The sequence below is a fragment of the Pogona vitticeps genome, chromosome 15, assembly GCF_051106095.1.
Source record: "Pogona vitticeps strain Pit_001003342236 chromosome 15, PviZW2.1, whole genome shotgun sequence".
In the NCBI taxonomy this organism is placed as follows: domain Eukaryota; kingdom Metazoa; phylum Chordata; class Lepidosauria; order Squamata; family Agamidae; genus Pogona; species Pogona vitticeps.
This window is the reverse complement of record NC_135797.1, coordinates 356,744-485,000: the sequence shown is the minus strand read 5'-3', so window position 1 is coordinate 485,000 and position 128,257 is coordinate 356,744. Positions and strand designations below refer to the sequence as shown.

The following is a 128,257-nucleotide window of genomic DNA, read 5'->3' as shown; positions in this document are numbered from 1 at the left end:
AGGCAATTACTCGAGGGCCCGCTTGGCTTCCTCTCGGCAGCCCTTCCGCCTTTCGGCAGGGGTGGCCTCTCTTCCCCGGTAATTAGCTTCCAGGTAGGCTGCCTGGGCGGAGGGAGGCTCATTAAGAGCGGCCGGCCATTTGACCAGAAGGAGGAAGGACGGTCGTGCCCAGGAGGAGGAGGAGGGAAACCCGAGCCTCCTTCATCGCCGCCTCCAAAGAGAACCATAACCCGGGGTCTGGGGTCGGCTTGGACCCGAAGGCTCTCTTCCCCCACAGGGTTCTTGGGATCACCAGGTGGAAGAGTGGGTGGGTTGGTTTTCATTTGTCTGCTCAATGGCCTAGTCAGGAGTTCTTCCCCCAGCAGTTATCGCCTGGTGTAGACTGCCATTGCCTGTGGAGGTTCTCTCCGAGGCTTTGTGGTTTGCGGCTTCTCCTCCAGGATCAAGAGCATCATCTCTGGCCCACATGGCAGTGCCTCCCGTCCTTCTGGTGGGAGAAGCGTGCCCTTCTGCTCCCAGCCATTTAGCCTCACCTCAGAGACCCACAGCAGATTTTGGCCAAAAAGAAAGGAGGAGGGGGGGGGAAGAAAGGTTCCAAATCTTCTCTCTTTCTCTCTCTCTGTCAAGGGAGGTCAACAGTCGAAAACTCCGGCGGCCACACTTCACTTCACTTTACTGGTTTGCTCACATTTCTCTTCAGCTCTTCCCCCCCCCCAGATCTCAGAGCGGGTTATGGGGCTCCTTCCCTTGGCTGCCCCCTCCTGAAAAAGTAGAGTGTGGAAATTAAGTCAGTGGAGCATCCTTGAAGGGCTGACGCAAGACGGGAGATGCGCAGAAAGGTCGCCTGTGCCGAGCCATCCGCAGGCCGAGGAAAGGGCCCGCAATCAAGGAAGACGGAAGACGGAATCGTACGGGGAAACGCCTCCTCTCCGCGGGCAGCACAGAGGACGCCCCAGTTCTGGCACAATCTGAGCCCCGCCGTCCAAAAGCCACGAGGCCACATCTCTGTCCACCCAGCCCGAGGTAGTGAGGCTGGGCGCTCGGCTCCAAGGGGTGACTCCGCGCCAGGCCAGCTGATTCCCCCTTGGACACCTTCAGGGCCAGCTGCAGCCGTTAGGACACCATCTCTGCATGGGCGCATCTCCGGAGGGCCGTGCTTTCCTTGAAGGACTGCCAGGGAACGGTCCTCTCTCAGGCAGTGTCCTCTCTTGAAAGGGCTGCCCACCCCGAGTCAGGCAGGGGATTGCGACCTTGACGAGTCCCATCGTCCCCAGGCGGCAGCAGTGCCCGGACAAGGGCAGACTCTGCAGCTGCCCCACAGCCGCCCCTCTTGGGCCAAACCTTCCCCACTGCAGAATAGAAGTGTCCTTTTCTCCTTCCATTCTCCAGGAGCCTTTGCGATCCTCCACCCGTAGCCATGAAGGAGCAAAAGGCCAGGCTGCCGCCCTCTCCCCTCCGCCTGGCATCAGGCGCCTGTGCCGACTCTCCCCTTCTCAGCTGGGATGTGGTGGGGAGAGGGCCAGAGAGGAAGAGGAAACCACCACCTCTGCCACCACCGCCGTCCGTGGGCAGAAGCAGCCCACTCCCCTGGCCAGGCTCGGCCCCAGAAGCCACGTGGCAGAACAGTGCCAGCACAAAAGGGAGCGGCCGGGGCCAGGCTCCCTCCCCACCAAAAAACACGGGGGATTCGTCCTCCTTTGCCTGGCGCAGGACGAGAGAGGCCTCGTTCCACCACAAAACCCCGGGAAAGAAAAGAGAAAGCAAGCGGCATCTTCATAGCCCTTTCGCCGGAGGCAAACCTCTCCCCCTCTCTGGCGGGAGGGAGGGCTCTGACGTTCCAGTTTGAGTGATCTTCTGTCCCAGGCGGCCCCGTAGATGTGCCAGGAAGATCCTGGAGTGATTCCAGAAGAGGGGGGGCTGCGCTCCCGCCCCGCTAAAGTGAGCGGCTCCTAAGGAGGAACGAAGAAATGGCAAGGGATGGAGGAGGGAAAGCCGACGCCACCTGGGAAGAAGCCGTGGGGCCCATTTGGAGAGAGGCTCGGAGAAATGCCACCGCCCGGGAGAGAAGGGACCCCCCCCTTTCTGCCCTCGGCCCCTTTTCCCTCCCCCCTGGGACCTGCTGAAAGGGGCTCCCCACATCTAGTCCACTCCCAGCCTCTGCAGCAAAGGGCATGGAAGGTCGCCTGGCCAGCGGGTGGCCTCCTGGGGCCACCGATGGCCACTGGTGGCCACTGCTAGGCCAAACACAGGGGTCCTGGGGAGTCCCTCCTCTGCCAGGCAGAAGCCCCGCCAAGCGCCGCTTCTGCAAAGATCCAATTCTCTCAGCCAAGCGCCCCCGCGCTGCCAGGCCCGGGCCGTCTCAGCGGCCGGCTGTGCCATTCTCCGGCAGTTTCCGCCTGCAAATGCCTGGCAGGCCCCCAGTTTCTCGTGTGCAGCCTTGTCTGTTTGCCCGGCAGGCTCGGCTCTTGGACGGAGGTGCTAATAAAGCAGACAAGGCTGTTGTGGAGGATTCGGCACCTGCCCTTGTTAACATGCTGTTCCCTCTAAATAAATGATGGGTCCCCAAACCTGGTGTTCAATTATTCAACGAAACACGGGCCTCGCTGGGTCGCTCCCGGGATGGAGCGGGCTGCGCGGGGCTACTTCCCGGGGCCTTTCCTCTCCTGCCCCCGGCCTCAGTGGGGCTGCCCTGGCTATCGGCCAAGGGGGGGGCTGATTTAGCACTGCTCCCACACCCTCAGGCACCGCCCCTGCACAGCCCAGGAGGAGAACCCCATCCTGGCCTGGACGGCTGCAGGGGGTCTGGGACTTCTGGGCTGGTCCCTCTCGGGAGGGACCCTGGGGAGGCCACCTGCGCTCTCTGCCCCCCCTCTTTCTCTCCAAGCCCAGCGCCCTCAGGGGCTCCCCCAGGATTCTTATTTTCCCCACAGAAGATCCGCCAAGCCGCCTGTTTGCTGCAGCAGAAAACACTCCTTGCTTCCCCCCCCCTTTCTCCTGCCTCTCCCTCCGTTTGCTGCTGCCTTTGCTGCCTCACACCCACACGGGGGGGGGGAGGGAGACACGACAGAAAGGGCCTTCGCTCTTCTCCTCTTTCGGGGGAAAGGGGAGCTGGCAGGGCAACGGTTCCAGTCTGGACCCAGAAAGTCTCCTGTCCCTAAAAACACTGTTTTCTGTTAAATTGTAGAATCACGGAGTGGGAAGGGGCCTTGAAGGTCATCAAGTCCAACCCCCTTGCTCGAGGCAGGAATCTGAGTCAAAGCCTCGGTCTCTCCTCCTCCTCCTCCTCCTCCTCTTCTTCCTTCCTCCCCTGAAGCTTCCCCGTCAACTCCTCTCCGTCGTCGGCCTCCCTTTTCCTCCTCCAAGACTGTTTTCCTCCCCGGCTCGGCCGGCCACGTCCCTTCACCCCGCCGCTCTTTTCCCTCATGAGCTGATGATGCCTGGAGTCTCGAGGCGCAGGCGAGGGCGTTCTTTTGAATCCCAGCAGGAGCTGCCTTTGGAGGAGAGGCCACCCTGGTGTGCTGTGCAAGGAGCCTGCCATCCGATCCCGCTTCCTGTCCGAAGGCGCCAAAGGGATGCTTCGCAGGCATGGGATGGCCGTGGAAGAAAAGGCGCCTGGGGGCCCTTGTCGATAGAAAAGGTGGCAGATCGGACGGTCTCCCTTTTTCTCCGAAACAAGCGCTCCGGCACGCCTGAATGGGCAACTATGACCAAAGGCCCAAATCGGCAGATGACAGGGGCCCAGCGAAGCCCGCCCAACATCCTTCAAGTCGACACAGAATCAAAAGTGAGGTGTTTTAACAAAAGGAGGGGGGAAAGCGTTCTCTGAAGTGCTTCCAGGGCAGTGCCAGAAAGGCTGACAAGGTGAGGCTTTCCTCTCAAGTGTGAGACCATTCCCTTGAAAAGGAGGGCCTTAAGATCATCTCTCCAGTTTTCCGGCCAGCGAGGGGCACAGAGACAAACCTCGCCAGCCGCAGATCGCCACACGCAGCCCAAAGACTCAAGACGGTTGCCAGCGGCCCCTGAAAGGTCACCGTGCCACGGCACGCTCGCCATCCTCTGCCACGGGAGCCTTGGAAAAACAAGCCACCGGGAGGAAGCCGACCACCATGGGCTGAAGGGTGCAAGGGAGGAAGGAAGGTCTGCGGGCTCAGGTATTCTGGGCGTCGAGGTATTCCGGCTCTGCCTTCTACGCTGCAGAGTGGAAGGTCCCCCCCCCCAATACCTCTTCTCCAGGAGGGGCAGAGAAAGGAGGCAGGCGGTCCCCTTGCCCCACGGTTTTGAAAGAGAGACCTGTCCCCATCTCCTCTCCCCGGCCTCCCTTCCCCCCCAGCTCTGATTTGCCCGTGAAATATGAGGGGACATAAAAAGCCCCCAAACTAGCTTCTTCCAAGGCTGCCATGTCACCTTTATGAGCCCAGAACAAGACGCGGCCATAACTTTGCTGTCCTAAAAGCGCTGCTATTTACTGCCACGCTTGGCCTCGAGCAGCTTTAATTAACATCGGTGTAAAAAAAATATTTATCCCCATCTTGATGGGGGATGATGAATGCAAACAGATTCTCTTATTTTCCTTGTGGTTCTAGAGGTCCAGGGCTTGGGGCCGGCAAGAGAAAACACTTCTCGGCTGGGTGGTCCTTACGGGGCTAATAAAACACACGGCACACTCCGGGAAGAATCTACGAGGCTCTCTAAAATATCATAAGAAGCCGGGCCGGGGGGGGGAGAGATAGACTTGTTTCATGAGCTTCTCCGGCATCAGGTCGTGGGCCTGGACGCCCGCCACAGCCGGAGGAGGGGCACGGTCCCCTTGGAGAAAGAAAACCAGGCTCCACCAGGACGTGGCGTGCGTCCCAGGTCCCCCAAACACATGTTTTCCTGGTGGGGGGATAACCTCCATTTTGGAACCTGTCCCGGGAAACCCATGGCAGGCCTCAGCCGTCCGGCGTTGGCAATCCCGCAGTTGCCAGGAGCCGGCCATTCTGCCGGGGAGGGAGGGCGGCTGGCCGGGTTGGGCTTGCACAACGGGGGGGGGGCCCGTGAAGTCACATTTCAAAAGCAATGAGTGGGAACAAATTTAGCTGTTGAGCCCTCCTATTTAGTTCTAAAGAGTGGTTTTAGGTATTTTTAAAATAATTCTCTTATCAATTCAAACACAGAGAGAGAGAGAGAGAGAGAGAAACACTGTGAGTAATGCAACATGTTACTTGTTAAATATTGCAGGGGTTTACGTAAGGATAGTGCTTTCTAAACACTAAAGATACAGAATGAAAGCAACCTCGCTTTCCAGGTTCCTCTCTGCATCGTCTGGGAAAGGCCCCCCCCTGCCCGTTGGCCAGGCTCGCTTGGCCCAGGGTCCAGGAAGCCAGCTGCCGGAGGAGGGCCAGCGGTCTCCTTCTGGAGGCCTCCAAGAGGCTTCCTGCCTTGAGCCAGGGTCGGACCCGATGGCCTTCGAGGCCCCTTCCCACTCCCCTGATTCTAGGATTCCTCTCTTGCCTTTTCTCGACCCCCCCCTCCCCGTATATGGGAAGCGTCTGAGGCCGGTTCCACCCGACTTTGTCCCCACCGGCCGTCTCCGCAATGGCGGAGAAAGACTTGCACCCAAGGAGAACCGGCTGCAGTGGTTTTGCAGCCAAGCGCAGGGCTGCCACGATAGGTTTCCTGAAGCCACGAGCTCTACCTTTTCCCTTCTTTTCCCTAATTTATCTGCGAGCAGTAAGTGCAACGATATCCCCCCTGCCCTCTGCTGGCATCACCCCCCCCCAGCCTTTCCGACAAGCCTCAGGGTCTGTCCCCCCCCCCCCCGGGGTGAGGCTGCCCCAGGCGCAAGCTTCCCCGTTCTCAAGCCTCCTGCCCTCCCCCTGGGTTCTCTGTTTTGGTCACCACATTCAACACCCCTAAAGGTTTTCCCTGGGTCGGTGAACACTATCTCCCCCCTCCCCCAGCCGTTGACTTCCCCTCTCTCTGGCTCAGCTCTTTCAGGGCACTGCCCAGGCTTCTCCTTCTCCCCCCCCATCCCTCTCCCTCCCTCCCTCCCACTAAACAGAAGTAACTAATCGTGGCCATTCATCACAGACCGCGGCTCTTCCATAATCCAGGAGATGTTGGCAGAGAACTGATTTATACATTGTGTGCTTTACGACTGCTTTTATGCCCACGATTTATAGTTTACGAGGAGCAGGAAATCCTCACTTTGGACACCAGTCAAACCAACCTTCACGTTATTTGAGGATACAGAGTCATTCATCTTGCAAGGCAACCTGTGCAGGTCTACTCAGAAGGAAGCCCACTCAGGGGCCAGGACAGGTCTTCGATTGCAGCCTGGACTTTATTTGGGGGGGGGGGACTCTCCTCACTCATGCTCCCAACAGGCCCCCCCAAGGGTGCAAACCGTCGAAAGAGAGGAGAGGCTCTTGGGGAGTCCTCTGGGGTGCCGGAACCAGCCGTTGCAAAACTTTGGCCCAGTTTCCCCCAGCCCTAATTCATAAACCAGTCAACCGTCAGTAACATCCCCAAGAGAGCATTTAGACGGAAGCCGGAGCGAGTAATTTAGTGGGAACATTAAGACGGCACCAGATTACTTATTTATGGGAAGTTCTTGACAGATCTGTCGCTCAATAATTTATACCACTCAGCCGTTTAGCCAGGGTCGCCAGTAAATAATTCACTTATTATAAACTAAGGGATGTTTTATGATATGCTGAGTTACGGCCTCCCTCCTGATTCCAGACCATAAATATGAAAAAGTAAAGATGGCTGCGGAATAGCCAGCGCTCCTTGCCTCTCGCCTCCCTTCCCGAAAGAGAAACCGTGGAAGGCGCCTTCCCTCGCACCCGAGCCTCTAACCCACCCACCCGGCCTCTCCTCCGGTTTTCAAAACGTCATTCTCACTTGGAGCGAATGAATCCCAGACACGGCGGGACCTTCAAAGATCGGACCTGTTCCTTGGAGGGGCCAAAGCACCCTGAACCCACAGTGTCTCTGGGCCAGGTGGGGACCCCAAAGAGGCATTCGTGAAGACGACGACAACCACAGCAGCAGCAGCAGCAACAACAACTTCTCCAGAACTACTTCAGTCCAACAAAAATCTTTGTTTGATAGAAACCTGATCGACCTCTTTATAGAATTGGGGAGACCTTCAAGGTCCCTCTTGCCCCGCCCTCAAGATGTTCATGGGTGACCTGCCATCCTCAACTAGTACACCTTTTTGCCCTTTCAGCATTTTTTTCTTCCCAACCTTTCTGCCAAGGGGCAACCCTCTAAAGCAGTCCAGTTGTTCAGAGCATAACATGAAAAGCCCCCACCCCACCCCACCCTTTCTTTTTTCCCCTTCCAAGGTCTTTCTGCTTCCTCAACTCAGTTTTTGGTGCACCCCTCCAAGGGCGACCGCCGCCTCTGAGCGCTTCAGTCAGAGAGTCTCAGGGATCCTCAACATGGCTATTTGGGGCACATTTTTACAGGCTTCTGAGCACCAGGAGACTCTGGGTTGGCGGGGCCGCTACAGACAGACCCCACAGGCCCTTTGGAAGGTTCAAGGCCTGGTCAGAGCCAAGTGAAAACCAGGAGGGCCAGAGTGGCCTCAGCAAAGGGGGCACCGCACAGAGAACGTGAGAAAAGAGGGAGCCGCCTGAACCAGCCGAGCCCCCGGGCGGCTTACCTGTCCGGTGGGTCCCCGGTGGTCGGATACCTGGGTGCCTTGTTCAGGTGCCGCTTTCCCCTTCCTTCCGGCCAGCGGCGGAGGCTCAGATGCCCCCAATGCCACCCTCGTCTTGCTCAGTCGGGCTCAGGTGCCAAGCTGGCAGGTTGAGGGAAGAGACGGGAAGGCCGGCCTCCTGGGGAACTCTTGTGCGGCTCCTGCGGGAGAGATGAGGCAGAACATCATCAGGAAAACACAGCAGGGGGGCAAACAGACTGTGGGGTGTGGGGGTGTGTCTGCTGGGAGGTCCCGGAGGGGTTCGCGAGAATTCCCCACGGGAACACCCCAAAGAGGATCTAAACGTTCCGACTTTTCTGCTCGGGGCTCCGTCAACGTCCCCCTTCTAAGGCATACATTCGTCCCTCAATACTCTGGAGCGGTTCTTTTGTAAAGCTAATGGTTCTTAATTGTGCACACGAGGGAGTCCCATGCCTCACGGCACAGACAGGTCCTAGCCTCATTTCCTGGCTTGTTTGGGGGGGGGGGGAAGACACGGCAAGGGTTCAGACACAGCCAAGCAACCAGCTTTCTGTTGGATTGCACAAAGGGGTCGCCTTCCTTTGTGTCATTAGCCTAACAACATTGATGAACTTCCGGTTGCTCGAGCCCACTCCCTGTCCTTTGCCCACAGACGTGATTTCAGGCCAGTTCCATCGCTGTGACTACCACTCCCATCATCTCACTGCCAGCAGAGCACCCCATGCCAAGGTGGGCCGGTCGGTGGTTCTTGTCCTTCTCTTCTGGCCTGGGGTGCCACCTTCCTGGGAGATGCCCCCCAGCCCCCTCCCTGAAGCTGGCCCTGGCCCCCCATTTCAAAAGAGGGCCCCCTCGCTTTAGCCAAAGGTGTTCTTCCAAGCTGCCCCGATGGGTGTGATCTCTCCTCATCATGTCACAAACACACAGGCAGAGAGAGAGACCAGCCACCCATGATGTCCGGGGGGGGAAGGAAGGGGGCCCGCAGTGCAGGATTCAGACCATCTGGGGGGGTCAGATTCCATCCTGGGGTTCCCCACCCCCCCTTCACTGCTCTTCAGGGGGGCAGATCTGGGGGTACACCGTGTGCAATGTTGTACAAGGGGGGGGACACACACAACCTTTTGCCAGTGGGCAGGTTTCAGCACCATGGAGAGCTCCCAGAGGGACAGACATGCCCTCCGGCGGGGGTGTGTGTGTGAGAGGACAGAGTCGCTACTCCAGAAAGTCACCAGCTGCCTACTGGGCAGGCGGGGAGGCGAGAGAGAAGAAGCCACCCGCCACCTCGGAGACGCCTGAGCTCCCTGGAGGCAGAGAGGAAGGAAGGGGGCAAAGGGGTGGCTTTGGCCCAGAAGCCGAAAGACGGTTTCTTCGTGCATTTTCCTAGCCGAGAACATTCTTCGGGTCCGGCTTCCTTTTGAGGCTTTTCTGTTGTGACCTACAAATTCCAGGTGTCTCTCGCACACGCAGCAGGGGTCACGTCACACCACATTTGTGAACGCAGGTATTCACTTCTCCCTCTTCCACTCCAGCCCTGGCATCAGAAGGCAAATGGGTCGAGTGTGTGTGTGTTGGGGATGGCAGCGTTACTCACAAATTCCCACCAAGAGCCTTAAAAGCGTCTCGCGGCCAAGGCCTGCCAGCAAGCGCCCAGCGCCCACCCGGCCGGGCAGCAGGCGAGGGAGGCCCTTCTCCGGCAGGGTGCAGCTCCAGGCATGAATATTTAAGGCTCGGGATATTTTTAGACCCCTGGAGCTGGCCCAGGGATAAAGCAAAATCCCTCTCCCTGCTTTGGGCACGTCACTTTCCATCTCCATCCGCCCAGGCAGCCTCCGCCTGGCCAGCCAAAGCAGGCCCCTCGCTCGCTCGCTCGCTCACTCGCTCGGCCGTGGCGGGTGGAAGTAATGGGTTTTCGAAGCGGAGAAGGCTTAAGAGCCAAAGTGACTCTTAAGAACGCGACCGGCCTGGCCCGGCCTCGGCCCAGCCAATGGGGAGCCGCCGGCGAGCAAGCCCAGCCACGTGGAAAGGGGAAACGAGACGGCTCGGGACCGTCGTCTGCCAGCGTAATGCATCAACCCGGCCTGCGTTCACGGGGCTTTTGACAGAGCCTGGCACGTCTCCTCCAAGAGACAGGCACGGCGGGGGCCCTTCCCAGAGATCTCGGTCTTGGGCCTTTTTGCAAAGCACAGGAAGCGCCGAGGAGCCGTTTTAGAGGAAGCTGCTGCTCGCCCAAGCGTGGGGGCCTTGGGGGAGGCACCGTCTCCGACTCCCAAGGGGTCCTGGCCTCGCTCGACTTGGCAGGAGGCCAGAGTCCTGGGCCCAGACTGAAGCGTGGCAGTTTTAGAAGATCTAGAGGAACCGGCAGGGGATGTTAGCAAGGAGCGTGCAGGGAGCTGTCATTCGTTGAGGGGGTCACGGATCTGGCTCAGCGGCTCTGGCCCCCAAAGCCGGCTTTGCCCTCTGTCCCCGAAGGTCTTTGCATCAGGGCTAACATCATGCTTGCTTCGGCCTCATCCAATCCCACCCCCCACCCCCCGAGGCGGAGAGGTGGAAATCCTCCTGAATTCAGCCCAGCTTCAGGGCCATCCTCGCCTTCATTCCTCAGCAAAAGGTTTCCTGGAATTCCCCTTTCAAAAGACAGCGCTCAAACCCTTTGCTAGTCCCAAAGCAGACCGAATCTGTCTTGCAAGTCTCTTGCAAAGCTGTCACGGCACGTCTAGCGGGGGGATTCTGCAGGGAAGCGATGAGACGAGAGTATCCGCGCGTGGCCGCCTCTTCATCTCAACGACTCAGCTGCTGCCCTCCGGAAGCCCCCGGGCTGAACCGGCTCAGGAAGGCTTGACTCAGCTGGTCCTGCCTTGAAGTTCTGGTCCCTTCGCCGCCTCCGGTCAGGAGGGAGTGAAAGGAGGGCTCCAGCCTCCAACCACTGGGGACAGGCCGGCAGCTCCTGGCTTGGCTGCAGCTTCAAGGAGGCGGCGCAAAGAGAGCGCCTGGCTGGGTAGGCCAAAAGGCCTCGCCACCCCCCTCCGGCCTTTCGAGGAGTGTCCACCGTGCAGGAGGAGGGCGTGAGCTAATGGGAGACCAGAGGGGCCGCCCAGGCGGCTTCCCCCCCCCAATGTGCGATTGAGCCACTAGTGGAGGAAGGCCCGGCGGGAGGCTCTCTTTGCTCTCGCCCCCGTGTCCGCCCTCTGGCCAGAGTCTTCTCCACCCACAGACTTAGGGCTTTGAGGTCCCTGCATGGAGTAGGGGGTCGGACTCGGGGGGGGGCTTTATAGGCCACTCCCTGGTTCTATGATCTCCGCATCGCTGCCAGGGGCCCAGTCCTGGAGCGACCAAGAGGGTGCAGCCTTGAAAACGGGGAGGCAGGCCCTCCACCGGCTGGCCACCCGGCGAGCTGCCAGCGGGGGGCTTCCTAGTCCCTCTCCTGCCTTGACCTGACCTGACCTTGCCCAGAGCAAGCGAGTCAGGGGCTCAGACGGAAAAGGTCTGGAGGAGCCCAACCACGAGGGCAAAGGCCCCGGGCGGAAGGGCTGAGGACCCTGGGGAGGTTTGGCCTGGAGGAAACTGGGGGGGGGGGGCTGGCAGGCATCTATCAATCTCCGAAGGATAGTCCCATGGAAGGTGGAGCAGCATCCGCTCTGCTGCTCCAGAAAGCAGGACCTGAACCAATGGATCGGGAGGAAAAGGGAGAGGAGGCCAGTTCAAGGGAAAGGAAGGGCCTCGTGAAGCTTTCTGGCCGTGGAGCCGTGGCTTTCTGGGGACGTGGCAGGCTCTCTGTTCCTGGAGGCTCTGGGGCACTTCAGCTCTGCATTTCCCACACCAGTGGGAGGGGGAGATCAGGTGATTCCCCGGAGACCCTTTTCCTTGGCAAGGCTAGGCTTCTGTGATGAAAGAGAAGGGCTGCGTCACCATCTCAGCAGTCAGGAGGGATGGAGGACAGGGAAGTGGTGGTAGCCTTGGGGGGGGGGGGCTGAGACTCTGATTGGCAGCAGGGGCAAGGCAGGCGCCACGGCGGCCCTTCGCCCATGGCTGGCAAGCAGGATGCCCCGGCTGAGCCGTGACACGTTCTGGAGGCCTCTTCACCTGCAGGCGACTTGGAAGAAGCTGAGCCAGGGGGAGACGCTCAAGACCAAAGGAAGACCCCCCCCCACCCTCCTTCGCTTTCCGCCATGGAAGGGGAACCTCAGCCCGGCCACTAGAAGACGGAAACCGTGTGTCATGTACGACACACACACACACACGCACGCACGCACGCACGCACTGGCCCTCCCAGCTGCTGCGTCTCCCTCCTGCAAGGCCTGGAAGAGGAAGGAAGAAGGGCAAGAGGGTGAGGCTCTTTCCAAGGCATAAAAAGGCGATGAGCTATGGGCAGGGCTGCTGTTTTACATAACTATACCCCTCCCTAACCCCCCCCCCCCCCCGTGTACCCCTGGTGGACCCGCCAGACTGTTCCGCAACCCCAAGCACTTCCAGGCCTGGGGGCTTCCGAGGTTCAACACAGCTTCGTCTCCCATCTGTACGAGTGTGTGTGTGTTGTGTATGCGTACAACGGAGCAGCCACCACCCATTCCTACCCCCTGGAATAAAGGTGGCTGACGTACAACTTGGTACAACACAGGTACGGGACCAGAGGGAGGCAGGAAAGGGTCTCTGCTCACTCAGGCCTCTGTGGGAATCCGTTGGGTGAAGGGCATGTGGGGGGCACAAGGACTCTGCATGCGCACACGCGCACACACACACATACACACAGCCCACCTCTGCTTTCACCTCTGCCCAACGCTTGTGTCATCCAGCCGCAAACCCAGCCCAGTGTGGTGCTGCCACCTGCTGGACGAGTGGGGAGAGAACATCCCCAACCCTTCCGCCCCCCCATACACACACACCCTCTGAGTTTTTCCAGGGTCCACGAACTGGGGAGACACCAGACAGAAATGCCCCCCCACCCACGTGCTAGAAAGGACCAGCTCTGTGTTTGCCCCCCAAGCAGAGGGGTGGGGTTCTTCCCCCCCTTCCCCAAGTTCGTCTCCTCTTCTCCTGGAAAAAGGACTGTGGGTTGGAAGGGCCTCCTTTAATCCGGGCTCTCCTATGTGCCCCCCCCAAAAGACACCCCCCCAACCTTCCACTGGAGAAACTAGGGACAGGCGGGAAGCACCCCGGTGTTGACGCCAAGGGTCTCTTCAGGACTCCCTCCCACCACCCACCACCCACCTCCACCTCCTCCTGGAGGTCTCGGCTCCCTGTGCAACCGCCCCCCCCCTCCCACACTGCCCCAGTTCAAAAGCCAAAAGGGGGAAATTGAGTCTTTGGGTTAAAGAAACACTGGAAACAGAGCCTCCTCCAGCAGAAATGTATATACAGCGTTCAGGACACAGGCCCAGCAGTTACAACACAAGGCAGGGGGCTTCGGGGTGTGTGTGTGTGTGTGTGCCAGCAGAGAGTGAGCGCAGTGAGGTTTGACGGCACCCTGAGACAGGATGCGACCCCCCCCGTTCCGGCCACCCACCGTGAGGCCAGACCCTGGGGCCCAGGGGGAGTTCCCGTCGGCCGGCTCGGCCCGACACGTCCAGGTTTCGGGGCCAAAGGGCCCTTCCTTGCCAGGAGAGCCCGGCCTCTGTGCAGAAAGGAGCGTCCCATGGGGCTGAGCTCAGGAAGGGGGCCGGACCCAAAACAAGGACAGCGCCAGCCCTCCCTCTCCCCACAACCCCCCCCCCAAAATGAACATGGGGGAGGCCAAACCGGGGCAAGGATTCGTCCAGAACCAGAGAAAAGTGGCAAGTGGTCCAGAGTGCAAAGGGACGCCATGACGGGTGCAATCTCTCAGAAGTCACGTGCGCGCTTGACTGTTGTGCCACCACCACACCAGGGGCTCCGAGGGTGCGTGTGCGTGATTGTGCAAGTTCAGCGGTCGGGCCCCGCCCAGCATCCCATTCATCGGAGGGCTCTCTCCTTTGCTTCACAGCAAGGGAACGAAGGGGGGGGGAGCAACTTTCACCAACCGCAACAGGAAGACAAAGCAGAAGCCTTCAAGCGGGCGCTCCGAAGCCGGGTGGGGTGGGGTGGGCGGGTGGGTTCATCATCTCCACACCTGTCGGCAGCTGGCATCACAGCAGCACCACGAGGGCAACCAGCCCAGCGCTGAGAAGGCAGGACAACCTTGGCAGGCCAGACAGCAAATGCCCTGGGGAAGGAGAGAGGAGACAGGGGGTGGGGGCGTTAAGAGACGTTCCACGGGAGGGCTCTCGTGGCCACGGCCAAGATGCCTGAGCCACAAGGACTCTGAGATCATAGGAATAATCAAGCCACAGTCAGGCTGAAGTGTTCCAACTTTGCCGAAATCGCATTGTCTCGAATCCCCACCACCATCGCTGCATCCGTGTGATTTTTTTTCCTTGTTGAAAACATGCTTGCAAAATCCATTCTAAGACCGAGCAAGTGCCATCCTTTGCAACTTCCCTCAGAGTGGGTCATCCAAGGTGGCTCTGTGTGTTATGTGTTGAGAATGTGTTGTGTAATAAGCATGCCGATTATTCCCCTCCTGAGCTGTTTTCAGTGACCCAAGAGGGGGTTTAGTTTCACCTGGCCAGCCCGTCTTTCATAAGTTTCAGGAATTCATTAAACTCCTGTTAACTCTGGAAATCTTTGGTTCTACTCTGGGGGATCAGGAGCCAAACTGACAGCCGCCTTATACGGCCTGGTGTAGCCGTGAGAGCCTTGCACGAGACCTCCAGGGACGAGCTTCCAACCCCTGCTTGAAAACACAGCTCCTGGGGGGGGGGGAGTCACACTCTCTAAGAGGAAGCCGTCTGTGGGAAACTCCTGCCTGAAGGTTGGAGCTACACCCTGTTTCCAGTGACATGCAAACACTCCTGGGAAGGATTAGGGAACTCGTATCCTACCTGTTTCTCTCATAACATACTATATATTCATGCTAAGTCAATAAAAAGAGCCCTCAGGGCGTTGCCAGTTGGCCCCGCTGGCTCGGACTTTCCCTCTAAGGCAATTAGCCTTCCTTTGTTCCGTGATCACCCACAGCGTGGCAATCCATATCCCCCAGTCTTGCTGCTTTCAGGAGGGTGGTGGTGGTGAAAATGCATCTGTTTAAATTGGCTTTTTAAATTCTTTTCATTTAAAAAAAAAAGATTACTACGGTGATATTCATACTTCTAATGCTGAATTTGCTTTTATTGTTTCTTAGATGTTTTAAGCACATTTTCTAGCACAAAGGTGGGCTAAAAAGGGAACTAAGTAATGCATAACAGTCATGTCCTCCTCTGTTCAGCGTGGCTTCCTTTTAAGGAGAGTTTGGCCACGTTGCGAGGGTTGCCGTGCCCGGGCGAAGGGTCCACGTGAAGCTCCCCACCAACCATGCCAGCTGGAGGATTCTCGGCGCTGACGTCCACAAGAGGAGCTTTTCCTGGCAATGCTCGGGCAGGTACAGACCAACTTCACTGCCTGATTCGCTCCATCTATTGTGCTAACTCTCGCTTAGGGGTTCCCCCTAATGCAACTAGACCGCAGCCCGCCATCACACATCCCTTGATTTGAAGGAGGGACAGAATTGTTCTTGGTGGGGTTCTTGTTCCAGGGCTTTTGCCCCCCCAGCGCTGTAAATGCCTTCCCCAGCCCTTTTCTCTCCCTACTCCTTATAAAACACACAGGGGGCGTCTGTGGGGCTCTGTGCCCATCCACAGACCCATTGGCCTCTGCGCAAACAGCAATCTTTGTTTGCTTCTTCATTGACACCACCGCCATGCGGCACGGGGTTAGCCAAAACCATGACTTAAGGAACTTTAAAAAAGAACGGCTGAGGACCCAGTAATGAAGCCGATGAATAATGCAGGCAGGAAAACAACTAAAAAAGCTGCTACAGGCAGAACCATTTCCTTCTGCAAACTTCAGGAATGGAGCTCTTCTGAAAAACCCAGCTGACAAATTTGCTTCGATCTCAAAAATAATGTTCCTTTGGCAAGCGGTGTTATCTCTAATATTTGTTGCAGCTGTTTGGGTTTGGCCTACCCGCCACGGGGCCAGGAGAAAAGAGCGTCCTCTCGCCACCCAGTGGGAAAAGGCTTCCACCGCCCAGAGAGGAAAAGCCCCCTCCCTTGAGCCCAGAGACCCTGCGAGGAGAGGCACCCGCTGAAGAGGCAGCCCCGGCCTCGGAAACGCCTCCCCCCCCTCCATTCAGCTCCTACGGGTCCATTACCTGTAGCCCCAGAGTGACTGCACTGCGGGTAGGGAATGACGTCCCACGCGCCCTGAGAGACGCCATCCTGGGCGGTGCACGTGTAAGAGTCTCGGCTGTTCTCGGGGTGCATGACGAGGTGGAGTCGGGGTTCCTGGGACAAGGTCTCCCCCGAGGCCGTCTTCTTCCAGGTGTACCTCTCTCTGCTCGCTCTCGTCCCCACGCCCGCCTGACAGAGCAAATCCAGGCTGCAAGAACGGTTCGCCAGCGAGGTTGCCGTGATGTTGATGTCTGTGGGAAAGCAAAGGCGACAGTCAGGAGACGTGGCCCCTTTCTCAATCTGACCCCCACTCTGAACACCATGGTCTCGATCCAGGAGATGGAAAGTAGGCAGGGACAGGCCCTTGGCTGTCCCCCAGGGCCGGGGGGGGGCGCCTGCAGTGCAGGGCCCTCTTTGCTGTCTTGCCACGGCCCTTCTGAGCAGCTTTCTCTCCATCACGCTTGAAGAGAAGGCAACACGGGCCAGCCCGCTCTGTAGTTCACACTTCTTTTGCCCCCGTTTACCTCAAAAGGAGGACCTGGTTCACAGCGAAGGTCTTGCAAAATGAGCCACCTCCACTAGAGAGTTAATGGACTGAACCGTCTCATGATCCCTTGAAGCGGACGAGCCTCCTGCATTTGGTAGGCGTCGTTCAGGAGGAACAGAGCCAGTCTCTGCCTGCTCTCCGTCTGCGTCATATCTGGAGAGCAGCAAAGGTCTTGCCACACTCAGCCATTGACGTCCAAAGATCCCGGCCAAAAGGCTGTGGGTGTCAATGGACGTTCATGGCCGAGAAGCCCCAAGACGGCCACTGCCTCCCCCCCCCCCCCAACAGCACTTGTTTTAAGCTGGAGGCTGTGCTGAGCACCAACCGTCCTGCTGGAGAACAACCCTTCCCACCCCTCTTGGGAAAGAGACAACACAACTGTTGCATGAGGAACCGAGAGTTTCCTGGAAAACCACGGAACTCAGAAGTTGTCAGTCATGGCAGGCATTCCTTAGAGCTGAACTCGAGAGATTCTGTTCTGTTTCTTAATTCGCTAACTGCCAAACTCACCGTCCTGGTCCTTCAAGGCTGACCCGCACAGCCAGGCTTATTCAGGGTTCTCAGAGTTGACTTACCAAACACAAACAGTGTGTATGTCTTCAATGTTTCTGTGGAATCATCCGAGGTCTGCCTATAAATGTCGTAGGTCCCCCCATCCGCCAGGCTCAGGTTATGGATGCGGAAGGCGCCAGTCTCTTTCACGAAGGTGACTCTTTTGGAGTAATGGAGGTCCAAGATCTGGAGAGGCGTGTTGGCCTGCAAGAGAGCCACGACCTTCTTCCTCGAGAGGGAATGCAAAGTGAGGACTGTGAAATTGGCCCCTTTGGGAAGTCCTGTCTTAAGATCCACAGAGCTCGTCAAATTACAGCTGAGATTCGTGGAGGGATCCACAGCTCCTGTGCAAAGAGAAAAGGCACACGTGGTAGGGGAGAGAGATTGAGAGAGACTGAGAGAGAGAGCGCCCTCAAGTCACAGAAGGGCCGAGGAGACCTTCTCAAATCTCGAGAGTGGCAGAGCTCCCTCCCCGGGGCCTGGCCCAGCTCCCTCCTGTGCACCCACTATCTCCCAGTTATTTGGGGAGCTGGACTCAGGATTGATAAGAGAGTGGCTCAGCCCTGGAAGAATTCCTGACCCAACATCTCTGAACATGCCTTGAAAGGTCCTTGAACGGGAGCTTTAAAAGCTCACAAACCAGACAACATGGCTCTTTCAACAGAACCTTTGCCCTTGCCATAAAACTGCCTCTGCTCAAAATCTGGCACAGCTGACACCAGCCGGGACCCATCATCTACCTGCAAGGCCTCTCTTGAGAGAGAGAGAGAGAGAGAGACCAAATCAGTGAGGTGCGCCTTGAGGCAGTCCCTCAGAGGTGGACAGAGATGAAGTCCTCCGGTTGCGAAGGGTTGTCACCTGTGATGGCCTGGCACCAGCATCGACTTAATTAACCTCCTCCTCAGCCCCAAAACTGTATCTCCAGCTGAGAGAAGGCACTGTCGGCCCTCATGAACCAGGAGTTAAAAAACAACCACCACCTTTCTTTACAAAGTTATGGATATTTCCTGACCCCTGGGAACATCCCAGTGTATTAAAGATTTACGATGAGGTTATGTTCAGGGTTAGGGACAGAATGTTAACAGAGGTTTTCTTGCTTTTCCTAAACCCACTGACACAAAATTGGGCCAAGATACCAACAAGCAGGGTTATGTTGCTTCGACTTCTTTTTCTTGGCATCATGATTAAATGGAAGACAGCGCATGACTTTCTTTAAATAATTTTTAAAAAGCGATTTGGAAACCAAATTAAAAAATCTCGCAGCCATACAGAACAAGGCAGCATGGCCAACATCTGGAAGCTCAACCAGCTTGAAGCCAGCCTCACTTGTAGGTCAAAACCAATACTTCGTATGGAGCTGGCAAGCAAATCCTTGCCAGGCTGTTTCACTGGAGCAGCCAAAACTCAATTGTGCACAAATTTATTAATATCTACCACATACTTGTGGTTTTGACTTTTTCCCAAACCAGCTAATCGCTTAGAAAAAAAAAAACGAAAGGAAGGAAGGAAGGGGGCTCAAACCCTTTAAGCTTTCCTTGTACCCTCCCCGTTTTGGTTTGCCACCGGCTGCCTTTCCTCCCATCAACTCCACTCACAAGGTTAGGGTGGGAGGTGGAACCCGACTCCCAAAGAATGGCCCTATTCAGACAAGGTGGAAACAAGGCTGTTTTCTCTCTCTGCCAGTGGGCCCGTCCGTGAATCCTAAAGTTTTTCAAGAACAGCGAGCGCACAGGATTTCTGAGGCAAGAGTAACTGCAAAGATCTCAGTTTTACTTACTTGCAACTTGGAAGACGAAGAGGAAAAGGACGAAGAAGGTGGGGCGGCAAGAACCCATCCTAATAATGTCCCTGCACAGCAACCGACTTCAAGGAGGAGACGGGGGATGAGATGCAGGCGGTCTCTTTCCACCTCCTCTCCTTCCCTCTGTAACTGGGAAGCCAGCAGGCAGGACAAGATACTTCCCCCACCACCCCTCATCCTTTTGTAGCTCAAGAGGCTGAGCCCACAGAGATCATCCCGGATGAGTCATGGGCCCATGTGACGGGCCAGCAACAAGAAAACTTAAAGTCCTTCTCTGGTGGTTCGTGGACAAAAACTGCAAAGCTCTGCAGATCCCCCACCTCACCCCACCCCAAAAGGAAGCTGTTTCAGTGAGTTTATCTGAAAGAAAGAGGAACCAAGAGGCCCCCTTGGGTGGCTGCGTCCAGCTGCCCTTTCGTCTTGTCCACATTCCTATCCCTGTCGCAGAACCTGGAAGGAGACACATCACAGCTGAGAGGGCTTGACCACCACGCCTTGAGCAGGGATAGAGAAGGGCTGGATGGGCACATACACCGGACTTGAGATGAAGTTGATAGAAAACTGGAATATTTCATGTACAAAGTCTTTCAGTGAATTTGATCTCTAGTTCCTCTGAAGGTGAAGTTAGATTGGAAGGGTAGTTTGCTCAAACATCAGATAATTTACGGCCCTCTGTGATCCGAAAACCTTGACAGGAGGCCTGCTTTTGCCAACAAAGACCACATCGGCACATGGCTCGTACAAGGGAGGCTCGTAAGGCAGGTCTAAAGCAGCACCACGGAACCCGAACCACACTCGTCCTCGAGAAGACCCACATACCAGGCTCTCCCGAACGTGGGCTCGTGCCACGCTAGCCAGGGTGAGGCAGCCACGTGGGCCAGCTTCAGTTCTGAACAGTCTCCAAGGGCAGTCCCACACAGACCGCATCGGAGCACTTCGAAAGAAAGAAAGAAAGAAGGCTCGGGTAGGGAGACGAACTTCCTCAGGAGCCAGAATCCCTTGGGTGGCCAACCAGCTACAGAGTTGAAGAGGAAATGAGAAGTGCAGATTTCAGCTGGTTTCGTGATCATCCTTTTCTCTGGAACTGATCAAAGTGACGTGATCGCCAAGCTGCTGAGGAGAAAACAGGCAACGTTAGGGTCAGACGTTCACAACCCTCCTGTGGTTGGTGTATCACCCCCCCCCCGGCTTTTTAAAAGGCTTGGTCTCTGTATGGTGTGTGTGTGTGTGTGTTGTGTGTGTGTTTGATGTTTAAACACCAATATTCCAACGCAACCATCCCCAGTCAGAAACCTGCTGGAAAAGACACGTACTTTGTAACTTATTCACTAAATTTGCAACCCACCACAAAAACAGCCGATGGGCGATGTCTTCCGGACATCAACAACAGCCAGGCACGAGACAGGACACCTAACCCTCTTGGAGCGAAGGAGCTCCCACGTCCAAGGCGGGCGACCGGATGATGATGCGGGCCGTCCACTGAAGAAAGACCCAGAAGGATCGCCACCCTTCCCGCTGCACCTCCCCTCACTGATCCAGGCCCCCTTTCAAAAAAGCAGAGGATATAAAGCCACAGCGGGCTGAGGCAGGCAGTTGAGAAGCCGGCTTCAAGGTCCTAAGAGCGTCTTCCTCAGAGATCTGAGAGGATGGGGAGGGGGAGAAGGTCACGTGGAGCTAGGACGGACAGCACAGGGAACCCCTTTCTCTGAAAGGGAGGGGATTTCTCTGAAAAGAGTGGGGGGGGGGGAAGCACAACGGATGATGGCTGGAACGACCACCAACAACAACGGTGGGTGCTGAAGGGAATGGGAAACAAACGGACAGACATGGCGAGGAACGAAAGCTTCCACGGTCGTCCTGCAACTCGTGCCCAAGGCCACCACGGAGTTTCAGATCCCCTTGTTGTTCAATGTTGGGAGGTTAAGAACTTAATCCAACTGGCAATTAAATTCAAGGGCTGTATTTTTTTTGGGGGGGGGGTTGAACAAAGTTTTAAAAAAATCCACTCAGAGTTTAAGTTGTTTTCCAAAATTACAAGCAATTGCATAGTGAGATTAAATATTCTACTAAATAGGCTTACATTTGCCCTTGTAAAAAATCCAATTTACCTATTGTATAAACAAGAATGTTTTAAAAAGCCAGTGTCTGATATGGTTTTTTTTCCCCCCCTTCCTGGGGTGTGAGCCAGGCTTCCTCCTGCCTCTGTCACATTCCTTGGCAGGCAGATCAAACACGGATTTTCCCTCGCTTGCACTCCCCTGTAAATTCTGTGCTTATTTGGTGTCATTTAAAAATGGAATAACTATTGTTCGCTGGAGGGAACACACTTTCCCAGCGCAGAGGGGGCCCATCTAGACAAACCCTAACAGACTTGACTAAGAGAGAGGAGGAGAGGATTATGTAAATGGAAACAAGGAGAGGGAAGTGGGCAACTGAAATACGCGGGTCCCCATCTGCTGGATCTGAAATGTTGAGGGTTTGATATGAAGTCCTTCATATGCAGGGACCACAAACGGGTAAGGGACAAAGAAGAGGCATGAAATCTCAGTGGGGTGTTCTATCCTCCACAGTATTTGGATGTTTTTTTGGGGGGGTTGTTTTTTAAAAAAAAAACAAAAACAAAAGTTGACTTTGGTTGGGAAACTGTCCTGAGCTGGTATCTAACAAGGTCACCCTCTCCTCCAGCCCCAGGGGTTCAGATTACTCCCCCCAGGGCGGTTCCCCCCCCCCGTTCCAGCAGGGGATGGGAAATCCTGCTCAGGAAGGAGGCCAGAAGACGTCCGAGGGGGGCTTTTTCGGCTTTGGGAGCAAAAGGGATGCAATCCAAGAACGTTCTTCAACACCAGACTCAGCTACTCTTGAGGATCTCTTTGATCGGCACACAGCGCTACCCAACCTGACAGGTTAGGAAATTGTGGGCACTGGGGCCAAGTGGAAGGAAAGGGGTCCATGAAAGAGAGATCCAAGCCTTGGTTCCTCCATGGGGGGGGGGGGAAAGGCACCAGCCACACTCGATATCCCTAGGCAACTGTAGCCCGCCCGCCCCCCCCCCGGCCCTTCTTCTGAGAGGTGGCAGGCAGAGGGACAGCCCTCCGTGGATGTCTGCCCCCCCACTGGCCCCCAGCCAGCCTCCACCCATGACAAGGGAGGATTCAGGGAAATGGAGGGCGGGAGCTGCCCCCTCCCTAGGAGGGCTTGGAGCAGAAGGCCTGGAAGTCACAGAGGCCTCGGCACAAACTGGGAAGTGCAATAAGGCCTCGCCTAACACCCCCCCCACAGCCCCCATTCAGCCCCCCCCATGACTCCGCACACTTTCCTCTTTCTGTTTCTACCCCCCTCTCCTTTGGTTGTTCCCCCCTAAGCTGAATTTTAGACTATTTAACCAAAAGTCGGGAGAGAAATAAGGAGCGGCCTTCTCTGGAGTCAGAACCCCGGTCTTCTCTCTCTCTCTCTCTGTGTGTGTTTCTTCTCTCCCCCCCCCCCGCTTCCTGGAACCAGTCCCTTACCTGGCACACCTGGGCTCTGGCTCCCCCGGAGGGGGCGGGGCTCCAGTGGGACAGACCCCCCCCTCCAGGCATCTCCACCCCCACCCCCACCCCCACCCCCACTACAGCGCCCGGTCTCTCTCCCGGGGCGAACGAGGCTGGCCACCGGTCCGGTCCGGTCCGGTCCGGGCAGCTGGAGCGGGGCTCTCGAGCACGCTTACCTTTGCTTGTCTTATTTTTGGGGGGGGGGCGTCCCTCGTGTCCTCTTCCCGCGGCCGTGGCAGGGCGGGGGGAGGCGGAGGACCAGGACTCTCCCTCCCGCCCCGCGCCTCGCCTCGCCCCGCTCGCCCGCCTCCTGTTTCCGGACGCCGGCAGGTCGCCCAGGTGTTCCCGGGCTGCCGCTCCCAGGAACGCCGCGGCGCTGGAGTAAAGGCTTCTGGGAGTTGCAGTCCCAGAGCACCTGGGCGGCCCAGGGCACGCGGGAACCGCCGGGGGAGGCCCCTGGGGGAGCCTGGCCCCGAGGCCAAGGCCGACTGTGCACCCGAGGGGCTCTGACACGCGTCCGAGGGCCTGTTCACACGTTACTCTGCAGGGTTTTTGTTTTCTTCTCAGCCCCCGCCTGGGATCCTCCCACTACATGGCTAAATATAGAGGCCTGGGCCGGAAATAGCTCTCGGGCTATGATGATGATTATGATGATGGCCTTTATCCACAAGCCCGAATGTTTTAGTGCCTTGACTCTCTCTCTCTGATCGTGCCCAAGGCTCGCCCTTAACAGTTCAAAGTAAGGGTGGTCGTCATCATCACCATCACCATCACCATCATCCCCCTTTGCTGGCATAGATATGCATTATCCTCTTGGAAGGAAGGAAGGAAGGAAGGAAGGAGATAAGGAAATAAATCGCCCCCCCCCGCCTAGTTGAACAACCAGGGCCGGGTTTGCCCCGAAAGGCAGGCGGAGGAAAAGCGGCTTGCAAAAGGAAAGGGGTCTCCCGACCAGCCCCCCCCCCTCAGAAAGGCCAGGACCGACGGGGGGGGGGAGAAATAAGCCGGCTTCCCCTCTCTCCCTCGCCCCCCCCTCCGAGGCCTGAAGCAACCTGAGGAGAAAGGCGACGGCCACCCCTCAAGAAAAAGAAGGGGCTGAGGGTCGGGGGGGGGTCTCCTCCGCCTGAGGAGAAGCAAACCCCCCCCATACACACACAAACACACACACGCCCCGTCCTCTCGTTCCCCGCTCGGCCTCAGCCCCTCCGGAGGGGTGTGGACACCCCAGAGTCGGAGGACCCTTCGGGGGTGGTGGTGCCTTTTTTGGGGGGGGGGCGCCGCCCTTGGAAAACCCACCGGCGCCGCCTCCTTCTTCCTCCTCTTCAGGCGGCGCGAGGCTCCGGGTCGGCGCGAGTTCGCCGGGCGACGGCGTCATCCTGGAATGGGGGGGGCGAAGGGTCCGTTGTCGTCTTCTTCCCTCGGGGGGGGCGGCGGCGGCAGGAACTCGGTGGAGGGGGGGGAAGGTCCCCTCCCCTCCCTTCCGGCCGTTCCTCAGCCCTGGCCGGGGGGGGGGGGTCGAGATGGAGGCGCCCACCGGGCCCTTGCGTCTCCTTGGGGAGTCTCTTCCTCGCCCCCTCCCCACTTTTTTCCATTGGGGCTTTCCCCCCCCCTTTTCTCTCCCCCCCCCCGTTCCGCCCGCGTCGAGCTTCCCGAGGGTTTCCTCAGGACACAGACAGACAGACAGGCAGGAGGCAGCGGCCCAGAGGAACCGGCCTGGCAGAAGGCATCTTCCCTGTGGGGTCTTCCTCTCCCCCCCCCACCCAACTTTTGTGTGTTTGTTTGTTTCAGGACTTTGCCCTCCACAACGGGGGGGGGGCGCGCAAAACGAGGCCAGGCCTTTTTCCACCCCCACCCCCACCCCCACCCCCACCTCGGTGGCCGACCTGCTGGTTCCTCGCTGCCGGTGCCCCCCCCACTCTTTCCCCCCTTCCTGGATCGAAAGAAAGTAAGCAAAGCAAAGCAGCGAGGGGGGGGGCTTCAAATCAATCCATTTATCTGCGCCTCGCTTTCCCCCCCCATCCGTTTCTCTCCCCCCCAAGCAAGCCTTTCAAGCCGATCCCCTTTCGTGTGTGTGTGTGTGTGTGTATGGGGGGGGGGTCCTTGCCGGGCTCCACCAGGCGAGAGGAGGCCCTGGGCAGCCTCTCCCTCCCTCAGACACAGGCCGGCCATGAATCCTTCCGCCGCCCCCTCCCCCAAAAAAACAGCACCACATTTTCCTCAGCTTTCTTTGGGCGCCCCTTGCAGATTTTCTCCCTTCCTCTCCTGTTCTGACCCTCCAAATACAAGGCCTACAGGCAAGGGGGTCGGGGGACGAAACCCTCCCAAACCGGGGCTCCCCCCCCCCCCCGTTTCCAGATGAAATCCATCACTTGCTCACCACAAACAGACTCTGTGCTGGGTCACTGCCCCCCCCCCCAAACAAGGGAGAGGACAAAAATCTCTTTAAAAAAAACAACAAACCAACAAAATCTGTTTGGGAGAAGGTCTTTGATGGCAATTGCTAGACACCAGTTTTGGAATCTCACGCTTAAGAAGTACTTCGATCGAAAAACAGGAAGTTCTTCCACCATGCTATGAATTTCTACTTGTTGGTCACAATTTGAAGAAGTAGACTTAATTTCCACCCCCCCTTCCCTCCCCACCAGTGGAATAAATCACTGTTTTATAAATCACAAAATTACCAGTGAAATGATTCAGAGACGAGGAGAAATTCCCACTGCAATATTTTCTTTAGAAAGGAAAAAAGGAAGTGCATCTTGCACCTAACTTTTCTTTTTGTGTGTGTGTGTGTGTGTTTTTTCCTTTTTTTTTTCTTTTTCTTTTTTTTTTTTTTTGCTTTCGTAGCATTTTGCTTCCTTTCTCCCAACTGGTTGCTGACAAAGTGCAAACTCGCTCTATTCCTTCTCCTTTCCCCCCTACTCCTCTTCCCCCTCATTAGATAGATAGATCAATATCATTTATATATAAATAGCTCTGCATATTTCAATAGACTCTCTCTTCTCGGTGGAGAGGATACTAACCCCCCCCCTCTTTTCTCAATGTCCACAACACCATTTCAAGACTTTGTTCCTGTAAGAAACCATCCTTCCCCACCCAGGGATCTCTTTAGACAGATTCTTTGTCGTTCGGTTGTTTGTGGTGGGCGCTGCTTTTAGGTCCACTGAGCTGCCTCCTTGTCTCCTCCTTCAACGTTTGTGCAGATCTTGGGGGTGAGGCCAACACAAAAACATATATTTGAGTAGACGTATGTTAAAAGACAGAGTGCCAACATGTTAGATTAACGGAGAGGCAACATCAGCATGTAACCGTCAAATATCCGTCGGTCAAATCTGTCTGTCTTCAGAAGGGTTCGTTTTCTGTTTTCTGCCACAGACCAAACTGTTGTAATTTTTCTTTTTTTGCCAAAAACAACAGATCATTTCTCTCGCCCACAAAGTGGCCTTTGGTGATCACCGTGACAGCACGTGGGGAGCCACCACCGCAGGAAGCCCAGGAAAAAGCGGGCCTTCAGGTCTCCCCGACGGCAGACCCTTTTCTCTCGTTGGCCCTTGGCTTCCAAGTTCAGCATTTCTGATGTAGATGCTTTACAGTCATAGGAACCAGCACAGCACGTCTGCTGTGAAGCAAGGCTCACGGTTTGCAAGGCACGGGGTGCTCCGTCAGGAGGAAGAGGAAAGAAACACCGGCATTTGCATTGGCTAAGAGAACCTCTTTGAAACAGCCACATCCCCCCCCCGCGCCCCCAGCTGCTGACGGGGAGCTGGGGGGAGATCTCATCTTGGGGCACCACTTGGAGGGGCACCAGGCTGGCCCTTGACATGTAGCGCAACGTCCCGGTTCCAGAGGCAGAGACCGTTTCCAGATTCTGCCTGACTCTAGAATGCTTACAAAGCACTTCAAGGAAGGGTGGCTTCCCCGACCATCCTCTTCCGTTCTAGACAGAAAATATCAGTTTCCAGAAGGGAGTTTATTAGAAGAAGGAAGAAAACTGAATGTTGATACCTTTCGTGGTCTTTGACGCTGGCGATGTCCTTTTTCCACCCCTTTGGAAGAATAGAAAGGACTGGCATGGGTTTAAACAATCACAAAAAGTTTAAACAGCTATTTATGAAAAAGTAGGTTCTGCCTTAAAAGAGCAGAGCTGCAGAGTTATGTCTCTGCTCTGGTGATATGTTCCAGCTAGGCCTGAGGTATCCAGGGGTGACCACAACGGAATTTCAGCTGGTTGAATTTTACTCGTAGAATTCAATCTGACCGTCCACGGGGGGTCTGAGGCGGTGAGGCGCAGCTTCCACGACAGCCCCGTCACTTTTCTCTTTTCCCTGTCTTCCTTTTTCACACAGCCATCACTATTTTTCTTCTTTGAGTGGAATTAAGGGGAAAATGTCATGGTAAGCATTTCCAAAGGAAACAACAATAACAGAAGAAGTCCCAGTGTTTTATAGAAAAGATAGTACGCTGGGCAATTTCCTCCTCCCTGTTAAGATGGGAGATTTTGCTGGTGTGTGTATTCAGCTGCCACAGTGACAATTGAGACCTGGAGATTTTTCAGCAGTGGCTCCACCACTCCATGAGTTTCAAAATGAGCATAGTTAAAAAATAAAATACTTCCAGCACTTGGGTCAAGACCATGGAGGTGAAGCTGAATTCTGGAGTGAGCGTTGACTGGCTGCCTCAAGAGGAAAAGTAACCTTGCCTTCTCTTTACAGGTTCCTAAACAGAAAAACAGGCTGGCCGAGCTTCTGTCTTGAAAGGGGAAAGGAGGGACCGCCACACAGGGAGAGGGTGCGAAGGGAATCTGGGAACTAAGAAAGCGCTGTAACACAACACTCCTGCCCCGCTGGGCTTACGAGTTCTCACAGGCATCAAACGTTGCTGATCCGGACACTCAAGGGGGTGCTGTCCCTCTCCCCTTTCTCCCGAAAGGATTCCTCCAACTTCAGCTTCTCTGGGTCACCAAACCGCACGGTTTCATGGAGACAGCAAGGAGGGGACACTTTGACCACTTGCTCAAACAGACTGAAGTCAGCCACGTACTTCCCACTGGCCGAGAGAGAAATGACCGGGGTAAATTCGTAGCCCCAGAGGATCTCCTCGGGGAGGTAGGAGGTCCGAACTTGGCACGTGGCACTGGTGGATTCTACAGTGCCACTGAGGATGACCACAAGTTCAAAGTCTCCTTCTCCTGTCCGCAAAGCCAGGTCCCAGAAGGGGCTGTTTTCATTCACAATGTGGTAAAAGGTCAGGGGCAGGATGAGGAAAGGGCTGTCGGAAGACGTGTCCACCTGGAAGTCCACGTTGACCTGGTTCAGCCGGACGTTCTCTCCTTCCTTGGTGAGGTAGGTCTGGAGCAGCTTCCCGGTGACTTGGCAGCCGATGAGGAGGCTCTTGCGCATGTTGGCCACTCGGATCATCAGGCAGGTCTTGCCGTTGTGCTGAGCCACCACCGCATGCTGGCTGAATTTAATGGTCTCTGCTCTCTTTTTGGGCCGGGCAATCTTGGCCAAGAAGGTGCCTGTGATGAAGATCTCCATGATGGTGGTGAGGACCAGCTGGCTGATGAGCAGGATGATGGCCAGCGGGCACTCCTCGCTGATGTACCGGAAGCCGTAGCCGATGGTGGTCTGGGACTCCAGGGAGAAGAGGAAGGCTCCCGTCAAGGTGTGGACCTGCATGACACACGGCGTGTGGTTGGCCGGGGGGTCGAACTCCAGCAGGTCCCCGTGCAGGACGGCCACCAGGTACCAGATGACCCCAAAGAGGAACCACGTCCCGGCGAAGGAGGCCGAGAAGAGGATCAGCTTGTAGCGCCACTGCATGTCGATGAAGGTGGTCCACAGGTCCTTCAAGTAGAGGAACCTCTTGTCCGCGATGTGCTCCATGCGCACGTTGCTCCGCCCATCCTTCGTCATGACCCTCCTCTTGCGCAGGGTGGAGCCAATCAGGGGGCGGCTGTCGGTCTGGGTGGTCTGGCTGTAATACACCTTGGTGGCAGAAGTCATCTGGATCGGGAGGAAAAGAAAAGAGAGGCCGAAAACGTTAGGGCCAAAATCAGCCGACCTCTTGCCAGCCACATGGGGCAGAGCCTGGGGTAAGTTACCCTTTGGAGCCTTGAGTCGCCCAGAGAGCAGGATTAGCCTCTGCCAAGCTCTCACACGGAAACGGCACTCGCCAGCGACACAGCCCAGGGCAGCTAGGGTACTTTACCCAAAAGGTGTAAACAACTGGACCTGAAACCGGTGACTCACAACGACAAGAGCCATCCTCTGTCCTTCTTCCCACCCACCCCCACCCCATGAAGTGTACACGGACAACTGGGGTCACAATTTATAGCTCTTGTCTAATAACATGCATGATGTACTTCCCTCGGGGGACTATTTACATCCTTACTTAAAAGTCTGCTGAGGGCAAGTGAGGATTGGAGTGGCTCAAGTGTGGGAACAGCGCCAGAGAGACCTGGGTTCAAACCTGCTGTTAGCCATGAAGTAGGCTTGAGCCACGGAAAAGGAAAATGACTATGCCCGCCCCTCTGAATGTTTTGAAAGGAGAGGAAAATAAAAATCTCTCTCTCTCTCTCTCTCTCACACACACACACACACACACACACAAAAACACACACACACACACACACAAACACACAAACACACACACACACACACACACAAAAGAGGCACCAATGTCTGCATTTCCTCAGTTCCACCAGATGTCCCTGTAAGCCCAGATAAGATGCTGCGGGAGCCCCTTTGCTTAGCCTTCCCGAGGCTGCGGCACTTACAAGATGCGCGAAGACAGCAGGCAACTCGTTCTGTTCCCTTCAGCCAAACCAGGAGCAGCCCAGAACCTTCCTCAAGAATCCCACAAACCGCTTGTTGCCAGAAAAAAGTCTGAAACATTGAGGGACACATGGGGCCAAGTGACCCTGCTGGTCTTCACTGGAAACTGCACGGCTTAAAAACCAGGGCAGAATACTTCCAAGGGCATCCATCCCTGGGGTGGGGTGGAGTGGAAAGCACAGCGCAGAGGTGGGATTCTTGAGCCTCATGGCCACCTGCTGCCCCACTTCCCCGCTGTGGGGAAATGAAGGTCTCTAAGCTGCCAGGGCAACTTGGCCCTTGTAGGTGTGCCTTCTCTGAAAACCGGGGTTTTCACAAGACTAGAAGTGCACTTCTGGCCTCTTCGGTTTCTGGTTGTTGTAGGTTTGTTTATTTGTTCTTGGAAGGGGGCCACCCTCCATGGGTCCTGGGAACTTGCTACGCCCCAACATGGTGGGGCCGAAAATGCACAGAAAGGGCACAATCTTCTCCAACAGAACCGAAACCCCCCCACCTCCTCTCATCGCCCGCAGGGGAAGCGCGAGTATTTATTATAAGGACAGCTCCCGGGGCAAGGCTCAAAAGACAAGGCCGTGAGCCACCATGCAAAATGGTCTCTGCCCATGTTTTGCAAGCGGGCCGGTTTTTGGCTTGAAAGTGTTTGTCATCAGGAGGTTCAAGAAAGGCCTCCGTCGACATCCTCTGACTTCCCAGCTGTGTGGGGCTCTGAACGATTTGTGTGCCAGGAGGGAAAACGCAGAAAGCCATGCCTGTCCCTTCATGGCGTGACTTATCCTGAAGCCCAGTCCTCCATCGAGCGCAGCCGGGCTCCCGGGCTGGGTGGCCCTTCGGCCTCTTGATGCCTGCGGGGGGGGGGGGGGCGAGCTGTCGGGGAAGGGCCGGTGGAGGCTGGCTTCTGTTTTCCCTCCTGCCTGATCCTGAGGGCTTTTTGTCTGGTTGCCCGTCTGGGCAACAGAGGAGGAGGAGGAGGTGGCTGCGCCAGGGGCAGCTTGGAGCCTGACCTGACCGAGCCACTCATCTCCTTAAGGAGCTTCAGTTATTCTTCTCTGGCCTCCGGCTGCCTCCTCCTCCTCCTCCTCCTCCTCCTCTTCCTGCTGACTCCGTGTCCTGTCGAAAGCGACAAGCATCAGCTTGGTTGGATGCGGAGTGACATTTGCCCCTTCCTCGGAGGCTCTTTCTTCTCCCGACGCCATCCGAGGGCATCTTGGCCCGTTCTGTTCTTCAGACTCAGCTTTCTCTTCACGGCGGCCCCTCGCGAGGCAGCGCTGACGGCTGGACCCGTCGCATCTTTGAAGGCTGGCGGGATCTGCCCTTTTCATTAGCCCAGCAACGCCAGCAGCTCCTGTTTCGCATGGCGTGGGGGGAAAAAGGACGAAGGCAACCCAAGTTTTTACGCTGGGGCAAAACGCCTAAACCCCCAAAGATATTCTTCCTGCCCTCTGACAAGCCGACCAGGCCGTCCAGGGCAAAATCTCCGGGGAGCGCCTCTGCCTTCCAGTTCATGGCGCCCAAATCCTCCAGGCAGCGGATCAGATACACCTGCACCCTGCCACCACTCTTGGAATTATGGGATTATTCTTGCAGAAGGGAGTGACCCAGGGCTGAGCTTGTGAATAATACTGGAGACATATAACTGTTCTGTAGTCTTTGCACCAGGCGAAAAAGGGAAAAGAATAAACCTCTCTTTCCCCCCCCTCCCCTCCCCACCCGGCTGCCCTGTAAAGCTTGCCAGAGGAAGTCAGGAGCGAAGCCACAAAGCGCCAGGCTCTGCCGCCTCCCTCTCTGAGCCTCCTGGCGCTGCTGCCCTTCTTCTCGACGACGGGCATCATCCTGTTAATGGCATCTCTTCCTTCTGGGCCGGGGAGCGAAATAAATAAACAGGGAGAATGAAAGGAGGCCGAGAGAGACAAACCCCCGTGTGTTTCCGACTGAGTCACTGCCCGTTCTTCAGCATCTCTCTCTCTCTCCCCCCCCCTCGCCTTTAACCTTGTTCCCGGCAAACAGAAAACATTCCCCCCCCCCCCCGGCAGCCACTGCAACTCGGAAACAAGAAAGGCCCTTTTCATCCCGTCCCTGTCAATGTTTGGAAACATCTCTGTGGAGCAAAGTGCTGAGACGGCCCCTGCGCGGCCCTCGCCTTCCTCCTCCTCCTCCTCCTCCTCCTCCTCCTCCTCGGGTGAAGGCAGCCGGGAGAGCCATTTCAGCTCACTTGCCCTCAAAGCCCCTGCCCGCGCGTTACCCGCTCCCCCCCCGCCCCGTGCCTTTGTGGGTCTGCTGGTCACGCACAGCCTGTGGCAAGGAAGGGTCACCTCTTGCCCAGCAGGAAAAGAGTCCGTTCTCTCTCTCTCTCTCCTCCCCCCCACTGGCCTTCGTGAGGGTCAGGCTGCCTTCGGGGGGGGGGGAGAGATTGAGAGAAAGAGAAAGTCCTTCCAGGCCGAGGGAAAGGGCAGCCCAGAGGACGGCGCTTCCGAGGCCTCCGGTTCTGCGAGTCACCCACAATGGCTGAATGACGTCCTGCCTGGTCTGGGCTCCCCCTCAGAGGACCCGCCACCTCTCAGGGAGCCAAGGCCACGGAAGCCTTCCACGGGGCTCCCCCGACAGCTTGTGGGAGCTCCGGATGCTCTCCCGTGGTCCTTCTTTTCCACGGCCTCCTTGGGGAAGGAGCTCCGCCTGCAAGGAGACGTCTTTTTTCTTCGTGGTGCCCGGGGAGATGCAGCAGACCTTCCCTGCCTCTGGAGTCCGCAGGGGAAGGCCGGGAAGGCCCGGCAGGGCGAGCGAGCGAGCGCGTGGGAGGAGAGGCACGTGCGGCCCCGAGGAAAGCAAGGGCGGTGAGGTTCGCGTTCGGAGCTGAACTCGCCCACCCGCTCTTGGCTGAGATATTTTACGGCGCGGCCCAGGCGTCGCTTCCGCAGTCCTGCCCTTCGCCTTTCCTCCTCCTCCTCCTCCTCCTGCTCCCTCCGGTAGCTCCACGCCTGGCTGTGCCTTTACGTCCAACGCCGGGGACCCCTTTTTCAGCCCACGGGCCAAATCCCGGTTCAGGAAGGTCTCGGGAGGCAAAAGGACAAAAGGAGAGGGGGCCAAAACAGCCATCCTGAGTAGCAGAAGCTGGTGGGCCTTTCCGAAGAGGGGAGGGCAGCATCCAGGAGCCGGAGGAGGAGGACCCGATGGGGGTGGTGGTGTCACGTGGGGCCTTCTGGGGGAGCCCAGGTGGACCAGACTCGGCACCAGAGACTGACGCCTCCCACTCCCGCTGGGTGCGATGCCTGTTCGAGAACAGCCATGGCGTGGACTCCTTCCGTGGGAGGGTTTGGGGCACTCACGCTCTGGAACGGCAAAAGTCTCAAATACTTCAAAAATCACAGCGGGTTTGGTTTGAGCGTCCTTCCTCCTCCCCAGTCCTTGGGATGGCCGAGGGCGGGAACGGGGGCCTCCGTAGCCCCTCCAACCCCCTGGGCATCTCCCAAATCACAGGCAACCACCTGCCCTGGCAGGGAGCCGGCAGGAGCTCTCCCTCCCTGGAAACCTCCTTTCCAAGCAAAGGCTGAGAGAGAGAGAGAGAGAGGGCTTCAGGGTGACCAACAAAGGAGCCTGGCTCAGTTCCTCCCATGGCTTTTGAAATGCAATTTAATTCTCTCTCTCTCTCTCTTACATGCACACACACACACACACACACACACACACACACCCTGGAGGCAATCCAGGGCAGGCAACCCCACAGGGCTTGTCCTGTGTCCTTCTGCAGGCCCAGAAGTCCAGGCCAGGAAAAGGGAGGCCTGCTGAGCGAGAACTCTTTCCTGCCCGTCCGCCAGGCACAGCCTTTTACTCGCCCAGATGTGATCTTTTATTTTATTTTTTTAATACAGGACAGGGAGAAAGGCCAGGGAGGGCAGGAACCCTATCTTCACAATCCTAAAGGGGAGGACAAAGGCAGCCTTGTGGAAAAGGCAGATCGGTTTTCTCGCCTGAAAGCCAAGGGAGGGCTCGGGAGGATTTCTGGCGGGTGCAGGAAACGGGGAAATGGGGTTGGTTGGGTTTTTGTTGTTGTTGATTTGTTCAGGTGTGTGTGTGGTGGTGGGAGAAGCAAGCAGCCGTACTTTGTCACAGCCAGGGGAGCAAAAGAGAGGAAGGCTCAGGGAAAGAGACGCCCCCACCCCGTCGCTCGCGCACCCACCCTCTTGGGCTGGAATTCCTTCCAAATGCATGGCCAGCGAGGAAGACCAGGGCTGGGGGTCTGAGAAGCTCACCTCTCTGGGGGAAAAGAAGAGGGGAGAGGGGCCCCAAGCCCCACCACGGCTAGACCTGGTCTCCCATGTGTTAAACCTCATCAGGGCCAAATCCATCTATTAAGGGCCTTCAAGCGATCCTGCTGGCACAGGAGGGGGCTTAAACACTGCCAAGCCTGATGACTCATCCTGAACTAGGATGCCAGGATTGGATCACGATGTTGCAAAGATCATACAGCCGTATGCCAAGTCCGTATCAGAGCTTGGAATCATTACTCTCTCTTTTTTGGACTACAATGACCAGAATTCCCCCTTCCAGCTCATACGATGAATGTTCATTGTTTTGTGGAAAAGAAGATAGATGTTTTTACAGGCCCCCGAGTGGAGGCAGATGCCTGAGAGCCCTCTCTCGCACGACGGGAGGTCCTGCCCTCCTCTCTCTGGGGAGGCAAAGCCCCTCCTCGTCGACCAAGCCAGGCTGGAAACACTTCAGCGCTGGGCGAGAGAGGCCAAGGGCCCTGCAAGGCAGCGGTTGACCTCTCACCCCTGTTAAACGTTAACCTCAGGCCCTATGGCCAGCATTCATTAAGCAGGCAGTCACGCAGCCGAGTCCATAAAAATGCATCCTGCCGGCTGTACGACAAGGGGAATGTGGTTTGCAAGAGCCTCTCTCTCTCTCTCTCTCTCTCTCTCTCACACACACACACACACACACACACACACGCCCTCAGTCTCAAGAGAACCTCGGTGTGGCTCTCCTCCTCTGCTGCCTTTAAACAGCCGAGAGGAATGGGTTCCCTCGGCTAAATGCCCCAAACCCACCCCTCACGGCCGGCCTGCTCTTGGGCCTTTGACGTCCGGGTGAATCCCAGGACAGCCACGGCGGCCAACCAGAGAGGATGATCCCGGGCTGGCTGGAGCAACAGCAGGGAGAGCACTAGCCGCCTTCCACGGAGGCAGGCCCTTGCCCCCTCCAGCCCGGGCTGGTCGACTCTCCCTCCTTGGAGAGGCCACCCGCCTGGGCTGGAACCTGGGATTTCTCTTGTGCAAATCCGGCTCTCTTCCACGGACCAGCAGCCTTTCCCTTCTGACGGAGCAGCAGGTGCCTCCCTCGCCTTGTATACTTGTTGAGTCTCTTTGTTTATCTGTCTACTAATTACTTTTCTCCACCCACTAACGGACCACAAAGGAACCAAGCATTCTAAAATCACTATTGAAGACTCGTTTTAAGGGCACACTTTATGCTCCCTCTCCGAAAACGGAGAGAAACGGACCCCCCTAAGTTGGGGCGATGGTTCGTGTCTCCCTGCTTCTTCCTCAGAATGACAAGCCCCCCCAAACCCAGCCGTGGGGAGCTTTATGGGCTTCAATCTGTAGCCAAGAAGGTGAAAACAGACCAGGCGATACCGATCACAAGGTATGGTAAAAGATTCCAGCGGGGATGTTGACGGGTCGGGGCCGACGCTGAGGCATTCCGCCGCCTTCCTCGCCTTGAGCAAACGTGGTTAAACTGTAACTCTGGCTCGTTTTGGAAAAGGGTTGTGCTGGAAATCGGCTCCTTCCCGCAGGGCAACTCGATGGGACGTGAAACAAGAACCAGCTTGTCAAATCTCGTGTTTGGCCATCGAGGGAGCAGGCCAGGGCACGAAGGTCGGGGCGAGGAACACAGAAGGTCCCGGACGGGGTCCTGCGTGCCGCACGCCCCTCAAGCGCCCCCAGAAAGGGATTGCCGGCTCGAGTGAAGCCGTCGGCCGAGGGATGGAGGGGGACTGGACCGCGGGGGCAAGCTCTCCTGGCATCCCAGGCAGAGAGGAGCTTAGGAAGCTACTGTTTCTGGACGACAAGGTCCAAGGTTTCCAGCCGGCTCGGCCACTCTCGCCCGACACCTCCCTCGCTTTAACTGCCCTCTTGGAGAGCCTGGGGGCCCCAGGACGCGAGAGCCCCCGCTCTAAGCTAAGAAAGGGCTGCTTCTGCCGGCTGTCCCTGGGGAGCAAAGCCGAGGGACCGGCAGTTCCTTTCCCCCAATGGAGTCCTCTCTTTCTCTGACTCCCCTATGCAAGTGAGCCCCCCCTGGCATGCTGGGAGCCCCCAGGTGGGGAGGCCTGCCAGCCTACCAGGGGGGGGTCCCGTCCTGTCCCTTCCAGAGTCTCATCCCTTGGGCCAGGCGCTGCTCGGTGTTGGGCCAGGAGGAAGCAAGACTCTCCCTTCTCCCTCTCCCTCCTGTCCCATTCCCCACCGAGGTGAGCGAATGTGTCATGCCAAGAATTTGCCAACCGAGTAGCGCCTGCAGGAGGAGGAGGAGGAGGAGGAGGAGGGAGCAGCGCGGGAGAAGCCAGCTGGCAGAACCCAAGCCTGCCTCTTCCAGCAGCCGCTCAGACACCTGCTTCCTCTCTGCCTCAGCCTCGCTCCGTCCATGCCTGCAAAGTTTCTTCTCAGCAACACACACACACACACTCCCTCCACCCCACCCCAAAGCTCAGTCTTTGGAGGCAACCTCAGTCTTCAGGACAAGACCCGCCTTGGCTCCCTTGCCAGGCAACGGTGGCCGGCGTGGCTTGTACTCTGGCACAGAGCTTGGAAAGAGGCTATGTCTGGCATTGCGGTCCCGGCTCCCGGGATTTCTAAGGCCTTCCAAAAGAAAGAGAGAGAGAGAAAGCTCCGGCTTTGGGGCCCTTTGGAGGCTGGCCCTGCTCCGAGGGCACCCCTTCTTGCCCCTTGTGACAGAAGGACAGGCCACAAGGAACGAGGGGCTGCAGGAGCAGCCGCGGATGGATCGGGCCGGCTGTTTGGACAGCTCCCCACTTAATCTTGGGAAGTGGAAACCTAAAGCTGACAGCTTGTAAAAGCTCAGGGAAAGGATCCATCTCAGAGCGGGGCAGGGGTTGGCAGGGGTGGGCCGGCCGGGGGGGGGGAGGGAGAGAGAGAGAAAGAGAGAGAGAGAGAACCGAGGTGAAAGCATTTGACTGTTTTGTAGGGAGAACAGGCCAGACAGAGGGCCCATTGTGTGCCCCGTAGGAGAAGGCCTGAATGGAGCGTCCAGGGAGACAAAAGGGGCTTTGAGGAGCCCGGCGTCATTAGTATGCACTGAGGGGTGTCCGATGCCTCCCTCTATCTCCCCCTCCCCCTCTCCCTCTCCCTCTCCCTCCCTTTCTCTCCCTCTCTCTCTCTCTGGCTCTCCAAAGAGGCTGCGCGGTGTCACGCAGAGGTGAGCCGTGCAGGACAGAGGGGGCCGCAGAGACTGGCGAAGGGGCAGCAAGAAAAGGACTGAGCAAGCCAGGTGCCCAAAGGGTCCAGATGGACGACCAAGGCAGACGGGATTGGGGCCTGAGCAGGGAGGGAGAAGAAGCCGGTCCAGAATCTCCCCCCACCCCCAACCGGAAGACTTCAAGGTCCGCCACCATCCTCACTGGAAGAGACATCCCCCCCCCCATGGACCATCGAGTCCGGCCCCTCTCAAGGGAAGGGCATGGTGTGGAATCAAACCCCCAACCTCTAGCCCCACGGCCTCACCCTCCCCTCTGTCCAGCACTTTCCAGCAGTTTTGCAGAGCCAGCTCTGAGTCACTCTCTGCAAGGCATTTTTTTCCAGCATCACCGGGCTGTGGCGTCGGAAAGGGCCTTCCTGGGTCATCTAGCCCACCCCCTGCCGGTGTTCAGGGTCCCCCTCCGCCAGCAAGGTGTCACCAGGTAGAGAGGAGGAGGGCCTGTCCCGGGGAGGGGGGGGCGCTTCCACCAGGAGGGTGCCTCCAGGGCTCAGAGTTCAAGAGAGGTCGGTCCGGCCTGGCCCCCCTCTGCCCCCCCTCCGGTCAGGACTGACTCCATCTCCTTCCAGTGAGCACCAGGTGGCGCCCTTCCACCTCTCCGCCACCCCACAACCCTCCTGCGAGGTAGCTCAGGCGGAGGCAGCCAAGGTCACCCAGGGAGCTTCTGAGGAGAAGGCAAGGCAGAGGGAAGACGCGGAGGCTGAATTAAAAAGCACCCCTCTGTGTGTGTGTGTGTGTGTGCGTGCATGCGTGTCGGGGGAGGGGTGAGGTTTGCCCTTTCCAGAGCACTGGAAGGGTCTCGGGGGGGGGGTATTCTGGGGGCAGGTCCCCCCAACTCTCAGACTCCCCCCCACCAGAGGCCAAGCCGGCTGGGGGCTTCCTGCGAGCGGACTTCCAAAACAGGGGGAAGCGGCTCAGCTTTCCAACCGCCTGCCGTCCTCTGGCCCCGCGGCTCCATCCACCCGGCCCTGCATTCTTGCTGCGGCTGCCGTGCCGTGCGTGAAGGGTTCGGTCTCTCTCGTCTCTCTCTCTCGTCTCTCTCTCTTTCTTTCTTTCTTTCTTTCTTTGCTTCCTGCCTTTTCCCTTCTTTTCCTTTTTCCTCCCTTCCTGTTTTATTTCCCCCAGCCACTGGGAGCATTGAGTTTACTTCGCCGTGGCTCTAGAAAGTGACCCCCCCCCCAGGCGCCCTCCAGGATCCCTGTGCTATCGATGGAAAGACTCTGGGGCCATGATGGATTTCCTTCCACATAAAGCGAATGATTAAGCCGTTTGTCTCAGAGGGCAAGAGTGCCTTGAAGATCTGGGAAGGGAGGAGCTGCTTCATGGGGCCTGGCCTGGTCCTGACCCGTCCGGTGGAGCAAAGGGACAAATCCAGACCCTGGAAAAGTTCCCCTGGACCTCTTTATCTAAAATGGCATTTCAAAGATGTCTGAAGGTGGGAGCCGCTTTCCCTCCTCGCTGGGGGGACGGGGGGGGGGGGAACAGGCCTTTCAGAGCCAAACCCACGATTGTGCAGCAAAGGGGGCGGATGTGAGAGGGCTGCCATTCCAATCCCCACCGAGCCATGAAACCCGCTGGGCGGCCCTGGACCCCTCACGGTCTCCCTCAGGACGACCGGCCCGACCGGCCTGTCTCTGCAAGGCTGAAGTGAGACGGGGGGGGGGGGGGGAGAGAAGGAAGTCCTTCGTGGCTGCCCTGAGCCTTTCCGCGGAGGAAAGGTGATGTACAAAACGGAACTCAGAACCCACCAAACCGGGGCAGCAAAGCACTCTTTCCCCAGAGAAGGTGCGGATCAGTGTCTAAGCAGAGTTTGGAAATGTCAGCCTTGAGGATTGCGACTTTCAGGGCGACCCACCCACCCACCCCACAGAACCCAGAGGCGAGCCGAGGACTAGCCGCAGGCCTCAGGAGCCCCCCCGGCACGCAGGCGGGACGCAGGGGCCGAGGCCAAAAAGGGAGCTGGCGGGCTTTGTCCCTCGAGAAGGAGCTCCCCTGCCCCGGGGGAACGGGCAGCACCCTCGGGTGTCGAGGCAGCTGCCGCCCCAGGGGTCCTCCCCCCCCCCCCCGGTCCCCTCTTTCCTTCCCTTTTGGAAAAAGGCATCTCAGCTCCGGAGAGGAGACAACCGGGCAGGGCAGAGCGGGGGCAGCCCCACCGAGTGCCAGGCGGGCGGGCTCCCGGCTTCTTCTCAAGGGTCCCCGCCCGGGACAGGCACCTCCTGGCGTTCGCTCCCCGTGCCCGCCCCACGGAGGGCCCCCCAGCCGAGGCCCGAGGGGACGGAAGGGGCCAGGTGTAGGAAACAGCCCCTCGGGCCGGGTGTGCGCGAGGCCACCAGAGAATTAAGATCAGGGGGAAGGTCGGAGGGGAGAAGAGGAAGACCAGCAAAGGGAGCCCGGTGGGCCTTTTGCTGAGGCTGTTCTTGGGGCGGCTCCGGTTTTTGATGCCAAATCGGCCCCGGCACAGGGAGGGTGAAGGCTCTCCACAGAGGGGTCCCCCTTTGGCAGAAGATGCATCAAGTCCCCCTTCCGTCACCCTGGCCCTTGGCAATTCTGCTGCCACCCTTTAACCCGCAGCATGAAGACCGAGCAGTCCAGACTTGGGGAGCCAGATCTTCTCCCCCACATACACACACTTACACACTTACACACACACAAATGCCAGGCCATCACCTCTGGCCCTTTCCCACCCATTGGGTCCTCCTTACTTTGAACCTGCTGCAGGAGATGTGCAGACGAGAGGACGGGCGAGTGGACTGGACGTCCCCCAAGTGGAGGTCCTGCTCCCGGAGCTTGGCTGTCGTCGCTTCTTCCAAGTCCTGGATGTCAACCTTCTCCCAGACCCAATACTGTAGGGGTTTCTTCCAAAACACGGAGGTCTTCGGCCCCTGAGGGGGAGAAGGTGGCTGAGGGCTTTCAAAGGCACTTTCCACCCTCCAATAAGAGTCGCCCACCACTGCCAGGCAGAGGCTCCCCCATGGATTTTATGCCTCCTTTCCCTCCCCCCCCCCACCTCCACCTCTTTACAAAACTTTGCCCAAGTTCAATTGAATGGAAGGATTATTTTTTAAAAGGTGGGGGTGGCAGAGGGAAGTGATTGACGTCCTGCCGGGACCTATCAGAGAAGAGAGGGACAACTGGAGAAAACAGAGGCGGGAGGAGGAGCTGCAGAGCATGAAAGAGAGGGAGAGAGAAAAAAAGAGTGTGTGTGTGTGGGGGGGGGGGTAAAGGCTGGCAAGGGATGGGACTGGCCAGGAAAAGTGGAAGGAGAGCAGGGGCCGGGGGTGGGGGTGATGGGGAGGTGCCAAGGGGTGAGAGTTTTAGAGGAGGGTTAACGAGGTGGAAATCAGACCGGTCACTGGAGACTGGGTTTTGTTACGGTCCAGAGCTCTCCACACGAAAGGGTCACAAAACCAGGGAGCGAACAAGGCAGAAAAACAGGAGAAGAGGAAGGACGGGCGCCTTTCTCTCCAGGCTCAGAGGGAGGAAGAGAGACCTCGCCAGTTTGCAAACCAGGCCTTGAAGCGGAAGGGCGGGTAGAGGGGGTCACGGACAAAGTCGCCCAGACCGGCTCTGTCCAAATTTGCAGGACCGGCACAGCCCCCTGTCGCTTCTCCCTTCTCAGGGAAGCTTCGGGCCTCCTATTCGAGCCCTTCCCCTGCGTGGCTTTGAGGGCGCCTTCTCCCCCAGCCGTGCAGGGTATCCGTGCGCGGGGAGGGGGGGGAATCGGCCAGGTGCACACCTCCCACTTTCAGCATCTTCAACAAGCTCAATGCCTTTCTGGTTTTCAAAGGGTGTGACATTTGTTAAAATAAGGATAATACTAATACTAATAATGGAGCGAGAGGCCATTTCTGTGCCCCTTGCACGGACCAGATTCAAGAGGCGCAATGCGAAGAGGCCCTTTGCTGCCTTCCCCCTCCCTGCATCCACTGAAGACCAGGACGGAAAAGGGTGGAAGGTCCGGGGATTTCAACCCTTCTGCCCTTGAACGCTAAAAGCCTTCGGCCGGGATGAACTCTTTGTCTCCCCGTTTCAGTCGGTCTCATAGTCAGAGGGTGGGTTTGTTGGTTTGTTTTTCCTTTCAAACTCTCAAGTTCTTCCTCTTCTGAACTTGAACAAATACGGCAACGTTTGTGTCAAATAATGAATCAAATCACAATTATTTCCTCTCCCTTTTTGTTCAGAGTATGGGCTGCCTCCTTTCAGGTAAACTGAAACAAGTCATTCTCCTTTTTTAAAGCTTCTTGGAAAACATCCATTTTTGGTGTACATGGTGGGGATTTAAGATGGGAGGATGTCCAGCAAAAATAGCAGAGAAATGTTAGATGCTAGAGGAAAACCCCAAACCAGGGCTGTTCGGGGAGCAAAATGTAAAACGAGGCAGAGAGAGTGTCGTGGTCGTGGTCGTGGTCGTGGTCGTGGTCTTCTTCTTCTTCTTCTTCTTCTTCTTCTTCTTCTTCTTCTTCTTCTTCTTCTTCTTCTTCTTCTTCTGTCCCACACCCCCATCACCTGAGCCACGCAGCCGTCCCGCTCGTCCCCTGCCTGTTTTCGCCTCCCGGCGCAGCCCTGTCTGCCTGGGAGGCAGAGAAGCTCAAGCGGTTTTGTCCGACACAACGCGGAGTCTGCTGCGGATGACCGTCTCTGAACCGAGCTACGCATTTTGTGGTTTTCCTTGTTACAAAAGACTTGGGCCCTGGACTTGAACGTTATTGTTCGGGAGGACCAAGCAACCACTGGACCTTGACAAAGTCCGGGGCTCCTTGTCTCTTCCTTCTGGGGTTCCCCTCATTTCGTCCACCCCCCCCCCGGAGAAGCCAATCAATCCCCCTTTCAAGACTCCAGGCCCGGCGGCTGCCCTTCTCACAGGCCTCCTTCCCGCTGGCCTAAGAAAGGTTTTGGGGCCAACTACTCTTCCTTCAGTTGCAATGTGAGGAACACAGACATGGTTTTTACTCTGGATCAGGGTCTCTGGGGCAGAATCCAGAACCAGTCATGTGTTCTCTCCCCCCCACCCACCCCCGGTCTTGCTTCCAATTAAAATGCCTTCCCTTAAGGCTTCATTAAAGGGCAGTCAAAGTTTCAGCTCACAGGTGCCTCTGAGAAACCGAACTGGGCCCTCAGCTGAACAGGATTCTCACCCAGGGCGTGTTCCGGCCAGCTGGGGAGGGACCACCCGCTCCCCACGCAACGTCCTGAACCAGCAGCTGGACCTGGAGGGGCCACCCGTGGTTTACTTACATTTTACAGGAAATCCCGGTCATGCTGCCACCGAACCGAGGCATTCTTTCCCATCCATGTTGTCCTCCTGTCCCATTTTTCAGGCCTGGTTTGTGTGATTTAAAACAACAAAGAACAAAACGTTGTTTGCTTTCCTGTTAAAAATTCAAATGCAACATGGCATTATAGCTCAGGAGTATCGAGGTCAGCTTCCTCCTTACGCATCTGTCACCTTTTATTGCTTCTTATTCAACACAGCCTGGGGATAACTAGGAATCAATCTCCCCATTGGCCCCTTAGTTAGAGGAAGCCGGGCATCAAAGCCCCCACCCACCCCCACCCCCACCCCATACAGGGACCGGCAACTTGGCAATAAAGATGGCATTAAGTGCCTATTTGCCATCAAGACTGCTGCCGTGATGAAGCCATTCAAGGGGCCCCGTGGCTGCAGGGAGGAAGCTCCTAATTAACATAGCAGGGTGTTCCGTTCTCGGCAAAGCCGATATTTGATGGGTTCTGAAAGCAGAGTCAAGGCGATTCAAGGATTTAGACTAACCAGGTCCAAACAGAGAGAAGGGACCAAGAAACGGTCCGATGCAAACACAGGCCTCATGAATTAATCCCATTCGAGAGGAGATTCGATGCAGAGTATAAAAATCCGATGCGATCCGGAGTCTAACCGCGGGGGAATCCACTGGAGCCTGGGGCAGACAGTCAAGGCGGAGAGCAGCACTCGGCCTGGTCTCATCCGGGCATATTCCACTCGAGGGACAAAGCCTTCTCATTTAAGTAAGAAATACATACCAGGAAAGGCTTTGCTGCAACTGGACTAAGCAACCCACCCTTCGTTACTACACCTTGACAAGTCATATAACTGAAGTTGTGCGTTAAGTGCTGTTGCGTGTCAGTGGAACAACAACTTCTCAGCCGAAGGCCTTCTGTTGAGAACGTGAGATGCATCAGCACAAGGATCTCAGGGTCTGAAGAGTTTGCCTCCCCAAAGTAGGGGCAACCCTGAGAGGCTGTGCAGTGACCTGGAAGGGGAAGCCTGGCTCTCGCGTCCCCTGCCCCTCCTAGGTGGGCCCCCCACGTACCTCCGAGCCGGGACAGGCCGCCCAGGGAACACCAAGGCGGAGACAGCCCAGTTTGTGTCACCTCTGTCCGGGAAGGGGAATCTGGGCAGATGGGAGGAGGCCTTGGATGAAGAAAGGAAACACACAGCTGCTGGGTTGCTGGTAACAGAGCCAACATTTATATTTTTAAAAAAAATCAAAAGAGCCACACAGGATCAGACCAGGGCCTCTCGAGTCCGCCACCGTTCTGTCCCCACTGGGGGAGACCCGTGGCCTCTGCTCAAAGCCCACCCGCGCAGCAGGAGGGCGATGGCCTCCCTCCATCATGGGACTCCTTCGGCAGAGCCACACGGTCTCTGATACAGGAGGGGGATCTATCGCTACCCTGACTAGGAGCCACCGGCTCTCTCAGCCTCCCTGAATTTGCTTCCTCCCTTCCTACGGCCATCTGCCTGAGTGAGTTCGTCCAGCCACAATTTTGTGGCTGAGAATTCCACAACTGAAAATCCTCCCCGTGGACAACAGCCACAGCAAGGGACCTTTTCTCCACCACCACATCCAAGTAACGGGGCCCGATCTGGCTGGGTATGGGCATGCTCTTACTGAAAGCAAAGCAGAAGTTCTCCTCCAGGCTTTGCCTTCTGCCTCAGGAAGAGGAAGCCTGGAAGTCTGCCTGTGAAGCAGAAGCAGGAGAACCACACCGCTGGTTCTGGAGACACTCGCAAGAACCTCGATGCTTTCAGGGTCTGGATTCCACCCCCACCCCACCTCCATCCCTCCACCTCCACCACCGTCCATACACTCACTCAGCTTGGCAGATCCGCCAGGGTGCTGGGGGTCAGCTTCGCATCCACGTACACACATAATATCCTGGGAAACTGACCCACCCTCTCCCTGGCTGCTCAGAGGCCAAGATCTTTGCAATGGGGAAGAGCGACGGGGCGCTGGAGGGAAGGTATCAGGTGAGCGCAGGGCCGGCGGGGGCCTTTCGGCGGCCCCATTTCATCCGGGTCCCCCTGGGATTTGGCCAGGGCCGCTCTGCCCAAGACATTCTACCTGGAAACCCAAGGCAACTTTCAGCCAGAGAGAGAGAGAGAGAGATGGAGACAGGAGGAAGTGCCAACATCCGGAAGCCATTCAAAGCAGGTGCCTGTTTGGGAATGAAAGGCTGAGGGCTGCATGGGGGGGGAGGGCAGTGTGTGGCTGAGAGACAACAGAGATCACACCTGGCTCTTTCTCCCCTCGGCGTCTTTCGCACCTGTTCTTCCGCTGGGTGCTTTTTGCCAATCTTCCCCATTGTGCAGGATTTTTTTCCTCTTGGGCTGCAGCTGGGCAATGGTTTCTGTGCCCAAGCGGGACCCGTGGTCACGGACAGTGAGGGGTGCCTAAGGGGAACCCCTCCTGAACCCAGATCCAGCTCTCCTCTTCTAGCCCTCCATGATGATTTTCTCGCTTCCCAATGTTTGCAGGGGGTCCAACCCCCCCCCCCAATTCTAAAAGGCTGAACTCTGTCTCTTAAAGCTCACTTCCCTGGCAGGAGGAGAGGCTTCCTCCCTCCGTGGCCTTTACCCTTTTCACCTTAGCTCTGCCCATCCCTCACCTGAACAGTCTGGCCTTCCCCTCGCCCTTCCTCTGCAGAAAACCTGGTGTTTTTTCCTCCAACAGAGCGCCACCCAGATAGGTTGGACTCCAGCACCCATCATCCCCAGCAATTGTTCCTAGCTCACCTCTTCATCTTCTTGCTGCGATTGCCTGTGCACATCAGGGCAGTTTGCGCTACGTCGGTTCTCAGACTCTTCCCTTCCTTTTTCGCTTAAGGGGAAGTGATCAGAGTTTGGAAAAGTTACTTTTTCGAGGCAAAAAGTTGGCCATGGGGGGGGGACTTCTAGCAGGTGCAAACCAAAAAACCAAGGCATGTTTTTTTCCATGCTCTGTTAGGATCCGGCTCACTGGGCTTCCAGAGAGAAAGGAGCCCAAAGTGTGTGTGTGTGGGGGGGGAAGAGGATCCACCTGGCCTGCTTTGGGTCTTGTCACAAAACACACTTTCTCCTCTCCTTCCTCTTCTTCTGCCCTCCACTTACAGAATAAAACAACCCTCCAAAAATAGTTTTTAAAACCCAGCCTTTTCTGCTGAGGCAGCCCAACTCTGTCAAGACCGATACCCATCTGAAGTCCTCAAACGCAAACGGATGAGAGGAGGCCAATTGGTTACCACTGGTTTGCACTGCAGGCAAAGAAAGAGAAAGAGAGAGAGAGAGAGAGAGAGAGAAGGGAAAGGCTTTTGCTGAGGTTAGCAGCTCAGTCGGAAAGCAACAAAACATGGCTTGTTCCTCCTCCCTCCCTCTGGACGCCTCCCAGCCGAGGCCGGGCCTTCGAGAAAGGGCCCCTCTCTCGCCGCTCGGCTTGGCTCCCCTCCCGGGGGGGGGCTTCCCTTGGTTCTCCTTTTGACACCCATCGGTGTGAGGCGGAGGGCAGGACCGACACCAACCCAGGGCTCTCCGGCTCTGGCCTTGGGAGCCCCCCCCCGCTGGGCTCATCCCTCCCCACCCACAGGGACCCACAAGGAGAGGAAGGCGGGCCCCCCTGGAGACTCTCGGAGACTCTCGCTTCCTTTCATTCACCTGCAAGGCCTTGAGGCCGCAGGGGACGCCCGCCCACCTGCGAAGGAGCCTCTCTCCCCCTGCTTCCCTGCCCCAGGGCCATGGGAGGCTGCGGGGAATGGGATGGGGGTGGGGATGAAACCTCAGCCTGGGAGGCTGCAAAAGGCCAGAGGGGGGGAGAGAGAGCAGGGCCACCCCCTTGACCCAGGAGCGTGAGGAGGGCCCTGCCTGCTCCTGAGCGTTGCTTTACTGCCTTTGGATCATTCCTGCCCTGCCAACTTGGCTGACTTTGCATAATTAATTAAACACGGAAAGGCAAGCGTTACGTAAGGGGTGGCGTTTCTCAGCCCCCCCTTTTTTGGAACAAAAGACACCCAGACACCCAATTAACTCTAAGGATGGGGAGGGGGAGGGAAACTCCGGTTTTTGATGCCTGCCCGGCCTGTTTTTCCAACATGTCCCATCAGATATATTTCTTTCAGGCTTTGCTTTACTTTGTGCATTTTAAAGCCGCCTGTGAACCGGAAGTATCTGCCCCAGGGGGAGCCATGCGGGGTACTTCAAAATGCAGCCGCCGGGGCCACGAAGCCGCCCTGCCTGGAGGGGCAAAACGTCTCCCCCCCACCCACAGCATTCCCCGAGCCCAAGCTCTAGGCCTGCCCAAGCCCTGAAGGGTTTTTTGCCTCAACCTGGCCCTCCCTGGGCGTGTCAAGCACAAGGTCCCATCATCCTTCCCAGGTCCCCAAAGTGTGCCTCTTTCTTAGGGGTGTCCCACCCCCAGAAAGGGGAGGGGGCCCCCATCAGCCATGTCGGGGAAAGGCAGGTGTGCCGGAGAAGCAAGGGCTGCTCGTGAGGAGGGGAAGGAGCCAGGCCAAGGGTTCAGGACAGAGGGAGGAAAGGCCTCCGGTCCGATCCTGGACACAAAGATGAGGGTGGGGGTGATGATGAGGATGAGGATCATAATTTATTTATTTTATTTATTTATTTATTTATAATTTATAATAGTAATAAGCCTAGAAGGGCAGACCCCAAAGGGACCCCAGGAGGGGGGTGGTAGGGGTGATGGCCCCCCCAAAGAGTGTCCAGCGGGGGGGGGAAGAGAGGAGAGGCCTGGCTGGAGCTGCCACTTTGGAAAAGGCGATGCTCCCCCCTCAATCCCCCCCCCTCCGGTCATGAACAGACAAGCAGGCAAACAAAGGCTGCTCCGTGCCCTCCTCCCCTGCCCGGGAGCTGCCAGAGGGGGGTGGGGGGGCGATCTGCTCTGCGCAAGGGGGGGCCTCCTCCGCCTCCCCCCTCCCAATCTGAAAGGGGGAGGGGCAAAGGTACAACGCCGCATCCCAGCCAGAGGAGGAACTGAGCGGTTGCCGTGGCGACGGCAGGGAAGCAGGGGTGCCTGGGAACCGCGCTTTGGGGGGGCGGGGGGGGCGCAGAGCGGGATCCACTCGCTGGGCTGCAGCTCCATTCAGGCAGAGGAGGAAGGAGGAAGAGGAGGCCCTCCTCTCTGCCCGTCTGTCCCTGGGGGGGGGGAGATGCCCTGCCAGGCGGCACCGGGAGCGGGAAGGAGCCGCCGCCATCATCACCATCATCACCGCCGGGCGGCAGCTGGAGCCGGAGGAGCGCCTTCAGCACCCGCAGGTGAGGACAGCTCCCTGGGCCAGGCGGGCAGAGCGCCCTGGCTGGGATGGGGTCCCTTTCTCTCCCTCTCTGTGTGCGCGCATGTGTGTCCCTCCCCCCCCCGCTTCCCTGCCTGACATGTTTGGGGGGCACAGACACCCCCAGGTGCCCAGGCACCCTTCTTCTCCCCCCACCCACCCCCGGGAAGGAGAGGCCGAGAAGGAAGGAAGGAGGCGCTGCTCCCCCCCCCCCCCGTCCTTGCCTACCTGGGCTCCAGGCAGCCTACCGGGGTGTGTGTGTGTGTGTGTGTGTGTGTGTGTGTGTGTGTCTGTGTGTGTGTGTGTCTCTCTCTCTTCCTCCCTCCTCCTCCCTCCTTTCCCCTCCTGTGCCCTCCACGACAACACCTTCCGGCGAGAGGTCAGGCAGCAAGAGGAGGAGAGGGAGAGGAAGAGGGCCCCAATCCCCCCCTCCATGGGGAGCTGGAAGGACCTGCTGGCCCCCCCGCCAAGGGGGAGCCTTTCTTTTCCTCAACCTTCCTGCTCGCGATGGGGGGGGGGAAACAGAGGCCCCTTTCCTTTCCAATGGCGCTATAGCCAGGGATGGAGCTGGAGGAGGGAGATGTTCCCTTCCGGATGGAAAAGCCCCCCCCGTGAGCTTTTGGCTGCAGCCCCCCCCCCCAGTCACCCTCCTGGGAGGAAGGAGACGAGAGGAAAGGGCCTGCTGGCTGGCCGGGCAAGGCTGGCGCCCCAAAGAGGCTGGGCCTTGCCAGCCGGCCCATATTCCCCCCAGAGAGGAGCACCCCACTCTTAGTCTTGGGTCTAAGACCCCCACGGGGCCCAATGGACTGGAGAAGGAAGACCGGGCTGGAGAAGGGGGAACAACGCCCAAGAAAGAGCCTTCTGCATGAGAAAGCAGGGAATTCGAACGCAGGTCCCCACCTGCTCCTCACGTTGGGATGAGCTGAGATGCCATGTTCTCTGAAACAACAGCCCTGTGAGGGAGGAAAACCTGACAGGAGGACAGAAAGAGGAAGAGACCAGGGGAGGCTCGCTTTTGGGAAGCTCACAAGAGACTGGAACTCAGGCCTCTCTCCCAGAACTGTGCCGAAATACGAGCCTCTGCCTCGTTCCATCCTTTCAACAACCACCCTGTGAGGTAGGACAGGTGGGGGAGAAAAGAGACCAGGAAATCCTCCTCCTCTGCACACATGCCCCAGCACCCCCCCATCATCATCTCCAAATTCTCAACAAGAGCTGCAGAGACCTGGGGATGCTCTGGTGGCATTTCGTTGCTCTCCCCCCCCCCAACCATTCTGCTCCTCCCGAAACGTCCTCGGAAGGCTGCTTTTGGGGAGGACCGAGCGAAGGAGCCTCGACTGGGGTGGAGTCGCTCTGCAAGGGCTGGAATCCCAGTCAAAAAGTCCCCCAAAGGAGGAAGAGGAGGAGGAGGAGGAGCGCGGGGGGGGGGGAGGGGGTCAGGCCGGGCTATCTTTAGACAGAAGCATCTTTCCTGATGGGCAAGAGGGTGGACATGTTCCAGCAGGGACTATTTTTGCCTTGGGCTGGAAGGGGAGGGGAAACGTTCTCAGAAAGGCCCGCAGGGAGGAAATATGGCCTCTCTCTCTCTCTCTCTCTCTCTCTCTCTCTCTGTATCTCAGGGAACACTGAGGACTAGACCCTTGCACAGCAAACAGAACCCCCCAGCCCTTAGAGGGCAAAGAGGCAGAATTGGCAGAGACCTTGCCTTTCTTTTTTCCTCTCTCAGAAGCTCCCAGAGAACAGGTTCCCCCGTAGTCCACAAAAGTAACTTCACCAAACTCAGCACAGGAGAATACAGCATCCAAAAACCACCCCCCCACTGCCCCTTCAGCCAGCCCACCCCCCTTGGCAGACATGGGGGACCCATCCAGTAGGCTCTCCTGCCCCTGCTCTTGTGGGGGGGGTGCGCCCTCCCAACCCTTCCCTTCCTGGCCACGTAGGTGAAAGAAGACCAGCTCAAGATATCGTGCTGCCTGAGGCAGACAAGAAACCACCCCCCCACCCCCCGTTCTCCAAGCCCCGCTGAACAGTTGTGGCAAATACAAAATTATTCCATTAGCAGCCGGGACGCTGCTGAAAGGCACGAGTGCCAGCTCATTCGAGGAGCCACCTGGGCCCCTCTGCAAACCGGGCCCACTTCCATGCCCACCCCGTGGCAGGAGTCGGGTTCGGGAACTATCCTACCAGGCCCAGACTGCTAGGGAGGGATGGAGAAGGATGTTGATGGGGGGGGGGGGGAAGAGAGAGAGAGAATAAGAGAGAGAGATGACCATCCTTCTCCTAGCAAAAGGAACCACTTGTTCCTCTTTCCTGGGTGCTCAGATTGTGAGTGTGTGGTGTGTGTGTGTGTGTGTGTGTGTGTTGGGTATATGTTGGGGGTTAAATGTGTTGGGTTTTGTTACATCGAAGCCCAAACCAAGAAGACATGTAGAACCTGAGAGGCTAACAGGTCTCTTGCAACAGAAAACGCCAGCCCATCCAGGTTGCCTCGGGGGGGGCGAGAGGCGTCCATCCACGAAAGGAGCCGTGGCCTTTCTCTTGGCCTGGAGGGTGACCCGAGACTTGCAAACGGCCCCTCCCTCTCCCCCAGCCCCCCAGTGCTAACAAAACCTCACCCCAATAGGCGAAACAGGATCCACAAATCACGAGATTAAGCGACTAAAAGCTAGAACTGTGTTTCAGAGAAGTTCTCCAAATACCTTTTTCCCCCCCGGGGCCAACAGCTCCGTTTTCTCTGGGCAGGATGAGTCCCCCTCAGGGTGCATCTCTGAGACCTCAATAGGCTCCTTCTTCCAACTCTCCTCCAGGTGTGGGAAAGCATCCTGGAGGAAGCCCTCCTGCAGGGAAGAGAAAAAAAAACGGCATGAGGAGGCCGCAGGCAGAAACGAGGTCACGGCCACCCTAGGCTTCCCCCCCACACACCTTATTGCGATCCCGTTTCACCGCAGCCCTGGCGTCAAGGATCCAGCCACTTTGCTTTTAGGAAGCTGTACGAAATGAGTTTCACAGCTCACAACTTCTGATTTAGAGGTCTTTTTGGATAGTTCATCAGAAGGGGAGCTTGGGGTTCCTTGGCACACCTGCCGAGGCACAGCAGCTTGGAAGGAATTGCGTACCAGAAGGAAATCCGCTGTCAGAATAGGGCAAATGGTTCCCTCTTAAGGGGTGATTTGGCACTCTGCGACCCCAACAAGGGTGTCCAGAAAGACATCACCTCAAAAAGGGAGCGCGCATCGCTGGAAAGGCTGCTGAAAAAGAACGCCCTCCGGTATACAAGGGCACGTTCTGGTCGGTCAGAGGCCACACAGGGCCTGCCTAAAACCCAGCCCGGGCAAACCACCTTCGCTGGGCCCGCACAGGGAGTCCGTCTTACACACACACACACCCACGTCTTTCAAAGGCTACCAGGAAGGGAGGGGACCAACCTGGCCGCTGTCTTTACTGGCTTCCTCCTGCCTTCCTGGCTCCAGAGGGCACCTGGCCCTCGCCGTTATTGATGCCTGACTTCCTTCCGCTCCTGGAAGACAAAAGCCGTCCTCTTTGTGGAACAGGCAACCTCGTCTCCCTGGCACCACCTCGTCTTTTTTGTCCGTCGGCCGCCCGCCGTTCACGCCCAGCTCCCTTTTCCAGTGACTTCAAGGCAGGAATTGAGACGCCCCCTTTTGGGGACGTGGCCCAGCAGCATTTAACCAGCGGTGGCCCCTTGGCCCAGCCTGGCCCTCCTCACAGAAGGAGGTGATGGGATACGTAGTCCGATGCATCAAAGTCGGCAGCCTCATCTTTATCTCAGCTGGAGCAGAGGCTGGCCGTTGCCACGCTTATTCTGGAGGCTGGTTAAACAGGGCGGCATAATCTCCGCAGTGGTGGCAGGGCTATTATTAGCAAGAGGAGATCCTGAGCACGGCCTCTTTTCCTCCTGCTGGATCCGAGCAAGAGCCACCCAATTTGGGCAGCCGGCAGGGAGGAAGGCAGGCTGGGGGGTGGGTGACGGAGAGGAGGAAAGCCCGTTTTCTGCCCAGCCGGTCCAGGAGGAGCGTCGCCCTCCCCCCACCAGGGCCACCCACTCCCTTGTCGTTCTGTCTTTCTTCCCCAGACTCCCAGATGTTTGTCCGGCGCTCCCGATGCTAAGATGGCGAAGGAGAACTCCGCCTTCTCCACCATCCCGGAGGCCCCGGCCTCGGACGCCAAAGGGCCACTCCCGGCCCGCCCGCTCAAGCCCGCCCTTGCCCGCCGCCTGGGCGAGGAGCCCGTGAAGGCGGAGAAGAAGCGGGGGCGCCAGAGGTATGTGGAGAAAGACGGCAAGTGCAACGTCCAGCATGGGAACGTGCGGGAGACCTACCGCTACCTGACGGACATCTTCACCACCCTGGTGGACCTGAAGTGGCGCTTCAGCCTGCTGGTCTTCGTCCTGGCCTACGCCACCACCTGGCTCTTCTTCGGCCTCATCTGGTGGTTCATCGCCTACTGCCGGGGGGACCTGGACCACCTCGGGGACGACGCCTGGACCCCCTGCGTCAACAACCTCAACGGATTCGTCTCCGCTTTCCTCTTCTCCATCGAGACGGAAACCACCATCGGCTACGGGCACCGGGTCATCACCGACAAGTGCCCTGAGGGCATCATCCTCCTCTTGCTCCAGGCCATCCTGGGCTCCATGGTCAACGCCTTCATGGTCGGCTGCATGTTCGTCAAGATCTCCCAGCCCAACAAGCGGGCCGAGACCCTGGTCTTCTCCTCCCACGCGGTGATCTCCCTGCGGGACGACCGCCTGTGCCTCATGTTCCGGGTGGGGGACCTCCGCAACTCCCACATCGTGGAGGCCTCGATCCGGGCCAAGCTCATCAAGTCCAAGCAGACCCAGGAAGGGGAGTTCATCCCCCTCAACCAGACGGACATCAACGTGGGCTTCGAGACGGGCGACGACCGCCTTTTCCTGGTCTCGCCCCTCATCATCAGCCACGAAATCAACGAGCACAGCCCCTTCTGGGAGGTCTCCCGGGAGCAGCTGCGGAAGGACGAGTTCGAGATCGTCGTGATCTTGGAAGGGATGGTGGAGGCCACAGGTAGGTGGGTCGAGCACCCTGGTCGCCCTGGGGGAACACACACCCTGGGGTGCGGCTAACCTCCCTCCCTCCCTGCCTCCCTCTCTCTCTCTCTCTCTCTCTCCTGGGTCGCCAGGATGGCAAAACCTGCATTAAAGTGGACAGGCTGAGTTAGAGGGACAGGCGCACTGCCCACCGCGGTGGCTGTTGTTGACACCCAAATTACAACACACTTTGCAGGCATGGGGAGCTCTGGGCTCGGGGGGTCACCTCTGTGCCAGCTGCCCAGTCCGTGACTGCCTGGGTGTGCCTCCCTGTGGACGATGGGTGGCCTCAAGGCCCCTGCTCCCCTTCCTCTTTCCGGTTCCTCCTCTTGGGCGGGACGGTCTCTCCCAGAAGGGGTCCCCCCCAGAAAGAGGAGGGTCCTCCAAAAGCTGCTCCTGGCGGAGGACTCTGAGGGCACCCCCCAGCCGCCTCCCCCACCCCCCCTCGACCTCTGCCCTTCGCTCCCCTTCCGGGACACCACAGGCTGACGCTCCCACCTCCTGCATCTCTAAACGGTGTCCTTCCCCACAATTACGAAAGCTCATCAAGGAAAGCCAGGCTCTCATTTGGGGTGCCCCTCCCTCACCTGCTGGGGAGCAGAGGGCTGCCCGGCTGGGACTGGGTTCGGTTAAGATCAGGTGGGAATGTGTGTGTGGGGGGGGGGAGCGATTCAAGCACGGTGTGGGGGAAGGATCTGGTTGTTGGCATCCATGCTTCCAATCCTCCGATCCAAAATTGCCAAGAGAAAGCGGAGGAGAGACACAGAGAAACACCAAGATGGTGCTTCTGATTTTTTTTGGGGGGGGGGAGGAGGAGGAGGAGTCACCCTGGATCTGAGCTATTTATAGCTGCAATTAATTCTCTCGTGTTCTTGCTGCCTGGGGAGCCGCAGACAGCAACCCGGGGCTCAAGGAGAAAGACAAGAGCCTCTGGCCTGCGCGTTGCCATTAACAGGCCCTCTCCTTGCCCAGAGGCCCTTCCCGGCCTTCTCAAGGGCCCGCGGCCTCAATCAAGGCCCCCTCACCCACCCCCCACCCCCGAAGCGGGGCAAGGGAAGCCTTTCTTTCCTCACCCCGCATGGAGTTACATAAGCCTCTTGGTAGCAGCCACCGGGTCACCTCTGTCACCATGACGGAGACGAGACAGGATGCTGCCGAGGGATGCTGCCAGTGCCCGGGAGGCATCCTTGCTGGCGGGAGGGGGGGTGAGGGTGGGTGGGCGGGCGGGCAGGCGGGGGTGGGGAAAGCTGGCCCATTTTCCAGGTTTCGGGTGCAAGCCGGACCAGGGAGGGAAGCAAAAGCAGGAAGGCGTGCAAGAGGCGCGAGGCGGGGGGGGGCGGCAAAGACTGTGTAGAGTGACAGGGCGGGTGGAGGGGAATGGTTATTTTTAGAACAGTGTTCTGAGACGGGGGGGGGGACGGGGGGGGAGAGAGAGCGACCGGGCTGCCCCACCAAACCACTAAGTCAGCGTTTCCCTTGCAGTGATCAGACCTCCCTCCGGTGTGACCCAGACATTATCTAAGTGGGACACTTTTTTTATGATATGGGATGGAACAAAAGATTAGATTTTCTGTTTGTGCTCGAGTGACAGGAATAACATTTTGGCATAAATGGAGAGGCTTTAAAGAGTGAAGGTCTGTAAACGTAATTCAGACTCTCCTTAGGGAAAGAAGGGTCTTTCGGCTTTGGCGGTGGGGGGGGTGTTCTTTGGCGGAGTGACGGGTGGGGCGTGAAGCGTGAAAAGAAGGGAAGCGCCAGCCTTAGGCACCCTCCCCAAGGTGGTTTTAACAGAACAAAACCCTCGTGGGCTTCCTGAAATGAATCCACGAGTCAGCTAAGAGGGAGACCACGAAGGCTCCCGGCTCAAAGCCCAGTCCGGAGTGGGAGGAGGAAGGCGGCCGCGGCCGAGAGCAGGAAAGGCCAAGAGGAGGTCTCTCCCTCTCCCCCCCCCACCCCATGGGTGTTTGCTTCTCCCAGGGCAAGGCATGGGCAGACAACACAGCCGCTCCACCCCCCGCCCCCCAACCCCCAACCCGTCAGGGCTGGCTGAGGCGTTATGGAGTCTATAGGGGCAGAAAACGTGAGGACGACAACCATGTATATGTAAAGGCAGAGAAAGCAGCGCATTCCAGAGAAAGTGCCTACATTAAGTGGCACATAAGAGGCTGCTTCCCCGATTAATTCTCTCAATGGGGAATCTTAGGAGTTAAGTGGGGAGAGCATTGGCCAGTCCTTGCTGCTTACCTTCCGGGCAGCGTTAAGCTCTGGAACTCCTGGCCACAAGATGTCTTGAGGTGTCCTGCTTGTGCTGCTGCTGCTAATGGCTTTCTCCCCTCCTCCTCCTCCTCCTCCTCCTCCTCCTTCCCGCCCTGCAGGGATGACATGCCAAGCCCGCAGCTCTTACCTGGTGGACGAGGTGCTCTGGGGCCACCGCTTCATGTCCGTCCTTTCCCTGGAAGATGGCTTCTACGAGGTGGACTATAACAGCTTCCATCAGACTTTCGAAGTCCCCACGCCCAGCTGCAGCGCCCGGGAACTTTCTGAGGCGGCTGCCCGCATGGATGCCCACCTCTACTGGTCCATCCCCAGCCAGCTGGACGAGAAAGTGGAAGAGGGGACGGAGAAGGGAGAGGAGAAGGACGAGGGGGAGAAGGACAAGGAGGAGGAGGAGGAGGAGAAGGAGAAGAAGAACGGGAACCTCACCAGCACGGAGAGCGAGTCCAAGGTCTAGCCGGAGGAGCCGAAGCGAGCCAAGAAAGCCAGAGGACCCCAAACTGGACGTGGGCGGCCTCGCTGAGAAGAGCCGGATCAAGAGGGGAGGAAGGCAGGAAGGGCAGGGACGCCGGACTGGGAAAACCCAGGAGCCCCAGCACAGGCCGGACGTCCCGCTGGCCAGTGAACGGATGGCAGCATTTCCGGAAGGGACCGGAAGGGCAGCCGAGTCCAAACCCTGCCAAAGCAGCTGGTGGTGGAGGGAGGATAGGAGACAGGGAGAAAACTGGGGAGTGACGTTAAAGGCGCCCCTAAGCATACACTCCCCCCTGTATAAATGCAGGCCAAGAGGCCACAAACGCGGGCGACAAATAAAGGGATAATCATGGAATTCGAAGGCTAGTTCCCTGGACACGCTTCAGCTCCACGTTAGCCAGAGGGAGGCGATCCTCTGTTTGGAGCGGTGGGTGATGATGGGTGGAGGGAAGAGCCACGGAGCAGCGGCAGTTCTATGGGAGAGCGAAGGGGGGGGGGGCGAAGGGGACGGGTGTCGGAATGGGGCAGGTGTCCCCTCGGAGGCTCCCGATCCTGTTCCTGCCGCTACGGCAGTCGGCCTTTCCATGCATCCTCCTCAATCCTCCTGCTTCCTCTTTCTCCCCCCACCCTCTATCTTCCCCTCCCTCTTAAATAAACAACAACCACAACCCAAAAATGGCTTTGAGAGGGCTCAAAGGGTGGCCTTTGTCAGCGCGGTCTCTTGGTTTCCTGCATGGACCTATTTGGAGATTAGAACCCCCACCCGCAAAGGAAGGGGCCCAGCAGAAAGATGGTTTTTTAAAAGAAAACAAAAACCCAAAGGCAAACCCGACATTATCTCCTCTCTGTGCTGCTTAGGAACTTGCTGGAATCAGATAAGGGAAGCTTCCTTCCAGGGGAGGGCAAGTTGGCGCTTCATCCAGTCCTCCTCCCGCAGAGGTATTTTAGAAAAGAAGGCCAGTGAAAGAATACCAGGTGGTGTGGTGGGGGGGCGGGGTGGGGGGGCAGGTGGGGCAGAGGGAATGCCATTCCTTTGCACTTGGTGCTCCCCCCCCCCCCCGAGTTCAGCCCCATCTCTGCAACCCGGAACCCACCTTTTGCACCTCAGTGGCAGAGTTCTCGTCATGCCAAGGCTCACTCCGGAAACCCTGGTGGGTTCAGAGTTGAGCATGCCCTCGGAAAAGCGGTCCAAGCAAATGTTCCTCTTTGCCGTGTGTTCTTCGGAGGAAGGGAGGGAGGAGAGCACACCCTTTTCTGGCCAGGCCTTGGCAGAGACGTCAGGCCCATCGTGCGTTTCTTGCTGCTACCTTTGCAGGCCCCAAATCTGCCAGACTTGGATGAAAAAGAGAACCGGGAAGCAGACAGAAAGCAAGCAGGCGAGCGCGGGTGCAGAGGGACCCCTCTTGGGGAGGCTAAGCTAGCAACGCTTTAAGCGCCGGCTTAACTCTAAACCAGCCGCCAAGCTCCCGCATCCGCGGACGGCTCAGGTTCAGCTTTGCTGATTCCGCTCAGCGGCTCAAGCGGACAGGGCCGGGAAGCCCCCTCCCTGGCGGTCATCGGGGACGACAGGCAGGGCTAGCGAATGCCTCTTCCATGCAGATGGAGCGATACGGGGCTCCGAGGCTGCCCGGGGTCCTTGGGCTTCGGAAAGAGGGCAAGTCCTGAGCCCTCCTTTACCCAGAGGAGGCAAGGGAGTCACAGACGCAAGCCACCCCCCCCAAGTGCTTTCACAGGGGTCCTTTCTTGACCATTCCGCACACGGAGAGCCCGCCAGCCTGGACACAGCGCCGAGGGGGAGGGCCGACCCCCCCCTCAGGGGGATGTGTTTCTAAAAACCGACTCTCTGCGGGGCACGAAGGTGGAAAAGCCAAACGCCCTTGGCCGTCCCCCACAAGGTTTTGCAGGGGGCTGATGGCTCGGGCAGGGCTCCCTGGTCCTCCAGGAGGCTCCTCGGCCCAGCATCCCCCCCCCCAGGGAACCTTTTCCCACGGAGCTCGGGAGGGAAGGCAGGCGGCCAGAGTGGGGGGGGAACCCCCAAGGGGGAACATGTCCGGGGCCAGCCGGGCCTCTCAGGGGTGGCCAGAGGTACTTCCCGGCTCTAGACCGCGGAACAGGACATGACCCACAGCCCTTTAGTGGCCGTGGCAGGTGTCCAGATATCTGCAAGGCCGGAAGCTGGGAGAGGGAGATAACGATGACAGGCCACGATCATGTTGCAGAAACAGCATCAGCTGCCAGCGAGGGGAAGCCACCGGCTGATAACAGCCCTTGTGGCGAGGCTGAGTTCTTCAAAGAGCTCACCATGCATCAAGAGATGATGAGCAGAAACGATGGGGCTTGGGGCCCTCCCCCCTTTGGACCAGATAAGTCCGGGTGTGAGTTGACTTGAGTCATTCAGCCTCTCTCTTCGCTTTCTGGGCCTTGAAATGGATTGCCATCAAGAGACGTTCTTGGTCCGTTAATGAATCAGCAGAGAAGGCGGGGGGGGGGCGATCTGAGAGCAGCGGCTTGAACAAGGGGAGGCGGAGCAGGGGGGGGCGCTGTGGAGCACGTGGGGGGGTCCACGCCAGAGGGGAGACACAACCCGAGACCCGCCGTGGGCCAGGTAAGGCCAAGGTGGAGGAAGGGGGCCTTCTGCAAACAGGGTCCAGGCCGTCCCCGAGTGACCACCCAAACGCCTGATTCTTCTTCTTCCGTTCAGCCGAAGTCCCACTTCCACTTTGGGGGTTACAGAAAACCTTTCTGTGGCCAGAACGGGTCCTGCAACTCAGCCCCAAGGGAAGGGCGCTGGCCATTTCCCACGGGGCTGGCTCGTCACACGGCCGGCAGCAAATCCTGTGCGACACCGAGGGACGTGAGGAGGGACGACTCTCCCTGCCACTGCTTGCTCGCAAATCGCAGAAGGAAAGAGAAGTCGCTCTGCCTGGATTTGGCCCCGCACGACGACTCCCTTCGGCTGCTCCTTCCGCAGCATGGATTCCCGCGGTCCCGTCGGCTTCGTCCTCCTCCTCTTTCTCTTCCAGGCTGCAGGTAAGTGACATTGAGACACACACATCCCTGCAGGGACCCTCGGCTCAATAGCCAAGTGCTTTCATGGTTCCTTTGAAGCTCTGGGGCATCAGAAAGGCAGAATCAGAAGAGCTCCTTCCCCACCCCACCCCGCCTGGCACCTCAGGTCTTCAGCAAGGAAGCGGTCCTCTCTTTCAGGAGCTCTCCAGGCCCAATCAGATTTAAAAGAGAAAAATCTCTAAGGAGGGAAGGCGACCAGGGGCCCAGAGGTAGCCCATCATCCATGGGGAGCAGCAGCACCTGGACCTCCACTGGCTCACCTCATCAAGGTCGTCCCCTTTTGGTTGAAACCGATCACGTGTAAACGAGGTGCAGCGATCGAGAAAGTGACGATGCGCGGGTAGCGTTTATGCCCCAAACTGTTGCATCAAGGGTCCTCTTGCATGCCTCCCCCTTCACCCCAAAAAGAGGACCCTTTTCCTCCCTTGGCCAAAAGTGGCTGGCAAGGTCCAATCCAGACGGCATTTGGTAGAGGGAAACGTTTCGCAGAGGGGGAGGAGAGCCGAGTCGTGGAATGGGCGCCCAAGAGTGTTCAGACCCACCCAGTGGGGGGGAAGCCCCGGCTCCCTCCCCAACCAAGAGGCTGTCCATGCCCGCCTGCCCTCCTGCCTGCCTGGCCCGTTTCTCCTCCTGCCTCCTCTTGTGCCTTGCCTTACCCAGGAGAGAGGAACCTCCCGCAGAACCTCACCTGCAACCCGGGAAGCTCCCTCCTGCTTTGCCTTGACCTTCCAGAGGGGGGGGACTCCTCCTCCGCCCACGTCCTGCTCTGGTCTGCTTCCAAGCGCAAGGGGCTTGTGATCTGGACCCCCGAGAGAAAGCAGTACGTCGTCAAACCCTCCCATTCCGGCAGGATCACCTATCTGGGCTATAGCTCGTTCCAGCTCAACAACCTGCGGCAGAGCGACGAGGGAGTCTACGAGGTGCTGGTGCGGACCCCGGGAAGCCCCAACCCGCTGCTGCTGCACGAAAGGACGTCGTATTCCTTTGGTTAGTAAGAGCTCAGAAGTGCTGGCAGCGCTGGGCCCGCGCTGGGCGGGCGGGCAGACGGGACCCCAAGCAACATGGTCTGTTACCCCAGGGAATGGCAGGTGCTGGCATGTCTGCTGACAGTCTTCTTCTCCCTCCCTCCCCCACATCCAGGCATCAACATCACCACCAATCTGCTGGTCAACAATTCCTGCACCCTCGGCCTGCACTGTGAGGCACCCCCTCCATCATTCAGGATTACAGGTAAAGGCCTGAAGCAATGATATTTTTTCCCATTGGGGGCTGGCTGTGTTTGGCAGCTCAGCAACTTCCCCTTTGCAAGAACTTGTCTCCAGCGTCAGGCTGAGATGCCAGATGCGGCTGTGGTGGAGAGGGGCATGGTTTCCGCCGCTTCTTTGAAAGCTCCTTTGCTGTCTCCACAAACACACACACGCACAGCCCTTCTTCAGAACAGAAAAGAATCTGAGATTTGGTGGGTTGGGTGGGTGGGTGAGGGTTGTTTTTTTAAAAAACTCCAGTATGGGAGAAACCAATCTCAGTTCTCGCCTGCGCCTTGCTTTGTGATGGACACCTGCCAGCTTCAAGGCCATGTTGCCCTTTCGGGCTACGAATCCCAGAATCGTGGCTCTGGGGCCAGGATGGCTGAGAAATGCTGGGCTCTGCCGTCCAAAGAGGTCCTCCCCACCCCCACGCGAGGCCTTTGCGTGAGAGGGATGGGCCAAGGCCGGCACGCTCTCTTGCAAGCCGGGTGCGAGAGAGGACACGGTCTTCCTGCTGGCAGGGGATTGTGGGAGTTGTAGTCACCAGGGCAACTTTTCTAGACTCAAGAGACCCTGACCCTTAAAAGCTTCTTGCTTTTCCTTTTGCAGGAGACTTCCTCGTGGGCTACACCACGGCCAAAGTCCTCCTCACCCCCCCGCCCCTCTTCTTCCTGTACTTGTACTTATTGAAAAGAAAAGAGTCCAGACAGAAAAGTTACCCTGTGGAAAGCTTTTCGATGGCGCCCACAGTGAGCCCTCCGAGGGATCCAACCGAAACCTCTCCTATGGATCCTGATTTTTGAAACAGATTGCAGGCATTCCAATTTGTGTAAAAAAACAAAACAAAATTCAATAACTTGTCAAAGTGATGTAAGGGAAATCATGATTATGTTTCCCCTCCTGGCTTCCCCAAAAAGTCTAAGCATTGCTTTCTGTTGGAAAAACAAGTTCAGCTTACCAACCCAATTTATAATGGCTTACCTGGGAGGAAGCTGCATTGAGATCAATCAGGATTTACTCCTGAGGAAAGGCAGAAGCACTGCTGAGAAGAGAGACTTCCAGGGTTCCAAGAGCCAGGCGGGCTGAGGGACTCTCCCAGCTGTAGCCCCCCCTCCGCCTGACTCTGAGGAAACACATACAGATTTCTTTGCTCCATTAGTTTAACCACTTAAGAACGCCTCTGGGCCCTGCAGAGACACAAGGATGCAACTTTTGCCTGCTTTTCTCCAGCCTCCCATTGCGACCTCTTGGAAGAAAGTCCAGATGTGGGCTAAGCAGTGGCTGCAGCAGCTCTAGAGCGCCACCTCCCTTCGTGGCCACACTAGGGTACTGCAGCTCACAAACCCAGAGCCACCAAACAGGGCGCTAGTTCTCTTCCCCCCACTTGCCTCTAGGTGGCAGTAGAAACCAGACAACTGCTGTGTATGTAATGCAACAACTCAGGATGTTTTCTGGATCTCCCTTTCAATCAATCAATCCATCAAACAAACTATCTATCTATCTATCTATCCATCCCCATGTGTTGTACTTATAACTTACCAAACTTGGCCGTTCATGCACTCAATTGAAAGAATCTGAAATTAAAAAAAAAAAAAACAGGGAGAAAGCAACACTGACAGACTTGTCTCTTCCATAATCCACAGTAATGCACAAATTAAAACTTCTTCTTAAAGCTGGCTTGTAGAGTGTCTCGAGTTTAATAAAGTTAGCTTTTTAAAAGTTCGATTGCCTGTTATCTGTTTCTAAAGAGCAGCTCAAGCTTTTATCGTTAATGTTGGGGCATTGCTTTGGGGAGGGGGCTGGGCGGCGCGCAGGCTGAGAAGTGAGAAATATGTACCTTTATCAAATAATAAACGAAGGCAGCCAGAAAAGAGGGATTTGCTAGTTGGGTGTAAGGAGCATGTTGTTCGTTTTACTTTTCTCCCATCAGTTTCATCTTGTTTTTACATTCTTGGTCTTCAGTCATTTGCTATTTACCGTATTTGAAGGAAATCAGAGGTTTAACAGACATTACACAACCAAGTTTGCGAGCAGAGCAGCTGGAAAGTGCATTACAATAAACCGAATTCTGAAAAATATGTGCACGCACGCACGCACGCACAGAGAGAGAGAGAGAGAGAGAGAGAGAGAGAGAGAGAGAGAGAGAGAGAGAGCGCTGTGCAACTGGCAAAACCAACAGGGGTGACTTCAAGAAGATGCAGAGAATGGAAAGGGAGTATAGAGGGGGCCCCCACCCAACCTCTGGATCTCTGGGGACACCCGTTGCCCTTGGCGGGCATGTTCTGGCCGGCTGGCCCTCCGAACTGACCCGTTCCCTCCCTCCTTGCTCTCCTGGTGGGACCCCTAACGGCTCCTACACATTCTGCTGCGTTTCTAACCAAGGGTGGGGACCCGCTTGCCGACGGAGGCGGCCGTTCACAGCACCTTCCTCTTGTGGTTGGTGCCAGGTGGGCGGGGGATTCGAGGCCACCCCAGGGGGTCAAAGGAAAAAGGGACACAAACCCCTCCCCCGCAAAGCCCCCATCACCCCTTGCCTAGAAGTCCTTGTTCTCAGGAACGAAAGCCCCAGGAGAGGCATTTCACCTTTCCGGAGGGCAGGAAGAAACCCTTTCGGAAAACCCTCTCAGGCCAAGGCTGGGTGGGAAGGAAGGGGTAAAGCCTGAGAGGCACGCACCTACACCCACACACCCACACCCACCCCAGGTCTATAAGCGGCCCTAAGAAACCACCCCCAGCGCCTGCACCCGCACTCTGCAAAAGCCTTCCAACAAAGCGACAAGCACCCGATGGCTGGGTTGTTGCATTTTATTACGATGATGATTAAAACGGCACGTTCTTCCCTACAAAATGACTTCACAAACCAAAGACCCTGAAATGCGGCAAGCAGCCTTCACTGTCTGGTGGCGCTGCTCGCAGGCTGCCAATCCACCCCCCCGCCCCCCAAAAAGAAGCCAGGCAGCTCCGGCGGATCTCTGCGTCTCTCGAGAGGGAGGGGGCGGCCGCCCCCCATCGCTGGGATTCCACCCCCACCCCCTTCCCCCCTTTCCGGTCAGGCTCAGTAACGGGGCTGGTCCCAAAGTAAGCACCAAGCAGGCAGGAAATCCCTCAGGTGGGTGGGTGGGTGGGTGGGGGCTTCTGGACCGATGCTTCCCTGGGCTGGGTTCCCACGTCCCTCCTCCAGTCCAGTCAGGGAGCAGGCGTGGCCGGGCAGCTGATCCCCGGCGGCATGCAGATCTCCTGTGCCCAGGGACGGGAGGCAACGTGGGGGGCTCGCCGCGAGGCGGCTGCAGGGCGGGCGGAGTGGAGGATCTTCCCGGCAGAGGCAAGATTCAAGAGGGAACAGAGGCACAAACCTCCTCCTCCTCCTGCCTACGGTGTCAGCGCGGCTTTCCTCCTCCGTGTCAGCTGCCGGTCGGTCGTAGGCTTGCCGTGAGAAATCCACCGAGTCTTCCACGTTTGGGGGATTCTCCACAATTCAGTCGCAGATGTGGGTGGAAGCGCCTGAATGTCTGAGGACGCCTGGCAGGGGATGGGGGCCCCTCAGAAGTGCAGAATGAGACACAGGCAGCCCTCTCGGCTCCATCACCAGCGCCGAGGGAGAAATCCGACCGGCCGACACCCGTGAGAAAAGCCTTGCCGTGAAGCCAACTCCCAGGAGCTGCTTTCTGCAGACGGCCAAAGACCGGGAACGAACACACTCCCCAGGGCCTCGGTTGCTTCCTGGAGTGGGGTGAGGTCCTTTTGGCACAATTCTCGTCCCCCCTCCCCTCCCCTCCGGGACTCCCTCCCTGCTCCCCAACTTCTGAGAGGCAGAAAGGTGGCCTCCGTGGCTGCCATGGTGGCTCTTGCGGGGTCGTGCGTTCTATTCTTGCCACCTGAGCTTGCTTGTGGATGACCGACAGCCATGGCTTGGGTGCTGGAGAAGCTGGCCAGCCTCGCCGGTGAGTAGCCGCCACTGACGCAGCAGATAACTGACTGTGGATCAGGACCAATTAGCTGGAGCCCAGGCAGACTCCTTGCATCCGACTGTAAGCGTGCAGCTGATGGGGGAAACGAACAAAGGCGTAGAGAGAGAGAGAGAGAGAGGTGGGGGCGGTGGGGGGGGGTGACTTTTGCACAAAGAAACACATCAACAGACCAGGGTGGCGAAGGCCAAGAAGGGGAAAGTCCAGGTTTCCGTTTGTGGGGCACAGAAGTGTCTTTCGAGAAGGTCCGGAGAGGCGTGGGCAGCCCCCTTTCCCTGCACATCCAAACACGCCCACCACACAGTGGGTCGGGGAGCAGAGGGAGGGCGCCAACATGCCCTCCCAAGGAACCACAGCTTGGGTGGGGAGGGCTTGGGAGGAGCCCCCAGGCCACAGCCACCATCACGCTCGGTCCTGAGTGAGATGCCCAAGGAAGGAAGAAGCGCCCGGCCACCCGCGGCTGGAAAGAGCAGGTCCTCCTTCATCGCCACAATTAGAGAACAAGGGAGGAGACGACAGAGAAGAGGGACCAAGTACCTGTGAAAGGGAAGACAGAGCAGGGAGAGGGGGAGAGGGAGAGAGAGAGAGTGTGTGGCTCTGAGCGTGTTCCCCATCGCTGGGAGAGAGAGGAGACCACCCCACCTCCCCAGGTAAGGCCCACCTGGGGTGCCCGGAATCCCATCATGGTTGGAAGCCAAGATCTCGATGCAATCCATGGATCGAAGCCCGAGGGGCCTGGCCTAAATCGCGGGCGCTTGTTCACAGATGTCAACTAGGCCTCTCCGCTCGGCAAATGTGGCCCCATGGGAATTGTGGGGTTTTTTTTTAAGGCCAGACAAACGGTTAACCGTGGCCAAAAGATTCTCCACCGCAAAACATGAGCGTGTGTGGTTTGTAGTTGTTTGTGAAACATCAATAAATACACACCGGTTACAAATATCTTGAGATGACAGTTTGTAACCAGAACAATCCAAGACAAAGCAGATAAAAATTTAAACCAAAATCTCAATGCCCAACAAACATGGGCTTCTGGAGTTTGCAATCTGTTTTTAAAGATCACGTGTTATTAAGACGGGGTTTTTATTTGTCTCATTCTCTGGTGAGAGCTTCCTGCTTTCAGGGCCGTGGGGTGAGGCAGACACGAGGAAACGGGAAACCACTGCCCAGCAACCCGAGCAGCAGCAGCAGCAGCAACGGGCAGGTTAAAATGCTTTAAGCAAACCAATTCAAGAGATAAATTGGTCCGTCAGGGCGGTGCCACCCTGCCTGCCGTGGGCACCTCCAGGCTGGCCCCGGCGCACTTGGGCCGCCTTGGATCCAATCCGTGCCCGCCCATCCCTGCCCGCAGCAGCAGCAGCTTTGCTTTCTTCTGCTCCTGCCCAGAGTCGTCCCATCTGCCAGCAACATAATACTTCTCCTAGAGGCAAGGAGGCCGCAGGGCCTGGGCTTGGCCCAAGGCATGTGCCGCCCGAGGCCAAAGAGAAGCACCACCAGCAGCAGCAGCAGCAGCCCTCGTTGGCCTCCCGTCCCGTCCCGTTCCCGTCCCGTGGAGAAAAGCCAACTCCACCGGAGGCTGAACCCGACAGCAGCAAGGATGACAACACAGCACCATCCTTCCCCCGTGTCTGCCAGGGGGTGTCTGGCGGGAGGCCTCACCCTCCGTCCTGTCCCTCCGGACTGTCTCCCTCTGCCTGCGGGTAGGCCTGAAACCCCAGCCCACAGGGGAGCCCCCGGCCCTCCCACCCGCTCCCTCCGTCCAGCCGCCACTGGCTTTCCCCCAGACTCACCTCCACCCTCCCGGGCGGGCGGCTTTCACCTCTTGCGCAGCCTCTTCATGAAGCAACAGGTGACCGTGGCCAGGATGGTGACGGCCACGAAGAGGGCGCTGGAGGCACCCACCACGAGCGGGAGGAACAAGGTGTCCATGGCTGGATTGGGGGGGGGGGGAAGGAAAGAGAGGGGGGGGTGTCACAAGGACCACAAAACCAAGGATGCCCCTCCCCAAAGGCAAAAGACTCACCGGCCAGTGGAGGAGAGCCACACGGGGTTTCCTTCTCTGCTTCCAGCCATCCTGGGAAGACGCGGGACCGTCCCCCCCCCCTTTCCCTTTCAGCTCCCACTGTGGGCTCTTCCCGCCACCCTGCCCAGTTTGAGACCGGAAGCCCCTGGGAGGAGACGCTTGCCCTCGGCCACTCTGGCTACCCTTCCCCCCTTCGAGCCCTCCTCACGCGGGCGCTACTCACGCAGGGCGTACGGGTACACGGTGACCACGTTGGACTTCACGGACCCAGCCTGGTACCAGCTGCCATCGGGGTAGCGCACCCAGGCCGTCACCGCGCAGTGGTACTGCCCCTCGTCCGACGGCTGCACTCCGTGGATGCGCAACCGGTGGCTCAGCGGCCCAACCTTGTCCACGCTCACGGCGCCTCCCGACAGCCGGGTCCCGAGGTCTGCCACGCCCTCGCGGCTGACGGTGGCCAACAGGGCACCGCGTCTCTCCAAACCCTCCTGGGGCATCTCTGCCCACCAGCTGAGCGCCAGGTGAACAGGCTGGACGGAATCCACGGAGACGTTGCAGAGCACTTCGGCCATGTCGCCACGGTAGATGGTTGGAAAGGGAAGCCACGCCCGGGCATCGAGGACCACAGCTGCAGAGAAAAAGGGAGATGGGAGAAGGGGGTCCCGGCAAATCTCTTCTCCCCCCCCCCCACAGACAGACAGATCAAAAGACTTCCTTGACTTCCTGCCTTGGGAGAAAAAAAATCCTTGTCAAGATTTGTGCCTCCATATATCGCTCCCATGTAGGAAATTTATGGAGAAAAAAAATGGAAAACCTTTTTCCTCCTCCCCCCCATGGGATATCCTGGGAATTCTGATCCTAGAGAAAACAAGGGCCTTCTTTTAAGGAGCTACCAGCGGATGGGGGATCCCGGCTCGAACCTTGATTACAGCCATCTGGACTCTCTGAGAGATATGGGACCAAAGTGGATTAGAGGCTGACTGTGGTTCTAGAAGAGGGAAGGAGTGCTCCCTCCAGGGGAGAAAGACATCTGCATGTCACTGTACATGCCATTTCCCTCGCGAACACATCTCACCCTAAAGGACTTCAGAAGGCAAGCCCAGGCTTGATTGGCAAACGTGTCTCCTGAGGCCTGCCTCTCTGGTGACGTCTCCTTCTGGGATGAGCAAGCGATCCATCCATCCCGGGAGGAGCTGGACCGACATTTGCTCCACTCACCACCAACCAAGGCCTCTCGTGGGAAGACCAGAGAGCCCCCGCCCTCTGCCGGAAACGTGGCCTTCGCGGGGACCTCCAACCACCCACCCACCCTCCCGGGAGAGGCGGCCAAGAGGCCCAGCGGCACAAACTGAGCAGGGGGCCTGAGTCTCCTCCTCTGCTTCCTTCACACCCCACACGACACCTTGCACACAGGAGGATTCCAACACAATAGCCTTGCGCCAAAGGACACACCCTCCGATTTCATGTCCACCGTCAACGCCTCAGACCGGCCGCTGGCCACTTCGTGCAACTCCGAGCTCGGAGAACGCACAAACGCCCGCACCACGCAGCGATAAGCGCCCGCATCCCCCGGCTGGGCCGACTCTATGCGCAGCCGGTAGGAGTCCGGCGGGGAGGCCAGCTTCTGCAGGGAGACGTGCCGGTCGCCCACGTCGCGGTTGGCGTAGCTCTCCCCGAGGAGGACGGTTCCGTCCAGGTCCAGCTGGGCCACCAGGCGGCCTTCCTCAGTGACATCCCGGCTCCTTTCCCAGGCGACCGAATAGGCAGCGTGAGGCAAGGGGGCCGCCCGGACCCCGGGGGCCTTGCAGAAGAGCTCCAGGGCTTCTCCGGAGGCGATGCCGACTTTAGGGGGACTGGCGGAGACAGCCAGCTGGCTAGCTGGAAAGACAGCAGAGCACACACAAAGAGGTTGAAGGGGCTCAGGGCGAGCGCAAGCAAGCGGAGGCCCCCGGGGCTCAGCCCACCACCCGCCCTCTCACAGATTCCCCCCCCCGTGGCGTCCCTGGCTCGCCACGCACAGCGCTCCGAGGGCCTCTCATGCTGGGGGCCATTCCAGGCAGTGAAAGACAAGACGGCCGTGTCTCCCACCGGGCTCCCGATCTGTCCCTCTTGGGCTTCCCCAGAGAGTCCAGGTTCCTTCTCCTCAGGCACCGCCGCAAGGGGGAGCCCCTCCCAGCCCTTGTAGGGATTCGGCCCCGTCCCCGGTTCTCAAACGTTGAACACGTGAAGTCATTCCTCTAAAGGTTAACAACTGATGAAAGGAACTCCAGAGGCTACGATAAGCAAGTGTTTTTTTTTTGGGGGGGTGGTGTCCCTTCCTGCCTTCGCTCTTACCACCCCCCATGGAAGATGGCCTCTGAGAACATCCCTAAAACTGAACCCAACTCTACAAGTCGAAAGAGCTTCCCGAGCCATTTTCAGAAAAAGGAGGCACAGACAGATAGACAGACAGGTGGAGGTGGGCTGCGGAGAGGCAGTGGATACCTTTGATATAAATTGGGGCGGGGGGTGGGATAGTGCTGGGAAACCTGCACAACGTAAGGCTGGCAAGAGGATATAGGACCGGCAGGGGCTGGCAGGAGCCTTCCTCCTTGGCAAGGGTGGAAAGAGGAAGGGGCCCAGCCGAGCAGGAGCTGTGCAGAGGCGGCACCTGCTAGAGAGACCCAGAAAGCCAAGATGGCAAGCGGTTACACCCTGAGCAGGAATGGCTGGAGGGAAGCTATTTTAGGGAACGATTTCCTCCACAGCTTCCTGTGTATGTGCGTGTCTGTGGTGGCAAAAGAAGCCTTAGGCCAGAACAGCGAGGTCGGAGGGCTGGGTCAGGGCGAAGGGCCCCCGGGCGCCAGCCTGAGTTCTTGGTTCACCGCAGGACAGTGGGAAGAAAGGGGAGGCGAGCAGAGCCACCTGGGGCTCCGTGGGGGTGAGAGAGGAGGGATAAACCTATCGAAAGGACGAAGAGGCAGCAGCCTCCCCAAGCCACCGCAGGTGTGTCTCCCAACGCACAAGACTCACTGAGGGTCTGGACGGAGACCTGGGCCAGCAGCACCTGCTGCTCTGTGATCTGCTGCCAGCTGCCATCTGGATCCTGGATCCACTCGCCCACCGTGCAGTAATACGTCCCGCTGTCTTCCGGCCTCAGCCACCCCAGGGCCATCCGATACTCCCGGTCACCCAGCTTGGCCAGCGACAACTCCTGGGCTCTGAGCCGCTCGGTGAAACGCCCGCCGGCCTCCACGGTGAAATCTCTCCGTGTCCCAATCACCTCCTGCAGCGTCTGGCGGTCCTCGGAAGCCGACAAGCCAAAGGAAACGGAGAGGTGGGTGTGCTGCTGGGTCTCGCTGGATGCCACGCAGGTCAGCTGCAGGTCCTGGCTCTCCACGAGGGTGACCCGCGGTGGGAAGACAGAAACGGGCCCTCGGGCCCGTAAAGGGATCCTCACCTGGTGAGGAGGAGGAGAAGCCGACACAGAGAGCTTGTTGGGGATCACTATCGGGCAGAAAGGAGAAAGGAAAGGGTTTTGGAAGCCAGCCTTCAACAGATCTCAGCCCTAAGTCTCTGAACTTGCCTTTAGAAATAAAAAAAAAAGGGGGGGGAAGCATCATGACTCTTGGGAGTGCAATCCTCTAAAAGGAAAAGCGAGTCCTCTGATGTCTTCTTTTAGGTAAACAAACAAACGGGGTTTCCCCTAAATGGGGTTTTCGTTGGTGGGGAGGCCAGTCCCTTTGGAGGACCACAGGGGCAGAAAAACGACCCCGGAGGGTCCCCCCCCTCCGGTGCCGGCTCACCCTTGCCTGGGACCCCCTCCCCACGGCCACCAGGAGGGCAGGCCCACCTCTCAGCTCCACCTTGCCGCTGTAGCTGCCGTGGTACTTGGAATCAGTGGTGGGGGTGTAGCACTCATAGACGCCCCCGTCCTCCACGCGCAGCCGCTGGATCCGCAGCTCCACGGCGTCGCCCTGCACCCGATGGACAGAGACGTTCCCCGCCTGCACCCGGGGCCCAAAGACGGCGTAGGGGAACTTGGGGTCCCGGGTGCTGACCACTCCGATGGCGATGTCGGGGGCCGAAGGGCGGTACACAAACCACTCGAAGTGCTGGAGGGTGGGGCCCTCATACTCCGAGACGTTGCAAGGGATCGAGACGGCTGAGCCTTCCACGCGGTGCAGGGGTCCCGGGGGCAGGTTCACTTCCCTTCCGCGGCTGAGCCCTAGGCAGGAAGAAAGAGGACCCGTGAGTCCCGCCAGCCACGGCCATTGGGTCGGTGTGAAAGCAAAGCCAAAGAAATGGGCGTCAGGGAGCTGTGCTTTGGTGGCCCTTCGTCTCTCCCCCCCCCCACGCACAGGAGGGTCCCAGGGCACTCTCTTGACTGCTGATGGCCCAATGAGCTGGTGGCCCATCCAAACAGCCCAGGCGACGCAAGAGGGTTTTTTTTTTAAGTAGACCCCTTTAGCACAAGCAGGGGGAAAGGCTGTCGCCGGCTGGGCCGGGCTGGCCCTGCAGAAGCCCCTCCCCCCGAAGACGGAAAGTGTGAAAGCAGCTGTTCCCCCCCCTGCCGAAGGTGGCACACCTAGTCTTACTCACTCACTAAGGTGTGCAGGGTTCACACCACCTTTGTCTGCCTACTAGTTAAACAACCACCACACACGTGCGCGTGCGCCCAGGAAATCAGAAGACAGCGCTTGACCCCATGACCCCCAGGCTCAGCAGAGAATCACATCTGTGCCTTCCATAAGCAAAGCCCTTAATTCCATAACGGACTCGTTAAGAGAAATCAGACCCCTTGGGGAATCTAGACTCAGAGAACAACAAACAGCTCACGTGGCGTGTGTGTGTGTGTCTCGTTCCCCCCCTCCCAGAGTCCCTGCCTGCCTCCCAGCAACTGGGGCACCATGAGAGGTTCTCCCCTCCATCAGAAAAGCAAGCGAGAGAGAATAAATAATAGCAAAAACGGAGAAGATGGAAGGCTTGCTCTCTCTCCCTCCCCCCCCCCGCCCGCGTTGCCCTTGCTTCCCTTGGGTGGAGGGCCCGGCCATTCTCTGCCGGAGAGCCTCCATCCCAGCAGAGGGGCCTGGGGGCCTCCTCCGGCTCCCCCCTCCCGCAATTCCTCTCCTGCATCAGCCCTTCAGCAGGCCATTTCTAGCCCCCACCTCAACACGGGGCAGCAGCCTGCTTTTGCTCTGCCCATGGGGTGGGGTGGGGGTGGGTGGGCCAGCCATGCCCCTGGGGAAGGGAAGCGCCAGGCAGGGAGGGGGAAGCCTCCAGAGAGAAGCCTTGCCCAAAACACAAAGGCCTTCTCTTCCTTCTCCAGCACACGCACACAGGGCCGGCCACACACATGTGTGTCACACAGGGAGAGATCTGGGTCAGCCCATCTCCACTGAACCCGACCAGGAAACACCCACCCCAGCGTGATTCTCACGTGACCAGTTTTGAAAATAAAGCAGATTATCCGGACGGGGGGGGGGGGGGAGAAAACCCTGGTCCCATCCATCTGCGGCTCCTGGCTGTGTTTCCTGGAAGGGTCGGAAAAGCGGCCGCCCTCCTTTGGGCTCAAAACCAAGCCAGAAGGCGCAGAAAGGAATCAAGAGGGGACTCGATCCAGAGGAAGCCTATAGTACTGTGCTGTAGAAGAGGGTCATGGAGACCAGGTCTCGGAGTCCTGGGGCGGGAAGAGGCAGGGCCGGCCGGCCGGAGGGTCAGATAGCCCGTTGGGGGGCCTTGAGGGATGGAGGATGCCGACCCCACCCCCACCCCGCTGGCCCTTGATGCGCCGGGGGGGGGCAAGCTTTGGCCCCCTTCCCCTCCCTCTCTTTTCAGCCTCCCTCGGTGGCTGCGAGGAGGAAGAAGAGGAGGAGGAGGAGGAGGAGGCGCAGTACCGCCTGCACGGCCTCCGGCTCATCCGAGAGCCAAGGGGAAAGAGACCTGCAACTTGCAGATTAAAACAACCCCCCCCCGAAGAAAAAGGACATGGAAAAGGGAGGGCCTTTGACCGGTCCCCCGAGAGCGCTCTCTTTGAGGGGAGGGGGCTTTGTTTTAAAGAGGAGGGGGGCGCGCGTCCCCGCTGGCTCTGCTCCGGCTGCCCGTCCCTTCCCCCCCCCGCCCCGCGGCGCACCCACCGGCCAGCAGAAGGAAGAAGCAGCAGCAGCAGCGGAGGGGAGGCGGGAAGGGCCCGAGAGGCGCCCGGAGCAGCAGCAGCAGCAGCAGCAGGAAGGGCGGCGCCCGCGCCCGCCTCGCAGCAGCATCCATGGCCGAGGCTCCGGCGAAGGCGCGCGCCCAGAGAGGGGCGGGAGGGAGGGAGGGTGGGAGGGAGACCCGGGAGCGCGCCTGCCTCGCCGCCGCTGGCCGGAGCTGGCCCCGCCTCCCACCCCGCCCCTCCCTGCCCCTCCCCTCCCCGCCCGGCCTTCGCCTAGCCGGGCTGGACAGCTCCGGGAGCGCCCGGGCGGGGATGCTGCGGGTTGGGCAAATCGGCGGCGGGGCGGGGGGAACCGAGCGGAGGCTGCCGGTGGCGTCCTCTGGCCGCGGGAGAGCGGAGGAGAGAGAGCGCGGCCGGTGCCCCGGGGCGGCCCGAAGGACCAGCGAGCGGAGGCGGCGGGCAGGAGAGGGGTCGGCCCGCGCCGGGGAGCCCCGGCTGGAGGCGCCGCGGGGCGGGGGGGGCAGGAGGAGGGGGCGCCCCCCCGTCCCCGGCCCCGTCCTGCCCGCCCTTGTGTCCCTGGCCCGCAGGCTAGAATAGGGGCGGGGACGCCCTCCGGGCCCTGCTCCTGCTCTCCGTCGGCGCCGCCTTCAAAAGGGCCAGGTGGGGGCCCAGCCGGGATGGCAAAGAGCGCCGCGAGCGGAGGCTCCAAGGGGGGGGCATCAATCGGGCCCCGGGGGGGGGGAAGAGAGAGAGAGAGAGGGAGTCGCCGGGGGGGGGGCGCCCAGCAGCAAACCGGGGGGGGGGCCGAACCAGAACAAGGCCCGGAGGAGGGAGGGAGGGAGAGAGGGAAAAGCCGGCGGACACACACACACACGCGGGCGCACGCAGGTCCCACGCTCCCTCCTTTTGGGGCGCTTCCTTTTCTCCCGGACACCCGGGGGGAGGGGAGGGACACGACACACCACCTTCAGCGCCAGCCAGACTGGAAGGAAGGTAAGGACCGGCCCGATCCCATCATCCACCCTGAGCGGCAGGGACTGGGCCACCAGCAGGCCCAAGGGCTCCCCCCCCCCCCCGCTTGTCACGACCATCCCCTGCTCGGGGGGGGGGGGGAGCTGCCTTGCCCTATGGGTGGAACCGCCACCATTCCTGCCTCCTCACAGGTTTTGGAAGGACGGTCCCTTCTCCTCCGTGCTGTTCCCTCCTCTCTTCAGGGATCGAGTCTTGGGGCGCCTTCCAGGCGAAACCAAGAGGTGCGTCCGAGAAGGCCAAGAGGCCTTCGAAACCCTCGACTGCAGGGCGGCAGCAGCCCCAACAATGGCGGCAGCCCCCCCCCCCCGCTCCCGAGGGCTGTCCTGGCCCAGAGAGGCACCTCCCAAAGCGGCCGAGGCCCCCCTTCTCCTGGGGCTTCTCAGGACCCCTGCAGCTTGCCCGGGACCGCCCAGGCTGGCTCTCCTCCTTCCGCCCAAGAATCAAGCGCCCCCCCCCCGAGAGATGGCCAGAACATTGGGGAAAGGCTCTTTGGCATCCCAAGTGCGTGGGGGGGGGGGACGGCGGCTAGGAAACCTGTCAAAGGTGTGGAAGAGCCCAGGAGCCCCCCCCCCGGCCCTCCATGCCTTGCTCGTGGGGGGCAGGTGCCCTTGAAGACTGTCCTGCCCAGAAGAAGACCAGAAGAGCCTTGAGAGGAGGACCGGGGGGGGGGGGTGTCCAGAGGCTTTGCCTCCTCACCTGCCCTCACACACACACACACACACCCCGCAAGCAGGGGCCAAGCAGGCGTCCCACCCGAGGAGGGCTTGGCTGCAGGGGCCTGGAGGACGAGGGGGGTCAGCTGGGGACAGGAGGAGACCGCGCCGCGCCAGAGGCCTCGCTCATTCCCGGAGCCCACGCGGGCCAAGGGTGGAATTCGCAAACCGCGGGTGGCCCTCGGCGGAGTCGGCTCCCCAGGTGGACTCTGGGGCTGCCCCCCCCCTTCTCAGGCCCCGACCGGCCGCCCCACGGAGAAGCCGAGGGAGCGGAAGAGGAGCCCGGGCAGAAGGCGTTTTGCAGGCGGGGATCCCACGCTGGCTGGCGCAGCTGACAGAGGGATCCTTTATATGTGACATATACGCACGGTCAAGGACTTGGAAAACTTGGGGGGGGGGGCGGCGCGGGTGTGACCCGCAAGTCCCTCGGCCAGTGGCTCCGGAGGCTTTCCAAGAGCTTTCTGCAGCATCAAGACTCGCATCCTGCTTTCCAGCCCTCCTGAATCCCGCTCCCGGCTCCTCCGATTCAGGAAGGTCCACAGGCCCAGGCGAGTGTTGTGTCCCTCCCCCCCCCGCCTGGGAAAGAGGCCGTGACCTTTCACAGCAGAGCCGAATCCTGGACTTCTTCCCAGTTCTCGAAAGGCTGTGGAAACTTGTCCTGGAGACTGGATTATTCCCCCCCCCCCGCACGCGCGCTCCAGACACGCTGTGCACGAAGACCTTGGCCCCATTCTCTGCCTTCTGCTTCCCCGTCTGGGGGCGGGAAACGACATCAAGGGGCGCTTTCTGCAGGGAGACTGAGGGTGGCTCCCGCTGCAATCGTTTGGACCGCCTTTTCTCTCCGACTTTGGCCACCCGCCGTGCCCCCACAACAGGCGGGGTGGGGTGGGGTGGGGTGGGGGGGCTCCTCTTCCCTCCAACACAGACTGGCTACCTTTCCTCTCCCGCTGCCCTTCATGCCACGGGGCTCTCCCGCCATGCGGCGCTTGGGGCCGGCGGAGTTGCGGGCAGGCTCACTCTGCGGAGCAGCAGCACTCTGTCCTCCCAGGGATCCCGGCTGCCTCCTTCCAGCACCTCGAGTTCCGTTTCCCAGGCGCCAAAGGCCGAGGATGCAAGGCTCCGGTTCCCGTCCTGAAGGAGAAAACCCTGTGGCTGGGCCTGGAGCCGAGGAGGCCGCCCTCGCTGCTGCCGCCGCCACCCCTGCTTTGCCAAGGCCAAGGAGGAGTCGTCGGGCAAATGAAAGCCACCGAGACCAGGAGGACCAGCCTCCGCACGTCGGCCATCTCTTCTCCTCTGCTCTCCGGCAGGCAGAAGGAGACGACGGTTGTTGTTTCTCTCTCTTTCTTTCTTTCTCTTTCTCCCCCTTCTGCCCCCCCCCCAAAGCCCTGCTCCTTTCTGAATTCGGTCATTGTCCTGCAACTTCAAGCGCTGGGCAAGTCAGGAGAGAACAAGGGCCTCGGCTGTTCTGATTTCAACATGTGTGGGTTTCCTGGGATTTTGTGGCAAACGTTTCGTGTGGAAAAGAGGGAGGTCCGGGATTCTTCTGAGACGCGTCCTCTTCACATGTCAGCCCAGCGCTTCCTTGCTGCTGTTCTAGAGGGTCGGATCTGAACCAAGACAAGAGGTGAGGTCCTGACCGAAGATGAGGAAGAGCCTTCTGAAGGGAAGGGCGGCAGGTCACAGGGTGGGGAGAGCCGGAGCCTGGGGTCACCGAGAGCAAGTCCTTCCGTCTGTCTGTCCGTCCCTCTCTTTCTCTCTCGGCCTCAGCTCCTGCCTTCAGAGAGCTTTTTTGGAGAAAGAGGAGCCCAAGAGTGGGACCCCGGCTCAGCCCAGGCGCCGCCGACGCCACCCCCCCCTTCCCGGAAGTGAAGGTTCCTCCTCCGAATACCTCCGAAGGCTCTTCTTCTGAGCAGGCCAACTCAATGGGCCTCCTCTCCCTCTCCCTCTCCCTCTCCTCCTCTCCTGATCCTGGCAAACCGACAGGACTAAGCCAAGGGAGGCCGATGTGGCATTTTCTTTTTAATAAATGACTGTGTGTTCTTCGCCTTCCTTCACTCTGTCGCCCAGGATACCTTTCCTCCTTGGTAGGCAGGAGACTCGGCGTGCTTCATCATCCTCCCACTCTGGGTCTCCTGGGAGGGGGCTGGGGTGTCTTTCTTCCTTTTTGGTCGTTTCCCCTTCTGCACCCAGCTCAAGGGCTTTGGCAAGGGAGACCCTCCTTGGCCCTTTTCGGCCCTTTCCTCCCGCCCAGCCCATCTTTCTCTCTCCGCTCTGTTTGGGCCAAATGCCCGGAAGGACAAAGGAGGCAGAAATTTTCCCATCCCCTCCTCATGAGGATCAAGTGTGGAGCGCCAGGAGGAAGGCGAGGAGGGGACCCGAGTGTCCCCCCCCCCTTTCTTTTCTTACAGCCATGGCCCTGGAAGGAAAACGGTTTGGGAGAGTCGCATTGGCCCGGGCAAAAGCGACTCTGCCATCGTCCTTCGCGTGGCTGGAAGGCTCCTCTACTGAGAAAGGGAGGGCCCGGCAGTTCCCGTCTTCTGCACGGCTGCTTTCTGGGAGAGGAAGCGCCCCTCCCACCTATCGGCACAGAGTGGGGGGCAGCGAGGGATTTGGCTGCCCACCCACCGACAGCCAAATCCCGGGAGGGGGGGAAGCCAGGTGGGGTAATAGTTATGATTCGTGTCTCTCCTCTTCCGTCGCCTCCGTTTGGACAGCAGATGCCCTGGCTGCTGGGAACGGGTCCTCCTGCCTGAGCAGCCGTCAGAGAAGACATGCCCTGTGGGCAAAGTTCTCCCAGAGGCCTGTCCACCCTGATTCCGCAGGCAGACAAAGGCTTTCTGTAAAATGTACTTTTCCGTGGTGCGGGGGGTTCATTCCCCTCCTGCTCTCTTTTTCTTTCCGGCCTGTTTTGCCACGCCTGAGTGCCTGGTTGGACCCCCAGGGCACCCCAGCCACCACGTCCGGGGCATCGGGAAGGCTGGGACCCGGGTTGCCTTTTTCCACCTGCCTGGGGGGAGGGTTGCCAGGGGCTTCCGTCTCCGCCAGGGCCGTCCGATCACACCCTTCGGCCCCCTTTTGCCTTCCTATCCTGTTTGTGGTTATAACTGGGCTCCCACTGGGCTCCTGGCAGCCTCAGCCAAAGGGAATGTGCGTGTGTATGTGTGTGTGTGTACTACTTTATGCAACAACAGTTTGCCTTTGCTAGATTTTTCTCCCCAACCTGCTGACGCGGCAGGTCTTTGCAATCCTCGTTCCAAAAACAAGGGAGGCTGAGTATCTCTCCTGTGAGGAGAAAGGCCGGGCCCCTGTGGCGGGGACTCCAGCTGATGTCCGGCCCTTGCAGGACGGCCAGCGGGTTCCTTCCGTGACTCTCGGGACCGGGCCAAGTTCTGCAGGATCTCTGCTGGGGAAGGTCAGAGCAAAGACAAGATTGGGGGTGGGGGGTGGGGTGGGGTGGGGAGAGGTGAGGAGGAAGGCTCGAAAGCCAAGCACAGTCCCGGAAGTGACTTCTGGTGCATTAAGAGGCTTCGCCAAAGCCGAAAGAATGCTGGTCCAGCTTCACCTTTGGAGTGAGCGCCACCCGAATCTTTGGCTGCTCCTGGAATCCAACTGTTGAAGAGCTTCAGGGAGAGGAATCGCCTCTTGCCCTGAGAGCGGCTGCAAAGGGACCTTCTTTTCGGGGGGGGGGCTCCTTCCAGTATGGCCGAGTCAAGGAAATCAGTGGTTGTCATCTGGGGGTTACTGGTCTTCCTCAAAGAGCCCCCGTCTTCTGAGAAAAGAGAAAGCAAGACTCCTTCTGTTTTTTCATCTGGGGCCGAGACATTAAAGGGGGGGGGGGAAGCAGAACTTGAGAACCACCAAACGCAAAGGAAGGCGGGCGGCCCGGCTGCTCCTGCCTCGGCCAGCCATCCACGCCAAAGGCGGCGGCTTTCCTCTCTCAATCTGGTCTGTGGAGCTTCGGGGCTTCCTCTCCATCAGCCTTGCTCTGTTCAGACCAGTTGGAGAAGCAGAAAGCAAGGGCCATATAAATAGAGACGGCTGGTGTGGGTGCTAAATTTAGGGGCCATCGCATTCATCCTTGCTCTTTAGTGGCACAACAGGCCAACTGGCCGGGGGAGGGTGTGTATGTGTGTTTTTGCAATGTGTTGGATGTCTTTGTCCCAAGAACACGGGGTGACAGTCAGCCCCCCCCCAGGCAAAAGAAGCCCCAGGCCTCGCAGAGCCAGCCAGCAGAATCCAGATCTGGCAGCTGCACAGTCGGGTCGGGAAAGAGCACCTATCCATCCAGGTCCATCGCAAAAGCCTAGCTGCGGGTGAATCGGCTTCAGCCTGAGCGCTATTGCACCCTCCACAACATCGGAAGGCTTGCAGCCCTCTTGGATGGGTCGGTGTCCCTCTGGACAACCACAGGACCGTCGGGCCAAGGGAGCCCTCGACGCACCGGGAGCCACGGCTCAGGGCTTGTCCACTCTAGCTATAAACACCCAGAGCCCAGGCCGGGGACATTCTGTGTCCTCCACTATCCCCAAACGGCCGCGCCCCCTCCTCCCCTGGCCAAAGAGTTCTGGAGATCTGGAAAACCTGCGAACACACGGATGCTGCTTTTGAAAGAGTTCCGTCGTCCTGATGGACGGTGCTCCCTGGGTCAGGTCTGCATTTTCGCTAAGGCTCAGCGCTCAGTCCCGGCCCTTTCTCCAGTCGAAAGAGTCCAAGCAGCAGGTGACGGAGGAGGCCCCTCTCTGGCTGAGTTCTAGCAGAACTCCCGTCAGCAGTCAGAACCTGCAGATGCTAAGCTGGGGGGGGGGGCGGCGGCAGGCAGGCAGGCAGGCCAGGCGTTGGACCAGGGGGTCCATGTCCCTTGCAGGGCTCGCTTGGAATAGATGCAGCTTTTGGGCTCCCATCTACAACCGCCCCTGCCGGTCCAGCTCCCAGGCCTTGCTGCAGCTGCCGTCATCCTGGTCCGCTAGGGCTTTCTGCCACAGATCCTGCCCAAATTTGAGCCCCACCCCACCAGAGCTCATTGTCAGGGACCTCGTCCTGGTTTGCTGATGGAAAAGCAGCGAGGATGGGGGAAGGGACCGGATTTTTGCAACTGGTGAGAGAAAGAGAGAGAGAGAGAGAGAGAGAGATGCAGAAGAGGTGAGAGGGATAAAAGAAATGAGGCAGGAACAAGAGAGCAAACTAGATGTACAAAAGATGTACAAAGGACCGAGTCAAAAGAAGATGGGAAAAGGGGGAAACAGCAACAACAGGCTATAAACACTGTTCCCTCGCCTGGATTCCTTTTCTGAGTCCTTGAACTCGCCTTGGAAAAGGCCCAGGGAGTTTCGTAACTGAGGAAACCGAACCTTTGATGGTGGAGCACGGAAGGGAGGGAGGGTAACTTCTGAGGGTTGCCAGCCTCTCGCCCCCCCCGCTCCCATCCCCCCCCCCCCCCCGTGTATCTGGAGCAGCCCCTCTCTCTGTTCCTGGTCACATCATCTGCCCGGTTCCAGGAAAGCAGATGCTCCTGGGAAACGGACCTGTACATGCACGTGTGCGTGCGTGTGTGTGCGTGTGTGTAAGAGGGACTGAAACAAACTCTAGCCAGCTCCACCTCCATCTTCCTCTCCATCCCAGTCTTAAGTGCGGATTCCGATCACAAGCCGTTGGTTTTTCAGTTACCCGGAAAAGGCACCTGCCTGCACAGAAGTCACGGCATTACACGCACCACCCATTGATACAAAGCGCCAGGTGCTTATAAGTCGGCTCCAAGGGGAAGGCACAAAAAAAAAAACACGCACAAGAAATGAGCACAACACCAAAAAATTTGGACTAAGGGCCTCCGCGGGCATCTCCACTCAAAAAGGTGCCGAGAGGGGAATGGCCTTTTGGGGGGAGGGGGCACATTGCAGCACAAGACACTTGAAAGGGGCCAGAATGTGGATGCCATGTTTTAGTGGAGGAGCGAAACACATCAGATCATAATCAATGAACCCTGGGAAGGAGAACATACACAGAGAGAGAGAGAGAGAGAGAGAAAAGGAGAGCCTCCAGATGGAGACGGGGTAGTCATGCTTGGAATAAAACCAACAGCTGGCCATCCTTCCACCCTCAAAGGTTGTCTAAAAGGATGTAAAAATCTTAGCCTGGACCTTGGCTCTAAAGGAACTCCTTACTGGACCGTTTTTTTCCCTTCCCTGTTTCCTTTTTTTTTAAGACGAAAGGAACACATATTAAAAAGAGATTTGAAAAGAAATAAGTCAGCTCTGCATACCCAGGAGCTAATTCCCTCTGGACCAGCAGGGGAGAGAAAAACTTTCATTAAAGACTAAGCTTTTCTTCTCATTTCCCTCTACTTCCCTTCCAGGGACAAATCATGTCTAATCAACCCCTATTTTTCACAAGAATGCCTGTGATTATCAGTTTGTTTTTGGGGCTGTGCATTCAAAAGTCTAGATTAAAAAAAAAACTTTCTATGGCCTAGGTCTGGAGTTTGGAAGGGTTTCCTTTTTAGGACCATGGCTTCCCAGAATTGCCCAGCCAGCCATGAGCAGGTGGGGGTGGGGAATCATCCTTCCCTCTCTGAGGCTAGGCGGTGGGGTTCTACACAGGGCGCCTTGCCACTTAGACCCACAAGCGGTGGCCCACTTTGTTCTCCAGGGCTGAGCAAAGACATTTCACCGGCTGAGGCCAAGGAGGACAAAGTGCCCTTCGATGCTGAAGCCACCAAACCTAAACCTGAGCCAGACTGGAGTCCTATGAGAAGACTCTCAACCCATCATCCAGTTCCCACAAACGCTTCCGTCCAGGAAGACAGTTAATCGGCTCCTGGGGAGGCAAGCTAGCAAAGGCTGGGCTGTATGGAGCCAGAGGACTGTGGAATGGAAGAGCCCTCACCAATTCAGGAAGTTCACAGCTCTCTCTCTCTCTCTCTCTCTCTCTCTCTCTCTCTCTCTCTCTCTCTCTCTCTCTCTCACACACACACACACACACACACACACACACAAACACACACACACACAGATGTTCTTGCCCTCCTACACTCCGCCCTGTCTCTCTCTGCCCCAGTGCCTCTCCTCTGAGCCAAAAGCTGCCTCCCTGCCCAAGGATAGGGCCGGCCCTTGCTAAGCTCTGCTCTGCTGCAGTCCAGAAAACAGAGCTCTCTGGACTGGGGACCCTTCCCAAGAACCTTTGGGGAGGACCCTGCCCCCCCCCAGCCCTTCCTGGACACCACCGTGATCCCTCCGATGGCGGGGGGGGTTGCCCCCTGCCCCTGCATCCCTGGTTAAGTCCTGGGGCTTTGTCTGAAAACTCATTAACTCCCCTTCCGACCCCAAGGTTCAAACTCGGTTACTTCATCGGATGCCACCGAGGGTCAGGCGACCCACACAAATCTTATCTTGCTACGCCCTTCTGTAAAGAGTTTTGCAAATCCTCCTTTTCCGTTGGGAGGCAAAGGACGGAAGGAAGGCGGAGAGAAAGCCATGTGCTGAAGCCTAGAGGCGAAGAGAGCTGGAGCGCTGAGCTCACTCCAGAACGTCTGGATAGCTCCGCGCTTGAGGTCTCTGGAGGTTGGGAGTTTGATCTCTCATCTCTCCCCCCCCCCCAGGCCTCCTTGACAGGGGCTGGACTTGAGGATCTCTAAGGTCCCTTCCAGCCCTGCCCTTCTCAGATGACAGTTACGGTTTTATTATTAGTAATCTGCTTGGAGGGAAGAGAGGCTGCACACGCTGGCCTTCACCCACTCCCCTGCTCCTCTGGCGGCTGGCAGGCACAGTGGCAGACTCGGGGCAGGGCGGGGGGGGGGGAGAGGCAGCTATGATGACAGCGCCCGTGTCCCCCTCCGGGGAGCAAGAATGAGGGCTCTCAGGAGGAAAGAAGGTGGCCCCCTGGGGGGGAGGAGGAGGCAGGCCCTTGGGGGAAATGCTCTGCCCTCCCAGGGCTCCCCCCATGTGTGGCACGGGGGGGGGGGAGAAGGGGGCTTTTATGCCAATGGCATAAAAGAGAGCCAGTGCCCGGAGGCTCTCTCTCTCTCTCTCTCTCTCTCTCCTCCTGTGCCAGGGAAACTCACTTTGGAGCGGGTGGCTGCTCAGAGCGGCAGTGGGCAGAGCTACCCAGGGAAGGGGAGGGGGCTGCACGGCAAGGGGGCTGGGGAAGGGGAGAGGTCGAGAAAGCCTGAAGGGGGAAAAAAGGGGGAGGGTGCCAGGAAGGAGGAGCCTCCCTCCCCTCAAGATCCAGTTTCAACAAGTGCCTCGTCCAGAGAAGGAGCGTCGGCGGCAGCAGCAGCAGCGGGTGAACCAGCCGGCTATTTAAAGCCAGGAGGCTTCAGCCCAACTGAATGCCTGCGTCCTACGTGGGCTTCTCGTAGGGGGTTGTTTTCCTGGTGTTCGTCTCCCCACCCCCACCCCCACCCCTTTCTTCCTTCTGCATCATCCTCTTGATCCGGCCCCTCCATCTCTTGCCCCGGCCAAGATGGGGAAAGGGGTAAGTATCCACCCTTCTTTTAAAGGACATCTCTTTTAAAAAATTAGTCATATTTTGCAAGTGTAGGGTGGGAAGAGGACTTTGAAAACTTAAGGAACTCTATGTTTGTGTGTGTCCCCTCCGAACAACCGCTCACCTGGGAAGGCCACGATGCAGGGGGTCCCTGGTGGTGGTCCCTCTCTCGTTTCCCCCCCCCCGCCTCCCCGCCTTCAAAAGGACAAGATCAGAATCGCGGAGGCCGGGGCGGGGTTGTGGGGTAGAGTGGGGGGAGCTGCGCTTGTTTGTGCAGCTGGGTGCCCTGGCGGGGTCATCCCTGCGGAGTCCGGCCTTCCTGGGAGGACCGCACGGCCCATGTTCCCAGACTCCGACCGCCCCACCCACCCGTCCACCCTCCACTCGCGTCTAAACTCAGCACAACAGCCCTTCGCATGACTTCGCGCAGAAGGCCAGTTAGATCGTGGTATGGAAGGCTTGGACGGGCGGCGGAAAGGAGAAGAGCTGCTGCAGGGAGGGATTCTGCCGGATGACTTAATCGTCCCCCGTTCTGTACAGAAAATGTGCTGAACGAGGGCATCCAGAAGGTGGATCGCCCTGAGGATGCTGGGCTTTGCCCGCAACCTGGCGTGACTGTAAGGCCATCTCAAGTGCCCAAGCGGGTTGGTCCTGCTGGCTTGAAAGGGCACCCGGGGTGGGGTGGGGTGGGGACTCCGTGGCCCTTGTGCTGCCAGGGTCGGGGGGGGGCAGGGCTTTGTAGCCCCCAGCTAAGGCCTCCGCCTTAGGGCAAAACCTCTAGCAGAGCACCAGGAGCGCAGCAGCGGGCAAAATCTGCCACCCCTGAACCGCAAGCCGTGGCTGGGGTTCGGGGGCAACTTTCTTGTGCACCCATGCCTGTCTTTTGATCCGCATGAAAAAGTCTCCAGCATGTCTCCAGCGTGGCTTCAGAGACACCCATTCGGTTCAAAAGCTGTTTTCCCACCTTGGAAGGAAAGGCAGGATCCTTAAATCCTCAAAGAAAATAATCTCCTTTGGACGTTTTTAACGCTTTGGTAAATTCCCAGGGCGAGCAAACGCCATCTGCGAACCTGGACAGAACCTCTTATAAGATGTTTCTCTCTGGTGAAACGTTTTTGGCAGCTTAGAAGAACGGTGCCTTTCTCTACACCAGCGTGTTTCCTGGTGCGATCTGAATGTTTAGGACGGTGACTCCCATTATTTATCCCTGATTCTTGGCCGTGTGGGCTGGTGCTGGTGGGAGCTGTAGTCCAGTTTTTCCATAGGACACCTAGTTGGGGGGGCAGGGGGGCTCCACCTTCACAAAAGCAGGTCACAGAAGGTCAACCTGGCATACATTAACTATTCCACTGCAACTATCGTTAGCACAGCTAAACCGTTCCTTGGCTACGTGACTCAGAACAGCCCCTTTTATCACTAATATACAAGAGAGGATGACTGCGGTGTGTATTCAAGACACGTGAGCCTGTTGGGTCACTCCGTTTCCCTATAGAAACGTGGGGGATGTGGAGATCAAGGCACAGATGCTGCCCTTCCGGTTCCCAGAGTCCCCGCCGTGGTTTAATTGTGATCTGCTCTGGTTCGGACTCGATCTTGCCCATTCGGGTGACCTGCAGCCAAACACTCCTTGGGCACAAACTTTCAAGGGAGCAGAGAATGAAAATGGGCCTGTTTTGTTTCAAACCGGGTGATATGGGAAGACAAGGACCCCCGAAAGCTTTCATACCAGGAGTGGAAGAAAATAATCAGAAGCTCAGAGGCAGATTTTGCCTGGATTCTGAGCGTGAAAGGTTTCAGGTACGCTCCTTATGAGCGTCTGTGGTCTAGACAAGTACAGTTTTCTGAATCAAAGGCCTCGCTCCCTCAGGGAACGTAGGTTCGAATCCCTGCTCAGCCACAGAAACTTACTGGGGGGGGGGGGCTTCACCAGTAAAACCACTCCTTCAATAAATTTCACGTACCGTGAAACCCCTAGGAGGTCCCACTGAAAGTGGGTCCCTGCTTCCAAGCACAGGCGACGGACGGGTCCTTGGTACAGAAAAAGCAGCAGGCCGAATGTCACGTTTCCCCCTTTGAAAAGAGAACCCACTTACCGAGGCTCAGCCGAGTCCAAGGGAGTGAGGGTGTCTTTGTACACCTTGAGGGCCTGTTGGGAGCCAGATCCTGCACCTTTGCAAACGGCCCGGGTAGCAGATTCCCTCCAGGTGCAGCTTTCTTGTTTCTAGCCCTGCCGTGGGAGAGCAAGCCAGGCTTAAGAGACCCACCTTCCGGAGTCACTCCGAAGCGGGGCCAAAAAGCAGCTCCCCTTTGGGACCTTGGTTGCCGCCCCCCCCCTCCAAACCCCCAGAGCCTTTGTCCCACTTGGTCCCTGCCTGGCTTGGTTTGGGCTGGTTTGCCCCAACACACAGGGACCTTGCCCCCCCCTCTACACCCCCTGAGGTGGTACTAGAGCATGGCCACGGCCGGACACCCCTGCCCTGTCCCTCTCTCTCTCTCTCTCTCTTCCCCCCCCCCTTTGCCCAAACACCACAGGCCAGCAAGCTGGACCTCTTGCCCCCAGAGCCCCTCGGGGTGGATGCAAAGGCTCCCCATTGCCTTTCAAGCCCTTCCTGGGTCCCTTCGCAGGCCAGCTCTTTGCTGAGGAGAAATGCCTGACGTCCTGCCCCCCCCCAGAAGCACCATCTCCATCATTTCCCCCCCCCCCCCGCTTTTCCTGGTTTTCCCAATGCAAGACCACCGGTTCCAGATCATACCCTCCCTCCTCCCAGGGGGGGGCTCCCCATCCACACCCCATAGATCAGTTGGGTGACCCCAGGAGAGGGCTGGGAAAGGCTTTTCCGGCGGCTCCCTCCGCACTGGTAGCATTGCCTCCTGCCAGTTTTGAGTACGTAAAATAACCCATAGGAGGATTGATGGCATCAATCTAGAAGTAAATCCTTGACCGATGGACTCTCAAGGTTATCCTAACAAGTGTGTTTTAAAAGGAAATGAGGAGATTCTTCTTGTTATAACAAGAAGGTAACGGAGTTTCCCCTTGTTAGAGGACGATGGAAATGGGACTGCATTGGGCCCAGTTTGGTGTGGGGCGCATGTGAATGGAGCCCCTCGCCAGTCACTAGGTTGGCTACTCATAAGTTGTTCCATCCACGCTCGGATTCCCAGCATGTTGTCCTGGAGGTTTGTTCGAGGTCCTTCCATCCATTCCACCAGCGACCAACGGGAGGGCTGGCTGCCCTCCTAAATAAATTTCCTTTGATTCCTGACCTAAGTGGTCCTTGCACAAGCAGCGTGAAACACAGCAATTGTGCAAAACTGCACAGGCTGTTTAGAAAGGGAGGAGGAGGGGGGAGGGGGAGGGCCATTGGCGTCCCCTTCGCTGGACTCAGGCCTGGTCCACGGGCCCATCTGGGACCACAAACTCTGGCCCAGGAGATGCAGATGTTTATCCAGCGGTCAACCAATGCAAAGCAGGCCCTCGTCCCGGGTCTTCATGGAAAAGTGTCCCTCTTGCCAAGATCAACTCTCCTGGCACAGAACAGGGCTGACATTTCAGAGGGACCCCCGGGGGAGAGGCGGGGAAGGCGGGAGAGAAAGGAGCAGGACTCGGGTTCTGCAGCCCCCAAGTAGCAGCCTTTCCCCACCACCACCACCCCAGCCGCCCTCTTACAACCAGCAACCCCCCCCCGAAGCGCCTGCTGCTGAGCCACCGAGCTCACCTCGGTTTACCTCCTGACAGCGATCAACTTGACCCTTGCGTATTTTCCCTTGTTTATAAATAGAAAAAGTAAAACCGGCTTGGCACCGCTGGGGTGCAGGGTGGGGGTCTGTGTGGGGAAGTCTGCATGCCTCTGCTGCCCTCCACTTCCTGTCTGCCTCTGGCCTCCCCAGGCTGGGCAGCATCCAGGGCAGGAGGCGGGAGACAGACGAGACCCCCGTCCCCGTCAAGCCTAGAGGTGGACCACGATCACCCCCAGGGCCCCTTTGCCTTTGGCGTTCTTGACTGGCCTCTGAGCTGGCTGCTCCGTTTGGAGCCCCCAAGTCGCCTTGTGGGCTCCTCTGGCTCCCTGAGGCCTTTTGCAGGGAGATTCCCGGCAGCCCCGCTTCCCTCCTGTCCACCCAAGAAGCGAAGGCGGCTTTGCCTCTCCAGGTGCTTTCCAGAGGCGTTTGACTGCGCTGCTGCCCTCTGAGGGAACGCAGAAGGGCTCCAGGCTGGGGTGTGTGTGACTTCTCGTCCCCCCCTTCCTTTTTTATACCCCTTCTCAGACCAGGAAGAGAGGGGGGCCCTCTTCACCCTGTCCCCAGAGAGTTCAGAAGACGCCTGCCCTGTGCCAAGGGCAGAGAGGGAGGGAGGAGGGAGGGAAGGAAGGAAAGTAGCTGCCTCCCCCCCCATCCACTCCCTCCACCCTGTCCTGAATGAGGGAAATTGAGCACAGAGGCCCCTTTCTGCCCCTCTGAAAGGGCAGCCCCCTGAATGGATGGAGACCCAGGGTGGCATTTTCCCTTTTGCGCACTGCCAGCCTCTTTGGGCTCCTCCGCGCAAGACATGCCTGGGGTGCTAACCAACCTGCCTCCCTCCCTCCCTCCCGGCCTCTGTTGCTGCCCAACGGGAAGGGCCTGCCAAGCGCTCTGGGCCTTGACAGGCAGGAAGAAGGGGAGCCCCCGGAGCCCCTGCCAGCCCGAGAGTGGACAAAGCCGCCAGCTGGGCTCTGTTCTGCTCTCGCTGGCCAGCCCCGGTGCCAGAGAGCTGCGAGAGGGGGGAAGCGCCAACATGGCCCAAAGCACCAAAACGACAGCCATCCAGACTTATCTATGACCAAGGCTGACACCAGTCCCTGTACCTTCAGTAGCAGAGCACCAGAGGGAAATTCAACAGGTAGAGTGCAGGGGCTTCCAGACCGAGGGTCCCTGGCACTGCGGACTCAACAGCCACCCTCCTGTAGCTCTTCCACCTGCACCCGTGGAGGAGAAAAACAGAAGCCTGGTCAGGAAATCAGGGCAGGGAGAAGCGCTACAACCTCCAGGGGCCCTAGGAAAACCCAGGCAGGAGGCAGGCAGGCAAGTCAGGTGGTGGTAGGAGAAGCCCCTGGCCTGGAAACCCCCCACACACACACACCTTCCCAGAGGAGGTGGGACCCCTTTGCTCTCTGAGGGCTGGGGGGGGAGCGGAAATGATCAGTCACTGAACTTTCGCTTGGGGGAAGAGAGAGAGAGAGAGCGAGCAGCCAAGCTGCCACCCGCCCTACAAACCCCAAATAGCTTACATGCAGCGGGTGTGATGTGTTGTGTTGGCTGTTCTCCTCGTGTGTCCAGACTTTTGCAGAGGTGGGGAGATAAGCTTTCAGCCTCCCGACGGAACTCCTGCTCCCCTTTCTCCGTCTGCTTGGCTCTCGGAAATGCCAGCGACGCTAATAGCCTCCCCATGCGCTCGAGTTCCCCGGGACCTGCCAAACGGGATCAGCTTCTCCTCCGTAAGAGCACGGGCAGTGCGGCAAAACAAACAGGTCCCAGGAGCGCCTGCAAAATCAACAAGTTCTACTGGGCAAAACGGTCCCTGCAGCTTTTGTGCCGTTTTCATGACTGCTCCCTTCTTCAGTGACAGTGAGAAGGCAGAACACAACGGTTTCCCGGGGTTGGAACCTTTTAGATAAGAGTGTTTCAGACTCTCTTGGGGGAAAGCTCATGAACCCTTCTCTCCCCTGCGATCGGGTGATCTGGGTCAGGTGAGAAATAGTACGTTAGGTCCTCACTCCATCACGTCCGCCTGGAGGCAGATCTACGTTCAGGATCCTGTTCTGGTTAAGACAAGGCTTCCTGCGGTCCCGTCCTGCCCTGGGGATCTCACTAAACACAGCCCTGCCGCTGGATGGTTTGAAAAAAAGGGTGGTTCCTATATATACACGCGGGTAGCGGAGTCCCGCAACAGCAAGGAACCGCGAAAACATGTGTACCTACACCGACGTGTGTCCCAATCCGTTTCAAACAATTTGAATTTATTTTATAAAATCCAAGCTGCTTCCTTCTTCTTCAGTAAGTTTCCCATCTCAGCTAAGATAACAACAGAGACTATAACCGATTATTTGCAGCTGGCCAAAAAGACTGTCCTTCTGCACGAAATTAAGGAGGGCACGAAGAAGGGAGGGAGCTTTAAATGCTTTCAATGTTGTCATTCTCCAGGCAAACTTATTTCCGTACTTCTTTCGGCACGATTCTTTAGGTCAAATCTCAGCGTCAAAGATTGAGGCCTTTCTCATTCATGTTGTTGTTCCGAAAACTATTCAGCTGGGATTTGGGATGCAGGGAGAGAGTAATTCATTCCCAATACTACTCATTTTATGGTGTTCAGAACAAAAATGACCCCTATTGGTTTTAACTTGTTTCTTTGAGACAAAGCCCAGGAAAGTGGGGCCTGCCTCCTGGGTGGCTCCGCCGAGCACCCTCGTTGGCTTGTCCTGACACCGGCCCGTCTCCCACCCCATCTCTGTCCCTCTCTCGCTTCCTTGAGGCTCACAGCGGCTTCCTCTTCCCAGACAGGACGAGAGTCTGCCCTTCCGGGGGCCACCGCCGAGAATGGAGGAGGGAAGAAGAAGCAAAAAGAGAAAGAGCTGGATGAGCTGAAGAAGGAAGTCAACCTGGTAAGGCCGGCCCCTGGGTAAGTAACTTTGGCAGAACTCTGCCTTTGGGAGGCCGGAAGGAGGAGGGTCCCACACCTCCTTTTCCCACCCCGTGGCCTCGGTGAGGCTGCTGGCTTGCTCCAGGGTTGCCTCCCCATCCCCCGAGCCAAGGCTGCCCAGGAGGAGAGGAAAAGGACGCCTTGGGAGAAGGGGATTGACAGTTCGAGGGAAGGACAGCTCTGCTGGCCGGCCGACCCACCGTTTGCCAGAGATAACCTTTGGATCCTGTTTCTCTCCAAGGACCTTCAGCTCTCTTGCCAGGATGACTAATGGCCTCTCTCTCTCTCTCTCTCTCCTGACTCCCTTCTTCTTCCCCAGGATGACCACAAGCTCTCTCTTGATGAGATCAGCAGGAAGTATCAAGTGGATCTCTCCAAGGTGAGTCCACTCAGAGCCTCTCCCTCTCCCTACATAGTGGGGTAGGGGGGGCAAGGAAGGGGTGCCTTCTGCTGACTCACGTGAACATCCTGCCTTCTCCCAAATGGCTGTAGCAGCTGAAAAAAGGACACCGTCCCATGAGGTCAAGGAAGACACCCCCCAACACCTCATTCTTGCACCCCCCCTTTCTTGCCTGTCTGTTGTTTCTCACCCCGTTAGTGATAGGTGGAAGGAAAGGGGTGGCTAGAAAGAGTGGGGGAAATTCACCTTTCCCCCTCTCCCAGAGAAGGGAGAGGGATCTTTACAGCATGGTAGCATGGAAATTTAACCAACCGACATAAAATAATTCTCTCCAGTTCATTTAGGGTCGCGCAACAGGCAACAGATGGTATTGGGTTAGAAGAAGAAATTATTTAGTTAGAAGTGCTTGGTGGGCTTTTCCCTTGGCCTGTTGCTTGCAAAAGAGTCTGTTTTGTTTTCTGGTTCATCCCTGGGAAACACACCCCTTCCAAATAGGATGGCTTGGGGAATGGAGCTTGGATGAAATCCTGCCTCTCGGACACGGTCCGGCTTCTAACTTGATTCTCTCTGCATCATCCTCTGTCACTTAGCCGAGATGATGTGGCCTTCTGCTGGCCGTCCTGCCTTACGAGCAGAGTCTGAGAGGATTTTTAAAGGGAGTGTTTTTCCTTCTTGCTTTGAATCTCTTTTTTTGGTGCGGATTTTGTTTACCATTTTTAGTGTGTCTGATTCTCTTCTAAAATATGTGTATACTGACACAAACGTATTTGTACGTCTGCTGTTTTACGCTTTTAAATGTTGTCTTTTCATGATGTAAGCCACCTTGGGCCCTTTTTAAGGGGAAAGGCATCGTAAAACTATTTTAAATAAAAGAAAACAAACCCTCAGTCCTGGTGGCCCCTAGCCGCCCTGCACCCCAGAGGGCTAGCAGAGGGCAGGATCTGACTCAGGGCCAAGCCTGCCTCAGTGGCTTTACCCGCTCATTTTGGAATCGCCCTCGTATTCTGCATAGGATCTTATTCTTCATCATAGGATCTCCGTTTGTCTCCCTGTCTGCCTCCCCCTCCCACCCTCCTCTGGCATGCCTCCTTCTCTGGCCAACCCCTCTTTTCTCTCTGTATCCTCTCCTGCCTCTTCCCATCACAGGGCCTTACCAACACTCGCGCAGCGGAGATTCTGGCCAAGGATGGCCCCAACGCCTTGACTCCTCCTCCCACCACCCCAGAGTGGGTGAAGTTCTGCCGGCAGCTCTTTGGGGGCTTCTCCATTCTGCTGTGGATCGGGGCTATTCTCTGCTTCCTGGCGTACAGCATCCAGGCAGCGATGGAGGACGAACCAGCCAACGACAATGTAAGTTCTGTGACAGAAGGAAGAGAAAGCAGCTCTGCCGAAGGCTTTTCCAAGCTGGGCTGAAGAAACGTCTCTCTTAGAAGGCTTAAAACAAAAGCGGAAGTGAAAGGGACCCCAAGCGCTCTCTCCAGACGGGGGTGGGTGGGTGAGGAGAACGAGCATTGCAATGGCCAAGGGCTCTCAAGAAAAGAGTTCGTGACAACACTGGCAGGGGCCAAGCTTTTGGAAATAGACCCAAAAAGGGATCTCAGGAGTCCAGACATGAGCAAGAGAAAAATGTATATTCATTCTTTGGCTGCTTAATTTAAAAAAAAAAAAAGCTAATCCATGATGTTGAACATCACTAGAGAAGGAAGCGAAAATAAAATATCCAGTATCGTACAGAACCACTGGCTGGTGAGCTCTGCGGTTGAGGTCTCTGGCCGTGGAGTCAGAGGTGGGGAGTCTGATTCCCCCTCTCATATGGGACCACACTGGGAACTGCTGTGTTGTTCTGGTCAGTGCACCCCAAAAAGGGCCCAGTACTGCTGGAAGGGTACAGGGGAAAGGGAACCCAAATGGCTGTGGGGCTGGGGCAACGTTGCGGGGGGGCTGTTTGCCAAAGGAGGGCAGGCGAACATGGCTGAAGCAACCCGTGTGAAAACTCTGCATGGCGCAGCCTCATAAAAGTGCCTTCTGCCAAGGAAATGGCCTCAGGTGACCAACCCTTTACGTGGAGGGTTGGTCCACCAAAGTGGAAACTTGGGAGGCTTAGAGCAGACAAGAAGGCAGAGCTTCTCCATAGTGCTAAAGCAGGGGAACTCACTGCCCCAAGATCTGGGAGCCCTAAAAGGTCCAGGTACCTCCGGTTCTGCCTGGGTTCCCACAGCAAAATCTTTGCTCTTCTTGCAAACCAAAAGCTCAACTGGAGAGCAGCTTTTCCATTGGCTCTGCTCGGCTTCTTCTTAGGCAGGGATTCAGCGCCTCTCCCGGAGACTGTGTCGTGAAAGATCAGAGCGGGTGACGTCTGAGCCAGGCAGCCAAAGGGAGATTGTCCAGCCCAGAAAAAGACAGGACTCCAAAATAGCTTGGAGGCTGCTCCTGTCGTAACCGGAGCTCATTCGCACCAGGAGGTCACCCAGAGTGGGAGACCCTACAGCCGGTCCCAGAAATAGCAGGACAGATCTTCGACTGAATGAGAGGGATAGGGACCCCCCCCCCCAGCCCTCTCCCAGGCCCTGTTCTAGGTGGGGAGGAGGTTAATGGGGGGTTGCTCTCCACCCCTTGCCTTGGTATTGCAAGGAAGGAAAAGAGCAAAAAAATAAAAATAAAAAACCACACACACACACACACACACACACACAGAGGGGGTGGTCCCAAAGAGCCCCCCTGAAGTACGTAGGTGTCCTTTTAGATCAAGACCTAATTCTTTTTAATCCCAACATTTAAACTATTGTTTTTCTCTATTTCCATTTTTTCATCTTTTGCAGCGTTGTGGCGTAAGGCAACCGAAGCAGCCAGGGATCCCACAGCTTGTGCCCTCGGGCAGGCTTTCCTCAGATCTGCCCCAAAGGATGGCCCTGGGGGGCCATTTAGCGCCCCCCTCCTCGGCCCCTTCTTCAGAGGGGACCGAGGCAGGCCATACGAGGCGGGGGGGGGGAGAGAAGCTTCTCCCTTTGGGCTCTGGCTCTCACCCAGGCAAATAACAATTCTGGGTCAATTTCCCTGATTGCCACATTAGGCTCTTTCAGCCAAAAAAATAAAAAAAATATTTTTAAAAATTAAAATAAAATAAAAAATACCAGAGGCTTGTGGCACCTAAAACATGCACTAGGTTTTAATGGGCTTTCATGGATGGCAGCCATTTGCATCAGAGGCCTAGGGATTCGTTGTTGTTTTCCCTCCCCCCCCCCAATAAAAAGCAGGGGAGACGCCGCGCCCGGCTACATTTTGGACTTTGCCGATCTTTCGGGATGAATTTCCCCGCTGAGGGAAGATCAGGCTCTCTCCCCCCCCCCCCCCCATGCTCTTTAGCTTGGAAAAGGAAGAAAAAAAGGAAACAAAAATTCTCCTCACGGTGAAGCTCTGTTCAAGAAAGCTAGACGGTTGCAGATTATTTTCTCCCAGGACAAACAGAAATTGTTTTGGGTTGGTTGGTTTTGGGTTTTCTTTTAAAAAGAGAGAAGATTTGGGGAACCGCTGAAAGATTTAAAAGGTCTCTTAGAAACGACCAGGGCTAGGGTTGGGGTTTCCTCAGGAGCTTCACCAAAATAAAAGAAAAAATAATAATAAAAAGGAAAGGAAAGGAAAGGAAAAGAACCCCTTTTTCCTTTTTTGGCCCAAGATTTCCCTCAGGGAATCCAGCCACCCCCCCCCCCTCTCAGGAGCCCTTCCCCCTGGGGGGTCCGGCAGAGTCTCCCTCCTTTCCGGCCTCCCTGAGGGGGACGGTTTCTCCCTCCTCTTCCTGCCTCCCAGGAAGCTTCCAGAAGGGCGGAGGGGCAACACCTGGGCAGGGCGGCTCCCACCAGGCTGCTGGCCCCGGGGCTTGCTGGGAGTTGTAGTCCAGGGGAAAGGGGGCTCTCTTGGGGAGGAAGCGCTGTGCCTGGGAGGGGGTTCCCTTGGTTGCTGGGTGGGGGGGGCTCCCCTCCCTCCTGCCAGATTAATGGTGGTGGTGGGGGGGGCCTTCCTCTCTCTCTCCCCCCCCCTGCATCTCCATCATCTCCATCATCTCCTCCTTCTTCTCCTTCCCAGCTCTACCTGGGGGTGGTCCTGGCGGCTGTGGTCATCGTGACCGGCTGCTTCTCCTACTACCAGGAGGCCAAGAGCTCCAAAATCATGGACTCCTTCAAAAACATGGTGCCCCAGGTAAGCCGCCTGCGGGCCCCCCCCACCGACCGGTCCTGCCCTGGGGCGGTGGGGGTCCGTCTAAACACACACACACACACACACACACCGCTGCCAAGGATTCTCCGTTGTGCTCAGCCTGGGCCTGGGGGAACCCCTGGCCCTCCAACTGTGGCGAGACCACACATCCCATGAGCTACACGGCGTGGGATGATGGGCCTTGTCATCCAAACTCTTTCTGGAAGGCCTCCAGTTCCCCCTCGGGGAGCCCCACGGCCATCAATCGGTCGCTGCTCCTCTGTCCTGATAACCAGAGAGGCTGGGATAGTTAATCAATTCGATTGACAGCCCCTGGCTGGCCTTGGGGGGGGGGGGGGGAGTCCTACGTCTTCCCAAAAGTTATTTTTCCAGGGTGTTCTTATAACCAGCTCCACTGGGAGCTTAAAACCGTCCAAGGGGGAATAACAATAAATACAGAGTCAAAAATGTTTGCGGTATGTTGTGTTTCTTAAAAAGCTATTCTGTCGATTGGGTGAGGGGGCCCACGAGAGGAAGCCCTCGGGCCCGGCTCCCTGCAGCTAGCACGAGCGAGCGAGCGAGCGAGCGGGGCTGCACAAACACACCGCAGTTTGTCCCTGGGAATGTGGAGCCACAACCAAGCCGAGAGAGAGAGGGGGGGGGGAGGGAGGGAGGGGGGAGACCCAGGTGTGTCAGCCCAGCTGCTGGACTGGCGCTCCCCGGGAGAAGTGCGCCACTGCCCTCTTGTGGCGGAACCTGGAAAGATCACGTCGTCCCCAGTCTCCGCCCGGTGGCCCTGCAGCCACCCTTCCCCAGGTGACTATTTATGGTGGAAACAGATACGGCAGCACCTTTGCAATTCGAGGGTGATGAAACCTTAGCTCTCCAGGGATCTGTCCCTCCATGTTTGCACAGTCCGTGTTCAAACGAAGCCTGTTATTTGCCTCTGGCTGGCCAGTCAGTGAACCCGTGCCATCTAATTTATACCTCGTTGGAGGAGAACCAAAGGTTCCTTGGGCACCTCCGCTCCTCAGTGCAAAGCTCCTCCCCAGTCCCAAGGGGGGGGGTCTGCGTGGGCTTCCCAGAGGCGCCAGGAGGGAGGGAGGGAGGCCAGCCGCCCCCTTAGGGGGCTCTCCCTGCAGGCGTAACCTCTCTCCTCCACAGCAAGCCCTGGTGATCCGGGAAGGCGAGAAGATCCAGATCAATGCCGAGAACGTGGTGGTGGGCGACCTGGTGGAAGTGAAGGGAGGCGACCGCGTTCCGGCCGACCTGAGGATTATCTCCTCCCACGGCTGCAAGGTGAGGCGGGCAAGAACCCGGGAAGGCCGCGCGCTCAGTCGGTCCAGCGCCAGGCTTCTGACCGCCAGTCCCAAACCATGAAGTGAGCCAGTTAAGAAAACTTGTGGATTGGTTCAGAATCCCGATGTTCTGTCTCTTTGGGCACTCACCTCCTGATCCTTCCCTCCCCGGAGCTCTGCAGGCAAACAGACCCTGAGGCCAGCCGGCTCTTTTGAACCGCTCCGGCCACTTTGGCCCATGGAGATTCAGTCCCCCCCACCGCCCCCTTCAGGGGTATTTCTGTCCCACAGCTTCTTCCTTTGACTTGGGCAGGTGGATAACTCTTCCTTGACTGGCGAGTCAGAGCCGCAGACCCGCTCGCCCGAGTTCACCCACGAGAACCCCCTCGAGACGCGGAACATCTGCTTCTTCTCCACCAACTGCGTGGAAGGTGAAAGGGCGGTGAAGGTGGACACGGACGGGGAGGGGCCCCCCTCTTTGCAGTGCCTGGGAGACCCCGGCCAAAGGAGAGGCAGAGAACAGGCCCTCTCGGCCTGTTCCACAGAGGCTGGCCTTCAGCATCACCTCTGGGCTGCAGGATTGAGCCCTCTCCGGTTTCCCCTGGCCCTTTCTCGACCAAGCCAGGAGAAGTGGTTTTTGGGTCAAAAGGGGGATTTGAAACTCTGCAGCGTTGTTAGCTCATGGCCAGCAAGAGTCTGTCCCAAAGGAGGGAGGGAGGGAGGGAGGAAAGGTGCCAAGGGGAGCCGCAGATGCTGCCCTTAGCCCTGGGGAAGGAGAGGCGGTGTTGACAGCCTCCCCCCCCCCCGTACAGGTACGGCCCGCGGCATCGTCATCTCCACGGGGGACCGCACGGTGATGGGCCGCATTGCCTCCCTGGCGTCCGGCCTGGAGGTGGGCCGCACCCCCATCGCCATGGAGATCGAGCACTTCATCCGCATCATCACCGGGGTGGCCGTCTTCCTGGGCATGTCCTTCTTCATCCTCTCCCTCATCCTCGGCTACACCTGGCTGGAGGCCGTCATCTTCCTCATCGGCATCATCGTGGCTAACGTGCCCGAAGGGCTCCTGGCCACCGTCACAGTAAGCGGCTCCAGCGTGGCGGGATTTGGGGAGCCTCCGGACGAGGGAGGAGCAGGAGGTGGCGTTTGCAACACACACACACACCCAACACACATGCACACACTGGGTCCCCTGCACCACCAAGCGCTTCTCCATGTGCCGACCCAATAAGCCGAAAGGACAGGCTAGGAATAAAGCACAGGGGGGGGGGTTGCTGGCCCTCCCTACTGGGTACGAGAGAGTCCTCAGCCGCAGCCCCCCCCCCCCAGGATGAAACCCTCTACTCCTGGCACTAGACTTAATATCTTCTCAGGAAAAGGGGCTTATTATTCATTTTTTAAAAGCTCTACATGCATTTAAATGCAAACTAATTCCTTTTAATTTTAAAAAACCCGGCAGGGCGAATCTGGCCTTGAGTCTTAGGAGGAGGGCCTGCCTGGGAGGAAAGTGGCCGGTGAAAGGCAGACCTCCGGCCGGCGGGCTGTTGCTCCCGCTGTTTCCTCCTCCTCCTCCTCTCTCCTCTTTTTCTCCTCTCTCTCCGCCCAGGTGTGCTTGACCCTCACCGCCAAGCGCATGGCTCGCAAGAACTGCCTGGTGAAGAACCTGGAGGCCGTCGAGACCCTGGGCTCCACCTCCACCATCTGCTCGGACAAGACGGGGACCCTGACGCAGAACCGCATGACCGTGGCCCACATGTGGTTCGACAACCAGATCCACGAAGCGGACACAACCGAGGACCAGTCTGGTGAGGGCCGGGCGCTGGCGCTTCATCTCTCCCCTCCTCTCCCTCCTCCTCTCCTTGCCCCACGCGTGCCCCAGAGCGGCCTAGGAAAGGGCAGTGGGTGCAGGAGCGAACGTGGCCAGGCAGCCCCCCCCGCCTCGCTCCATCAGCAGGCCAATCGGCCGCCGTTCCCCAAAAAGTAACATCCCCAAACTCTGGGGCTAGTTCTGAGGGCTTCAGCCAGAACTCAGCCCCACAAGAGCCAGGATAGGGCCTGAATTGTAGAAGACAGACACAGAGAGAGAGGGAGAGAGAGCAAGCACCCGGGCGTCTGCAGAGCGTGTCCTCCTCTCAGGACTAGCCTCACAGGGTGGACCTGAAACCTGAGGGGCAGCTCCAGGCTCCCAAGCAGAGGGGAGCAGCTGCCAACCGGCGGCCAGAATCCAGCCCTTTCTTCGTGATGAAATGAAGCGATCCTCATGCGGGGGCTCTTTCTGGCAGCATCCGTCCCGGGGTTTCACTCCTACGATCCTTGCCAGGGTCGCACCAGCTGGCTGCGGGAAGAGTGTCCGGGAGAGCCGTGGGCCGGCAGGGGGAGCCCCCTATTCAGCCTTCTTCCTGGCGTGGAGGGCCCCCCCCAGGCAGTCAGGGCTGCCCCTTCATGCCCCCCCCAGCACCACAACAGGGCCTCAAAAAAGAAGGGCTTTGCCAATGCTCGAAAGAGGAAGGAGGGGAGCAGACCGTTTCCTAAAGAGTAACGAGGGGCAGAGACGGATCCTTTCCTGAAGGCCACCGTACCGAGCAACAGGCACGGAGCCCTCTTGGAAGGGACTCTCCCCTTCAGAGAGGGAGCCCACCCCCACCCCAGGCTGGCCTTTGGGGGCCTCACCTGAAGTGCCAACCCCCCACCACTCTCCTCTCCCCCACAGGAGCAACGTTTGACAAGCGTTCCCCCACGTGGACAGCCTTGGCCCGCATCGCAGGGCTGTGCAACCGAGCAGTCTTCAAGGCAGGGCAAGAGAACATACCCATCTCCAAGGTACGGGGGGGGTGCTAGCCGAGAGCAGAGAGCTGGGTTCGAGTGAGCGTGAACAGAATCGCAACCCAGCAGGATGTGGAGAAGCAGCACATGCATGCCCACTGAGCAGTATTCATCCCCGTGTGGCAGAAAGTGGCACATGGCTCATTTGTACAGCCAGGGTGGGGGAAAAGCAACGCATTGCCCTGGCGGGGGGGGGGGGGGAGAGGGAGATCTTAGCTGTGACAGAGAGAAGCCGCCACTCCTCCTGGTCTGCTCGGGGCCAGCTAGGAAGGAAAACGGGGGCATCCTCTCCTCCTCCTCCTGCCTCCACCGCGTGGGGGACCCCACCTGCCCTGACCCGGTCCAGGGGCACGCTGCGGATGGCGGTGCTGCCAGGGGGCAGGCGCAGTCTGGCGGCGAGGAGGCCCAGCGCCTCCCTCCTCTTCCCCTTCTCTCCCTGTCCAGAGGGACACGGCCGGCGATGCCTCCGAGTCGGCGCTGCTGAAATGCATCGAGCTCTCCTGCGGGTGCGTCAGGAAGATGAGAGACAAGAGTCCCAAAGTGACCGAGATCCCCTTCAACTCCACCAACAAATACCAGGTGCAGCGACTGGGGAGACCGGGCTGCCCCCCACCCCCAGGAGGAAAGGAGCCGGGGCTTTCTTACACACAGAGAGAGACACAGAAACCCTCCGGCTTGTGGGCTTCCCAGAGGCCTTGGGAACTGGCCAGAGGGCCCGGTCAGCCCCGCCTGGGTTGGGGGAGGGGCACGGCCCCCTTGAGACACCCCCCAGGAGAGGCAGGCTCCGCCCAGGGCTCGAGCGCCCCCAGCCCTGACGGGAGAGCAGACGCTGGCCAGGGAGGCGGCTCTTTGCCCAGTTTCCGCCCCACCTTCCGATCCCTGAACCACCTTAATCTCTCCACCTCTCTCTCAGCTGTCCATCCACGAGCCGGAGGACAGGCCCAATGGCCACGTCCTGGTGATGAAAGGGGCGCCGGAGAGGATCCTGGACCGCTGCTCCACCATCCTCTTGCAAGGGCAGGAGGTGCCGCTGGACGAGGAGATGCGGGACGCCTTCCAGAACGCCTACCTGGAGTTGGGGGGCCTGGGCGAGAGAGTGCTGGGTGAGGAGGAGGGGGCTCAAGGAGGGAGGGAGGGGCTCAGGGGTGGTCCTCCACCCTCTTTGGACAGATGGGACACGGCCCCTAACCCCCCAACCCCCCCTCCCTCGGCAGGGGCAACAGGGGGCAGGACGCTTTGCAAGAGTGGTGGGGCGGGCAGTCAGTCAGTCGGTTGGAGGGGCAGCTCCCCCCAGGGCCTCTCTCAGCTTGGCTCCCTCTCGGGGGGGGGGCTCCACAACCAGGAGGAGACTCCGTCCCTGGCAACCAGCCCCCACTCCCCTGTGGGGGCATCGGCCCCAAGGGGGGGCCCTCCAAACAGGGCAGGAGCGTCGGGCAGGGGTGGGCAGAGGTGGCCCTCCAGCCGCTGGGACGTCTCCCGTCTCCTCGGCCGCCAGGCTTCTGCCACTACTACCTCCCAGAGGACCAGTTCCCCCGAGGCTTCAAATTCGACGTGGATGAAGTCAACTTCCCCATCACCAACCTCTGCTTCGTGGGCCTCATGTCCATGATCGACCCTCCTCGGGCAGCTGTGCCGGACGCCGTGGGGAAATGCCGGAGCGCTGGCATTAAGGTGAGGCGAGGCGGGGCGGGCGCGATGGGGTTGTTCCTCCCTCCCGGAAACACACCGTCCACATTTCTCGGGGATCGGGCGCAGAGGCATGGGAGCTGGCTTTAAGGGCTTCTGTGGCAAGTCAGGGAACTTTCCCCCCCCCAGGCTGGTCACTTGAGGGGATTTCCTGAAACCGCCAAGCGTACAGTTTTCCTTCAGCGGCTCAAGGGCTCCTCTTGACTTCTTCCCACAGGTGATTATGGTGACTGGCGACCACCCCATCACAGCCAAGGCCATTGCCAAGGGGGTGGGCATCATCTCCGAGGGGAACGAGACCGTGGAGGACATCGCCGCCCGACTCAATATCCCTGTCAACCAGGTCAACCCGAGGTAGGCTGGTCCTTTGATTCACAAGAGGTTCTGTCCTTGTCCTCATCCCGGCCTCCCTGGAGGGTCAAACGAGATGAGATACTAGGCTCATAGACAGAAGTAGTGCTCCCTGAAGCAGAGAAAAGCATCTGTTCGTTTTATCATTATTGTTATAAATAACAATGATGGTGGTGGTGGTGGTGTTACAGTTCTATTCTGCCTTTCCTCCAGTTATCTCGAGGAGATATGCATAGTATTTCCTCCCACTATACCTTCGCAACAACACCCTTGTGAGGTAGGTCGGGCTGAGAGAATGCGGACGGACCAAGATCTGCCATCACAATGTGGATGTGAACGCAGGCCTCCCAAGCCCTGGTCTTGATGCCATAACCACGACACCTTGTGCTCCTAACATAGGCTTTTCTCAAATCTGTGCCTTGCAGATTAGCCTGCATGGCTTTGCGATAGGGTTACCGGGGAAGGGCAGCGGTAAAGAGGGGTTTAATTTGCCAGTCCGATTGCTCAGGCATGCAGCTCTGAAGGAATCCCAGCTCTGGAGGGACAAACGTGTGTGTGCACGCACACACACACACACAACCCCCCCCGACCGTTTGATGTGACAACAGCTGCCCCTCCCTGTCTCTTTCCCTCTTTGCTCTCCTGCATCGTTGTGGCCCCTCCCGCCCCAGGGAAGCCAAGGCGTGCGTGGTCCACGGATCCGACCTGAAAGACATGACGTCGGAGCACCTGGACGAGATCCTCAAGAACCACACCGAGATTGTCTTTGCCCGCACCTCCCCCCAGCAGAAACTCATCATTGTGGAAGGCTGTCAACGGCAGGTAGGGGAGCCCCCCCTCCCAATGCTCTTTCCCCGGGGGGGGAGAGACAGGGAGAGCGAGAGAGTTGGGTTCATTCTCTTAGGGACCCAGAAACCTTCTTCAGAACCAGAACGTTCTTCCTGCGCTTGCTCAGGAAAGAGTGGAGACTTCGGGAGGCGGTTGGGTGCCCCTCCAGCCCTCCCTCTCTGTTGGCAGAGCTCAGTTGGCGCTGGCTAAGGCAGATGGGTGTTGTAGTCCAAGCACCCTCGGGAAAGCGGCCCACATTGCCCCCCCGGCTCTGCTACAAGCAGGGGGGGGCGCCTCCTCTTGGCCACCAAGGGCCGGAATGGGCTCCAGGCCAATTCTCAGAAGCTGTCGCCTTCCCGGGGGGGCCAGCAGGGCCCAAGACCAAAAGGGCCAGGTTGCCAGTCCCACCCGGTTTTAGCCCAAGGGTCTTGGGCACCAGGAAGAACCCCCCAGGAGAGGGTTCGGGTCCTCAGAGGGTTTGGGGGAGAGGGAGGGGAGAAACCCCCTGAAATCTGGGCAGCCCCAAAAGGACGCGGTCCTGAAGAGGGGATCCAGGAGCCCCCGGACGGGCCGATTCAGACCCAGGGCCCAAGGGGCTCCAGCCCTGCTCTCCCGGGCCTCCTGACCCTCTCTTCCCACCCTAGGGAGCCATCGTGGCCGTGACGGGAGACGGAGTCAATGACTCGCCGGCCCTGAAGAAGGCTGACATCGGCATCGCCATGGGCATCGCCGGCTCAGACGTCTCCAAGCAGGCGGCCGACATGATCCTCCTGGACGACAATTTTGCCTCCATCGTGACCGGCGTGGAGGAAGGTGTGGAGAGCACACGGGGTGGGGGGTGGGGTGGGGGCTGCTTCTCTACCACCAGCTTTTCCTCACCTGGGTCCTCTGTGGGTCCCCTGCCCCTTCCCGCCACGTCTTCGCGACAGCCTTGCTCACAGGTGGGGGGTGGGGGAATTGGTCAGGCTCCAGCCCCCCCCAACGAATTGGAGAATTTGGCGAGGTCTTGAACCTGCCTCTCCCAAGCCCCCACCCGGGCCCCTGCTGCCCCCCACCCCCCAAGCCTCCTCCGGACCGCCTCTGCCCTCCGTCCGGCAGGGCGCCTGATCTTCGACAACCTGAAGAAGTCCATCGCCTACACCCTGACCAGCAACATCCCCGAGATCACCCCGTTCCTGCTGTTCATCATCGCCAACATCCCTCTCCCCCTGGGGACCGTCACCATCCTCTGCATTGACCTGGGCACAGACATGGTGAGTGGACAGCCCTCGCCCCTCGCCGCCTTCGGGGGCCCCTGCCTGCCTGCCCTCCCGGGAGAGACGGAAGCCCCAGGAAGGCGGTCGGTCCTTCCCTTGTCTAAATAAGCGAGATGGGGGGGGTCAGAGAACTGTGCTGCCCAGGAGAGCGCAGCTGGCCTGAGAGGCAGGATCACTTCCTCGGTGGGTGGGGGGGTGGAAGGGAGGGAGGGAGGGAGGGAGGAAACAGAAGCAGCCCCCCCTCCCCACAGGCATACCCACCCCCTTTGGCATCCCGTGTCTGAGGGAGCCAGCCCAGACCCCAAGGGACCCCCCCACGCCCTGGGGTCCTGCTCCTCTTCTAGGTCCCGGCCATCTCCCTGGCCTATGAAGCGGCCGAGAGCGACATCATGAAGAGGCAGCCCCGAAACCCCAAGACGGACAAGCTGGTGAACGAGCGGCTGATCAGCATGGCGTATGGTCAGATCGGTGAGTCTGTCCGGCCGGCCTCCGTCGGGGAAGTGCTCTCAGCCTGTGGCAGGGAGTTCCACAGGACAAAACACTGGCCACCAAGCCTCCCCTTTAAACCTCCTTGGCCACTTTTACAGGAGGCACGTCAGGGATTGTTAAGCGAAAATCCTTCTCCTGCTGAGCGTCCACTTCATTCCTGGGCTGCCGCCCATCCTTGAATCAACAGTGGGCCAAGCCCGTGTCTGGAGGCCTCGTCCGGGCTGGCCCCGCTTTGCTGGAGGATGCTGGGGCCAAGCCAGGAAGGCCTGACCTTCTCTCCACCTTTCCTTCCGTTCCCCCCCCCGCCCACCCCCCAGGTATGATCCAGGCTCTAGGTGGCTTTTTCACCTATTTTGTCATCCTGGCTGAGAATGGCTTCCTGCCCACCACCTTGCTGGGCATCCGGCTGGACTGGGATGACCGCTCGAAGAACGACGTGGAGGACAGCTACGGCCAGGAGTGGGTGAGTGGACGGGCGGGCGACGGGTGAGGAGGAGGAGGGCGGGCTGTCAGCTGACGACACAGCCTGGGGCTCCGTGGGAAGAAGCCGTGCATCTCTGGCCAGCAGAAACTCAAGGGGAGCCAACGTTAAGGAAGAGTGCTCTTTGGAACGCCCGTTCCCAGGATGCTTGGGTCTGTAGTCCAGAAATAACTCTCGCAGCCTTGGGGAGAACCGGCACGGTGGCCTCGCCTTCCACCTCGTGCAGAAGGCCAACCGAGAAGGAAACCAGGCAAGGCGTCTCGGCAGAAGGGCTGCCCCCTCTGCTCCCCCCCCCCCCCCGTGGGGAGAGATGCTTGTGGTTTTCTTTGCCTCTGTATCTTGCACTTGCCAGGCTGGGCTTTGTGATGGGTCGGCAGGAGGTTGGCAAGTTCGATGGCCGAAGCAGGAGACCCCGTTGTGGGAAGGCCAAGGCTTTGCCCAGAAGATCTAGCCGGATGGAGCTGAGGGAGGCTCCCGCCCGTGACGGCCCCGTGTGCCCTTCCTCTCTCCGCAGACCTACGAGCAGCGGAAGGTGGTGGAGTTCACCTGCCACACCGCCTTCTTCGCCAGCATCGTGGTGGTCCAGTGGGCCGACCTCATCATCTGCAAGACCCGCAGGAACTCGGTCTTCCAGCAGGGCATGAAGTGAGTGGCCCTGGGAGCTCGGCCCCCCCTCTGGTTTCACCCCGGGGGGGGGGCGAAGAGCCCTGCTTGGGTGGGGTGAGAGGGTGGGATGGGGGGGCTCCTCATTCAGGAGGAGCAGCAGAAAGGGGGGGCTGAGGAAGCCCCATCCCACCCCACCCCTCTCGCCTCCAAGCTCACCCACCCCCTCCCTCTGCTGCCCTTTCCCCTCCTTTTCCTCTTTTCAGGAACAAAATCCTGATCTTTGGCCTCCTTGAAGAAACCGCCTTGGCCGCCTTCCTCTCCTACTGCCCAGGGATGGGGGTGGCTTTGCGCATGTACCCGCTCAAGTGAGTGACTGGACCTCGCTGGAGGGCACAGGGGGGTGGGGGTGGGGTGGGGTGGGGACCGTAGCACGCACCCCCCTGACCCCCCCCACCGCAGCTGCCACCCACCTCCCAAAACCTCCTGGGGCTTTCTCCTCTCCCTCTTGCAGGGTCACCTGGTGGTTCTGCGCCTTCCCGTACAGCCTCCTCATCTTCATCTACGATGAGGTCAGGAAACTCCTTCTCCGGCGCTACCCAGGCGGTGAGTCTCTCCCCACAGGGCCCCCCCCGGGTCAAGTCACCGCCTGCCCCCTGGGGGGCCCCACACACCCACCCGTGTGCAGGAGCAGGAGGGCCCGGCTGGGGCTGAAAATGCCCACGGCCAGGCCCCGTTTCCCACCCTTCCCTGACCGTCCCTTCCCCTCTTCCTTTCCTTTGCCAGGCTGGGTGGAAAAGGAGACCTATTACTAAGCCAGCAAGCTGAGCGAGCCGGATCTCCAGGCTGGATTTGTCCCTTGCAACCCGTAGCCAACATATGTAGCTGGAAGGATGGAATTAAAAAGTCATTTAACCTGGGCTCCCCCTCCTGCCTCGCTCTTCCCCTCGGCGGCGAATCTCGCAAAACAGCAAAAGGACACAAAGGCCACCATCCTTCCCCACCTCCTCAAACGCGTGCCCCGCTCGCCCCGTCTGCTTTCCAAGTGGGATGGAGAGCTGGGGGGGGCGGGGGGAAGGCCCGGGCGCACCTCCCGAACCAGCCTCCTGGCCAAGCTGGAGGCGCCTCTGCCCGTCGGGAGGTCTCTGTCCTCCCCCACGTGTGCTTTCAAAGGCAAGGGAAAGGGAAGAGGGGTCTCTGGGTCTGTCTTGCCCCTTCCCCCCCCCCGTGTGGATGCAGAGCGGGATGGTGATGGTCTGGGAGGGGGGAAGATGCTATAGCACTCTGCTCCGCAGTGGGGGGAGGCCAGGGAGCAGACCGGCCGGACCTGGTGGGACCCGGGCGGAGGGGACCCCTCTGGGGCCTCACAGAAGCACGCCCTGTCCAGCCCAGCCCGGCCCGGCCCGGCCCTTCCGCAGGTGAGCTGCAGGTGAGCTCCCAGGACCGCCCGCCTCCCCTGGGCAGCAGGTGCTTCGGCCCGAGGCCGGCCGCCTCCCGCTTTCCGCTGGCCCAGGTGCTAATGGCAGTCAGAAGAGCTGGGCAGGCAGTTTAAAAATAAGGCTGTAGATCAGCAGAAAGAGCCGAAATAATTCCAGAGCTCACTTAAGCCGCCAGGCCCAAGGCGGCATTTGCACCGATTAAAATAACGGCAGCTGTCGTGGCCCAATTGGGGCCACGGAGAGGGCTAAAAATAGCCTCCGGGGGCATAGCTTGCCTTAAAGATTTCTGCCTTGTGTTTTGACACACACACTCACACTCACACACGCACAGAGTTACACAGGCGTCCACCTGGGCAGAAGAGAGGAAAGGCCTGGCTCTCTCGCTTGGGCCGGCCCAGAGGCGGCTCCTCCTTGTGCTGCCGGGGGTGGTGGCGGTGGTGGCGGCGATGTCCCTCCTGCCCCGTCGGCCGGTTCCGCAGAAGGCGTCAGCGAGCGAGCAGCCCCTCGTCGGAGCGCTGGCCTTCATTGGAACAAACAGAGATGCGACAGCTGGGAAAGGACTGACCCACATTAACACTGAAGCCACACACACAGACACCCACCCCTGACAAAATGTTAATTGGGTTTAACCTTCCACTCGTGCACAAAAATGGAAAGGCACAGGAAGGGGTCTGGGGTTGTTCCTCTGCGTCGGTTTGGCCTCCTTGGTGGGATCCGGCCTACTCGGCGCCTTCGCCAAAAGGCTGCCTGGGTTCTTCCCTGCCCACCGGGGGGGGCATTTTGTGGGGTGCAGAGCCCTCTTCTCACCCTGCCATTCCAAGCTGCACCTTTGATGCCCGTCGCGGTGTTGAGGCTGCGCCCGTGTGGTGGGAACAGCTGGATTCGAAGGCAAGAAAGACAGCTGCCGAAGGGCTCACTTGGGGGGGGGCAGACTCAGAGGAGGAGGTCCTTCTGCTTCCTGGGGGGGCTCACTCCCCCCCTAAGCCCCCTCCCCCCAAAAGACCCCCTTTGGGCATGTCCCGGGCTGTGTGGCTGGAGGGCAGGGAGCCCAGAGGCGTCTTGGAGGCGCTGACTCCCATAAAACCCAAAATAGCAGCGAGGAGGCTGGCACTGGGGCAAAAGGGGGGCTGGGGGGGGGGATGAAGGAGCACGGCCGGCCGGATGGCGGAAGGTGGGCTGGATGGAGCGATGGAGGGATCCTTGCTCGGGTTTCCTCAGCTCAGTGGGGGGGGGGGGACCAGGGGTTAAAAATAGGGAGGCAAGGACTTGGGTCATTTGAAACCAGCGCTGGCCCTACAGAAGGCGGGGGGGGAGGAGAGGGAGGGGGCCTGGAGGAAGAGGAGGTAGCTGGGGGGGGGTCCTCAGACCTCCAGAGTGGGGGGGGGCGGGTGGGCTCCAGCGGTGTTTCATTCACTCCTTGGGTCTGTACTGTGTGGAAACACACACACACACCGCCCGCCCAACTTTGCTCCGAACGTCCTGGAATAAGCAACCCTCCCCTTCCTCCACCTTCGCTCCCTTCTGTGGGTCAGGGGAGCCCCCCCCCGGGCATTGCCAGCGAAGGACCCAGAGAGGGAGCCATGCAGGCCAGGCCCTAGGCTCTCTCTCTCCCCCCCCCATCTAGGTGGCCAAGTAATATTATTCATTTGTTTGAAACCTGCTTATCCCGCCTTTCTCCTTGAAAGGGACTTAAAGGCAATATTGAAAAAGATAAAAACACAAAGTCTACAAATGCTGAGAAGGATCAAAGGAACGCCGCTCTGAGAAACAGGAAGCCAAAGCCAGGACAAGGAAAACCCCTTTGAAAGCCACCGAGGCACAACAAACGTCCACTGAATAAAACTCTCGCCCAGGCCGCTGGTCCCCGAGGGAAGGCTTGTCTGAAGAGAGAGAAGGCCCTGGCCGGCTTGCGGACGGAAAAGCAAAGACGGGGCCAGCCTGGCCTCCGGTGGGAGGGAGTTCCTCTGTCTGGGAGCAGTGGCAGAGAAGGCCCCTCTCCCGAGTCCCCCCCCAGACCCCCCCTGTGGCAGTGGTGGGATGGAGAGGAAGGGCTCCCCGATGATCTTGGCACCTAGGCAGCTGGTAGAGAAAGAGGGGGGGGTCTTAGAGATACCTCCAAGCCCCCCCATGAAGAGAACACGCCGGAAAGGCATCTTTCTCATTCCCCCTCCCCTCCCCCCCTGTCGCTTCCCCATTACGCCCCCAGCCCTAGAGATGCGAGGGTAGACTGCGGTGGATGATGCAGCGATCACAGCATCCTCTTCTTCTTCCTCCATGAATTTTTCTAATCGCTTCTTAATCTGAGCTAAGCCAGTGGCATTTGCCACACTCGCTCGCTCGCTCGTGGCCAGCCAGTCCCAGAAAGGACGCCTGTCACATCCGTGTGGCCCTTTGCGGGGGGGGGGGATCGTGTTGCAGCTCTCCCTCGGACAGCCCTGGGAAGTCCGGCCCCGTGCCTTGAGGCCTCGGCTGGCACCCTGGGAGGGGCAGGCCCTATAGCCATCCCACCCACCCCTCCAAGGGAGCGAGCGAACAAGCGGCTTGTTCCTCACCCTCAGAGAGAGAAACCCAATCAAGTCCCCCCACTTAGACTGGTGATTTACGGCCCGGCCACTCTCCTGGAGCAGCGGGCTCCCTCGGGGCAGGGGCGCTGCCGGGCGGATCTTGTGCCCAGGCTGGTCTCCTGGGCTTGTCCCAGTTACCCCAGAAGCCGGGTCAGGAAAGCGGGACCTCCCCGGAGGAGGCCGAGTGGCCGGCCAAGGGAAAAGGCTGACCCTTGGCAGCCATGGAGCTCAGGAAGGCCGCGGCGTGGCAGTGCCAGAGCCCAAGAAAGCCCCCTTTGAGACTCCCAGGACCCTCCCCCCCCCCAGCCGGGCCACGGGAGAAGTCCCCAGGCCTCTCCAGGAGTCCCTGGATCTTGCTCCCTCCACTCGGAGGGCTGTTCAACATGGCCCAGTGCTAGACATTCAGAAGATGGGATGCAGCTAAGACACACACACACCCCACCTCCACCCTCTCCTCTTTGCATTGCGGACAGAACACAAAGGGCCAAAGGTCAGGGTTTCCCCACAAAGGACAAGGGTGGCCGGTCCGCGGGCAGGAGATGCCCCCCCGGGGGGGGACACCTCCCCTCTCCGTCGCGCTCGGGGACTGGCGGGTGGCGGCTCGGATGGCCAGCTGGAGCCCTGCAGGTGCCCCCCGTACTGGAGGCCCCTGGCGCAAGCGAGGGTGGCCGCGTCTGCGACCCCAGGCGAAGCCCCCCTGTGGGACGTCAGGCGGCGAGGGCCCCCATGTTCGCCTTCTCCATGACGTCCGCAGGTGGCTGGGAGGAAGGCATCTTGAAAACGGCACAAGGAGACCAGCCTCTGGCTTTGCCCTCCCAGACATCACAGAGAGAGAGAGAGAGAGAGAGAGAGAGAGAGAGACCACACTTATCTAACCCCCTCCTGGGTAATTCAAGAGTCCCAAGGAATCTGCCAAGGGCCCCCCCCCAATGTACAGCCTCTCTCTCTCTCTCCCCCCCCCTCCGGCCCACATGCCGGCTCCTCTCTCTAATTACCCTGCCATCCACCCAAGCCCGTCTTCCTTTACCTCCGACTCATCGGCTTGTATTTTTAGCCTGCCCTCCTGCCCTCCTTCGCGCCAACCTTCCTCTCTCTCCACGACCCCCCCCCCGTGCGTGCTTTCCAGTGGCCTCCTCGCCTTTCCCCCTTCCTTAATATGGCGATGCTAAGAAAGCGCGCTCCCTCTTGGTTAGCCCTGGGCCCAGGAAAGAGGGGGCCCTGCCCAGGCGAAGGGAAGGAAGGGGGGGTCACCTGGTCCCCCCTCCCAGACCCCTCTGGGTGGGATGGGGCACAGGTGAGACGCTGGCCTCCCCCCAGGTGAGACCAGACCCCACACCTCCCAAGACTGGGAGCCCAGGAGTTCTGGCGGCCAGAAGGGGGGGGGTTGAGGGATACATCCCTCATATACATATATAGGCAGGGAGTCCAGGGGGTGGGGAGTGCCGGGAGGGGGGGACCTGCCAAATGCCTCTGGATAAGACGGCCCTCCGGCCCCAGCGCCCTCCCCCTCGAGTGGCTTTTATGGGCTGCCGGTCACTTTTCGCCTTGGCTTTCTGAGCTTCTCGCCCCTCGGAGTGGTCGGTCAGCCGGCCCTCGCCGCCACCCTCAGCCAAGGGGCCCCCCTCCGCCCAAGGGCACCACCAGCTCCTCCTCGGCAGCCCTCCTCTTCCTGTGCCAGCCAGGAGCCCCCCAGACCCCCTTTCCCTGCCCTCCTCTCGACCGGGCAGCAGGAGAGAGGGAAGGAGAGGAGCAAAGCCCCCCGGAGGGAGGAAGGAAGGAAGGAAGGAAGGAAGGAAGGAAGGAAGGAAGAGCGAGGAGAAGGCAGCCGGCGCTCCCCTCGGCCTGTCTCTCCGAGAGGTCACCCAGGACAGGGACCTTTTCATCTCGCCCGCTTGCTCGCTCGCTCGCCGGCCGGCCATTCTGGGCGAAGCCCATCAGCTCAAGATGAAGTGGCTCGCCTTCGGGTTAGCCGCCTTCCTGCTGGCCGTGGCCAGCCCCGTGGCACGGGGCGAGGAGGGGCTGGATTTCCCCGAGTACGACGGCATCGACCGGGTGATCGACGTCAACAGCAAGAACTACAAGGCCGTCCTGAAGAAGTTCGAGATCCTGGCGCTGCTCTACCACGAGCCGGTGGGCGAGGACAAGGCTTCGCAGAAGCAGTTTGAGCTGGAGGAGCTGATCCTGGAGGTAATGACCGGGAGGGTACCCCCCTTTTTTTGGGGGGGGGGGAGGTTGGTCCTCGGCTGGCACACCCGCATGGCTGGGGTCAAGAGGGGCGGTGGATGGGTCCAGTCGCTAGGAAGGGGGTCTTGTTGGGGGACCAGCCACTCAGGGGGCAGAGGTGGGTTCCTGGCACAGGCACCCTGGAGGCAGGAGGCGGATGATGCCCTGGTCTGGGCCGTGGGTCTGGCCTCGGAGGGCAGGTGTGGGGCAGGGGCTCCGGGAGGGCGCTGGAGGCTCCCTGAGATGGGGGGTTTCATGCCAGGAGGCAGAAGGCCTGACCTCCCTTTCCTGGGGGGGGCGGCACCGGGCAAGGGGGGAGGTGAGGCCAGGTGAGGACCAGGAGGCCAAGGAGGGGGAGGAGGGACAGGCAGGGTCCGAGGTGGGGTGGGGGGGCAGAGAGAGAGGAGAAGTGCCCTCTGCTCCGGGGTGGACACCCTTGTCCAAAGGGAAAGGCAGAGCGGCTGCCTGGATCTCTCAGCAGGAAACTTCAGCAGCTGCTTTCCCCCCACCTGCCCCCCAGATTCTGCCCCTGTCCAGCCCAGCCTCCTCCTCCTGCTCCTGCTCCTTGCACCCCCCACCCCACACTTGCAGATCAGATTCCCAAGTATGGACACCGTGCGAAGCCCTCCTCCTCCTCCTCCTCCTCCTCCTCCTCCTCCTCCTCCTCCTCAGGCTGCAACGGATCCGTCTCAGGGGAGGCGTCCTCTTTGGGGGAAGGAGGTCCTGAGGGAGGGGGCCAAGACGCAGCCCCTTCGGCAAGGAGGACAGGGCTCCCCCCCGGCCCCACCAGGTGCTGCCCACAGGGTGCCCCCTCCCTCCCTCCCTCACCACCCACCCACCCACCCCCTACTGGTTCTGGTTCTTTTCCTTTTATTCAGAAGCCAGTGCAGGATTCCACCCCCCCCACTTGGCCACCCTACCCCTGCTCCTGCCCCCCCAAAAGTGCCAGAGCCCCCAGGCTGGCCTCTCTCCCCTCCTTGGGTTAGAAGGGAAGGGCACACCCCACTCCCCAGAAGAGGAGTCAATTAGCCAAAGCCCTGCTCCGGTCCTTCTCTCCTCCTCCTCCTCACGGCCGGCCGGAGCCCTTCCTTGGGCACGTGCCAGGAGGGCTCGGGTGCCTTCGGCCACTCCTGGAAGGCCAGGAATAGTTTCCTTGCAGGGGGAGCATTGGGGGGGGAGGAATGTGGGGCTGCTGTCGTTACCCACCCCCCACCCCCCTACCACTGCCGCCTCTGCGAGCGAAGTGGGGCAGCCCAGATCTGTGGAACGTTCTAAAAACTGACCCGAGGGAGCTGGCCACATATCAGAGATGCTCTCCAGGCAAGCTGGGCTATTTTTGCCCGTCTTCGGTCTTCGGCTGGGGATCAGGTGGCCTGAGGAGGAGGAGGAGGAGGAGGAGGAGGGCAGGAGAAAGGCTCGCCAAGGAAGGAAGGAAGGAAGGAAGGAAGGAAGGAAGGAAGGAAGGAAGGAAGGAAGGAAGGAAGGAAGGAAGGAAGGAAGGAAGGAAGGAAGGAAGGAAGGAAACTGGCAGGGGCCAGCCAGGCCCACAGAGACCTCCGGTTTCCGCCTCTGAAGCTCCCCTCCAGGGCCTTCTTCCCTCCTCATTCCTGGGGCTGCCGGCGCCCTGCTTTGACCCGGCTGGCCTTCTGGGGCCCACAGAGAGCCAACCTGAGTGTCCATCTCACGGTGGCCCCAGGGCAGACCTCTGAAATGAGAACGCACACTTTCCCTGTGAAATCGTATCCCGGGCAGCCCTTCCCGGAGGGCGAAAGGCAGGGAGCAAGAAAGGAGTCCTGGCCGATGCCCGGGGGGGGGGGAGGAGAGCAGCCCAGGGACCCACAGAGTGCAGGAGCAAGCTGGGCAGAGGGGGGGGGGTCATGGAGAGAGACTGCTCTGGGGCAGAAGCGAGCGGAAGGGCTACCAGCAAGGGGCTCTTCCTGCAGGCACAGGGTCACGAGAGGAAAGGCTCCCCTCAGCTCCCCTCCGGAGTATTTCGGCAACGGCGGGCGCGAAAGGGCTCTCCTCCCTCCACTCGGCGCCTTGGAGGCAGCAGTCCCAGGGTGGCTTTGGAGCAGCATCAGCTCCCACCCACCCATGGCTCAGAGGCCCCTCGCCCTTCCTACGGGCTGGGCACCCATCTTGCAAGGTGCCAAAAAAGGGCCATCCCATACCCGGCCGCCTTGATGCCAGGCAGAGGGGGCAGCCAGGTCTTCTTCCCCGGCCCCCTCCCGCCCCCCATAGACACACACACATCCACACACCCCTGGCCTTAGGACAGCTTCCTAAGGCTCGTGAAAAAGGCACGGGGGGGGCGCTATGAGGAATCTTAGAAAACCGCTCCCTGAGCTTTGAAAATATCTGGAAAGGGGTTGCCCCTCAGAAAAAGCGTCCCATGGCCTGGGAATTTAAGAGATGACATAAAAAGCCCCGAACTTGCCTGGCACAGACGTCCCGTCGAGAGGCATTCGCAGGAGTTTCAAAAGAAGGAATCTTAACCGGTTGGCAGACCCGGCCTTTCAGCTGCCACAAGCCGAGGGCGCTCCTGCTGGCCTGCTCTTTGTTTCCTTCCTGGGTGGCGGCTCTTTTCCTTCTTCCCACAATTAGAATAAGACAGGCGCCCCTCTTCTCTCCACTGGCGGCCACTGGCCGGTCAACGCACAATGACAGGGGGCTGGTTGAGAAGGTGGCAGCCTTCGCCCGATGCCCCCCCCCCAGGCAGGTCTGAGTGTCCGTTTGCAGAGCCAGGAAAGGGGTCCAAAGCCCTAACGATGTCAGGCCCAAAACATGCATTATTTTAACCGGGTTGTGGGGAGACTTGCATTTAGCCTCCCTCCTACTGGGAGGGCCTCACACACACACACCCCAACCCCACTCCGTGCCCTTTGCTTGTGCATCAGTCCAGAAGTGGTCCTGCTCGTCTCTTCTCCGGGCGCGAATCTCTCTGAAACTTGTTTGTTCCCTCTTTCCTTGCCGTGTCTTTTGCTCCCTCCGTCTCCGTCTGCCCTCGTGTGGCCTCTTTCTCCTAGTTAGCAGCCCAAGTTCTGGAGGATAAAGGAGTCGGCTTTGGGCTAGTGGATGCCGAGAAGGACGCGGCCGTGGCCAAAAAATTAGGTAATGTGGGGAGTCCTCCATGGGTGGGGGCGGCGTTGGTGGTGCCCAGAGCCCCAAGGGTTGAGGGCAGGCGCCGGCCGGGTGGCCCAGGGCTTGCAAAGGCCAGCAGGTCCGCCGGCCACCTCCAGAGCCGCTGCCAGGCAGAGACGGAGCTGGGCCCCAAGAGGAGAGAGGCCGAGGTGGGCCTGAGCTTCCACAACCAGCAGAGGGCAGTGGATGCCCAGAGACGGGGCGGCAGGAGGCGGGCAAGCAAGGCCGGGCAGAGGGAGACTCCATCTGGCTCCATCCTGGCTTGGCTCCGGGCACTTTTGCAAGTGGAGAAGTCTCTTCTCTCTGGGCTTTCAGCTCCCGGGCAATTGCGCTGCACGAAAAAGGGACTCCTCTAAGCTCCAGCCGGTTCCCAAAAGGCACAAAAGCCTTGGAGACCGTATGCCCTCTAACAAAGCCCTTGCGTTGGCCGGATCCTGCACCAGGATGGCCTATCCTTCCTGCCCAGCCCCACCCTTCTCCTTTCTGCGATCCTGCCTGCCCCAGAGAGGAGGGCCTGGGGAGAGACAGATCCCCCCCCCCCCAGAGGGCCCAGCTCCCTAAGCCAGCTTCGCCCTCGGCCTCCTTTCTGGGAGGCCTGGACCAGCATCCTCCGGAGCTCTGCCCTGCCGTCTGTCTGTCCGTCCGTCCGCCTGCCCGTGTTCTCTCCCCCACCTACCCTGACAACCTCCTCCGGCAGGTCTGACCGAGGAGGACAGCGTTTACGTCTTCAAGGGTGACGAAATCATTGAGTACGACGGGGAGTTTTCAGCCGATACCCTGGTGGAGTTTCTTCTGGACGTAAGTCCCCCGTGGGGGGGGGACCCCAGACCCGCCCCTTCCCTCCCCGGTCGCCCCAGGCATCTCTGCCTCCTCTGGGGACAACCCTCCCCCCCCCCGCCGCAAATTTCCTCGAGGCCTCTTTGGTGGGAGGGGGGCTTTGCCAAGGTGGAAAGTCATCCTTAACCTTAGATTGTTTGAAGGTAATCCAATTCTTGATCCGTAGAGGAATTTGATTCTTTGGTTGAGGTGTTTGTTAATTCATGAAAACAGCAACTAGAAGTGCCGGAAGGTCGACGGCGAGGAAACGTTGAAAATAAAGACCGTTGCCGTTTTACCATGCAAAACAACCAATTTTAAAATTTTGAAATAAATTGAACCAAGTTTTGAATGAATTCTAATTCATTGTTGCCAAGGACTGGTTCCTTTTGCCCTACTGTGGGAACTAAGACCCGGCCGCTGACAGTCTTCACGGCCCATGTCACGTGCAGCTAGACTACTGCATTGGACGGTATAAGGGGCTGACCTTGGACGATGGCTCAGAAACCACCTTTGGTTCAAAAAGCAGCTCCCTGGACGGCCCACCCAAACCGGCCCTTGGCATCTGGGGATTCACTTCCTCCTCTTGTTTTACCCTTGCTGGTCGGCCGGTCGGTTTCTGGGCCCAATCCAGACCCTTGTCTTTGAATGGTCCATGCCAGGAGCTCCTGTTCCTTTGAAAAGGAGGCCAAGCCCCCCCCTTCCATGGCCCTTTGGGGTAGGGAAAGGGAGGAGAGCCATTGGGGCAGCCGTCGGTGTGGGGTGGGGGTCACGACCGCCTCCAAGCCCTTCGTGTTTCCCTGCAGGTGATGGAGGATCCAGTGGAATTCATCGAGGGAGACCACGAACTGCAGGCCTTCGAGAACAATGAGGACGAGCCAAAAGTCATCGGATACTTCAAGAGCGAAGACTCCGAGCGTAGGCACCCCCAGGGCGGGAACGGTTCCTGCCTCGCAGGGGACAAGAGTCGCCTCCTGCTCTCCCCCAAAGGGTGGAGGGCAAGCAACCAAACCCATTAAAACCGTTTTCAAACCCTTTAAAACCATGTAGGAACGATTTAAAAAACTCTTTCAACCCACCTGGGAACCACTGAGAGCACTTTTAAGAACCAGCAGAAAGACTAGGCAGGCCTGGCCGGGATGGGATGGGGGGGAACGGGGGGGACAGAGGGGAGGGGACGGGACTCAGAGGCTGACGCCTCCCCTTGGGCCTTTCAGACTTCAAGGCCTTCGAAGACGCGGCAGAGGAGTTCCACCCTTACATCACTTTCTACGCTACCTTCGACAGCAAGGTAGGAGGAGGCTGGAGGAGGAGAGGGGCCATGGCCGGGGGGGGGGGGGGCGAAGGCCAAGAGAGGCGGCTGGAGAGGAAGGTACTCGCTGCCCCGCCCCCCTGCTGCCCTGTGCCTACGGAGGGGTCCCAGGACAGGCCCCAGAGCCCCCCCTCCACACACACCCCCCTGAGGTCCTTTTCTCTTTGACCCTCCAGGTGGCCAAGAAACTGTCGCTGAAATTGAATGAAATCGACTACTATGAACCTTTCATGGAGGAGCCGGTCACCATCCCAGACAAGCCCAACAGCGAGGAGGAAATTGTGCAGTTTCTGGAAGAACACCGGAGGTGAACGGATCCTGGCCTGTTGGTGTGGGAGGAGGGAGGCCGGAGCAGCAGCGGGGGCCACTGGATGGACGGACGGACGGACACACACACCACACACACATACATGCACAGACACACAAACCCTCCCTTGCCAAAGTCTCCCTTTCCAGCCAAGGCTCCTGAACCCTCTCTTCTCAAAGTGGCAGCCAGACGCTATGCGCCAGGGAGCTGAGCATTAATCCTCTGAGCGGGCAACATAGGAAAGGCAGGAACTGAATAGATATAATTTAAAATTTAAAAACCCTATGCTTGTGCAAAGTGGATTACTTGTTTTACATTTTCTCTTAAGATCTTGGGGGGAGCTCTTAGGCGGTCAGACCGTTTCTCCCTCCCTCCCTCCCTCTCCTCCGCCCTCAGAAAGCCTCTCTCATGGCTAGTAGCCACCAGCCGTCAAATGCCACCCTCAACGGGTCTTCCTTCCGCTGGCTGTCAAAACAGCTGTCTGTTTAGACAAGAATTTAGACAGGAAAAAAAAAGGGGGGGGAGGATGGGAATCCATTGGAATAATAAACGATCCCCCTGCTTTCTCTGCTGGGGTTGCAGAAAGAGCTGCAGGAAGGGCCTGCGAAGGACACCGAGGGGAGAAACAATAACGTTTTGGAGAGAAAATGGGCTGAGTGAAATTTAAAAAATATTATTAATGCTTGCCCTGAGGGTGAGGGTGGCACTGGTGTATTATGTAATTGTATTTTATTGTGGTGTTAGGTTCATGTTGTTTAGGTTGGATGTTTGTTTAATAAATTAATTTTTAAAAAAGAAATGGGGGGGGGAAAGGAAGGGCCTGAGAGGTCCAGACCAGTTGGGGGTCCAAGCGTTCCCGTTCTGCTGGGTTTTGCCCCTCAGGGCTCAGCCTGCAAGCAGCCCCCCAAAAGGATGCTCTTTTGGGAAGCCAAGGGCGCCCCCCGTCACTCCCCCCAGCGCGCCCATAAGAAGGGGCATGTTAGAGATCAGGGAGGATTACCCAGAAAGGCCACGTCCCCCTGCCTGGCTCAGCCGCCAGCTGCCTCGGCCCCTCTCTCCCCCCCCCCGCCCGCTCAGAGGATGCTGCAGGGGATCCGTTGGGGGGGGCGGCATCTCCCCTGCTAATCTCTAGGGATTGACCCAAAGGCTTCCTAACCCTCGCTCCCATCTGCTCCAAACGGGGACAGGCCAGCCCGTCTGGGAAGCCAGAGCCCCAGGTTGGGGCAGGCGTGGTCTCCTGCATCGGCCCACTGAATGGGTAGCCCCATGGCCCCCTTCCTCCTGCTCCTCCCTCTCCCTCTCCCTCTCCCTCTCTTTCTCTCCCTTTCTCCCTGGAAGTGAGTTTGTCCCTCTCTGGCCGGCCACAGCTTCCCCCCCCCAAGGCCCTGGCATCTCCACCCGCTTGCTTGGCATCGCCGGGGCTGGGGTTGCCATGGCAGCCGCTTTGTCCTCCCTGTTTTGCTCAGCACCGCTTTGCTGATGAGGCTGGATTGAGTTCTGGCGCTGCCCAGCCTTGTCTGTGGCATTTGGTCTTGCTTGGTCTCTCTCTCTCTCTCTGTCCACTCATTTCCAAAAGGGCTGGCTGCCGTGGATTTGGGCACAGAGGAGTCTCCACATGGCCCACTTTCAGACCCCTTCCCTTTGGCATTTGCTGCATTTAAAAACAACAACAACAACAACAACAGCCGGCTGGCCGGCTGGCAGACCAGAACTGCTCTTGAGCCACGTTGTTCAGAACAAGGGTCAGCAGGGCAAGGCAAGGGTGTCCACTTGCTGACCTTTGGGTGGGCAGGTGACCTTCCTTAATCTGGGTGCGCTTTAGGGCTCGCTCCTGGCCATGACGGGAGCCACACGTCTCAGCCAGAGCTGGAGAAATCGTTCCCAAGCCCCACCACGTGGACTGCTGGGATGTTCTCCGCATTGTTGCCTAAGACCGTAAATTCTCCCAGCTTCCAATTTAAATGTTTTGAGCATCCTAACCTTGATTTAAAACAGTCAGCCAGATTTAAGCTCATCCTCTCATAAACTAATTATCGTTGATGAGGCCAAACAGCTTCACTTCTGTCTTCCCCCACCTTTCTCAGCCAAAGAGGAGGGGTGGCTTCCCCCTTTCCCCCAGAGCTTCAAAACTTTACGGACTACACCTCCCGGAATCCTCCCTGTGCTGGCATGGGGATTCTGGGACTCGTCATCCCAAAGAGTCACCCCCTCAGGCTCTGCTGTCCAACCCTCTTCTCTCTCTCTCTCTCTCTCTCCCTCCCTCTCTTTCTCGCAGGCCAACGCTAAGGAAGCTCCAGCCGGAAAGCATGTATGAAACCTGGGTACGTCCAGGGAAAGCAGGTGGAGAGCTACCATGTACAAAGGGCACTAAATCATCATGGTCTTCATCATCATCATCATCATCATCCCCATCCCCCTTGTGGTAGCAGCAGGAGCAGGAGCAGTAATAAACGCAACAATACCAATGACAGCGGACGTAAGGGTGAACACCCCGGGTTGGGCAGAGCCGGAGGTTTCCAGCTTTTCCCTTCGGAAATTCTGCCCGTCTCGTTGGCGGCAGCGACGACCCTTCTTCCCACTCGCCTTTTCTGTGCGGAGGCAAGGAGGGTCCCTGCCAGCCCAGGTCCCATCAGAGCGTGGAAAGGCTCCCTTGTGACCACCCAGGGCCCCCGATGGGCCAGGCGGGAGGGGTGGGGTGGGGGGAGGTCGACTTCGAGAAAGTCACTTTTCCAAGTGGGGACTTGGAGTGGGTGACCTGTGTGTGTCCAGGGGGTGGGGGGAGGTCCTGGTGGAAGGGAGGGCTGGCCCCAGACAGTCCACCGGCTGGCTCAGGCCTCCTCGGGCTTGGCCTGGCTGAGCAGGAGTCGGAGCCCAATGCCTGGGTCCCCTCCGCCAGTGGGTTCACGCGCCCAACCTTCCTTGCAGGGGGCCCCACCCCCCCACTTTGCTGCATTGTTTTTCTCACAGGGATAGGAAGCAGCGCCCCATAAATAATGCAGCCCCAGGTACACACGATGCAAAGGGAGCATTTCGGGTGCAAACTGAGACTTTTGTTCGGGCCGGCCTGATCAATAATGGATGTGCCTGGTTTTGTTTAGAGCGGATGGGCTTTGAGTGTGTGTGTGTGTGTGTGTGTTCCTTAAGACCTCTGATGTTGCCATGGCGTGTGTGTGCACATGCACGCATCAGGATGTAAACAGGCCACAAAGGCCCTTCCCAGAGAGCAAAGACGGTATCCAAAAACATCCAGACTTTGTTGGTGGAGAACGATCTAAGCAGAAGTGAGTCCTCGAAAGAAAAGCAGCACTAACTGGCCAGTGCCAGTGACATCACCCGCCACAATGGTGTCCTTGTGCAAGAAAGCTTCTTGTGTAGGAAAGCTGCTTGGGGGATGGCACATCCCCCATAACTGAGACCCACGGCTGTTCGTGGGGGTGTAGCAGTCAACATCTCCCCGCCAGACGGGCTACTGAATTACAGTCCACAACTTTACTCCCACGCCCTCCTGTTGCTGGAAAAGGACACAGACCCCTTATAAGTCACATCCCGCCCCCCCCTCTCTGCTTTTCCTTCCAGGAGGATGATATAGATGGCATCCACATTGTTGCCTTTGCAGAGGAAGACGACCCTGGTAAGCCCACCCAACCCAGCAGAGACTGGCTGGCTGGAAGAGGAGTCCTGTGCTTCCGGGAGGCTGTCTTGCCTTTGAGCAAAGCACCGTGTCTCCTCTCTTCCATAGCTGTTCTTTCTTGTGATTTCAGTTAACAGTAACTCAAAACCCCAAGTGCTATGAGATGGAGGAAGGCAGCTGATGATCCATCAGGCTGTATTCATTTATTTAGCCAAAGCCAAGTTGCAGAGAAGACAGGTGGAGGAAAGTCCTTGTCTCAACCGAAAGGGAGGGCGCAGGCATTGGCGCAGGACTGACATCAGAGGGACTGGAGGGGAGAGCAGCGCCAGAGTTACGAGCAGAGAACGGAAGCCACAAAACAGACGGTCGCTGGGTGCAAACACAGGCAAACCTGCACTGAGGGCTAGGAATCGGGTGGGGCAGCGGGAGAACGGCCACCCCAGCCTAGGCTCAGATGAGATTAGTCAGGAGGAGGCTCTGGGGTGGGGCCATTGGGGATCTGCCCCCCCTCACCCCTCTTTCCCTCGGCTCTCTCTGCCTGCAGATGGTTACGAGTTCCTGGAAATCTTGAAAGATGTTGCCCAAGACAACACAGACAACCCGGACCTCAGCATCATCTGGATTGATCCTGAAGACTTCCCACTGGTGAGCAGGCCGTGGGGCCCTTTAGGGGGGAAGAAGGCAGGGGCATGGGTCTTGGGAAACCTGTTTGGGGGCAAGAGTGTCCAGAGTGCCTCGTATATGCGGACATCTAGTTCCTCCCAAAGGAAGTGTTCTGGGCTTTGAGACATAGGCCACCGATTGGGATACTCTCCTGCATGAGAGCACAGGGGGAGTTGGTGACCTCACTGTCACTAGCCAGTAGGACATGGCATTCCATGGCCCTGTTTCCCTGACCTTGGAAAGTGGTGCCTCACTCATCTCCTTCTCCTTCACAGCTGATCCCCTACTGGGAGAAGACTTTCGGCATCGACTTATCCCGGCCTCAGATTGGTGTGGTCAACGTAACTGATGTAAGTTCTGTACAAAAATGGCACAGGGGCAATTTCTGCTCTTGAGCCAAATCTGTCACCCACAGAGACATGATCAGTGGGTCTCTCCTGATCTTTCCCTGAACAGACCTCTGACCACACTCACTCACTCACACACACACACACACACAAAGAGAGAGAGAGAGAGAGAGAGAGAGAGAGAGAGAGAGAGAGAGAGAGAGAGAGAAACATGGAAGCCAGTCCCAAAGGCTTCTGTAAATGAGCCCAGGGGTCTTGTCCTCCTGCTCTGTACTGGATTTCCAAAAAAATATTGTCCCTGCAGGCCGATAGCATCTGGCTAGAGATGGACGATGAAGATGACCTTCCCTCTGTGGACGAGTTGGAAGACTGGATCGAGGATGTCCTGTCGGGGGAAATAAACACAGAGGATGATGACGACGACGACGACGATGATGACGACGATGACTAGACCTTGGCACCAGCCCTTTATCTTTTGTGAAAGGCAGGTCCTGTCTCGAGGGGTCAGCCTGTGCCACCTCTTTCTCTGGGGTGCCCCATGGATGACCACACTCACAGTGCCTCCAGCCTGCATCAAAGCAATGACATCCTAAGCAGAACGTATTTTTATATTGATCATATATATATGTCAAAGTCCCTCCCCCCCATCTTGAGCCCTGATTCTCCACCCCTGCCCCCTCCACCACCACCACCACGACCCATGCCCACACACACCTCTGGCGACCCGTTCTGCCCTCTCCCATCCGTGCAGAGAGAGAACTGGGTTTGGTCAAGGAGAGCCTCCCCCTTCAGCTGCCAGACTCGCCAGATGGCCTGTGGACACGGTCAGCAGCCGTGCCCCTGAGCCCACGAGGTTCACGGCGGAGGGGCAAACCCACCCACGGTTTCCCCCAGTCTTCTTTCTCTGCCCCAGCCTTCCGACAGACAGACGGGGACGAGCGTGTGAAGGGATTTCCAGCTCAGCCTATCGGCCAGCTGGGGAGACGCTTCCCTCTCTCTAAGCCAAGGGCTGCCAAACTCTCCCAAAGCCCAAGCAGGCACCGCCAGTGAGGAGGGACCCCCCTGAGAGCGGTTAGCTTAGCCCCACCTGAGGAGGAGGAGGAGGAACTAAACTCACTCTCAGAGAGACCGACCTGGTGAACGTCTGTCCGTCTGTCCTCTCAGGAAGCCCTGGACTTGACTTGCCACAAGGCAGCTGTTATTAAGATGCAACCGGGGCCAAGGTTCCTGGCCAAGGGCTGCCCCCCGTGACCCCCACCGCAGCTTCCGGGCGAGGGTGGGAGCGCCGGTGGGCTCTGCGGCCGTGGGCCATTCAAAACGGCTACCGTGAATCCTGAGTGACAGTCCTCTGCCAGGAAGTACAGCGGAGCGATTAGGCTGGCCAAACAGGACTCCTTAGCAGGTGGTTTAAGGCAGGCCCTCCCTCCGCCTGGCCTGGCCTGCAAGGCTGTTGTCAGGGCCGGAGGAGGAGGAGGAGGAGGAGGCACGCGGCCTACCTTGGGAGGAAGGGGAGAGCATCTCAAGGTAACAAACAAGCAAACAGAAAGGGCGAGATCTACACTGTTGGCAGGCTGGTGATCCAGCTGTGCCCAGCCAGCTGCAAACGGCCACCACACGAAAAGAATGGCTGGTACTTTCTTGCTTCTTCCAGAACCTGTTCAAAATAATCCCCAAATAATTTCCACTGTTTCCCCAACAAACATACACACAATCTGTTCCTGCATTTCTGCTAATCTCTTTCTTCAGCTTTATCCCCTCATCACACACTCAGCTCTAGAGGGTCATCTAATTTTTTTGCCCTTAAATAATTGCTCCGTGCATCATTTTTGCCAGTTTAATCGAAAGGTGCTTATAATACCATTTATTTTTAAAGGACACAAATTTAGCTCCTGGACTCTGGGGGTAAAGAAAGTTATTTGGCCTAAAAAGTTATATCATGGGTTTTTTAGGGGGTGGGGGGAAGCGTGGTGTGGGGAACTGGCTCAGCACCCAGGGGAGGGGGACAATGTACAATTTGTATATTTTTCAACAACTTTGTACAGATCAACCAAAGCAATTAAAAAATATGAAACAACAGTACATGAGGCTCAGGGTTGACATATATACCTTTCCTTCTGCCAAGCAGTTTCTTCCAGACGGGGTTGAGTCATGGCTGCCAATTGGTGACGGGGTGCTTACACATGAGGGGTCAGGGAGATACAGGCAGATACAACCAGGCCGATCTGAAGCAAACCAAAGGATTGTTGCAGGAGAGCAAAGATGGGAAACAGGAGGCTGCCGGGCGCAGCCCCCATGGAGACTCGGGTTTCCAGTAGGGCCTGCCGGGCGGTTGTGGGGAATGTGGTCCGTGGAGGGGAGGGCGAGTACAGAGATGTTGAGTTTGGAAGAAACCTGACTCCCTTCTCCCCCCCACTCCCCACCACTTCAAGATGCTTTTTCTGGCCTTCTTTGTGCCTGAGGTTGCCAAGGATACCGTAACTCTGCCATAGAAACCACACGCCTGGCATGTCGGCTGCGCAGAGCGATGCCTTGAGCCACAAACCAGCTTGGGCTGCTGGGAGAGGGTGTATTGGGGGAGGCTGGAGTGGGGGGGAGAGAGAAAGAGAGTCATGGAGGGGGTGATTTCATAGGCTGTGGGAGGAGTGCAAAACAGAGATTCACACCTTTCACGCACAAGCACACACGTTGGCGCACAAAAAACTGTGTTATAACGAACACCATGCGCGGAAAGAGAGAAATGTTGCCGGTTTGGGCCCCAAAGGAGTCTTTCTGACCCATCCTTCTCTTCCCCCCAAAGGGCAACCAGTAGCTCCAAATGCCCCCCCAAAGGCCTCTCCACCCCCCCAGAGCAAGACAATCCTGGGCTCCCCAACACTGTATAGGCCTCCACTATGGAAGAGGTTTCTTGGAGGGCCAAACTGTCCACACAACATCTTGTGTCGGGGAGTTCCACCATCTGCCCCATGCACTGAGCATGTAGCTCCCCACAGCACGACCAACACTCAGGTCTTGAGAACAAAACCGATTTGCTTGAAAGATTTATAGGCTGCCTTTTCAGACCAGCCCCCTCAGAGGAAGAACTGAGACAGGAGAGAGCGCGGATCCAAAGTTAGGAGAAAGGGAGTATGTGTAAAAGAACCATGAGGGGGCCCGAGGAGAGCCGTTGACAGAGACGGCTTTGGACTACACCACCCAGCATCCCCTCTGCAGAGAGACCTGTTGAGCAGGCAGCTGGGGGCGAGATGGAGAGGCACCGGGAGGGAGAGCATGTGGGGGGGGGAGCCTTCCCTTCCCAGGCTGGGGCTTTGCAGCTCAGCGGTTGGGAAAGAGGCCGGAGGAGACCCAGCCCCTTCAAGGGTGACTGGGGAAAGCTACGAAGGGAGGGGGCTCCGGTCCCTGAAGCGTGGCCCTTCAAAAAAGCCTCCCACCCTAGAGGCTCTGTGCTCTTGGCCCCTGGAGGGGGGGCGCTGGGCGTGGGCAGCGCGTAGAGGAGGGCCCTGCGGCTTTCAGGACTCACGGTGGGGCTTCCTGGGGACGGGGCCCCGTGAAATCGGGCCGGCTCAGGCGGAGAGCCCTTGCCCCGAGTCCCTTGTGGTTTGTCCTCAAAGCGGATACACAGCTGGAGGAAGCCTCGCTTCCTCCTCTTTCGCTCCCGCTTCCTCCTCTTTCCGCCTCCGGCTGCTTCCCATGCACAGGCCAGGAGCCGAGGGGCCCAGCAGCCTTCGTTGGGCAGCGGCGCCACCCCCCACCCCCAGACCCCCCACTGCGGCACCCAATCTTCCTGGGGCTCCGAGACCCAGTCCTGGGGGCCTGGCAGCAACAGCCTGGGGAGAGGCTCCGGCCGGCTATGCACAAAGTCCACTCCCCCCCCCCCAGTCAGTGGCAAAGGGCAGAGGGGAGCTCCGTCTCGAGGGCCGCCTGATATGGGAGGGAGACTTTCCAAACCCTTGTTCAGGCTGGCCTCTCTCCGAGAAAGGGCTCCCCAGAAACTAGCAGAGCGCCAATAACAAGGAACAGAAGAAAGAGCCTAAGAGGACTGGCAGGGATCGCAAGCTGGCCAGCGCCCTCCATCTCGGGGGCCAAAGTTCCAGGGGAGACCCTTTAGCCTAAAACATCTGGCCAGGTGTAGAGGCTCCTTTCACACCTCCCTCAGTGTCTCTCAATGTTAACCTGAAAAGGAGATGTGAAGGGTTTGGCAGCTCCTCCTGCCCAGGCCTTAAAGATGCTCTCAAGAAGCCCTTCCTTGCCGGTTTGTCCTCTTTGCCACTTTGCATTAAAAATGCAGGAGAAACATTTCCCATCTATTAATAGTGGGTCTTGTAAAACACACCCTCCTTGTATGTCCTGTGAGCCCAAAATCGCTCCTGCGTTTGAAGGGGGGGGAAAGCATGGGGGGAGGCGAGGGAGGGCACGAGAGGGGGCTTGTCACTGTAGCCCCCTTTTGCTGCGGGGGGGGGGGGAAGAGGGCATTGGGAGTTGGGTGGCCACACCTGGCCTCTCCGAGAGCCCGCCTTCTCTCCTGGGAGAGCTGCCTGAGGCCATCCAGTCGTGTCTCCCCCCCCCCCCCCCCCGGGCGCCTGATTGAAGAAGAGAGAATCAGAAGAAGGGAGGGCAGGGGCAGATTCCGCATCAGGCGAGAGGCGACCTTGCCCCCAGCCCTCCCCACTCCCAAGGAGGCGGAGGCGTCTTCCTTCTGCCTAAAAGGTGGACGAGGTCGCCGAGTTTGCCCTCCCTGTGCATAAATCAGCGCCTTCCGGCTTAGCACAAGTGCATCGCGCTGCTTTTTGGTAGGCTTCTCTGGCCCGGAGCATTTCGTTTCGGGCTGTGTGCCTCAGCGACGCCCCCTTCAGACCAGAGGGGGAGCGACGGGTGCGATTTCTCCCCCCCCCCCCCACGCACGCCAGAGGAGCGCAGCGCTTCCGACCCCCACCCCACCCCGGCTATTAGGGCAGGCCCGGGGGCATGCTTGGCCGGCGGAGAAGGCGGGAGAAGCAGCCGCCAGGGAGAAGGAGGAAGCGCTGCCCAGCAGAGGGCCGGGATCCGTCCCCCGGTTCAAGAAGGGCGCCCTGGGGGCCACACGCGGGTGCGGGTCCGCCCGCCCGCCCGCTTCCTGGCTCTGCTGCCGGAGACGCCCAACGGGGCGCCAGGGGCTGGCGTGTGGGCACGGGACTCCGGCGTGCCAAGGCCCGCTTCCCCCTGCCCGGAAGAGCCATGAAACTCTCCGCGGGATCGCGGGCCGGTGCCAGCCATTCCTCTTGAAGCCTGGGCGACCTCGCAAGGCGGTCGTTGCAAGACTCGAGGGCAGGGCCAGCCCCGCGCAACGCCCGGATCTCCGCCGGGGAAAGGCGGGACCGAGGAAAACATCGATCTAGGAGCGGGAGGTTCGCGTGGGGAGGCGGGCGGGCGGCCGCGGATTCCTCCGCATCGACCCGAATCCAGGCAGGGGACCTGCTCGCCTGCCTCCCCCGGCCCCCCACCCCCAGCTAGCCAGCCAGCAGCAGCTCCGCCGGCGAGGGCAGCAACATCGCCGGCCGGCTGGCCCGAGTGGCGGCCTGCGCTCCCTTCGCCTTCCTCTCCGTAGTGCGTCACGTGCGAACGCGCGCCTTCCTCTCCCCTCCCTTTCGGGTGGCTGCTTTCGCGAGTCTACTCTCCTGAGCGCGCCAAAGCCAGCCTCCCTCCCTCCTCCTGCTGACATCACCCGGCCGAGAGGAGGAGGAGGAGGAGGAGGGCGGCGGCGAGGGTGGGGTGCTCCAGCCAGCCAGCCACCGAGTCAGTGAGCGAGCCTGCCTGCCTGCCTGCGAGCGCCGCCGCCGCCAGTGCGCTCCGCCGGGCTCGAGGGGCGCGTCGGGTCCCGGGCGGGCGAGGCTCGCACAGAAGCGGATCGGAAGGGACGCCGCTGCCCAGCTCAGCCCAGCCCAAGGCCGGCCGTGCCCGGAGGGCGCCGCCGCCGCCGCCGCCGCTGCCGCTCCTGCGCTTCTCGCCGCCGGTAAGTAAGTCCGGGCCCTTTCCTCCCTCCGTCCTCTTCGTCCATCCCTCTCTCTCTCTCGCTCTCCATCCCTGCATCCCTCTCTGCGCGCTCATCCACGAAGCGGGGAGGCGGCGGGAGGGGGCGTCCGCTGGCAGGAGTTCTCGTCCGGGTAGGCAGCCCGGATCGCCCTCGGGGCGCGCTGCTCGGAGGGCTCGGCCCATGGGCAGGGGCGCGCTCTCCCTGGCTCAGACCCGGGGCGTCCAGAGGGAGGCTGACCGGGCGGCGGCGGCGGCGGCGTCTTCTTCGGCTTTGCCCCAAGCTGGGCAAGGCTTTGCGCCTCTCGGGGGCTGGGGCTTTCTGGTGGTGACTCAGGCGCGGCCCCGGGGCTGAATCACCGGCCGCCGCTTCCTCTTTGGACTCGTGCCCCGGAGGATGACTGGAGGCGGGAGGGAGGGAGGGAGGGAGGGAGGGGGGCGCCCCACTTCGCTCGCCCTCCTGGCTGCCGGGCTCCCTTTCCCAGGGCCCCGCCGGGCGGCCTCGGCGCTCCCGCTCTCCTGCCCCCGTCCGCCGCCCCCCCGCCCCCCCCCCCGAGCCCACGGTCCTCAGGACAGCCAGCGGGAGGGCGCGGGCTGGGCCGGGCGCTGCTTGTAGCCAAAAGCCCCTCCTGACCCCCCAAAGAGCGAGCGATCGAGCGAGCGATCCCTGCTTTCTTTCCGGGCCGGCCCTGTCGGGAGGCATCCCAAGGAAGCGGCCTCCGGGCTGGGAGAAGGCACGGCCCGCCCCCCCCCCCCCCGTGCCCGGCTCTTCGGCCTGTCTGTAGGTTACAGGGAAGTTTACGGGGAAGTTTGCGGGAAAGGGATGTGTGTGTATGTGTGTGTGTGTGTGGGGGGCTTAGATCTGGGGGGCCTCCTCACTCGGGCTGAAGCCCTCCTCGCCTCTCGGCCTCCCCCCCCCATCTTCTCCCAGGGCTGCCCCAAGACATTTGGGCAATCCTCGTGCCACCCATCCGTCGCCCGTGGGACAGAGGGCACCCGGAGCGCTCCCGGATTCCTCCCAGCACCAGACTCTGGGGACCCGGGAGGCAGCTGCCAGCTTTGCAGGCACCACAAGAGTCTTCATCATCCTTGCAACTAAAACCCACAGCAGCTCCGAAGCAGGTGTGGGGCTGCCTGCCCCCTCTCCTCCCACCCCACTGCCTTTGGAGGAGGTAGGGCTGGCGGTGCGGGGGGTGGGGAGGGTCCCATGCAGACGCCTGTGTGTGCGAGAGAGGGGGGGTGCTGAAAGGAGGCTGTGCCCCCCTCCCCGGAGCCCAGGCTCCCTCCCTCCCTCCCTCCTCCCTGGCCGGCGCGCCTGCTAGAGAGAAGAGGGATCCGTCCCGTTTCCAGCTCGCTTTTCTTTGCCCTGGGTGTCTGCCTCTCTTCACCGGGGGTGGGGTGGGGGGTCCTCTTTGTGCCCAGACGCTCTCTTTCAAAGTGTCGTTTCACGGGGGGGGGGGAGAGGGAGTTGAGAAAAGAAGGTGGCTGCTCTGTTTTCCCTTTGCGGTTGATTGACGGACGGACTGACTGCTCTCGCTTTCCTTTGGCGAATCTCTTCCTGTTCTTGTGGGAGCCTTTCTGTTTTAGAGGTGGAAACACGAGTCCCTCCCTCAATGCAGAGGTTGAAAGATACCTGTCAGCGCATTAGGATCAGACGCAAACAGGCACCGGGGCCAGTCACAACTTGGAAATGCTACCCTTTTGGACTACGGCCATCATCCTCCGCGTCCTCCCAGCACGGCCCCAGCAACCTGTTTCCCAGAGGAGTGAGCCTTTCCGTGAGGCTTGCACGCCGCGTCGGTGGGATGGGGAGGGAGGGAGGGAGGGAGAGCTCCTGTTTTGTCCGTCGCGACTGGTCTTTGGTGGTCTTTGGAAGCTCAGTGTAGCCACTGTGCTTAGGCACTTGGGGTCCCCCCCCCCCGGGGCCAATATTGGGCCTCCAGGTCCTGCCAACCCTGGTGGTTGATGTGATGTGGACAGGCCTCTCCCCCGCCTCCAGCCCCACTCTGGGGTTTTTGCAAGGGCAGACCCACGTGGACCGGGGCTGCCTGGATAAAGGAGCCCTTTGTGTTCCACGGCAGTCGGATACCATCCCGCTTTGGACCGTGGTGCTGGAGTCCAGGCCAGACAATGGCCCCCTTCATAGGCGATCCCGTCCCACGAGGGGCATTGTGCCGCGGAGTCATGGCTCCGGGTGGGGCGGCGTGGGGCAGGAGGACTGCCATCCATGGTCACCCGAGAGTGGCACGGCTGGGATCCTCATAACAAACTGCCAATGAAGGATGACCGCAGGTCTCCCAGACTGTATTGGGGAGGGGGCTTCTGCGTTTTGCTTTGGGATACAGGTTTGGTGGCCATGTCATCACTGATGGTGTCCTTGTTTTTACTGTCCTTTGTGGCAAGCCGGGGGGGGGCTGGGATGAGTGAATCCTTTCTGCCACTTCCCTTGGTCTTACCGCATTGATTAGGTTTACTCCCAGCTCTTCATATACATTCACTAGGACAGTGGCTCTCACCAGTAGGCCAGATCACGATTACAACAATCTTGTAAGGTGGAGGCCAAATCACTCATTATCCGCGTATCACAGGTGAGGGAACAGGAGGCTACCCAAGAAGCTGAGTTCCAATTTGAACTGGGAACTTCCTGGGTGAGAGCTTATTCTCTTTAATTATTCTTGCCCCAACGATTTGTGGTGTTAGAAGAGCCTCTCATCATAGTCTTCCCTGCTGCAGAGAAGCAGTGCGATGCAGTGTTTAAAGTGCTTGACTGGGAGCTGGGGGCTTCACTCCTACCCACTCACCCTGTGAAACTCTCTGAGTGACTAACCATGTCAGGCTGCTCTAGGTTGTGCTGGGGCCACAGAGCAGGGTGGAGGCGACCCACGTGCTTGGCCTGGAGCCTGTTGGAGGAAAAGCAGGAGATACACTCAACAAATCAATTAACAGATGCCGCTTTCCTAAGATGACTTTGGGTTAGCCCTCTCTGCGCCCCGACTTTGGGTGTGGGTGTATCCTAGCTCTTTCTCCCATGGAGCAAACCCAAACCAGCCCTGCTCAAAGCAGGCAGGG

The 128,257-nt window shown here is 58.7% G+C and overlaps 8 protein-coding genes and 1 long non-coding RNA gene across 17 annotated transcripts in view; 5 read left to right on the top strand and 4 right to left on the bottom strand.

Annotated features, from left to right (window-relative positions):
• Positions 1 to 12,998: 12,998 nt before the first annotated feature.
• On the bottom strand, positions 12,999 to 22,667 carry LOC110081553 (uncharacterized). Of its 2 annotated transcripts, none has more exons than XM_072983930.2 (5): positions 22,495 to 22,667; positions 18,765 to 19,901; positions 17,011 to 17,331; positions 15,870 to 16,139; positions 12,999 to 13,844 (listed from the first exon to the last, which is right to left on the bottom strand). In XM_072983930.2, exons 2-5 carry the CDS (start codon positions 18,820 to 18,822, stop codon positions 13,768 to 13,770), a joined length of 726 nt encoding a protein of 241 aa, XP_072840031.2. In that variant the 5' UTR covers positions 18,823 to 19,901; positions 22,495 to 22,667; the 3' UTR covers positions 12,999 to 13,767. The 2 variants fall into 2 exon arrangements, with proteins under 2 accessions (XP_072840031.2, XP_072840032.2); XM_072983931.2 differs by having other exon boundaries at positions 18,765 to 19,898.
• A 2,119-nt stretch (positions 22,668 to 24,786) lies between these two features.
• On the bottom strand, positions 24,787 to 49,052 carry KCNJ10 (potassium inwardly rectifying channel subfamily J member 10). 5 transcript variants are annotated; one of them, XM_078382137.1, is made up of 7 exons: positions 48,076 to 49,052; positions 43,730 to 45,147; positions 42,945 to 43,045; positions 42,407 to 42,627; positions 41,872 to 41,956; positions 39,339 to 39,518; positions 24,787 to 28,320 (listed from the first exon to the last, which is right to left on the bottom strand). In XM_078382137.1, exon 7 carries the CDS (start codon positions 28,318 to 28,320, stop codon positions 27,184 to 27,186), a length of 1,137 nt encoding a protein of 378 aa, XP_078238263.1. In that variant the 5' UTR covers positions 39,339 to 39,518; positions 41,872 to 41,956; positions 42,407 to 42,627; positions 42,945 to 43,045; positions 43,730 to 45,147; positions 48,076 to 49,052; the 3' UTR covers positions 24,787 to 27,183. The 5 variants fall into 5 exon arrangements, with proteins under 5 accessions (XP_078238263.1, XP_078238264.1, XP_078238265.1 ...); XM_078382138.1 differs by lacking the exon at positions 42,407 to 42,627 and having other exon boundaries at positions 44,651 to 45,147; XM_078382139.1 differs by lacking the exons at positions 42,407 to 42,627; positions 42,945 to 43,045 and having other exon boundaries at positions 44,651 to 45,147.
• KCNJ9 (potassium inwardly rectifying channel subfamily J member 9) lies at positions 47,066 to 55,806 on the top strand. The gene is made up of 3 exons (XM_020798175.3): positions 47,066 to 47,158; positions 51,269 to 52,238; positions 54,637 to 55,806. The coding sequence occupies exons 2-3, from the start codon at positions 51,305 to 51,307 to the stop codon at positions 54,990 to 54,992; spliced, it is 1,290 nt and encodes a 429-aa protein (XP_020653834.3). The 5' UTR covers positions 47,066 to 47,158; positions 51,269 to 51,304; the 3' UTR covers positions 54,993 to 55,806.
• Positions 55,807 to 56,339: 533 nt separating this feature from the next.
• LOC110081426 (uncharacterized) lies at positions 56,340 to 61,047 on the top strand. Of its 2 annotated transcripts, XM_078382141.1 has the most exons (4): positions 56,340 to 58,039; positions 58,739 to 59,065; positions 59,219 to 59,308; positions 59,935 to 61,047. In XM_078382141.1, exons 1-4 carry the CDS (start codon positions 57,982 to 57,984, stop codon positions 60,126 to 60,128), a joined length of 669 nt encoding a protein of 222 aa, XP_078238267.1. In that variant the 5' UTR covers positions 56,340 to 57,981; the 3' UTR covers positions 60,129 to 61,047. The 2 variants fall into 2 exon arrangements, with proteins under 2 accessions (XP_078238267.1, XP_078238266.1); XM_078382140.1 differs by having other exon boundaries at positions 56,340 to 59,065.
• IGSF8 (immunoglobulin superfamily member 8) lies at positions 60,689 to 71,604 on the bottom strand. 2 transcript variants are annotated; one of them, XM_072984161.2, is made up of 7 exons: positions 71,427 to 71,604; positions 69,143 to 69,517; positions 68,323 to 68,796; positions 66,763 to 67,188; positions 65,534 to 65,938; positions 65,078 to 65,218; positions 60,689 to 60,899 (listed from the first exon to the last, which is right to left on the bottom strand). In XM_072984161.2, the coding sequence occupies exons 1-6, from the start codon at positions 71,554 to 71,556 to the stop codon at positions 65,103 to 65,105; spliced, it is 1,926 nt and encodes a 641-aa protein (XP_072840262.2). In that variant the 5' UTR covers positions 71,557 to 71,604; the 3' UTR covers positions 60,689 to 60,899; positions 65,078 to 65,102. The 2 variants fall into 2 exon arrangements, with proteins under 2 accessions (XP_072840262.2, XP_072840263.2); XM_072984162.2 differs by lacking the exon at positions 60,689 to 60,899 and adding an exon at positions 62,117 to 63,827.
• Positions 71,605 to 81,199: 9,595 nt separating this feature from the next.
• LOC110081459 (sodium/potassium-transporting ATPase subunit alpha-2) lies at positions 81,200 to 103,662 on the top strand. The gene is made up of 23 exons (XM_072984160.2): positions 81,200 to 81,654; positions 88,194 to 88,298; positions 88,656 to 88,715; positions 89,883 to 90,086; positions 92,817 to 92,930; positions 94,092 to 94,226; positions 94,539 to 94,656; positions 95,038 to 95,306; positions 95,832 to 96,030; positions 96,936 to 97,045; positions 97,493 to 97,627; positions 97,962 to 98,151; positions 98,544 to 98,719; positions 98,952 to 99,088; positions 99,757 to 99,907; positions 100,558 to 100,726; positions 101,012 to 101,166; positions 101,514 to 101,637; positions 101,976 to 102,121; positions 102,654 to 102,784; positions 103,009 to 103,110; positions 103,257 to 103,348; positions 103,529 to 103,662. The coding sequence occupies exons 1-23, from the start codon at positions 81,643 to 81,645 to the stop codon at positions 103,555 to 103,557; spliced, it is 3,063 nt and encodes a 1,020-aa protein (XP_072840261.1). The 5' UTR covers positions 81,200 to 81,642; the 3' UTR covers positions 103,558 to 103,662.
• Positions 83,772 to 87,978, bottom strand: LOC110081460 (uncharacterized). The gene is made up of 3 exons (XR_002300965.3): positions 86,928 to 87,978; positions 86,505 to 86,615; positions 83,772 to 83,893 (listed from the first exon to the last, which is right to left on the bottom strand). It is a non-coding gene; the product is annotated as an uncharacterized LOC110081460 (long non-coding RNA).
• Positions 103,663 to 108,235: 4,573 nt separating the features above from the next.
• Positions 108,236 to 121,264, top strand: CASQ1 (calsequestrin 1). Its single transcript, XM_020798328.3, has 11 exons — positions 108,236 to 108,932; positions 111,995 to 112,079; positions 112,807 to 112,907; positions 113,732 to 113,843; positions 114,143 to 114,216; positions 114,414 to 114,544; positions 116,820 to 116,865; positions 118,121 to 118,175; positions 118,720 to 118,820; positions 119,114 to 119,188; positions 119,490 to 121,264. Exons 1-11 carry the CDS (start codon positions 108,690 to 108,692, stop codon positions 119,634 to 119,636), a joined length of 1,170 nt encoding a protein of 389 aa, XP_020653987.2. The 5' UTR covers positions 108,236 to 108,689; the 3' UTR covers positions 119,637 to 121,264.
• Positions 121,265 to 124,904: 3,640 nt separating this feature from the next.
• The window catches only part of PEA15 (proliferation and apoptosis adaptor protein 15), a 33,665-nt gene continuing 30,312 nt past the window's right edge, over positions 124,905 to 128,257 (top strand). Inside the window, exon 1 of one of the 2 annotated variants that reach the window (XM_020798217.3) lies at positions 124,905 to 125,171. The gene's annotated coding sequence lies outside the window, so the exon portion shown is untranslated. The remainder of the gene's footprint in view (positions 125,172 to 128,257) is intronic. The other variant, XM_020798218.3, reaches the window with a different exon arrangement.

Bases quoted from the DNA above. Each gene is read 5' to 3' on its own strand.
- CASQ1 (XM_020798328.3), top strand. From the start codon at position 108,690: ATGAAGTGGCTCGCCTTCGGGTTAGCCGCCTTCCTGCTGGCCGTGGCC. The intron at 113,844-114,142 runs GTAGGCACCCCC...TGGGCCTTTCAG, and splicing joins CAAGAGCGAAGACTCCGAGC to ACTTCAAGGCCTTCGAAGAC. The intron at 119,189-119,489 runs GTAAGTTCTGTA...TTGTCCCTGCAG, and splicing joins GTGTGGTCAACGTAACTGAT to GCCGATAGCATCTGGCTAGA.
- KCNJ10 (XM_078382137.1), bottom strand. From the start codon at position 28,320: ATGACTTCTGCCACCAAGGTGTATTACAGCCAGACCACCCAGACCGAC.
- LOC110081553 (XM_072983930.2), bottom strand. From the start codon at position 18,822: ATGGGTTCTTGCCGCCCCACCTTCTTCGTCCTTTTCCTCTTCGTCTTC. The intron at 17,332-18,764 runs GTAAGTAAAACT...CTCTTTGCACAG, and splicing joins CTTCGTCTTCCAAGTTGCAA to GAGCTGTGGATCCCTCCACG. The intron at 13,845-15,869 runs GTAATGGACCCG...CTCCTTCCCCAG, and splicing joins CAGTCACTCTGGGGCTACAG to GGCATTTGCTGTCTGGCCTG.
- LOC110081459 (XM_072984160.2), top strand. The intron at 95,307-95,831 runs GTAAGCGGCTCC...CTCTCCGCCCAG, and splicing joins GGCTCCTGGCCACCGTCACA to GTGTGCTTGACCCTCACCGC. The intron at 98,152-98,543 runs GTGAGGAGGAGG...CTCGGCCGCCAG, and splicing joins CCTGGGCGAGAGAGTGCTGG to GCTTCTGCCACTACTACCTC.
- LOC110081426 (XM_078382140.1), top strand. From the start codon at position 58,462: ATGCCTCCCCCTTCACCCCAAAAAGAGGACCCTTTTCCTCCCTTGGCC. The intron at 59,066-59,218 runs GTTAGTAAGAGC...CCCCACATCCAG, and splicing joins AAGGACGTCGTATTCCTTTG to GCATCAACATCACCACCAAT. The intron at 59,309-59,934 runs GTAAAGGCCTGA...TTCCTTTTGCAG, and splicing joins TCCATCATTCAGGATTACAG to GAGACTTCCTCGTGGGCTAC.
- IGSF8 (XM_072984161.2), bottom strand. From the start codon at position 71,556: ATGGATGCTGCTGCGAGGCGGGCGCGGGCGCCGCCCTTCCTGCTGCTG. The intron at 67,189-68,322 runs GTGAGTCTTGTG...CTGTCTTTCCAG, and splicing joins GGTCTCCGTCCAGACCCTCA to CTAGCCAGCTGGCTGTCTCC. The intron at 65,219-65,533 runs GTGAGTAGCGCC...CCCCCAATCCAG, and splicing joins CGTGTACCCGTACGCCCTGC to CCATGGACACCTTGTTCCTC.
- KCNJ9 (XM_020798175.3), top strand. From the start codon at position 51,305: ATGGCGAAGGAGAACTCCGCCTTCTCCACCATCCCGGAGGCCCCGGCC. The intron at 52,239-54,636 runs GTAGGTGGGTCG...CCCGCCCTGCAG, and splicing joins AGGGATGGTGGAGGCCACAG to GGATGACATGCCAAGCCCGC.